The sequence below is a fragment of the Carcharodon carcharias genome, chromosome 6, assembly GCF_017639515.1.
Source record: "Carcharodon carcharias isolate sCarCar2 chromosome 6, sCarCar2.pri, whole genome shotgun sequence".
Classification (NCBI taxonomy): Eukaryota; Metazoa; Chordata; class Chondrichthyes; order Lamniformes; family Lamnidae; genus Carcharodon; species Carcharodon carcharias.
This window is the reverse complement of record NC_054472.1, coordinates 161,253,572-161,397,750: the sequence shown is the minus strand read 5'-3', so window position 1 is coordinate 161,397,750 and position 144,179 is coordinate 161,253,572. Positions and strand designations below refer to the sequence as shown.

Here is a 144,179-nt window from a genome sequence, read left to right as displayed (position 1 = left end):
GCCGTGGGTCCTCTGGAGAGCTGACGCCTTGCTTTGGCCAGCCTCCTGTGGGCCAGCTGCTCCCTCTGCAGTGACAGTGAGGAGGTGAGGTTGAGGTGCCCACAGGCAAAGGGGACTAGAAGGGAGCGTACAGCCTCTGAGACCCCTATGTGGATGACCCAGGTGTGTTCAGCTGCTGCTCCTCTTCCCTTCGGGTTCCCGAGGGCCCGGGTCTAACTTCTCCAGGGGAAGGAGCACCTGGAGGAACGTCAAGGTGACCCATTTCCCTCTCACATTGCCACTGCAGGAAGTCACCCATGGCTACTGCGATGGAGTGCACGTCTGTGCACATCTCCATGATGGCACACTCCTCAATGTGAGTGTGGGGCCTAATGTGGACCATTTCACCCCCTGAGCTGGGACCTCTCCCTGCTGGTAGGAGCAGGCTTCTTCTGCATGGAAACAGATGGAGAGTGTGTGAGCAGGGCACATGACACTGCATTGGAATGTTTGTGTGATGAGCAGAGCCATGGATGGGATGAGCACACGAGCTCTAGAGGGTATGAACCTGATGGAGATGTGAAGGTGTGTGTGAGAGTTAGTGGTGTTGTCCCTTGAGTTGTGAGATCCCTGTGGATGTGTGATGGATTCATGAGTTGAGAGTGATGAGTGGAATGATATCCTGATGGAATGGATGAAACTGTTCTTCCTGTAGTGGCACTGGTAACCGTCCTCTTTTGCAGGGCATTGGTGCTGACCAATGCTGCCACCGCCTCCCATGCTGGATTGGTGATGAAGCTGCCCATCCTGCAGCCAGGCTTGGGGTAGAGGACATCACGGCGGGCCTCCATGGCGTTCAAAAGGTGCTCGAGGGACACGTCACTGAAGCGGGGAGCTGCAGTCTTTTCGCCTTTCGGGGCCATCTTGTCTTCTGCGCAGCAGTCCTGGGCTGGAAGGACTGAGAGGTGTGCGCCCGGCTGCATCTTACACCGGCTGCTACATTTAATGAAGCAGCGGGTTAGTGGCTAAGCAGGTGAATGAGAGCCCACCTGCCATGGAAATAGCATGTTTCCCGGCAATGCATAATTAATGCTGAGGGGTTGGGACAGTATGGTTTGAAAAGCTGCCATTGCGGCTGGCGGGTAAAACGTCGTTGTATCTGCCTCCTACTGCACTTAGTGAAAATCTGGGACAATTCCGCCCTTTGACACACACTTCCAATCTAGCACGGTCATTGCCCTCTAGCAGGAATCTTAAGACTCACAACTTGTTAACTTGGTCCATATCCCTATACGTGCAGGTGGAAAAGTGAGGACCATTATAGGGGTGATGGTTAGATGTGGACATGGACATCACATAACGCTGCAGGCCACCAGGGGTGCTTAAGAGTATTTGTGGATGTGTAATACACACACATGCCTGGCTGTTATTAAATGGAGGCCATTGAAACTCGCACCAACTGAGATTGACTACAATTTGGGTCGTCATTCAATCCTCTAAGGTCCACGTTGAGCACTCTTCGGTGCAGAAGCAACAGCAGACTAAACCAGTCGGTAGCTTCAAAACTCAGAGAAGCCTTGCCCAACCATCATGTTCTTAGATGAAGAGGCTTTGCTCATGACACTGCTGTGCAGAGAACGCTAGGCATTGTAATGAGATGGTGCGAGACACCATAGACCTGAAGCAGATGGCTCATATGTGAGGAGGGGAGATATCTGTTACACTTGTTTGACCTCAGAGCATTGCCTCAGATAGAAGGGACATACGTTAGATGAAAAGTTGCCAGTAACAAGATATATTTACATATGTGCAAAGTATATACAGAGTGTATACACTCATGCTATCTATATGCTCTTAGTATACCTTGATTTTTTCTTACCCTACCATTACGTCTTGTTTCCCAACATCCACAGCAGAGGTGGAGACTCTTGGAGATTACCTTGGAGGGTGCCCTTTGGGGAGCTGAGGCCTGGACGGCCCCGACCTTCTTTGGGTCTCCTGAAGTGGTGCAGGTGCATCCTCCTCAGCCTGAGGAGCTGCGTTGGTGGGATCACAGGCAGAGGGGACCTGGAGCGGCTTGTCATCCCATGGGTGGATTGGCTGGGGTTTCCTTAAATGCACATGGTATTTGGAACAAAATAAATGAATTAACGGCATAAATAGAGGTTAATGGGTATGACCTTATAACAATCACAAAGACATGGTTACAAGGAGATCAAAGCTGGGAACTAAATATTCAGGGGTATCTGACTTTTTGAAAGGACAGGCAGGAAGGAAAGGTTGTTGGGTACCTTTGTTAATACGAGATGGAATAAGTATGATAGCAAGAAACGATCTTGGATCGAAAGATGTGGAATCCATACGGGTAGAGGTAAGAAATAACAAGGGGAAGAAGTCACTGGTGGGAATAATCTATAGGCCCCCTAATAATAGGTATGCTATTGGACAGAGAATACATCAGGAAATAATGAGGGCATGTAAAAAAGGCAGTACATTAATCATGGGTGACTTTAATCTCCATGTAGATTGGGAAAATCAAATTGACAGAGGTAGCCACAAGCAGGATTTCATAGAGCTTATTTGGAACAGTTTCTTAGAACAATATGTTGCGGATCCAACCAGGGATCAGGTTATTTTGGATCTGGTAATGTGTAATGAGGGAGGTTTAATAAATGATCTCAGAGTAAAAGATCCCCTAGGAAACAGTAACCATAACATCGTGGAATTTAGCATTCAGTTTGAGACTGAGAAGCTTAGTTCAGAAACAACTGTGCTAAATTTAAATAAGGGTAATTGAAAAGTAACAAGGGCAATGTTGACTGGAGTGCACTGGGAAAGCAGTTTAGCAGGAAAGTTGGTTGATGAATAATGGCAGACGTTTAAGAAAATAGTTCATGGCCAGGATTTTGCGGTCGGCAAGCGGGGGGGACGGGGGCCGGGGCCCCCTCGCCGATATGTAAAATGATGCGGAATGACATCAGGCGGAACTCCAATTTTCAGGTAGGCTGGGGCTCAGCAGAATCACCTGTGTGCCCGCTGACCGTCAATGGCCAATTGAGGCTATTGAGAGAGTCATTTAAGTAATTAATGAACCTGCCCGTCCAACCTTAAGGTTGTCGGGCAGGCCAGGAGCCCTGGCGGGCATTAGAAAAAGCATCAAACCTCATCCACGGGCAGGATGAGGTTTCAGATAGGTTTTTAAAAATGCAATTAAACTGTATTTAAAAGTGATGGACATGTCCCAACTCATGTGACAGCGTCACATGAGGGGACATGTCAGAGAATTTTCTTTTCTATTTTTCAGATTTTTCACTGTAGACCCGATCTTCCTGTGGCCTCAGGGAGATGAGGGCGCTCTTTCATGCGCATGCGTGAAACAGCACACTCTTGGCTCAGGGAATTCCTCCCACCCCCACCCCCACCCCCACCCCCACCCCCCACCCACCGCCGGTACAGGGAATGCATAACACTTCCATGTGGATGTCACGTTGGGCGGGCCTTAATTAGCCCACCCAAGTAAAATGACAACACGCCGATCGGAGGTGCGCCTCTACATGTCCATTCTTAAACTTCCCACCCCAACGGGGGGGAAAATTCTGCCCCATGACTCACAGCAAAGAAATATTTCAGTGAGGAAGAAGGATTGTAGGAAGGGGGTAAACCAACCATGGTTAACCAAGAAAGCTAAGGATAGTATCAAAGTGAAAGAAAAAACATACAATGTGGTAAAGATTAGAGGTGAGCCAGAGGATTGGGAAAGTTTTAAAAGCCAACAGAAGGTGACCAAAAATAAAAGAGGGAGAAAATAAACTTTGAGGGTAAACTAGCAAGTAATATAAGGTGGCCCTTTCAGCAAATACATGACGTTAACTATGGATGGTCTTTTATTGGTCAAGTGAACATCTTCTATGTAACCATTAATTATACAATCCAAAATTCATTATAAATATTTCAACCCAAACTCAAATTTTTACATTTGTTAGATTCTCGTAGATTGAATTCAGACCTATTCTGGACCTAGCAAATCTGACATACTCAGGGATTTAGGTAATATTTACTTTAATACTTTGTGGATATCCTTGCTTTCTTTTGCAATGCTATAAATGTAATGTGTAAAGTCTAAGCCTAGGATACTCTTATAGAAATGAAAACTAGCTATATTTCTTTTTGGGATTTATTTAGCTTGTGGTTTATACCTTTTATATAACCACCACAATTGCATGCTTTCTTGTTAGAATAAATTTGTGTGTGCTCAAAATTGTAATCATATCATTTAGACCTCTGTATCAAAGACACGCAAACCCCCACTCCAGTTCTCTTGTGGTGAGAGAAGATTGACTGAGGAGTTTCACATGGAGATCCAAGTGTCATGTGAGTGCATTTGATCACACCTTGCATCTCTGGTGAACCCGAGATCTGGGCAAATCCAATCACTCTTGCATCCTGGCTCTCCTGATCCCGGGCAAAATGCACAAAGTTGTGTGCCCTCGTGAAGATGACATCCGTGACCTCATGGGTGTATTTGTGAGTGGAAGGTGTGATATCCCACACAGGTCCCTAATTTTTTTTTTATTCGTTCGTGAAATGTAGGCATTGCTGGGAAAATGTGAAACTGTCCATTTTGGCAGAAAGAATAAAAGAGACGCATATTATCTAGATGGTGAGAGCTTGTAGAGCTCTAAGATGCAGAGGGATCTGGATGTCTTATTGCATGAATCGCAAAAGGGTAGTATGCAGTTAGAGCAAGTAATCAGGAAAGCTAATAGAATGTTCTCATTTATTGTGAGGGGAATTGAATACAAAAGTAGGAAGGTTATGCTTCAGTTACACAGTGCACTAGTGAGACCACATCTGTGCCAGTTTTTTACGTTCAGAGCGCGGTCATGCGCCCAACAAGCCCGAGCGTAATATGACACGCGATGACATCAGGCATGCGTCCCAACGTCATCGTGCACTCGCGCGGTATTTTGTTCTGCTGGCATGTGCTGGCTGCACTTCTGCTGATAATTGAAAGTCCTAATAAGGCCATTAACAAGGTAATTAACTTGAAATTTATGCTAATTGTTAATGGGCAGCCAAAAAGGCCAAGCGGTCTTTATAATCTTTAGGAAACCACATCCACGAGTGGGATGAGGTTTCCTAAAGCTAATACACATTAAATAAAAACTTTACATTGAAATTAAAAACTTGTCCCATCTAATGTGACACAGTCACATGAGGGCACATGTTTTATTAAATTTTTATTGTCTTTATTAATTTTTAAAGAAAAAGCTTCAATCTTCCTGAGGCAGCTCTGTGCCTCAGGGAGATTGAAGAGCTCTTTCACACGCATATGTGAACTGCGCGCCAGATCCGCTCTCCCTTCTCCCCCCCGCCCGCATAAGTAATGCTGAGCGCTGCTGCCTTAATTGGCCCGCCCGCGCGAAATTGTGGAGTAGAGCCGTTCGCGGGCAGCGGTCAGCTTCCCGATCGCTCCCGCCGAGCCTGCCCAACGAGGGAAAAATGGGGTACTGTGTACAGTACTGGTCGCCTCATTCAAGGAGGGGTGTTAATGCATTGAAAACAGTTCAGAGAAGGTTTACCAGACTAATACCTGGAATGGGCAGGCTGTCTTATGAGGAAAGGTTGGACAGGCTAGGCTAGTATTCGCTGGAGGTTAGAATGACTTGATTGAAACATATAAGATCCTGAGGGGACTTGACAGGGTAAATGTGGAGAGGATATTTCCTCTTGTGGTAGAATCTAGAACTAGGGGTCATTGTTTGGTGAAATTTTTTCTCTCAGAGGGTTGTGAGTCTTTGGAACTCTCTTCCTGAAAAGGCGGTGGAAGCAGAGTCTTTCAATATTTTTAAGGCAGATGTGGATAGATCCTTGGTAGCAAGGGGGTGACAGGTTATCAGGGATAGGTGGGATGCAGATTTGAGGTTATTATCAGATCAACCTTGATTTTATTAAATGCCAGAGCAGGCTTGAGGGGACAAATGGCCTACTCCTGCTCCTTGTTCATATATTCATAAGTATTTTTTGCCCATCCCTAATTACCCTTGAGAAAGTGATAGTTTGCTGCCTTCTTGAACCGCTGCAATCCATGTGGCGTTGTTACACCCACAGTGCTGTTAGAAAGGGAGTTCTATGATTATGAACCAGCAATGGTGAAGGAACAATGATATATTTCAAATCAGGATTGTGAGCGGCTTAGAGGGGAATTTGTAGGTTGTGGAGTTCCCATGTACCTGCTCCTTTGCTCTTCTATGTGTTAGGGATCGCAGGTTTGGAAAGGGTTGTCGAAGAGGTTTTGGTGAGTTGCTGAAGTGCATCTTGTAGATGGTACACACTGCTGCCACTGTATGCTGATGGTGGATGGAGTGAATATTTAAGGTAGTGGAAGGGGTGCCAATCAAGCAGGCTGCTTTGTTCTGGATGGTATCAAGCTTCTTGAGTGTTGGAGCTGCACTCATCCAGGCAAGGGGAGATTCATCACACTCCTGACTCATGCCTTGTGGATGGTGAAGAGGCTTTGGGGAGTCAGGGCATGAGTTACTCTCCACAGAATTCCCAGCCTCTGATCTGCTCTTGTAGCTGCTATATTTATATGGCTGGTCCAGTTCAGTTTCTGGTCAATGGTAACCCCATGGTGTTTAAAGTGGGGGATTCAGCAATGATAATGCCACTTAATGTCTAGGGGAGATGGTTAGATTGTCTCTTGTTGGATATGACCATTGCCTGGCACTTTTGTAGCACGAATGTTACTTGCCACTTATCAGCTCAAGGCTGAATATTTTCTACATCTTGCTGCATATGTTCACGCAGTGCTTCAATATCTGAGGAGTCACAAATTGTGCTGAACGTTGTGCAATCATTCATGAACATCCACACTTCTGACTTTATGATGGAAGGAAGGTCATTGGTGAAACAGCTGAAGATGGTTGGGCCTAAAATACTACCCTGAGAACTCCTGCAACAATGTCCTGGGACTGAGATGGTTGACCTCCAAAAACCACAGCTATTTTCTTTTGTGTTAGGTATAACTTCAACGAGTGGCAGCTGTGCCCGGATTCCCATTGACTCCAGTTTTGCTCGGGATCCTTGATGCCACACTTGGTCAAATGCTGCCTTGATTGTAAGGGCAGTTGCTCTCACTTCATCTCTTGAGTTCAACTCTTTTGTCCAGGATTGGACAAAGGCTGTAATGAGGTCAGGATCCGAGTGGTCCTGGAGGAACCCAAACTAAGCATCAGCGAACAGTTTTTGCTGAGTAAGTGTCGCTTGATAGCACCGTCGATGACACAATCTATCACTTTGCTGATGATCGAGAGTAGATTGATGGGGCAGTCATTGGTCGGTTTGGATTTGTCTTGCTTTTTGTGGACAGGACACATCTGGGAAATTTTCCACACAGCCAGGTAGATGCCAGTGTTGTACCTGTACTGGAACAGCTTGGCTAGGTGTGCAGCTAGTTCTGGACCATAAGTCTCCAGAGCTCTGGAATGTTGTCAGGGCAGGTAGCCTTTGCAGTATCCGGTGCCTTCAGCCATTTATTGTTATTGCGAGAAGTGAATTGAATTGACCAAGGATTGGCTACACTAATTGTGATATTGGGGACCTCAGGGGAGGCTGAGTTGGGCTATCCACTCAGCACTTCTGGCTGAAGATGTCTGTAAATGCTTCAGCCTTGTTTCTTGCACTGATGCGCTGGGCTCCCCCATCACTGAGGATGGGAATATTTATGGAGCCTCCTTCTCCAGTTAGTTGTTTAATTGTCCACCACCATTCATGGCTTGGTGTGGCAGTATTGCAGAGCTTAGCTCTGATCCTTTGGTTGTAGAATTACTTAGCTCTGTCTATCACTTGCTGCCTCTGCTGTTTGGCACACATTATCTTGAAAATTACAAATCTACCTAAGAATTAGTTGTGAAAAGTCTTTCAAGGAGAAAGTAATGATTCTGGTTGGCTTCAATCCTTCATTTGAAGATCAAACAGGGCTCCTAACCCAGATACGTACCTTTGGGTCTAGCTCCCTCTTGCTGAAGTTGAGGGGTATTAAACAGAATCTACATCGGACCTTGAATAAACTTCAAAAATTAATAAACATTGTAGTAAACCAGATTCTCACAAATGCAGGGAGAGAAAAATACATTTAAAATCAGGGTTATTAGGAGAGATATCTCAGAATCTGACATGAACTCCACACCCCCTTGAACTCAAGAACGTGTGAATCCTCCAGTAGATTTGCAATGCTTCACCAGAAATGTGCTGCTAAGTGTATGTATAATTATTGGAAATATAGTTATCATTCTTTGCTTCACACTTGGTGTATATCACCAAAAAATGCTTTTAAACTCTATTATTTTGAGGAGTATCTTATAAGTCCATGAGCAAGAACAGCCATCCTCTAACATAAGGAAGAACAGATGAATTGAAGGGTTCTCAAAATTCCCACATTTTTCATATAATCAACAAGGATATGACTTTTGGACTTTTATGGCAGAGGACCCAACTGCTGAGTTAAGTGTAGAACCCTGCAGCCCATGAAGGCCTGGGACTGGACATGCCCGGGCTTGTTGAGTACAGTGTGGATTGTTGCCTGTAACCAGACAACAGGAGGAGACAGAATACGCATTCTTCCCTTTAAAACAATCAACCCCGAGAAAGACTTTATCTTACATGAAACTAAAGCCCATCAAAATCTTGCTTAAATAATCGCTACTAACTACTAAGGCAGGAAGGTAGTAATCAATGCGATTATGCGAACCTATCAATACTCTACATGTACAATGGCTTGCAGTTCAAGATTAGTTACGGGGACAGGAAGAGAATGATAAACATTATGTGAGCCCATTAAAAGCAACGAGACAACAATCACCTGAAGAAGCCCACCAAAAATCAGACAAAGAACGAACCTTGATTTGGATTGAGGTAAGAAATTCGAAAAACAGTATAACTGGGCCACCAGTTATGAAGGGGAGGAACAATGATCATGAAGGTTGTGCTCCCATGATGAAAGCTATCACATTATACTCTGGGTGTGCTGATGCCTGGGATGTCCCTTAATGTGGGATACTTGACTGCAAAATTTGTTTTTGGAGGGTGAGCAGTTTTCGAGTGGTTGAAGCAGAGTTTAAGCAGGGGGTAGTGGAGCCAAGCAGAGTGAGGACATCTGGAGGTTTGCAGGCCCACAGGCAACATCACGGCGAGGGGCACGGGGTGGCAGGCTCAACCAAAGACAACAAGGCCTCAACCACAGCCCTCCACAAAGTTCGACCACCCACAACCATGCCCTCCACCCAACTGAAGAACCTTCCAGGGCCTCTTCCTATGCTTTGTGCAGCCTTCAGACCAAAGTGATGGTCCTGTCTTACACTCCCTGGACAGATTACAGATATCCGCACCTCGACGGCGCTGGTCATTGCTGTTAGGATGTCGTGGGCAGGCGGCACAGATTTCCATCATTCTCTCTGTGTGCTCTCAGCACCTTTGAAGTGCGGCTGGCCCTAATCTCTTTAGCATCTGTGACCAGTGATGCTGTGCTCCTGAAAGGGTCAGCAGCTGAAGGCAGAAAAAGGATCAGGTGCATTTAAAGTTTCACGGCTGCATCTCCATGATATGACCTTGATCCCAGAATGTCGGCCAGACAGGAGTCAAACATCCTCAGAGATCTATGGAGTGTCCTCAATGCATGTCTTTATTATCCTCCGGGAATTGATCGTCTGTTAGGGCCTCCACTGCATCTCCATGACAGGAGCATTATCACAGAGGGCATGTGCGCTTCCATAAGCCAGACTGGAGTCAAACGTTCACAGATATAATGTGAGGATCTATAGTTTCTCCTCACTGCATGATGTCATCATGCTCCACAAATCTAGCAACTATGAGAGCTTCCCAAGTGTACCTGCTTCGTCTGGCCAGTGCAACACGCTGTCATTGTCACTTTCAAGGACATCCTCACCCTCATACCCATCAATGTCCTCCTCATCCAAGGAGACTACCAGCTCCTCCTCAGCCAGGTCCTCTCCCTGTTACAGCGCCTGATTGTAAAGGGCACAGTAGGCGACAACAATGCTTGACACCCTCTGTGGCCAATATTTCAGGGCTCCACCAGACTGGTCCAAGCACCAGAACCTCATTTCTAGCATCTTAATGGTTTGCTCCACCAAGTTGTAAGTTGCAGCATAAACCTCATTATATCATTGCTCTGCTGCAGTCTGAGGCCACCGCACGGGTGTCATCAGCCCTTGTACACGAGGAGCCATCCCTGGAGCCTTTGTGGACCCAGGAATATGTCAGGATCTGTGACTGACTGAGAGTGTAGGAGTCGCAGACATTCCCTGGAAACCATGCGCAGGCCTGCAGGATGCAGTTGTGGTGATTGCACACCAGCTGCACATTCAGCGAATGGAAGCCCTTGCAGTTGACATAGTTGACCGCGTATTGCAACGGAGATCTGATGCTAGGTGAGTGCAATCGATGGTACCCTGCACCTGTGGGAAACGCAAGATCTGGACTAATTCAATCGTTCTTGCACCCTGACTTTCCTGGTCGAGGGCGAAATGCACAAACTTGTGTGCCCTTGCGAAGATGGCATCTGTGACTGATACATTTGTGGGTGGAGGCTGTAATAACCCACAGGGGTCACCCTGTGGAGCCCTGAAAGGAGCCACTGCCATAAACAGTGAGTGCCGTGGTCACATTCACAGCCACTGGCAGTGGATGCCCTCCATATTCCCATGGTGCCAAATCCTACAGTAGCTGGCAAAGGTGACCGACAAGTTTCCTAGACATGAGCAGTCTTCAGCGACACTGGTTCTTGGTCATCTACAGGAAAGAAAGGCAGTGTCTATAGACCTTCGGTCTAGTTAGGTGCCAACAAGCAATGACTCACTGTATCTCTTCGGTGGTGTGTGTGGGAGCCCTAGCCTCCCCCTCTTCCTGAAGGTGCTGCTCCTCCCTCTGCCCAGCCAGGAGCCTTAGTTGCTCTCTTCCCCTTTGTCTCCACTCTCTGTACATCATGAGGCATATAACTAGGTCAACAAGCTCCATGCTCCTGAAGTAGTCCTCCTACAGGATGAAAGAGAGAAATTTGGGTGTTAGCTTAAGTGTTCTAAGAACCTGTCCTGGTTAAGTCTGAAGGCCCCTTAAAGCAGTCTGGAGAGTGCTGGTCAATGCTTGGATGGCCAGAGTTTAGTACACTGCATGGATGCTGGAAACCCCACCTTCCTTCACCCTACTCTACCTGACCAATTGGCAGCAGCTTTGCTCACTGGACTGCATGCTGCACTCTCAGCTCAGGCGCAGGCATTCTCCTAACCCACACTGCAAGGCTGCACTGTTAGCTTGAGCCATGGGGGAGACTGGTCCAAACCGGAATGATGACATTGCTGGTGGCTGTGAGCACCTCCAGCAGTGACTACTCCATGGCCAGCTTTAACAAGGAGATTTTACAATGTGTGCAGTCGTCCATCTGTTCTGCCGTCCACTAAAATGCACATTAGTATGCACTCTGTGCCCAAGGGGTGAAAAGTTCTGGAGTGCCTGGTGGCAACTTGATGCCTCTGCATTGTTTGAGTGGGCAGATAAGCTAGAAACCTGACTCCAAGCATGTCAATGTGGCTGCATCTAAACTGTCTCAGCTGCAGAGGATTATAGAAGGTTTCCCTCATGAGTGGCCACTTCACTACCCCCAACCCCACACTTGCTTGTGCACCACCATCAACCACAGTGTAGCACTTGACTCCCTCCCATACAACTCCCCTCTATCACAGTGCAGCCCTTTCCCCACCCCACCCCACCCCAAACACCCACACACACACACATAAATCCGCCTGACATCAGCGGGCATGGAAAATTCCACCCAATATATTTTAACGGCCAAATGATGTTTCTCCTGGGTTGTTCACGACAGTGTCCTGGAGACTAATCTTTGATTCCTGCAGACTCCAGGCCAATTGTGGGGGGTTGGTGGAGGTTCTGAAGAGGCCCATCCTCTATACATCATGAACAAGACCATTGTTTTATGGAGGCTGAATAAATCAGGTTCCATTGTTACTGCATGGCATTCCTGGAATTTTATCTACACTGTAACATTATCTTTCAATACCTTCTCTTTATAAACTTTCATGTTGGCTGAATTATTTTTTAACTTAAGGAATTACCAGGTTTTCTGGTGTGATGGGGTTCGGGGGATATTGGATTTCAATCTGTTTTTGTCTGATAACCGTAGCCTTTTTCATGAAACAATAGCTTCAGAAAAGGGAGGGAGGAAGGGAAGCAAATTAGAAAAAATTTGGTTGGCAATTTTAAATTTCTATGTGACTGTACATAGGTGACTAATGTCCACTTGCTGTTGCCAAGAATGTAGAAATCATAAGCAGATTATGAAATAAAAGTTATTATATATTTATGAACCTTTGCAAGCAGTACAATCTTTTTAAATGGATTTTAATGGAAGTCAAGGAAGAACAAGTCAGTTGAATGAAAATTGCCGTTTTCACTGACCTGTCAGGAAGAGGTGTGGAGGGAAGGGGGGGTACTGCAGGTGTGATGAACCATGTTGAGCTTATTTAGTTCTGTACCAGTGGGCCAAAGCAAAAGAAGATGAATAGACAGTGTAATTTGATGGGATGCCACTGAAACCATTTGTCAGTTGCCCTGGCAGACCAAGTGCATTTTAATGAGTTTTCAATTCATCGCTAATTCCATTTCATTCTGCAGACTTGCCACAGTTCTGTTGAGATTGGAGGTGAATTATTGGCAAAATTCAGGCTAACTGAAGGGATGCAACAAGCAATGGAAAGCTCAGAGAACACATTGTGCAAAATCTCAAACCAGACATGAAGGAGGCACTCAGTTCTGTTTCGACACTCCCCCCACTCCCAGCTCCTGACCCGCATAAACACATGTGTATTGATGCATGCCAATGTCATATGCATAGCCTCCAAAGGGTTAAAAATTGGAATGCTGTCATTTAATTTATTTTCCATTAATGCCCCATAATAATGCCAAAGAAATAAATGGCTGGCTTTGGAAAAGTAACTGAAATGAATGACCTATGCATTAAGCTTTCTAAAGGTATGATTTGTTTCTGATATGCTTGGGCATTTATGCAAAGATTAAAAGCATTGTTAGACTGCTTGAGCCACCAAGTGTATGTGAAGCAACTAGAAATGAAGGAACTTTATGAAGCTGCAGTGCTATGGGTTCTATTACATCATTGTTTTTGTTCTTGTAACTTGTGACAATTGTAGAGTCCCAAGCACAGATCAGAGACTAGACTCAACTGTTTGGGTAAAAACAAAAAACTGCGAATGCTGGAAATCCAAAACAAAAACAGCATTACCTGGAAAAACTCAGCAGGTCTGGCAGCATTGGCGGAGAAGAAAAGAGTTGACGTTTTGAGTCCTCATGACCCTTCAACCAGTTCTGTTGAAGGGTCATGAGAACTCGAAACGTCAACTCTTTTCTTCTCCGCCGATGCTGCCAGACCTGCTGAGTTTTTCCAGGTAATTTCGACTATTTGGGTATTATTTCTAAGAAGGATTTGGTTTTCTCTTTGTTTCAAGAGACAAATCTGGGAAATTCTGCCTGGATATTAGTCAGTGTGGAAGATTCATACATCAGGGAGCAGACAACAATTAGATGTTGGTTCTCACAATTCACTGTAGCATTCATAATATAAATTAATTTTCATTGTAAAAAATACTCCAGTAACCAATGAAACCTTCAAGACAACAGGTAAAAATCAATAATGTAGTGGAGTGACTAGTATAGGAGGATTTTGGATGCATAGAATGCTGTATCAAGTGTCAAAATATTTTACAGGAAATATTTTTTTTAAATGGGGTAAAAGTTGTTATGTATATAGATACTCTAGTCGTAAAAGCCTAGCAATGTCTGACAAACAACGAGTTAATAATCAGTAAGTCTGTCTTGAACAATGTTCAATGATGAATAAATATTGGCCAATAACTAAACAACCAACTGCTCTTATCAGAACAGACCTTTGGCATTCATCGAGGGCTGATTCCTGGGAATCCTCAGATCTCTTGTTTCAAGTATGTCTTGAGTCTTGGTTCAAAATCTATTCCTACAAATCTATTCTTACAAAATCTAAAGGCACTTGGGGGTTGAGTGAATTAAGGGGAGCCAGCATGGAATTGTAAAATGCAGATCATGTTTGACTAATGTAATTGTTTCTTTTTTGATAAAGCAACAGAGGAGGTTGATGAGGGAATGCAATTGATGTTGATATAGATTTTAAGCAACCATTGGACAAAGTATAACATAAAAAGCAACTTAACAAATTTGAGGCTTATGTAATTGAAGGGTTAGTGTGAACTTTGATAAAATATTAGCTTAAGTATAGACTTGGAGGTGTGGTAAAGAAGGAGGCATAGATGGGCTAGCAGTCAAATTGAAGATGAAAATTAATAAATGGAAGGATGAGGGGATGTATCCTGGCGGTATGGTTAGAAAGTGGCAATATAGCCACAGCCATTTCTAAAGAGTGTACAGGGACAGAGAGACTTGGGGGTTCATGGATCTTTGAAGGGGGAACATGCCAAGAGAGTAATTAACAAAGTATATTGTAAAGAACATATCTTTATATTACTGTTGGGCTGTGGATTAAAATTACAATGGCCGCAGTTTGAAGGACATGGCTACTTGAACAGTGTGAGGGATATATACAATGTTGCTGTCCTGGAACAGAGTGTGCCAAGAAAGGCAGGATGATGTCAAGGAGGAGTCTGGTCTAATGGGGAACTGCCTGGCAACAATGTTTTAACACCAGCTGCCTAGGCCAGCATTTATTGCCTACCCTTTAGAGTTAAGAATCACGCACATTGCTGTGGGTCTGGAGTCACATGTAGGCCAGACCAGTTCAGGGTGTCAGATTTCCCTGAAGGAAAGCAATGAACCAGATGGGTTTTTACGACAATCAGAAAATGGTTTCATGGTCATCATTGGACATTTAATTCCAGATTTTTACTGAATTCAAATTTTACCCATCTTTTGTGGTGGAATTCAAACCTGGGTCTCCAGAACAGTACCCTTACAATACTATTCCAGTGACAATACCACAATGCTACTGCCTCCCATGTGTGAGAGCAGTGCAGCAGAATAGCTCCTAGCCTGAAAGGAAAATTACATAAAACCGCTCTCTCCTGTGTGTAAGATTCCAGTAATTGTACAATAATAGTTAGCTGGCTTTTTCTCCTCGTATCTCTATAACCTGTTTTCTCTCTGAAAACCCCTGTCAAGAGGAAAAGGGGAAAATCACCGTTAGAGACATTGAAAGACAAGTATTAAACTAGTGAACTAAAGAATGAAAGTGCTAGAAGACCACCTTGTGTCATCAACAAAGAACTGAAAGGAATTTGGAAGACATTGATCAAAATCAATCCATTGAATCCTGTATTTGGGAATTAGTGCTATTGAACTGTTATATCCCACCCTTAAAATCCATGTTTCTGTGTGTCATATGTGTCTTGTATGTATGTGTGTGTATAGGGATTTAAGAAGGTGTAGAATTTAGCTTATAGATTTAGAAATTAGCAGTTCATATTTTTTTTCTTTTGCCACTGGTTAAAGACAATTTGTTCAACAAACAGTTATTTACTTATTGAGTTTACAAACCTGGTGCTCGTATTCTGTTAACCTAAATTAAACAATTAGGTGGGTTGATCAAACTTTTTCACATTTGTCAGGACTCAGGGAACAGTGGGGCTTGATATTGCAGCGCAGTATCCCCAGTGAGTCATGACAATATAGAATTGTGAGCTTCAGAAATAGAGGTATTGGATACAAAAACAAGAAAGCTTAGGCACAATCAGCAGATTTTTTTCCTTAGCACAGTGATTCCTAAACTGTGGGTCACAGCCACAATCAAGGTTGCAAAATCAGCAAATGAGGTCACAAATTCCCCCGACTCCAAAATTGCACCCTACACTGGCACCAAAACACAGACAGTGCCCAGTTCTGTTCTTGCCCGGCTCATCTTTCAGTCTTTCTAAGCAGGACATGGGCTTCTGTCCTTGGCCTCGTTACTGAATCTTAAAGCCTGACCCTAACCAGGAACTAGTAGCAATACCTCCACTGCTGAGCTGCAGCTTGTCAGAGCCCAGTCTCCTTATCCTGGCTTTTCCTGGCCAAGGTCCATGAGCTTGAGCAGCTCAAATGAATGTTTGCTATTAACCAAATTTGAAAGGACAGTTAGTAAAATGTATGTGCAATTTGAATTTTAGCAGTTCTTCTTTAACTCAGGTACAAGTGTTTTGAAATGCTCAACTTGAATTTCTGCCAAACTTTTTCAAGACTTCAAGCTTATCTTTATATTTTGGGAAACAAACTGCAAAGCCTCTTCACAACTGTACATTTTAATTCATAAATACTTAAATGCATACTTTCAGCCAGTTACTTTATGTTTATGAGGAATACCCTGCTTTAACAATGACTTGATGGTGTTTGGAATGTATGGTATACTCTGAGCTGGGTAAGTGTACAGCTTCTTGGCGTTCGGGTAAGGATCGTGGCTGGTGGTGGTGGTGAAGTCAGAATCAATGCACATTAATTGCCGACGGCCTCAACTATCAACAGTGCAGTCTACTGGTCTCCTACATGCATTGTATTCAAATGGCCTTTATTGCTGTCTCCAATCTCTCTAACTGCTGCTTGATGGAGTCAGGATTTATTTATACAAGAGAGGGGGGAAAGTAGGGCTCAGTGTTACTCATAGGGCAGAATTTTCTGCCTGTTGGTCTGGTGACATAGGAGCAGGCGCAGGCGGGCACAGACCCGATCACTGCCCGTGATCAGGTCTGCGCTGCCATTTGGCGCAGGCGGGCCAATTAAGACCCACCCAGCATGAATCGCGGCTCCTGAGGACAGTGGGAGTGGGTGGGCGATGGTGGGACTGCAATGGCTGCCGGGTCCAATGGCGACCCTGCGGCCTGTTTAAAAAAATCTGCTGCAGCCTTTCAAAGGCTGCGAATCATGGCCAGTGGAAGGGCTCCTCAGAGCGTTGCTGTTGAGCAGGCCAGGCAGGAGGGTATGGCAGGGGGGGGCACTGTGCCTTTCATTTTTCTGAGGATTGACATGCTGCCCTCCTTCATACCCCAGGACAGGAGGAGGAGGCCCCCCGACATGACCAAACATGCCTGGGAGGAGGTGGTGGAGATCATGAGTTCCCACGATGTGTTGCGACGCACCTGGATCCAGTGTCACAAGCGCTTCAGTCACCTGTTGCGCTCAGGAAGGGTGAGTATCACGTTTACCAGCACCCTCCCATGCCCGTGCCCCAAGTCTGAGTGTAGTGACTGCATTGAATCATGGATTGCATGTGTCCTTCACTAGGTGGTGGTGGGGTGGTTGTGGGGAACAAACCTGGCATCTTTGTGTGAGTGTTCGGCAGCAGTGGGGTGAGAAGACACTGGAGACCTGCAATGTCCCACTCTGGTTGGGTTGGGCCGTCCGCGAAGAGAGTCCAGGTACAAGTAGCACTAATCAATGCTCTTCTCTCCTTTTCAGGAGAAGAATGCACATAATGCTGCCGAGCGGGTGAGGACTAGCGGAGGGCTGGCCCAGTTGGCGATTCTCAGTTGCTTCCAGCAGGAGGCCTTAGATTTGGAGAGGCGCCATTCGCCCAGGTTCCCCAGTGTCGGTGAGGCTGCAGTGCCATGGGCAGGTATGTTTGCCCAGCAGTGAGCTCACCATTGTTCTCCCAACAGCCATGGCAGTGCTGAATGTTCAGTGATTGAAGTTTGCAACATGGCTTGACCATTGCTTATGGTACGATGAGTGCATAATAATCCGGGGGACAGGGATGCACATTGACATTGTCTCCACATTAACTCCAATGTCCTTGTTCTTCCTTTCAGCATCAGTGGAGCAGGGCTGGGAGGAGGAGCAGCAGAGACCCCCTCCCACACTTGAGCATCACAACATCTCTGCCAGGCATGCACCAGCACAGATGTTAGCACCTTGGTGGGAATAAGAACATCAGCTACCGGGGCACAGCGGTGAGAGCACTTCACAGTTGCTGGAGGAGCTGGCAGAGACAGAGTGCCCAAAGCACCAGTAGTCGGAGGACTGCAGTGGACCTGTCACATGCTCATTGGTGCCTGATGATGCGCCTCTGGAGTCGTCTGTGACGCAGCAAATACAGGAAATGCAGCAGGGTGTGCGGGAGAATCTGGGGGAGATACATGAGGCTATGCTTGGCTTGGTGTCCATGTTGGAGGAGTCTATGCGGACGATTGACGAAGCAATGAGCCTAATGGCCGAGCGCTATGCGTCCTCCATGGAGATAGTGGCAACTCTCATGGAGAGGGTCCTCCTGGAGACCCATCAGGGATTCTTAGGGATGTGCTCGGACCAGCGAACCCTCACATCAGCATTGACCTCAGCTTGTCACTGCCAATGTGGGAGAAGGTCTGGGGACCAAGTTTCCCAGCTCGGTGCCCGTCCATCCACGGTAATCAGGGAAGTCCGAAGCGACCTCATGTCGGTGCAGCAGCTGCCTGTAGTTTCTGTGGGATCCTCTCATGGCACTGCAGTTGAGGGTGGCAGCTCCTCCACCCCTCTGCCAGTGACCGTCGCAGATGGGGAGATGCCAGCTGTGGAACTGGCAACTCCATCCCAGGTGGGGCCAGCACCAGAAGACAATGGCCAAGGTCATCAAGGCCAACAGGACAGCAGAGCTAGCAGCCTGTCTCAGATGCCACTCCCAGCAAGAACACAGCGCCAAGTGCAGCACCTGAAAACTGGTGCTTTTGTGTTAGCCTGCAATTAGGTCTTTATATGATTTTTAACACCTTTGTCATTTTGTTTTCTTAAGTTTCTTTGGTTGTAACATTAATTTCAGACATGTCATCATGGCTGAGGTTGCCTCTTTTCTTCTGCAGGTGGATGGTTTCCAAAAATATTATGAATGATTTGTAGGACATTCAACTTTATTAACAAGGCCCTTAGTTAATGTTCCTAACCAGGCAGATTTTGCACTTAGGTATCAAGTATGGAGCCTACAGCCCAGGTTTGTCCTGGAGGTGCATATGTGATGTGCTAGCTGAAGGCTCATTGGATTAAAGCCTCCCGGGTGTCCCTGCCTCCATGGAGTATGCCCGGGTCAGCGTCTACCCCCTCAGCATTTCCCTGTGCATGCTTATCCTCGGACTGACCGCTGGACTCATCGAGCAGAATTTTACGGCAGCGAGATTTTACTTTCCCGCTGAAGTCAATGGAGTTTAATAACGGCCCACCACATTTACCGGCCCTGTTCCCACCAAAACAGTGCCGTAAAATTCTGCCCATCGTGTGCAGCTGCAGCCACTGCGTCTACATCTTTGTCGTCCACTGCGTCCCCCCTTTCCAGTGCAAGATTGTGGAGAGTGCAACATGCAACCACTATCAGCGACACACGATCTTGGGGGTACTGGAGTGGGCCCCCGAGCGGTCCAGGCATCAGAAGCGCACCTTGAGAAGACCAATGGCTCTTCCATTCTTGGATGGCAGAGAGGCGTCATGAGCCACCTTCTGAGGGGATAGCCCTTGTCACCCAGCAGCCACCCATCCAGCTGGGCTGGAGCACGGAAGAGCCCCGGCCTCTGGGAGTGTCTAAGGATGTAGACATCATGGGAGCTGCCTGGGTTCTTTGCATAGACTTGTAGAATCAGCATCCTGTGATCACACACTATCTGCACATTCATGGAGTGGAAGCCCTTCCTGTTGACAAAGACAATGGGCTCACCTGCTGGTGCCTTGATGTGCATGTGTACAGTCTATTGCATCCTGGATGCTGGAGAAGCCAGCAATCATTGCAAAGCCTCTGGCTTGCTGTAACTGGCTTAGCTGGTCCCAACGGTAGTGGATGAAGGTCAATGCACACCTGAACAGAGCGTCTGTAACCTGCTTGACACAAGTGTGGACAGCTGATTGGGAGACACCGCAAAGATCACCCACCGAGACCTGGAAGGAGCCAGAGGCATAGAAGTTGAGGGCAGCTGTGACCTTTAGAGCCACTGGCATGGGGTGTCCACCCACACAGTTAGCGAAGATCTCAGGCCCAATAATCTGACAGATATAATTAACTTTCTCCCTTGAGAGAAGGAGCCTCCTTCGGCACTGCACCTCAGACATATTGAGGTAGCTGCTTCACTGCCTGTATACGCTGGCAGCAGGATAGTGGCGTCTTCTGCGGCCCCTTCCGCCTTGGACTACCTCTTGTCCCTGCACCCCGTGTGCACGTGCCTGTCTTCCCAGAGGTAGCTCCCCTGGGAGCTGAATGTGCTCTCCTGGCCTCCTCCCCTTTGCAGCCCTCCCTTCCTCCTCAGAGGAGGTGCTTCCAGTGGAGAGTTCAGCTTCCATTCCCAGGCTAAAGAAAGGCTTCCTGAAACCTGCAGGCCCAAGAAAGACTCCTCACTGCAGAGTGCTGATCTGAAGGTAGTGAGTCCAGACCAAGCAGCTTGTATGCATTTTGAAGTATTACAGATCACACAGGCAAGTATCAGTAACTTAGAAAAAACCATATTTGACAGAGTGTCCTTGTGACCCCACTGAGCCCTCTTATCCCACCCGTGGATGAGGTTTATACAAATGTGTCCTACCCGCCTGCCCGTTGCACCTGTGCGCTGACCCGAAGATCGCACGGGCACCCAAAAAATTGCTGTCGATTGGCGCCTCAACTCCTTAAATGGCCCTTTATTTAATGGCGGGCATGCATCGGATATCATCAGGTACCCGCCCAACGAAATATCGCAATGGCGCGCGGTGACATCGGGATGCTCGCCCAATGTCACCGCGCATCATTTTACGCGTGGGCATATGGGGCCTGCCCCTGCAGGCCAAAGGGAAAATTCTGGCCTCAGTCTCCACAATTCACCTATTGGGCAATCATGAGCATAGAGGCCCAGGTAGTTACAATTGAAACAATGCACTAGGTTATGCTCCTTCCTGGCACCAAGTTCCCGAATACTTTCTGGCTAGACAATGGGCCTTAGTTTTCACATGCGTTCACAAGAGGTTACCATGGACTTGGTCCCTGACAGAATTGCTATGATGGATCAACTTTTCCCAGCCCACTGCCTTACTGTTATGAATGCCCAACCCATTCCAAACTGATATGGCTGGAGTCCCTTCAGGAAAAGGCTCTTAAAATTCAGGGTGGCAAAGTATGTATCATTACCATCCATATCCTCCTCTTACATCTTCTCTTGGGTCTTATGGTAGCAATCATGCAGTCTGTCTGTGGATAGACTCCAACTTTTGTGGGGGGTGGGGGGGCTGTTTGATGCTAACTATCACCTTGTGAAAATCAAGGTTTTCTTCCCCCAGGGCCCTCCGTAGGGTCAGCTTCTTCCTCCTTGAGTGAGCCTTTGGTCATAGTGTCCTGGTCCATTTATCGTTTTAACCCTATGGAGCATGCCGCTAGGAGTATCTGCTTAAAATCACCATTCTCTAACCCTGGGTGTGAGATCTTAAAAATTTCCCATGCTGGCATAAGGAGGAGGGAATTGGTGTTCATATCCACTGTCACCACCAACTCTTCTTTCAGAGCCTTAACCTCAATGGGAGGAAGAAGCCTGTGTAAGGTTGTGATTGTGATCTCTTCCCTGACCCTAGGGGGTGTAGGTGGTTCCTCATGGGCAGGGTTTTCCCTTTGTCGGGTGGGTCCGGGAGCGGCCGCAAAATGGATTGCCACCCGTGATCGGGCCCTGACTGCAAATTCACGCTGGCTGGCCAATTAAGCCAACATGAAAGGTGCGCTGAAACGCCCAGTGCTGCTGGGGTGGGGGTGGGAGGAGGGCGAGTGTGGAAGTCTGCACAAGCGCAGGGCAGCGCGTGCTGAAAGCTCCATGAGGGCATAGAGCTGCCTCAGAAAGCTGTAGAATTGTAGACTGACCAACAAAGATTTTACAATGATTTAAACATGTCCCCACATGTGACTTGGTCACATGAAGAGGGACATGTTAAAAATGATGTTGAAAATTTTAAATATTTCTTTAAATTACTGCTGGAAACCTCATCCCACCAATGGAGGAGCTTTCATAAAAAATCTAAAAGCTGCCTGACTGATTCACCTGCCCGCCAACCGGAAGGTTGGACGGGCAGTTAAAATTGGTGTTCAATTATTTGACTGAGGGCCTTATTAGTCCTGCGCTGCCAATTCTCGTGCGCGGCCACCATACGAAATATCAAGCGATTGCGCAATGACGTCGGGTCGCTCACCCAATGTCATCGCGCATGATTTTATGCCTGATGGGGTTGGGCCCATGCCCGCTGGGCGTAAAATCCTGTCCCATCATTTCTTGCACCCCCTTCTGTCTTGGTCTTAGTCTGTCCTGTGTCTCTAGCTTGTATGACCACACACAATGGCATTCCCTTATCTTATCAGAAAGGCAGAGCAGAGGGAGAAATGCTTTCAGCCACATTATTCCAGCAAAGGTCAAGGTCACCTGCTCTGGTTTTGGAGACAGCAGCCATGAGTGGCCCCTGTTGACTGTTTTGTTCCTGAAAATGTCTGATTTTAGCTAAACACGGGGAGTGGTCTGCTTCAGGAGAGCAGACACTTTGTTGCTCAATTAACTCCCTCAAAGTCCCTCTTGCATCTTCTGGTTCCTCATTTAGTCTGATATTTTCTGTCTGTTAATCAATATTTTGTTTCAGTGTTTGGTCTAGTTTTTTTCCTTGTATAATGTGCTGTGCCATGTGCCTCCTGTTCCCAGTGTAACTGATTGTGTAGGAAAGCAATGCTATCCTGCCAGTCATCACTCTCATTTTGCAACTTATTGATCTGTTCCCTTAACTCCTTATACTCTTTATTCAGCCGTCGGGCAAATACATGTGTAATGTAGGCCAACTTATCACGGGCATTTTTCAACATAATCTTTCCTTTCTGAACCTCTTTAGAAAGTCTGACAAAGATACATAATCTCCATTACACTCTTCTGTAGCTCCCACAGGGATATCTCTCACTCCAGAAGTGCCTGTTTTCTCGGTCAGTCGTTCCCTAGCATATGCTAATGCCATTGTGACTCCTGGCTTCACTTGATGACTCCTCCACACATGTTTAACTACAGCTGACGACTGTTGCTTCTCAAATTTCAAGCCATTGATACCTTGGCTGCATTGGATTCCATTTTTGACACCAATCTATGTAAGACTTTGGGTTCAGGAGCCACATATACCTGAGATAGGCAGTCGAATATTTGCAAATAATTTTAATGTAGTGCATTAAGTTTATTAGGAAGCAACAGTTTAGATATAATGCAATAGCTAAATAGACAAGAAAAGTATACAACCCATGATAGTTGAGAGCGTTCACTGAACCCAGGGAACGAACAGACAGTTGGCATGGTGTGTGTTGATCTCAGTAGCTTATGATGGCAACATTCTGCTCTCCAGCTGTAGTATTAGGGAACTTTTCCCCGGTCTTCCTCGCTCTTTCCTGATGAGGACTGGTACCTAATTCTGAGCACTCACTAATATACAATGGCTGTAACTTCCGAGCTCGCCAGTGTTGTAGTGTAAGGATGGGGGAAGGACTGGGGAAATAAATCCCCTTAGGGAGTTCCCAGTTAAGGGTTTGCACGTCAATTGCCCAGAAGTGCAAACTTCCCCTAGGGAATTGTCCTACCCTGGGAACCATCCAAAAATGCAATTTAAATCATATGGTTCTGATTGGGTTACAACAATAATTACCCAGAAAATGTTTGAACAATGAAACCGCTTCTAACTCCTGGGTAATTATTGTTCAGATCCAGACTGACCCCCCACAGGACTCCCCCAATCCCTGACCCGCCAGGGTCTCCCCTGACCCTCCGACTACCCCTCCCACAAGATTCCACCCAGTCAATCGCGATACCCATTCTACAGGGATACCGCCACTAACCCCTGTCAGCCAGGCCTCACTCTCACTCTCACCTCCACAAGCCCCAGGTCTGACGTGATCTGAGGCCTGACCACACCCCCCCCACCCCCTCACTGCCAAGGCCCGACATCCTCCCCCACCCCAGGCCCAACATGACCCAAGGCCCAACACTTCACCCATGCCCCCTACTCCCCAACACCCACCCCCACCCCAGGCCTGACCCAACCTAACCCAAGGCCCTCCCCACCCACCCCTGACCCGACACCCTCCTAACCTAACATCCCCACCCCCCATCCCAGGCCCGTTTGGATGCCTGACTCCCCCGCTCCGGCCTCCAAACTCCAGACCTTCAAAATCCCCCGGTGACCTCCAGCCCCCCCTGACATCTGACCACCCCCTCCAGCCTCTGACCCCCGTAACCTCTGATCCCCCCACCCCCCAAATCCTACCCACTTACCTTAGACACTTGTCTTTTCCCTGGCCTGTCAAAGACCTTTAAACTTCAATGAACCTTTAAACTTACCTGGTGCCATAAAAAGGCGGGCATGGCCTCCTTCCCTTCAACTCAGTTGTACTTTGATGCCACCCACCGAGGGTGTGCTGCACTGCCTGGATCTTGCCCGGCCTGAGCTGGAAGGTTGGGTGAGACAGGCTGGGAAAAAAATTCATCTAAGTAATGAGGCACGGAGTGGCAATCCAATGCTGATTGCCACTCCAAGGAAGTTCAGCTTAGAGGCTGCTAATTTACCCAATGTCCATCACTTGGCTGAACCTCTCTAACCAATGAATACAGAACAGGCAATAAGGTGTCAGGATGAACATCTCCACACTGTCCATTACTTAGATAGGTCACAGTTTGTTTACCTTACCCTGAGGATCATTTATTACCAGACACTCATATAGATAAAAGAGTGCACAAGCACAGTCCTATTTATTAGGAATGTCAACATGGAAGCCAGGAGACCTCGACATTTCTAGGGACTGTTCATGTGTTCTTTGAGAGAGAAAGAAAATAGTTTTTCTGCCAAGGTGACCTTTTGCTGTGCCTACCAATTCCATAAGAATTTTATACTTATTCTGAAAAAGGATCTTTTATTAAATATCCCATTTCTTACAAGTAGTTTAAAGCCATTCAAACTAACAACAAAAACCTAGTTCCCAAGAAATATCTCTATCTCTCATCTCCCTTGAAATGTTCTTTATAACCTAGCCTTTGACTAAGATTTTTGCCACCTCTCTTAATATTTCCTTATGTGGCTTGGTGCCAAAATCTGTTTGGTAACACTGCTGTTAGAGGCCTGATTTGTGAATATGTTAAAGGCATTATATAAATGCAAGTTATTGTTGTTGCTAGACACCAAAGAATGATCAAATTTTTAAAGATCTTTTGCTCAACCTGTCTCAGTTTGAAATTGCTGTACATTGGTTAAAAGATAACGTGCACCCGGTAATCCCCTTAATCCCTTGCCCATCCAAAGAATGTCTGCTTTTTTGCTTTATGCAATTAGAAATGTGGCTGTGAGCTGGTTTCATTCAAACCTGCTATTTTAACTTAGTTTGCAGCCAATGATTGAATGTGTTGTGGGACAGCAATGACTGATTGCTGTGTTGAGCAGAATGCTTCCTGAGCTCTTGGGGTGTTAGAAGTGTCATGTCAAGAAAGCCAATTGGTCAAGCATGAATAATAAGTGCATAAACTTGGATAGGTTTAGATTTTGTTAGAAACAGAAATGATGGAAAAACTCAGCAGGCCTGACAGCATCTGTGGAGAGAGAAATAGAGTCCTTATGACTCTTCTTCAGAGCTAAAGTAACACTTTAACTTCTGGAACAAAAACAGAAACAGAAATACCTGGAAAAACTCAGCAGGTCTGGCAGCATCAGTGGAGAAGAGTACAGTTGACGTTTCAAATCCTCATGACCCTTCAACAGATCTGTTCAGTTCTGTTGAAGGGTCATGAGGACTCGAAACATCAACTGTACTCTTCTCCGCCATTGCTGCCAGACCTGCTGAGTTTTTCCAGGTATTTCTGTTTCTGTTTTTGTTTTGGATTTCCAGCAGTTTTTTGTTTTCAACTTTAACTTCTGGGTTACTGGTGAGCTGCTTCCAGCATTTCTTTTTGTTGTGCTACCGGTAGGGACCATATCTCGCTTCACTGTAGTCTCCCTGAACTTCACACCACGCCCAGCAGCAGGTCCCTGCCCTAGCTGCAAAACGGCGCCTTGTTGCACGCTCTGCAGAGCCTGTGAGTTACCTTTCAGCACCCTCCATTGCTCATGTTAGCTCCATGGTGTGTTTCAGGCCTACCACAAATACTGCAAGCTGAAGGGCATTGTCGTTTATGCTGCAAACTCAACAGCCTCGCAACTCATTGTTTAAAGTACCGCCAAAGTCAGAGTGCTCCATTCACTATTTTAACTTAACAATGTACTTAGCGATTGACTCACCGGGGGCCCTTACCCGAGAATTAAACTTGGATCTTTGCATGATCACTGAGGGTTTAGACTGAAAATGTCATTTCACGAGGTCGACTAGCCCGGTGAAAATCTGGAATTTGGTGGGCTTGGAGCCGTCAGGCTACGGATTAGGTTATAGGTTCTGCTCCTACAGACACTTAAGATAATTGCCTTCTATTTCTCCTCCGCCGTTATTTCATTAGCTAAAAGTAGAAACATAATCGCTCAATGGATTGACTCCAGTCCTCGACGGATGAGTGGTATGGGTCAATTTGCCAAAGACAGGCATTGCTGATGAGTATGTTTCTATTCTTTCCTTAAAAAAATCAAAATACTCACAGTCGAAAGGCGAGGTGCTGCGTCGGCGCTATTTATCCCCGTCGGCAGTTGTAATAAACTTGCAGAGTGCAGTACGGGTAAGACAGTGAACTTTATTAATGGACTTCAGATGAGGCTGCCTGCTTGTTCCCAGACCAAGGCTAAAAAGCCCCACCCTTAAGATTCACCTTGCTTAGAGTTGATTGATTTATACAGTCACATGTTCCCCATAACAGTAAGAAATATTTTAACCTACAATCATTACATCAAAGTTCTGAGGAATGCAGCCAAGTGGATAGAATGTTGCATCTTATGAGTTTGTTCCTTGTGACAAGCTCGGCACATCTTTCATTTTCATGAAATTACTCCTGGCTTTGGCATTGCATCTACCATTTTCTGTTATCGTTTGTCCTAAATAGACAAACTTGTCTATTGTGGAACCATCCACTTCAATTTTCAATCTAGTTTCTTCTAATGTATTCCTTCTATCATCGTTTTTGAATTGTTGGTGTTTATGCTCAATCCACATTCCATACTTTTAGATCTTACTTAATCTACAATGTTTTGATTGTTTTATAAGCACTGTAGCAGCAGCATACTGTAATTTTGTTATGCTCTTGCCTCCAATTATACTAATTATTTTAAACATATATACAAATTATGTTAATCATTTTAGAACTATAAATAAGCCTAATGAGTCACCTCATTAAAGTGATCTTGAAAATCATAATAGAAAGAAATAAGAATACATTTGAAGCAGAAATAAGTGAAACACAGTCTGGATTTAGATCCGGGGCTGAATTTTACCCTTGGTGCGGGTGCACGCCTGACATGCCCGTGTGTAAAATACAGCACGTTGACATCGACCAAGGGTCCCGACGTCAACGCGCACTCTCACAATATTTCGCTAGGCGCGCGCACAATGAAAATGGAGGTGCGCCCGCCATTAATTAAGTGGCCACTTAAGGCCCTTGAGAGACAAATTGACTCTGAATTTACGTAACCTGTGAAAATTTCAAGCCGTTGTGCTGGCCAAACGGGCAGCCGGGCAGGCCACAATTTGCAAAACCTCATCCACAGGTGGGATAAGAGAGGTCAGTGGGCTTCACAATGCGATTAGTGAAGAGTTTTGGATATCACTTGCTGCTGCTTGCTTCTGTGAACAGAACAGTTTCATTTAGCTTCAGAGCTGCATTCAGGGCATTTAGAGGCTTCAGTTCAGGACTCACTTGCAGGCCCCAGGAGGATTCACACCACGTGGGACCTTCCAGATATCAGACAGCTTTCCCTTACCCTGGTAATGAGGATTGTGGTCTCCACTGGAGGCACCTCCTCGGAGGAGGAAGAGAGGGCCAGAAGGGGGAGGAGGCCAGGTGTCCCTATTCAGCTACCAGGGGAGTGACCTGTGGGAGGAGAGGCGCAGGCACAAGGGACACAGGGCCAACAGGAAGGCCAAGGCAGAAAGGGCTGCAGAAGATGCCACTATCTGCTGCCAGGGTTCACAGGTGGCAAAGCAGCTACCTCAACATGTCTGAGATGCAATTCCGAAGAAGGGTCCATCTCTCAAGGGAGACAGTGACCTCTGTCTGCCAGAGGATCAGCCCTGAGATCAGCTCTGATTGTGTGGGGGACACCCCGTGCCAGTGGCTCTGAAGGTCACGGCAGCCCTCAACTTCTTTGCCTCCAGCTCCTTCAAGGACTATTGGGTGATTGTTGTGGAGTCTCCCAATCAGCTGTCCATAGTCCATCAAGCTCAAGACAGAAGCTCTGTCCAGGTGTGCATTGACTTTCATTCACTACCGCACAGACAAGGCCAGCTAGGCAGAGCGAGCCAGAGGCTTTGCAGCAATTGCTGGGTTCCCCCATATCGAGGATGCAATCGATTGCACATGTGGCCATTAAGGCACCAGCGGGTGAGCCGGGTGCCTTTGTCAACAGGAAGGGATTCCACTCCATCAACGTGCACATAGTGTGTGACCATAGGATGCAGATTCTGCATGTCTATGCAAGGTTCCCTGGCAGCTCCCCTGAAGCTTACATCCAAGACATCCCCAGGTGCCAGGGCTCTTCAGTGCTCCAGCCCGGCTGAATGGATGGCTGCTGGGTGACAAGGGCTAACCGCTCAAAAGGTGGCTCATATGCCTCCCTGCCATCCAAGAACAGAAGTTGAGCAGTGGTATAACATGGGCCATGCCTGCACATGGGCGGTGGTAGAGAGAACTATCGGTCTTCTCAAGATCCGCTTCCAATGCCTGGACTGTTCAGGAGTGCACTGCAATAGCCCCCAGATCGTGTGTCACTGATAGTTGTTGCATGCTGCGCTCTCCAAAATCTGGCACTGGAAAGGGGGGATGCAGTGGAGGAAGAGGATCTTGGTGCAGGTGCACAGGCGACAGAAGAGTGCAGTAGTGAGTCCGAGGGTAAGCACACTCAGGATAACACTGAGAGCATGGACACAGACCTGGGTAACCTACAGGGAGGCAGGAACACCTGAGAAGCTTTGATCAGCTAGCCTACCAAATAAGAACCACCATCACATGCCAGGGTGCAGGCTCCTTATTCAATCCCTGACAGGACCAGCTCCTTGGTCAATAACATAAACTTTATTGCAGTGGCAAATAATGTAAGGAGTCAAATGTCCATCATAATATCATGGCATACCCCACGCCTACAGAGCAAATGAAGCATCCAGAGGCCAGTTGCAAAAAAAAAATCTCATTTATTTCTGAGTGCTAAACATAGCAGAAATTAAAATTGACCAGTGTTTTACATCACACCATTAAAAAAAGCAGAAAAATGGGGGAAAACAATTTTCACCCATGATCATGCCATGTTGTGTTTAAAGTGCTTTAAGTTTTCACTTGTGGGTGCTATATCTAGATGCTTCCCCCTCTCACTGGCAACGGCATTGGAGACAGCCTGCTGACTCTGCTGTCCTGTTGGCCTTGATGACCTTGGTAGGCATCCTCTGGCCCGTGGAGCCTGTGCTGGCCCCGCCTGGGAGAGGGTGGCCAGTGTCATGGCTGGCATCTCCCAAGTCGCCGCAGCCTCATAGATGCCACGGTCACTGGCAGTGAGGCGGAAAAGCTGCTGCCATCATCCAGACCACCCTGAGAGGAGCCTGCAGAGACGATAGGCAGCTCGTGCCCCAATGTGAGGTTGCTCTGGACCTCCCTGCTTACCATTGATGGATGGGCACCTAGCTGGGATACTGGGTGCCCAATCCATCTCCCACACTGAGTCTGACCACCAGAGGTCATTGCCGGTGTGAGGCCTTGCAGGTTCGAGCACATCCCCAGGAACTTGATTGAGTCCCTGGAGGAGACTGTCTCTCCATGGAGGAGGCATTACACTCAGTATTGAGGATCAACACAGTGCTTATGCTCCACATGGACTCCTTTACAATGGACACCATAGCACACATTCTCTCATGTATCTCTGCCAGACCCTCCCGCACACCCTGCTGGACATCCAGCAGCTGTTTCCTAAGGGACAACTCCAGAGGCCCATAATCAGCCATCGACTGAGCTTTGTCCTGGTTCCCAGCCATCCTTAGACTGCCAGTGCCCTGGGCAATCTCTGCCTCTGCCTGCACCTCAAATGAGTGTGAAGTGCCCTCACCTTTGTGCACCAAGATACTAGACACCAATCTTATGCCCACTGAGGTGCTGGTGGGAGCTTCACAGAGAGGGTGTGATGCTGGTGCGTGCTTAGCATGTTGGTCCTCAGGGGTAGGAGTGGGCCTTCAGGCTCCTCACAATAAGGGGTTGTTGGTGAGCCTAATAGGGAGAAGAAGGACATGTCAATAGTTTAATTCATTAGACTGTCAATATGCATGCTTGGCACCCTAATGAAACAGGGATCTGCATAATGGTGCCCTCATTTTTCCATTATCAATGGGCATTCTAGGTTTGGGGCTCAAATCAAAATGCAGCTTACACCACAATGATTGCAAAAAGCCACGTTCTTACCTCAGTGCATTGTACTCTTACCTCTCTCAACCTCACCTCTACCCAATCTCACTGCAGCTGCTTGACCGAGGTGCATGGCACCGTTCCAGCTCCAGGGCCTCCTGCTCGTATCCACTGAGGATGCGGAGATGTGGGGGTCCTCCACCAGTCCGTGACCTCTTTGCATTGTTATGGGATGTTTTCTCCTGGAAGGATAGAGGAGCATTGATTAATGGGCCCTCTACCCTGAGTGCCATTGCAGGCTGGCCAATCCCACCTGAGGATTACCTCACAGGGCTCAGCACATTTGTGACCCTTGAGCTGCAATGCACTCAGTCCAAGCAGCCATGGATCACCCCCTTGGCCAAATGTTGCCTCAAATTGACACTTGCCACTCATGCTGTAACACCTCTGAGTCCATGGAGGAAGGCAGCTCTTACATGTTCTGCAAAGTGACCCATGCCAACACTCACTCTTCCTGATTGCAGGGGATTGTTAAAGCACTTTCGGCACTGGACCCATGTGCACCTCACCACATCATGGCTGCTGACCCTGGATGCCACCTCCTCCCAGGCCTTTTTGGTGAGGTTGGGGGTGGGGGGGCGGGGGGGGAGACCTCCTCCCCTGGTCCTTGGAGACAAATGTTTCTCTCCTAGCTGCCACCTCCACCAGGAGGGCACTGAGGCATTCATCTGAAAAATGCAGTGTTGACCTCCCAGCCGACCTGCCCTCCTGCCTGCCATGTCCACCTGCTGCGGCATCTGTGCACACGACTTCTGTGTCCTCCGGTGGCAGCCTTCGAGGGGTTGTTGAGGATGCATTTGACTCAGCCGCCGGGTCACCATTGAACTCAGAGGACATTAAGCCCTTGCCCCTGCCCGCTCCTTCATGCTCATTCAAAGGCCACATCTCATGCTGGGTTCGCCTTAACTGGCCCGCTAGCATAAGATCGCGGTGTGCTGCCGATCGTGGGCAGCGGTCGGCTTCCCAGCCACCCCTGCTCACTCCCCCCGAACCCGCATGCCATGGGTAAAATTCTGCCCCTGGAGTAGGAAAAAGTGAGAGAAAGTTAGGCCAAAGAACAATCTTTGATAAATTTCTAGGAATAAACAAGAACATTTACTTATGCTTAATACACTAAGAAGAAGCATTCAATTGCGTTTATCACCAAAAATTAGAAGATGTGTTGAAATGTGACATTGACAGTAAAGATATGAGATTTATGCAAAGCCTATATTGGCTCCAAGTGGGGAGCATCAGGCTAGAAGATGGATAATCAGATCTGTTTCAAGTAAAGAGAGGAGTATGACAAGGCTGTGTAATATCACTAAAATTATTCAATCTGTACACAGAACAAATATTCAGAGAATATATATCACCCAACCAAGAAGGTAATTTGGGATTCTGCCCATAGGCCAATTGATAAGGGCAGTACCCTCCAGCATCTGGAGTGAATTCTTTGCATGAACCGCCCATGTCAGTGCAGTTGTCAACTATGGTTTGGCTAAGATTTTATGCAACATTTCAATCTATCACCACGTGATTCCTTTCACAGTGTCCATAGCTGAAAGAACACAATTAATTGGTGTCTCAAACACAGGATCATTATCACAGAATTGTTATGACGCAGAAGGGGGCCATTTGGCCAATTGTGTCTGCACCGCTTCTCCGACTGAGCATAATGACTAGGCCATCCTCCTGTCTTTTCCCCATAACCCTGCACATTTTTTATATTTAAATAATCATCTCATGCCCTCTTGAATGCCTCTATTGAACCTGCTTCCAGGCAGTGCATTCCAGACCCGAACCGCTAGCTGTGTGAAGAAATTTTTTCTCACATCGCATTTGCTTCTTTTGCAAATCAATTCAAATCTGTGCCCTCTTATTCTCAATCCTTTTGTGAACAGGAACAGTTTCTCCCTATTTACTCTGGCCAGCCCCTAATGATTTTGCGCAACTCTACCAAATCAGAAGTCCCAGCTTCTCCAATCTACCTTCATAACTGGAGTTTCTCACCCCGGAATCATTTTTGTAAACCTCTAGTCTGGTTCCTATCCATTTCTGCATGACTTTATCTACAATCACCTTTTTGTCCTTGCTATATATCACTGTAGAAAGACTACATCTAGTTGCCATGTCTATAAGGTGTAAAATTAAGATATTTCTCCCTTTGTCCCATGCCTTCCGATCCATGACAATTATCCCATTAAAGTTGCATGTTAACAGAATGCTTACAATAGTGCATGTGATTCTCTCTAATACCTTTTACATATTCCACAATTTGATGAGCCTTGTATACTCCTCATCAACTCCATCCACATCTTTTAGAAGAAATTTTAACCTTTGACAAGAAGAGTGAACAAATTGTGCAGCTTTAAGAAAATTTGCTTTTTTGCTCCCTGATTCTTATCACCTGATGCCATTAATACTTATCTAACAATCTGATTAGGAACATCAGGTTTTGTTAACTGGGTACAATAATGCCCTGAATGGGTAAACTGGAGTTACACTGACTTTTCAGGCTTGGCCTAAATAGCCAAGTGGTTATGGTACTGGGTTTGTAATCCTAAGATCAAGAGTTCAAATCTCACACTGGCAAACTATGAAACAATGTAATTTCATCTGAAAAACAGATAGAAATGTGTTTGTACTCAAAAGAGTTACACAACATCTGTTACATCATCAAAATATCAATCAAGAGTTCCAATCTCACAATGGCAAACAATGTAACTTCATCTGAAACAGATGGAAACGGGTTTGTACTCGAAAGAGTTACAAAAGAAAGAGATGCTAAGCCACGAAAATCAGGAGTTCCAATCTCACAATGGCAAACTATGAAACACTGTAACTTCATCTAAAACAGATGGAAATGGGTTTGTACTCAAAAAAAAAAGTTACTTAAGCATTTAGGGCTGGGGCTTGGCCTAAATAGCCAAGTGGTTATGGTACTGGGCTTATAACCCCAAGATCAAGAGTTCAAATCTCACAATGGCAAACTGTGAAACATGTAACTTCATCTGAAACAGATGGAAACAGGTTTGTACTCGAAAGAGTATCAAGAGTTCAAATCACATAATGGCAAACTATGAAACAATGTAACTTCATCTGAATAGGAACAGATGGAAACATGGTTGTACTCAAAAGAGTTACTTGTCTGGGCTGCCCATCCAACCTTAAGGTTAGCAGGCAGGCAAAAAGCCCAGGCAGCCTTCACATTTTGCTTGGCCTAAATAGCCAAGTGGTTATGGTACTGGGTTTGTAACCCCATGATCAAGAGTTCAAATCTCACAATGGCAAACTATGAAACAATGTAACTTCATCTGAAACAGATGGAAACAGGTTTACTCAAAAGAGTATCAAGAGTTCAAATCTCACAATGGCAAACTATGAAACAATGTAACTTCATCTGAAAAACAGATGGAAACGTGTTTGTACTCGAAAGAGTTACATCATTGGCCAGGATTTCCTCAGCCCTGTGCAGATGGCTTTGGTGGTGGTTGGCTAGGCACAATTGGAAAGAGACGTGTAGGGCCAGCGCTTTGTTGGCCTAAATAGCCAAGTGGTTATGATACTGGGTTTGTAACCCTAAAATCAAGAGTTCAAATCTCACAATGGTAAACTATGAATCAAGAGTTCAAATCTCACAATGGCAAACTATGAAACAACATAACTTCATCTGAAACAGATGGAAACGGGTTTGTACTCGAAAGAGTTACATGGATTTTTAAAGATCATCAAGAGTTCAAATCTCACAATGGTAAACTATGAAACAATGCAACTTCATCTGAAACAGATGGAAGTGGGTTTGTACTCGAAAGAGTTACATGTCCTTAAAACTTCTTACCGGGGTCGAGTTCTGGTCATAAACCAGCTGATCACCGCCATGTTGTGGTATCAACTGGTCACTTTGACCCCTCCCCTGGACTTTGTCACAAGAATCCAGAAATTGTTAGTCGACTTCTTCTGGGACAAAAGATTGCACTGGGTCACTGCTGAAGTTCTGAGTCTCCCGCTTAGGGAGGGTGGTCAGGCGCTAGTGTGCCTACGCACACAGGTGGCGACTTTCCGCCTTCAGACCCTGCAGCGATACCTCTTCGTCGAGCCTCCTCCTAGATGGTGTTCCCTGATGACGTATTTCTTCCGTCAGGTGCACGGCCTGAATTATGACGTGCAGCTCCTGTTTATAGAACAGCTGGGCCTCGGTGGCTCCTTGCAGGCGTTGCCCGTCTTTTACCAGGACCTGATCAAAGTCTGGAAAGTGGTAGCCTCGCGATGCAGCTCTCCCCTGTCAGGAGTAGCGGCTATCGTCAGAGAGCCGCTGCTCAGGAATCCGCCCCTCCGTCCTTTTCAGTGGTTGGCGGAGAGGAGGGCTGTGGCCGCAGGGGTGACCAGGATCGGGGACGTGCTGGGTGGCAGAGGACTGGGCTGGATGCTCCCGCAGGAGTTGGCACGACGCGCGTCTTTGAGTGTCCAGGTCGCAGCCAATGCCATCCAAGACCTGAGAACGGTCGTGCTCGGACCCGACGTTATTTTGGGTCTTGAGGTGGCCCAGGTGCGCGGTGGTCTTCCGTCTGAACATTCCCCTGTTCGGACAGAATTCCACATTGGCCCCAAGCCCCGAACCCTCCCTCGGGTGCTGGTGCCCCGCAATATGAGCTGCCTCGGGGACATGCCCTCCATGCCTTTTGGCACGGCAAAGAGGGGCTTTTTGTATGGACTGCTGCTGCACACCTTCCATTTTCTCGCCCTTGTCCGTCGACCGGACACGCCCTGGTGTGCCTTGTTGCCGTCCGGCGGCGGAGGCCCCCGATGGGAGGCCCTCTACAGAGGTGTCCTCCCCCTTTCTATCGGGGACCTGGGTTGGAGGGTGTTGCATGCAGCAGTCCCTTCTAATAAGAGGATGCATAGGTTCACGGACTCTCAGGCCACGTGCCCTTTTTGCGGTCTTGTGGAGTCCGTGGACCATGTATACATAGGGTGTTGTAGGCTGCACTCCCATTTTAGTTACTTGAAAAACCTTTTATTGATGTTTTGTTTGCATTTCAGCCCCACGCTCCTGATCTATGGGCACCCGGTGCGGAAAGGGGTCGGGAAGGAGGAGGACCTCCTTGTGAACCTGCTCCTGGGCCTGGCCAAGTTGGCCATTAACAGGTCCAGGCAGCGGGTGATCGACGGGGGAGTCCTGCCTGATTGTTTGTCCCTATTCCGCGGCTACGTTCGCTGCCGGATATCCCTGGAGAGGGAGAACGCGGTGTCTGCTGACACTCTCGAGGCCTTCCGTGCTCGGTGGGCACCGCGGGGACTGGGGTGTTTTGTTGACCCCTTTAATCACATTTTGATTTAAAGTTTGTAAGGTTCCTTTAAACTTTTGTCCTTGGTTTTACAGCTGACCTGAATTAGGGGCTGTGCCTGATTTATCCCAATTTTGTTGATTTGGTTTTCATTTAAAAGATTATCAAGAGTTCAAATCTCACAATGGCAAACTATGAAACAATGTAACTTCATCTGAAACAGATGGAAACGTGTTTGCACTCGAAAGAGTTACCTTCCACTGTCATCATTGGGTGCTGGTGCCCCGCAATATGAGCTGCCTCGGGGACATGCCCTCCGTGCCTTTTGGCACGGCAAAGAGGGGCTTTTCGTATGTTCTGCTGCTGCACACCTTCCATTTTCTCGCCCTTGTCCGTCGACCGGACACGCCCTGGTGTGCCTTGTTGCCGTCCGGCGGCCGAGGCCCCCGATGGGAGGCCCTCTACGGAAGTGTCCTCCCCCTTTCTATCGGGGACCTGGGTTGGAGGGTGTTGCATGCAGCAGTCCCCTATAATAAGAGGATGCATAGGTTCACGGACTCTCAGGACACGTGCCCTTTTTGCGGTCTTGTGGAGTCCGTGGACCATGCATATATAGGGTGTGGTAGGCTGCACTCCCTTTTTAGTTATTTGAAAAACCTTTTATTGATGTTTTGTTTGCACTTCAGCCCCACGCTCCTGATCTATGGGCACCCGGTGCGGAAGGGGGTCGGGAAGGAGGAGGACCTCCTCATGAACCTGCTCCTGGGCCTGGCCAAGTTGGCCATTAATAGTCCAGGCAGCGGGCAATCGACGGGGGAGTCCCGCCCGATTGTTTGTCCCACTTCCGCGGCTACGTTTGCTGCCGGATGTCCCTGGAGAGGGAACACGCAGTGTCTGCTGGCACTCTCGAGGCCTTCCGTGCTCGGTGGGCACCGCGGGGACTGGGGTGTTTTGTTGACCCCTTTAATCACATTTTGATTTAAAGTTTGTAAGGTTCCTTTAAACTTTTGTCCTTGGTTTTACAGCTGACCTGAATTAGGGGCTGTGCCTGATTTATCCCAATTTTGTTGATTTGATTTTCATTTAAAAGATTATCAAGAGTTCAAATCTCACAATGGCAAACTATGAAACAATGTAACTTCATCTGAAACAGATGGAAACGGGTTTGTACTCGAAAGAGTTACACTGACTTTCCAAAACAATGGCTTTATCATGCTTCATGTCTGGCTTTGTTTAATTGCAGGAGCTGTACTTGGAGCTGGCGTATTTGGTGATTGCCTTGGTGCCCTCGGAGACGGCGTGTTTGGCCAGTACCTCTGGCAGCAGGAGGCTGACGGTGCTCTGGATTTGTGTCTTTCTCATGGAAGGCTTTCTTAACAGCAATGGTACCTCACTACAGACCACATTTAGTACTAATAAAGTGGCTTACTTCAATATTTTGCATGGGATCACCACTTTTTTTAAGTGACTTCAATGTGTTGTCATCTCTGAACCAAAAACAAGTAGAATATTCATACTCCCTGACCTTACATCGATCCTCACTACTGAGTGAATCCAGGTAACGTTTTAGCTAATCTGTTCCACATCCAGTTGATATGCAATCACTATCTAACATGACACAGTTAAATGAATCCACACCAATATATTCATCAACAGGCTAAAGCTTCTAGTGACAAGTACAATTCTTTTAGACTGATCATTATCATCATCAGCCTCTGAATTCTCATGCATCACTTCAAGAACCATTCTTACCCTCTGTGGGCAGTTCATGGCATAATTATATTTTGCATCACAGCTGAGGTTCCTGTTAACTTGGTCATTCCTGGAGTTCATCCGCTTACTTTTGCTATTCTAATCTTGTCATGTGCTGTGGTGTCCAGATCTGTTAAAAGTGTTTTTATCCTCATTCCTTCTGCCCGCAACTCTTTATCTGTACTGGCCTTACGTCCAGTATCTAGACGATCTCGAAAAGCCACAATCATTGAGTCCCCCATTTTTTGCGTCACTGTGGAATATCCCATTTATGCCATCAAGGCTGCTGGAAATTAATTTTTCCCCAGGATATTTTTCAAGGCAGCAGACATCTGTTCCAAAAGGGAGTCTCTGATCAGATAAGGTGTCTATCCATATGTGATATCTTAGCATAATCCAGTAATTTGAATGCAAGCACTAAACAAGGGATCTCCAAATTGAATTTCTGTAATCTTTTATACAGCCTCTTAAAGTCCACAGTATGACTGTCTGTCTTCCGATATCTACTGTAGCCTGACCATGCCTTGCAGGCATCCAATAGATCATTGTTCTGATAATTTCATCTATGAAACCTACTAGAAAAGCCAAACCTTCCTCAGTATCCAACTAATGGACATCCAGTCAACAAAACACTTTGCTTCTGATTTTACCTTTGTTAAAAAGTGACAATGCCAAGGCCATACCTTGTTTTCTCTTCAGTAGAGCCATAACCTTTGTTCCATGTCTACAAACCCACTTCATTCTTTCACTGGTCATAAGATTCTGAGAACATCAGTGGGTAATCAGACCTTGACAATTTAGACTTGCCTTCAGTGACTCTTCACAATAGTTTCCAACCTGCACGTTTTAGGCAATCATCCTCCACTACTTGTTAAAATTTTCAGCCAGTTGGTGAAAGAGGAGACCTGAAGTAAATCTTGTCTCAGTTTTAAATGTTTTCACAAAGTAAAACATTACAAGAGTATAGCTTATAACCCTACTCACCACCCCAGGGTCAATAAGTATATTGTGCTCAAATAATGAATGTCCCCCACCTGTTTATCCTTACAATTAATTTGTACAAGTAACACTTAGGAGGTCTATAATATTTTAACTTTAGCAGACCTGTATCCTGGGCATAATTTTTTTTCCTTTTATAATGATCCTGGACCAGAACCCCCAAGTTTTTAGTGCGATCTGGTTAGGGACCAGTAACTTTTTGTTTAAAGTGAACAAAGTTTGAGATCCAAGGCACTTGCTAAGAGAATAGAGCCACAAGATTCTGCGGTTTTTGAACAAACAAAATAAACTTTATTATGCAATTTAACATTACCATATTATACTCTAACATTCAGGGTAAATATGGGGCAAATTTGAATGCACCAATTCATATGCACAGCTTCAGTTCTTTGGCTGTCCTGAGCAGAACACTACTGCTCCAAAGGATTAACTTTGCCCCAATGGCCTGAAGCACGGAATCACCAACCCTCTGCTGCCTTCTTTGATCTCCAGGGCTTCTCCTGAGGGCTCACTACTTAAGGTCTGCCAGGCCCAGCCCATATTCTGGTTGGACCCTCTTTCTCTGATCCTCTCTCTTTTTAACTGGGACCTCTCCCTGTCCCCTGTCTGAGACTCCCCTGAGGAGCTCTCCCTGTCCCCTCTCCCTATCCCCCATCTGCAACTCTTCTCCTGCTTCTTGGTCACATGATCAGGGTATTCGTGCTGTTTTCTTTTAAATCAGGAGCATTGCGCCCATCCTCATCCTGAAGAACTGCAAAACGCCGGAATGTGCGCACGCCACCCGCTACTAATCCGTGCAAGCGTGGAAACTCCCAAGACTTGGAGCTCCCAGCCCCCGTTTACCAATAAAGTAAGTTTGGATCTCGAAACACCTTTGCATTTTTGAATGAAGATTTCAGACTGAAAATGCCTAATTTTTCTGGCACGTTTAAGTCTCTTATCACACTCTTGCAAAAATAATTAGAGAAACTTTGTTTATGAACAACCTCTGATAATGAACAATAATACTAGATAATAATCTGATAATAAACCTTTTAACAAGAATAAGACTGGAAATATCACCAGGTACTAGACACAACAAAAGAAAAACAGTGTTAAATGGACTGGCCTTACTAACTTCAGGAAACTTGCACCAGATTTGGCTGGGGTGTCCACAGACTAGTCGGGTAACAGCCTAACATAATCTCACTCACAGAATCATTCCCAACAACTAACATCCTAGACTCCAGTAACACCACCCCTGGGTATGTCCTGCTACACTGTCAGGACAGACCAACCAGAGATGGTGGCATATTGGTGTAGAGATAGGAAAGAGTGGCCCTTGGAGCCCTCAACATTGACTTTGATTCCAATAAGTCTCATGACATTAGGACAAACATGGGCAATGAAGCCACTTGCCAATTACCACCTAAGCCTCCCTTGGCTTATGAATCAGTACTTCTCCATATTGAACATCATGTTGCAGAAGCAATGAGGATAACAAGGGCACAGGATGTAGTCTCATTGGAGGACTTCAATGTCAATCATCAAGTATGGCTCGGTATCACCACTGTTGACTGAGCTGGCCAAGAGCTGAAGGACGTTACTTTTTTATTTGTTCATGAGTTGCGGACATTGCTGGCTATGCCAGCATTTATTGCGCATCCCTAATTGCCCTTGATAATGTGGGGGTGAGCCACCTTCTTGAATAGACGCAGTACATGTGGTGTAAGTGCACCCACAATGCTGTTATGAAGCGTATACCAGTATTTTGACCCAAAAACAGTGAAGGAACAGCAAGATAATTTCAAGTCAGCATGGTGTGTGGCTTGGAGGAGAACTTGCAGTTGGTGGTGTTCTCATGCATCTGCAGCCCTTGACCTTCCAGACGGTAGAGGGCGTGGATTTGGAAGATGCTGCCAAAGGACCTTTGATGAGTTGCCACAGTGCATCTTGTAGATGGTACATACTGCTGCCACTGTGTCGGTGGTGGAGGGACTGAATATTTAAGATGGTGGATGGGGTGCCAATCAAGCGGGCTACTTTGTTTTGGATGGTGTCGAATTTCTTAACTTTTGTTAGAGCTGTACTTATCCAGGCAAGTGAAGAGTACTGCATCACACTCCTGACTTGTGCCCTGTAGATGGCGGACAGGTTTGGGGAGTCAGGAGGTGAGTTACTTGTCACAGAGTTTTCAGCCTCTGACCTGTTTTTTAGCCACAGGCTGGAATTTTTCAGTGCTCCCCCCACCCCTGCCACACTTCTGCCCCGCGCAGCTGCAGGTTTCCCCACGGCAGGGCCATCGAGTCATTGAAATTTCCATTCACATCGGAGAGACCAGGAGATCCCGCCAACGTGAGGAACTAGAAAATTCTGGCCGCTTATATGACTGGTCTAGTTCAGTTTCTGCTCAATGATAGCCCTAGAATGCTGATAGTGGGCTTTCAGTGACAGTAATGTCATTGAATGTCAGGGGGCGATGGTTAGATTCTCTCTTGGTGCAGATGGTCTTGGCCTGGCTCTTGTGTGGCATGAATGTTGCTTGTCAATTATTAGTTTGAGCCTGGATATTGTCCATGTCTTGCTGCATTTAGACATGGACTATATTTGTACTTGAGGAGTCGCAAATGGTGCTGAACATTGTGAGCTCATCTGCGATCATCAGCGAACATCCCCACTTCTGCCAAAATTTAATCCTGAACCAACTAGAACAGATTATTTGGTCACCTTCACATTGCTCCAAGTGGGACCTTGCTATGCACAAATTGGTTGCTGCGATTCCTACATTACAAAAGTCACTGAAATTTGAAAACAACTTATTGGAACCTTGAGCATACAAAAGACATTACAAAATGTAAGTCCTTCCCTCTTGTTTTAAAATACTTTGAATATAAAGATTGGTTGATTTGTCTACAAATCTAACCTATATTTAAATTTAAGCTACTTTGTCATATTTGCAGTGGAAAGTTCTGAGGGAAAGTGATTATGGTGAAAACTTACCTCTCCCAATCCCTTTGGATACTTCAACCTTTCTCTTCAATACCGCATATAAATTATAAAAATGTCATTAATCAGTCCAAACAGAAAATAATTATGCTCCTTGGTTTCCTTAATACTAGATAAGCATTTCAATGCTGTTCAAAATGTCAGTTTGATATTGTTAAGGTAACTAGAGGAACGGGAGATTGCCTTGCTTAAAAGAGTTATTTTTATGTTAGAGAATCATCAGATTTGTCTTGAAACCCTATCCACCCCTAAGCAACATTTCTGTCTTGGTGCTGGAACCTTCCTTTGGCTGAATGGGTTTCTCTCACTGCAGATAGACTTGCAGGATCAATCATTTCAGTTTTCTACCAGATTTTCTTTCCAATTAAGGAGTTTCAAAGACAGTTAATCTTGCTATTTTTTTTTTGTCCCCGAGTGTCCTCTCAGGATTTTACCACAGCATGTTGATGGGTTTGGGATTTTTTTTTAATATACATTCTTTCATGGGATGTGAGTGAAGCTGGCAAAGCCAGCCTTTGTTTCCCACTTCTAATTACCCTTGAGGAGGTGGTGATGAGCTGTCTTCTTAAGTTGCTGCAGTTCATGTGGTGTGGGTACACACAACAGTGCTGTTAAGGAGGGATATCCTGGATTTTGACCCACTGACAGTGCAGGATTGGCAATGTATTTCCAAGCCAGGATGATGCGTGGTTTGCAGGCAAGCTTGTAGAATGCAGTGCCCCCATGTGTCTCCTGCCCTTTTCCTCTAGAGGTCGTGGATTTGGAAGGTGCTGCCGAAGGAGACTTGGTGAGTTGCTATACTGCATGTTGTAGACTGTGCATGCTGCTGGAGGAAGTGAGTGCTTAAGATAGTGGATGTTGTGCTTATCAAAGGCAGCTTTGTCCTGGATGGTGTCAAGCTTCTAGCACCTAGAGTACTTTGTACAGTTGTGGCCCCCTTAGTTAAGGAGGGATATATTTGCATTAAAGACAGTTCAGAGAAGGTTCACTGGGCTGTTTCCTGGGATGAAGGGGTTGTCTTGTGAGGAAATGTTGAGCAGGTGGACTTATACCCATTGGACTTTAGAGAAATGGGAACTGATTTTATTGAAACACATAAGATTCTGAGGGGGCTTGTCAGGGTGGATGCTGAGACGATGTTTCCCCTTGTGGAGGAATCTAGAACTAGAAGGCACAAAATAAGGGGTCTCCAAGATTAATTGAGGAGGAATTTCTTCTCTCAGGGGGTCATTAATCTGTGGAATTATCTTCCCCAGAGAGCAGTGAAAGTTGGGTTATTGAATATATCCAAGGTTGAGTTGGACAGGTTTTTGATTGACAAGGGAGTCAGGGTTATGGGGTGGGGGGATGGGTGTGTGGGCAGCAATAAAGTGAAGTTAAGGTCACAATCAGATCAGCCATTATCTCAATGAATAGCGGAGAAGGTTTAAGGGGCCGAATGGCCTACTCTTGCTCCTATTTATTTTGTGTTGTTGGGTCTGCACTCATCCAGGCAATGTGGAGATTATTCCATCACACTCTTGATTTGTGCCTTGTAGATTGGAGTCAGGAAGTAAGTTACTTGTTTCAGAATTCCCAGCCTTTAACCAGCTCTTGTAGCCACAATATTTACATGGATGGCAATATGATCCCATGCAAAGACTGATAACTTTTATCAAGAGATTTGAATTCCCTGTGACCAACTGAAAGGAATTCCACAACAAGATTTCAAGTTTTAAGATTTCTACCGTAACAAACAAACTGAAAGCAAATGAGTAAACAGTACCTAGTATGCAATTCATACACTAAACTACAGACAAGATAATCCCCCTTTTAACACAACTGAAAACCCCACTCCACAATAATACTGTACGTCCTTGTTCTTTGCAGAATGACAGTTTTCAAAAGTATCAGTCCCACATCACTCACAGCTCCCAATGGGTTTGCTTCTCCCCAATTCACCAAGTAATAAAGTCGAGGGACAGCCAAAAGGAGCGTCTCTCAGTTTTTGAATAAATTCCAAACCAAATACTAGCACTAAGGCCCACTCCATCAATTCTGCCCCATCTCTCAGGCTGCACCTGACCAACTGACCCAGGCTTGCTATTAGGCAGAGTTCAAAGCAGATGATGACCCTCTACATTCCTCCATTTTACCTGAAGTTAAAGAGACAGTTTCAGCATAACAATCTTATAAACCTCACATTCATTACACTGGTCCAGTTAAGTTTCTGGTGAGTGGTAACCCCAGGATGTTGATGGTGGGGGATTCAACAATGGTAATGCCATCAAGGGGAGATGGATAGATTCTCTCTCAGTGGAAAAGGTCATTGCCTGGCACTTGTGCGATAATTTTACTTACCACTTATTAACCCAAGCCTGAATGTTGCCCAGGTCTTGCTGCATACGGGCATGGACTACTTCAGTATCTGAGGAGTTGCACATCATTTCCTGTGACCATCAACCATCACCATCCTATTGCTAGAACAGTATTCTGTGGGATATGCTGGAATGTGTCTGAGTATGAATATCAGCTGAACTTGACGACAATACCCGCTCCATGATCTGATAGCCTATTAGTGCCCTCCATTTAGGCATCCTTTATGCTTGGAAGGTGATCCTGTGAGCCAGTATTCCAGGTGGGTGGGGCACTTCTAGGAAATTTTAGGAAATGGTAGGCATCTAGGCCAGGACTTTTCATCCATTTTTAATGAATTGTTGGAAAACCATGGTCGGCCTGCCCATGATTTCTGAGATAGCATGGTGCTGTGCTCCCTTAGAGTTCTAAGAGCAGAGATTTTGCAATCACCTAGAATCATAGAATCATATATCACAGAAGGAGGTAATTTATACTATGATGCCTGTGCCAGCTCTTTGAAAAAGTCATGAAATTAATTTGACTCCTTTGTTTTATCTCCAAAGCCCTGTATTTCTCCCCTATGAAGCATGTATTCAATTCTTTTTTTTTCAAGGTACATTTTTAATCTGCTTCCAACATCCTTTCAGTCAGTACATTCCAGATTGTAACAATTCATTGCATAAAAAGATAATCTCATCTGCCCACTGGTTCTTTTGCCTGTTTGAAGAATGTCCTCTCTTGTGATACCAGGGGATACTATTACATGTGGCATAGCGTCACAACATGATTCAGCATGGGAGAAGATTTCCCATGTGTAAAATATGTACTGAAAGTGCAAGCTCCTTCTTTATCTACACATTTTAATGATAAAGCTACGTTGAGTGCACAGAGGAAATCATCCCCAATCAGCTCAGAAGCGAAGAAAAATGTCAAGAGGGAGTAATAAAAATCTGAACCCAGGTTTTCTTCTATTATTTGAAATCATTTGTATTTGAAACTACCACAGAGTGGTCTACAGAAATGTGGCAGCTTGACCGTGGGCCACTTTGGGGCTCATAAAAACAAAATAACAGCTAGAATTTGCTGCAACAGGGCACCTCACGCAAGCCAGGTTAGGTTAAATAATTCCTGCACTCTGTAAACTGCTGATAGTGTGCATTGATAATGGTGTTGCAAGGGCAAAGGAACAGCTGAGATTGTGATGAATGACAGAATAAAAGATCTATCTGAGATCTATCTCCAAAAGCAATGAGATTTAAGGATTAAGGCAAAAAACAGAAGGATTATGAAGGAGGGTGAATTACAATGGGTGAATACAAATGTCAAACCCTATACAGAAATAGAAATAAAAAGGAAGAAAGAAGACTAGATTAAGAGAGCGAGATAAAAGTAAGCTAGAAATTACATACGAGATCTTTTAAAAAAAATTATATATATTTTTTTAAATCTCTAGAAGCAACTCATTACAAGAAGGAATGAGACTTCACACCTCCATGCCTTTAATCGTTTGCTTTTTGGACCAGAGCAGTTAATTGGCAGAAGGTAACAATGGCAATGTCATAATTGTGGGAGAGTTTAATCTTCACACACACTGGACAAATCAAATTGGCAAGGGCAGTCTGGAAAGTGAACTTGTAAAATTTTTTTGCAACTGTTTCCTGAAATAACACATCGTGGAAGCAACTAGGCATAAATCCTCGAACTAATATTGAGCAATGCCTCGGGTTTTAATTGGTAATCTCATAGTGAAAAAATGATAACGGTACACATGCGGCATAGATTTTACCTCGTCGGGTGGGCACAGTGGGTGGGCCTGCAAGCGGCCGTGAAGCCAGTTAATAGTCAGCAGTGAGCTGAGCGCTGCCGAGGTCAGGGCGGGAGAAGGGTGAGCTGAAAGTTTTTAAAATTAAAAATAACATGCCGTCTCATGTGACTGTCACATGAGCAGGGACATGTTACAAATAACATTTCAACATTATTATATATTTTTAATTCCTGTTAGAAACCTCATTCCGCCCGTGGATGAGGTTTCATAAAAGAAACAAAAGGCCGCCTGTCTGATTTGCCTGCCCGGCAATTGTAAGGTTGGATGGGCAGCGAAAAACTGGGTTCAGTTAATATTTTAATAGCCTTTACAAGCCGTTAATTGTTGGCGGGTGCATTGCCTCCCATGCGCGCCTGCTGACCGAAATATTGCGCCAATGCGCGATGGCGTCGGAACGCTAGCCCAACGTCATTACACGTCATTTTACGGTTGAGCAGGCCATGCTCAGCGAAAAATTCAGCCCATGAATTCCATTTTCAGTTTGAAAGCAACATACTCCTGTCCCAAGCAAGAATTTTGAGCTTAAACAAAGTCAGTTTATTTTGTGTGGGGAAAGCTGGCTAAGGTTGATTGGGTAACTAGGCTAAGAGATATGGAAAATAAACAAGCTATCGACAACATTTAAAGAGACAATTCAAAGTGTTCAACAAATGTACATTCTGTTTAAATAAGAAGCAAGAAAGATCCACCTGTGGCTTGCTAGGGTAAGTTAAGGACAGTATCATATTGAAAGAAGAGGATTATAATGCAAGATGTAGGAGTCATGAGAGCTCCCCGGAAAAGGAGCACACCCCGACCTGCATGATACGTTTTCTGTGGTCACAGACTAGTTGAACATTAAGGGACTGAAACCCCTTACGATTCACAAAAGCAGCTGGCCGTTCCCAGGGAGGTCTAATGGCCATATGAGTGCAGTCGATGGCCCCTTGCATTTTTGGGAACTGAGCAAAGGCCCCGAAGCTCACTGCTCTTGCAGCCTGGCTATCAGCTTTCGTGGCATTGGTCACCTCCTTGATGTACCTGTGTATTGCAGCCTGAAATATTCCCCCCCTATCTCTCATGGACCCCTGAAATGAGCCAGTTGCATAGAAATTCAGTGCCAGAGTTACCTTGAGGGCAAACTGGCATTGGATCCTCTCCCATTCCACCAGCCTGCAGGTCTTTTCGAAGGAGCTCACAGTTCAGTTACTCCATCCCAGGATAGCCTAAGCTATCTCTGGCATTGTCTCTCAGACATTTGGTGTGCATTCTGAACACACACTGATACTCCAATCCCCATAGATAATGATGATAGCCTGGTTGCCTTCCTCCTAAACAGCCTTCCCCTCTGTTGCTACCTGCTGATGGCCTTGTGACCTCTGTTGTTGTTCAGCCATGGCCTCCACTGATGAATCCTATCTTCCACCATCTGAGGTTGCTAAAAGATTAGATGTATGAGATCCACAGCAAATTCACAAAGCGAACTGTGTGAACAAGGCAGGCAAAGGTATGAGCCCATATGTTGTTATGGCCTCATTCCTAGAGCAGCTACGGTTGATCTATGGAAATAACTGAGCCTCCCATGGACTACACCCAGGACTTCTCCCATCTGGCAGGAGCCTTATCTCATTTCAACCTTGTCTCTTGTGATGTCAATCAACATCCCCAATTTGACCTGGAGCTGCCAGCCATCCATCTGTGCCCTCCCTCTCTCAACCTCAAGCTTCTGCCATTGCCCTTGACCCTCCAAGCATCACCCTTCAATTTCCTTCAATCACCTTCAAGCCTCCCACCATCACCCTTGACCCAGACTCAGTGGCCATTGGCCTTCCATCTCTCACTCTCAACCCACTCCCCTCACCTACAACCTGCATGCTATGATCCTGCAGCCTCCCTCCATCAACCTTTAGTCCCGCCTTGGTGGCCCTTGACTCACCCTCAGTCACGGTTACCCTGCACTCCATCCAGCTGGATCAGCCCTCCATCAAGTTTGATCTTCTATCTGTGAGCACGATCCTTCCCTGTGTGGTACAGGTGGAGTAGATGCATCTAGTACATAAAGGGTTAATGTGGGACTGAGTGCAGTACTGTCCACACAGTGATGTAAGCAGACACCTGACCCAGAGCCAGGATCAGTTTGGAGATGGGCACAGTTGGGCTAAGGCCTAGAATGTGGTCAATACCATATCTCCACCTTCTACTGTAAATAAGTGCATAGCTCTGAGTTGTTAATACAGACTTGCTGTTAACATACTCCCTACTGGAAGTCTACTTCATGGTGTCTGAAGCAGGATTCTTCACAGTTGCCCTGCTTAGACACACAGGAGCTCACCTCGGAGAGGAGGACTGACTCCTCCCTGTAGGCCAGAGCCTCGCTCTGGTGTACCAGATGCCCAATAGTTGTGTAATTGTGGCCCCAACACACCTTGCCCTCATTACATGCCTGATAGCTGTGCTGTCATAGACCCAACCCCTTCCCCACCCACCCCCCAACCCCCACACACATCACATGCCCTTGCATGCCCAATAATTGGTCTGGTGGTAGAATGAGGGATATGCTAGTCCACAAGATTGTGGTTGAATACATTTTTGCTGCTGAATAAACTCTGTTAAAATAGTGGAGAGTGGAAATTGATGCACTTACGTTAAGTGTTTGTGCAATCATGTCACCATCTGTCCTTTCCGCCCTGAGAAAATTAATGTGAAAGAGGGGAAATGCTATTTCATTATCATTTGGTTCTTTCCTCAGAAAGTATGGCGTTGTGCTGTAATTGGCTGCCTCATACTTTCCTTCAAGTGGCAGATGTATTTATCTTTTAAACGTTAATAAAAGTAGAAGAATTAATCCAACATCCTTTCAACTATTAACCACTGTGGATAGCAATTGAAATAATTTAATTTATGTACATTTCCCAACAATTGCATAATCTCCTCAGGCAATAGACAAAGGGAAGTGACTGAAACAAATTTAATTGTTTATCACGGTTATTGTATTTTACTCGTTTACAGCTATCTTTGAGAGCGTGGAGATGAATATGTAAGAAACATAAACCTCTCTCTCAAGCAGCTGTTAAAGAGATCAGCTCGTGACCTGAATTTGAGGCAGGCCCAGCCCTTTTCCCAGTGGTTTCAAACCCACGTTACGAACCTGACGAGATTGGAGCTCTAATTAGCAATAGTTGGGCAGACTCACTTGAGCGGTTTTACAAATGAAATATGTGGAAAATGTAAACATCATTCTGGCACAGTATTAGATGCTCTTTTTCCCTTTATACAAAGGCATTTTTCCATTACTACTGAGAATCCAGGTGATAAAGCAAGGATAACAGCGCAAGAGCTACCATGAAAAGTGAAAAGATAAGATAAATGATTTGAAGATGCTGCACATTGCTGAACTAAGGGAAGACTGAAGCAAATAAAGGAATTGAGATATTGGGAAAGACTGAGCGAATGTGGAAAGGTGTGGTAACTCTTAATTGCATCATAATAAGGAAACAAAGAACAGGGAATAGACATTAAAACATTTTCAGCATTGCTAAAGCTCATAGCCATGCTGGTTCTGCTGGAGCAATTCACATCTGATGTTGTTGTCCAGCTCTCCACATATTCCTGCACCTACCACTGTTTCTACTGTTAATCCTTCTTCCCTTAAAAGATGCAATCATCTCCGCCTTACCTGCTCTAGGTGGTAAGATGTTCTATACTCTAACAGGCTATGCAGAATCATTTAATCTTAGAGTGGTTATGGCACAGAAGTAGGGCATTCAGCCCGTTTTGAACATGCTGGCTCTCTGTAAGAGCAGCTCAGTTAGTCCCACGTACCCCTGTATTTTCCCCTAAGCCCAAATTCTCTTTTGAAAGCCACAATAGAATCTGCCTCACCCCACTCTCAGGCAGTGCATCCCAGATCTTAATCACTAGCTGCATGAAAAAGTTTTTCCTCATGTTGCCTTTGGTTCTTTTGCCATTTACCTTAAGACAGTGTCCTCTGGTTAATTAACGCTCCCGCCAAAGGGGACAGTTTTTCCCGACTTACTCTGTTCTCACCCCTCACAATTTTGAAAATGAAAATGAATTGCATGAAAATGAATTTCTCCTACCTCACCCCTCACTTTAAGGCCAGGGTTTTCCGTGTTGGCCAGTGTTGGGTGTGTTCGGTGGCACGAGCGGACAATATGGCATGATCGCTTTCACAGCAGTGTGAAACCAGTTTGCGATCACCTGCTCAGCCCCCCCGATGGCGGGCTGTGTTCTCCACCATCGGATGTCGGGACCCTCGTTGTAATACATCAGCACCAGCCCCCCACGCCCACCCCTCCCCCCCGAGCTGCATTGTCTGCCCACGTCAGGAAAACAAACCGACGTGTTTCACAACAGCACATAAGCGTCATACAGCTGCCCATCCTGCAGCCAGAGCGGGGGTAGAGGACATCATGCAGGCTTCCACGGTGTCCAAAAGGTGTTCCAGAGGTGTGTCACTAAACCTGGGGGCTGCAGTCTTTTTTGCCTTTCGTGGACATCTTCCCTGCAGTAGTCATGGACTGGAAGAACTGAGAGGTGTGCGCGCCGCTGGACTTTAAATATAGCACCCGGCTTGATGAAGCAGCGAGGTGATGGCATGGTTGGTGAACAAGAGTCCACCCGCCATGGAGACAGCAAGTTTCCCAGAAAGCATAAGTAATGTGGCGGGCTTGGGACAATACGGCATGAAAAGCCACCATTGCGGCCATCGGATAAAATGTCATTTTACCCACCCATTACTGCGCTTAGTGCAAATCTGGAATGATTCCATCCTAAGGGTTCAATTTCTGCTTATATCACGTGGGGCCTTAATGAGCAGTAACAAACTCAAAATGAGATTAGTAGCCATACCGCTCCAACAAAGGAGCTGGCAATATTTGGGAGAAGTCCTACCCCTGGGTGCCTGAAGTGCTTGTTTTTCTCACAGTAGGCCTCTGCTAATATTCAGGATCCTGATTGCTATTTTAGCTTGGAACTGGTTTGACAGCATAAAGGTGAACACTGTGATCAGTTCCATGGGAGATGGTGCTGAAGATGTCCATTCAAAGTAAGTTTGGAATTATTTTTCTATGGCCTGGAGGAACAGGGGTAACCATTCAGTGATAGCTTTACCTACTGAAGTCAATGGAAGAGAAAATTGAGGTTGGTGGAAATCTGGCTTTTGATTTGCTCTCACCCTTTGTGTGCTACTGCCCAAAATCAATTTTACCCTCACATTCTGAAATTTACATCAAACTCTTCTTAAGTTCCTGTTCATATGAAATAGGAATGCATAAAGAGTCACATAATTTCGCACCAAAGGAAGGTTGCTGGAAGCAAAGAGCATATTTAAATATGGTACCCTTCAAGTGCTAATGCAGACAGTAAGGCATTGGAGGATTGCTCTAGTTGGGATTCAAGAGCATTCTCCCAGGGATTTGTTTGAAATGTATGGCAAGAAATAGCAGAGTGATTATTCTCTGCAACGCCCAGAGTTCATAGAAGCAAATTTGGAAATGTGCTAATATAATAGTACTCAACATATTTCTATCCTTTAGACCACCTACTCAATGTCCTTGACAGCTAAATTTTGCTTTCCATTCTGACTGAAAACTCTACCTTTGTATTGCTTAAAATCTGTCTCTGCTTGACTAACAAAATAAACATCAAGCATTCATGAGCTATGATCCCAGAATTTCAGGCGGGATAGTGTCTCTTGGTGCTCTCCAGCACTAATGTGGTTGGGGTTTGCAGAATGAGTGCAAGGACATTTAGGTTGCATGGGACTGGCAGGTACTTGTGCCACTATCTCCAGCACCACCTGTACATACAGCCAGGAAGATCTAGCGCCCGCTCACCATTGGAGGAATTTCTCGAATTTTCCCTCATCAAAACATGATGTGACCTCCCTCATCCATCTACCACCAACCCCCCATCCCCTCACCCCCCACTCCTTCCACCCTCCACTCCTCCAACCCTACTAGCCCCCCACCATCCCGGGATCTATTTAAAACAGCTACTATTCCTTCAATGGTCTAGGTTGCTTCTCTGGTCAGGACCTTCCCTCACTGCCCAAAGGGGCTGAATTATCTGAAAGATGGCATGCCTCATGCATGTTGCTTGCAAAAAGATGTTTCAAAGCAATTTAAAATTAGGAGGCAATAGGAGTGTGTTGGAAAGGAATGGGAGGTTGGACATAAGTCAACGGTTGTGGCGATGTTAATGGTAGGTTTCTCAAATGATAATGGCTTGGAGTTTTAATGCAGATTCAAACAAACCCTGTGAAATTGCTTGCTGTTGTCACCAAGCATGTGGACAAGGAATTGAAATTAGCGGTCACGAGTTAAGATGGAAGAATATCATTAGATCAATATAGATTAAGGGGCGATAGACTTGTTTAATGAAAGGATGGGACAGAATAAATATAAGCAGACTCTTTCCAGCAGTTAAGGGGTCAAGACCGAGAGGCCATGGATAGAAGATTAAAAGTCAGAGATTAAGAATAGAGGTTCAGAGGCACACAGTGTTACGAAGTTGTGAAATTCATTTCCAGAGTTAATATTTGAGACAGAAACTAATTAGATTAGATTGATGGATGAAAACAAAAGATACGGCAACAAGGTGGTTAAATAGAATTGAAGCTAGTTTCTTGCATGGAGGGTTAAAAAAAACAAGATTGATTGACTCGGCTAAATGGCTTGTTTCCATGCTGTAACTCTGACAGACTTTAAGATGTATGATGAGGGCTGAAGGTGGGTAGAGAAATGGTCCTGGGTGAGAATAGTGAGAATTAATGTCTGATGTTCCATCCAGCATGGAATTGTTCCTGTAGGTTATGAGCCAAAACCTTGGGTGCAAATTTTCAAAGTCCTGATCTAGATTCATGAGTACTATTAACCGAGCCAAACAGACATACTAATCTTCAGGCACATGGGTAGGAACACCAAGCAGAAAGTTAAATCATAGAGCAACAAGTGAATTTTCACATCAAAAATGTTTGAATGCTTTTTTTTCTAGATTTTATCTGCTCTAGAATCCCACTTATGTGCTCACTCCCTTTAATCTTCCTTTTTAATCAAGCATTATTTTAACTCCCTTTTAAAAGAATTTCCGGTCTGCTTTGATCTCATTGTGTTGCCAACCAGTGAAAACAATCTAATGCTACTTACTACTTACTATCACTACTTACTATCACTACTTACCCTATCAGAATCCTTCCCAATAGTCACCCCTTAACCTTCTCAGCTGTAATGAGAAAGCTCTCACTTCTCAAGTCTCTCTTTATAACTGTAATTCCTTGTCTACAGTAACATTATTAAAAATCTACTCTGCATTTTTTCTATTGCTGTGGAATATGTTATTGTTACTTCAGGGTGCAGGAAAGAGTGACAGGAGCTAATAAACCACGTTAGTTGATTTGGCTGGAATCCCTTGGTTCCAAGTAGTGTGAAAAATATGCATCCAATCTCCTCTCCTATTTAAGGTCTGTTTCTTTTAAATAACATTTGTGTTCCTTGCACTTCTCATCATTTTAAACTCTCAGATTCTGCCCTTCAATCTTTCTTCACAGGATGAAAACAAACTGAGTCCTATGAGTCTGTTTTCAGAGTCCCATTATTGTGACTGATGGCATCTTATTTAGTGCAATGCATATTCCATGAGGAAATCAGACTATTAATTGTAGCTGCTGTTTTATAATAATTAGAGAAAATGCTCCAAACTAGAGGAGAAGCAGATAGTAAATTAGTGTAATTTTGACCATAAATTTTCCTCTTGAAGTTTCCACCCTTTATTAAAGGCTATGATACTGCTGCACAAACATTCATCACTTATGCAATAGATATTTCAGTTTAATAGACAACTAAGTCCAACCCTGATCTTGTTAGAAAGTGTATTATTATGGTGTTACAAAGGTTGCAGTGTGCCCGTATGTGAAGAATGGATTTGCATGCAGTCAAACACTTTGAGGTTTATTGAAGGATAAATTGACCGGGGTATATTCACAGTCAACACCCATAGAAACATAGGAGTTAGGAGCAGGAGTAGACCATTCAGGCCTTCGAGCCTGCTCCACCATGAGATTGGTTGTGGTCAAAGTCATAGAGGTCTACAACACAGAAAAAGGCTCTTCAGCCCATCGAGTCTGCACCAGTCAAACAAGTACCTAACTATTCTAATCCCATTTTCCAGCACTAGGCCTATGGCTCTGTATGTCATGGCATCGTAAGTGCACATCAAAATACTTCTTAAATGTTATGAGGGTTTCTGCCTCTATCACCCTTTCAGGAAGTGAGTTCCAGATTCCCACCACCCTCTGGGTGAAAAAAATTCTTCCTCACATCCCCTCTAAACCTTCTGCTCCTTACCTTAAATCTATGCCCTCTGGTTATTGATCCCTACACCAAGGGGAAAATTTCCTTCCTGTCTACCCTGTCTATGCCCCTCATAATTTCATATGCCTCAATCATGTCCCCCCTCAATCTCCTCTGCTCCAGGGAAAATAAACCCAGTCTATCCAATCTTTCCTCATAACTAAAATTCTCCAGCCCAGGCAACATCCTGGTAAATCTCCTCTGCACTCTCTTTAGTGCAACACGTCCTTCCTATAATGCAGATTCCAGAACTCTAGCTGTGGCCTAACCAGTATTTTATACAGTTCCAGCTTAACCTCCCTGCTCTTATATTCTATGCCTCGGCTAATAAAGGCAAGTATCCCATATGCCTTCTTAACCACCTTACCTACCTGTTCCACTACCTTAAGGGACCGGTGGACATGCAAACCAAGGTCCCTCTGATCCTCGGTACTTCCCAGGGTCCTACCAATCATAGTGTATTCCCGTGCCTTGTTTGTCCTGCCCAAATGCATCATCTCACGCTTATCCGGATTAAATTCCATTTGTCACTGATCAGTCCACCTGACCAGTCTGTCTATATCCTCCTGTAATCTAAGGCTATCCTCCTCACTATTTACCACCGCACCAATTTTCGTGTCATCTGCGAACTTACTGATCAACCCTCCTACATTCAAGTCTACATTGTTTATATATACATCACAGACAGCAAGGGACCCAACACCGATCCCTGTGGAACCCACTGGACACAGGCAGCAAGTCACAAAAACACCCCTCGACCATCACCCCCTGCTTCTTGCCACTCAGCCAATTCTGGATCCAACTTGCCAAATTGCCTTGGATCCCATGGGCACTTACCTTTGTTATTTCTCTCATGTGGGACCTTATCAAAAGCCTTGCTGAAGTCCAAGTAAACTATGTCAAATACATTGCCCTCGTCTACACACCTGGTCACCTCTTCAAAAAATTTAATCAAATTGGTCAGACATGACCTCCCCTTAACAAAACCATGCTGACTGTCCTTGATTAATCTCTGCCTCTCCAGGTGTAGATTAATTCTGTCCCTCAGAATTGCTTCCAATAGTTTCCCCACCACTGAGATTAGACTGACTGCCCTGTAGTTTCTGGTTTATCCCTTCCTCCCTTCTTGAATAACGGTACCACATTGGCTGTCCTCCAGTCCTCTGGCATCTCTCCAATGGCCAGAGAGGTTTTGAAAATTATTGCCAATGCCCCTGCTATCTCCTCCCTTGCCTCACTCAACAGCATGGGATACATTTCATCCAGACCTGGAGGTTTATCTACTTCTAAGCCTGCAAGACCACTTAGAACCTCTCTTTCTATGCTAATTTCTTTAATTATATCACAGTCCTTCTGCCTGATTTACATACCCAGATCATCCCTCTCACTTGAGAACACCGACACAAAGTATTCATTTAGAACACTGCCTACATCTTCTGGCTCCACACACAAATTACCATTATGGTCCTTAATGGGCCCTACTCTTCCCCTAGTTACCCTCTTATTTTTAATGTACTTGTAAAATAACTTTGGATTTTCCTTTATTTTACCTGCCAACTCCACTTTCCTGTCTGCCCCCCAATCACACTTGACTGGCTTTTCTATAATAAATCTATTTAACTCATCCTTGAATAAATTTAATGATTCAGCCTCCATGGATTCTGGGAAAGAGACTTCCACATACAGACCAAATCAATCATGGTTGATCATAAGTCAGATCTCCAGATGCCTTCCTTCTTTGTCTCCAAACACCTGATACTATGGATTTGCTTTTAAGCCTGACTAAAACACCTTTACATCACTTCCTCCAAAGCCCTTCTCACAGATTTAATATCTATTCTGAAGTCTTATGGTCTCAAGTTATGCCAAAAAGTATTGGTGTTTGAAGGGCAGTGTGGTTCCAAATGAACAATGCTACAAGGACAATGTTTTTCTTTATTTGTTTATGGAATATGAGCATCAATGACAAGGCCAACATTTGATGCTTACGCATAACTGCCTTCAAGGTGGTGGTGAGCTGCCATCTTGAACCATTGTGTTCATGTGGTGTTGGTACACCCACAGTGCTGTTAGGGAGTGAGTTCCAGGATTTTGACACAGCAACAGTGAAGGAACAACGATATATTTCCAAGTCACGATGGTGAGTGACTTGAAGGGGAACTTCCAGGTAGTGGTGTTCCCATCTATCTGCTGCCCTTGTCCTGTTAGGTGGTAGTTGTTGTGGGTTTGGAAGGTGCTGTCTAAGAAGCCTTGGTGAATTCCTGCAGTTCATCTTGTAGGTAGTACATAGTGCTGCTACTGTACTTCAGTTGTGGAGGGAGTGACGTTTGTGGATGTGATGCACATCAAACGACTGCTTTGTCCTGGATAATGTCAAGCATCTGGAGTGTTGTGGGACCTGCACTCATCCAGGCAAGTGGAGAGTATTCCATCACACTCCTGACTTATGCCTTGTAGATGGTGCACAGAATTTGGGGAGTCAGGAGGTGAGTTGTTTGTCACAGGATTCCTAGTTTCGGACCTAGTTTTGTAGTCACAGTATTATTATGGCTAGTCCAGTTCAGTTTCTGGTCAATGGTAACCCCCAGGATGTTGATAGTTGTGGATTCAGTGAAGGTAATGCCACTGAACATCAAGGGGTGATGGTTGGATTCTCGCTTGTTGGAGATGGTCATTGCCTGACACTTATGTGGCATGAATGTTACTTGCCACTTTTCAGCCCAAGCCTGGATATTATCCAGGTATTGCTACATTTGGACATGGACTGTTTCAGTATCTGAGGAGTCAAGAATGTGCAATCGTCAGCAAACATCCCCATTTCTGACCTCGTGTTGGAAGAAAGGTTATTGATGAAGCAGCTGAAGATGGTTGGGCCAAGGATACTACCCTGAGGAACTCCTGCAGTAATGTCCTGGAACTGAGATGACTGACTTCCAACAACCACAACCATATTCCTTTGTCTAGGTATGATTCCAACTAGCAGACAGTTTTCCCCAATTCCCATTGACTTCAGTTTTGCTAGGGCTCCTTGATGCCACACTCGGTCAAATGCTGTCTTGATGTCAAGGGTAGTCACTCTCACCTCACCTTGGGAGTTCAGCTCTTTTGTCCATGTTTGAACCAAGGCTGTGATGAGGTCAGGAGCTGAGTGGCCCAGGTGGTACCCAAACTGGGCATCAGTGAGCAGGTTATTGCTAAACAAGTGGTGGTTGATAGTACTCTTGACGACCCCTTCCATTACTTTAATGATGATCAAGAGTAGACTGAGGGGGCAGTAATTAGCCAGGTTGGATTTGTCCTGCTTTTTGTGTGCAGGACATACCAGGGCAATATTTCACATAGCTAGGTAGGTGCCAGTGTTGTAGCTGTACTGGAACACCTTGGCTAGGGGCGCGGCCAGTTCTGGAGCACAAGTACTTTTGTCAGAATATTGTCAGAGCCCATAGCCTTTGTGGTATCCAGTGCCTTTGGCCGTTTATTGATATCACGTGGAGTGAACTGAACCCTTATCCTGAGATTGTGTTTCTGACCTCTAGATTCCCCAGGCAGGGCAACCAATCTCTAACAATCTGCCCTATCAAATCACTTCAGAATCTTATATGTTTCAATCAAATCATCTCTCGTTCTTCCAAACTCCAGAGAATATAGGCTGAATTTACTCAGCCTCTCATCATAGGACAATCCTCTCATCCCAGCGACCAAACTAATGAACCTTCGCTGAACTGCCCCCATTGCAAGTAATTCCTTAAACTTGGAGACCAAAACTGCACACAGACTCCAGGTATGGTCTCAACAAAACCCTGTACAATTGTAGCAAGACTACGTTATTCTTGTACTCCAATCCCCTTGCAATAAATGTTATTCACAATAAGAGGCTGTGGTGGAAGAATTAATCCAGGCCTGTCTTTTGGTTCAAGCTGGTTTATTTGCAAGACAATGTCTCAGTGCTACTGACTTCCAGTAGCTTCCACTCAAAGTATTACAGTTGTAACTCTTTCGAGTACAAACCCGTTGTATATTTGTATTCTATTTAGATGGGATAATCAATGCCCATCACCTGTTTAACTATCAATTGTCTTTAACAAGATGATTGACAGATTCCTGTCTTCTCTTTTTAAATTAAAACTTCAAATAACATTTTTTAGACCAACAGGAGGAAATAATGTCACAAATGTATATGTAAACAATAATGAAACAAAAACTTTTCTTTTTCCATTGCATCATTATAAGACACCGCTATTCCAATACATTTAATAATTTCTTAGGGCATGCACTTCTTTTTGCAAAAGAGTCTGATAGTTGATGACTTATGTCAATCCATTGTATCCTAGAGATCTCTCTTCTCTTTAACATTTCTTTTAAGCTGGCTATGTCTATTCTTAACCTTTTCTCAGTGAAACTTTTCGTGGAATGAACGTTGTCCCAAAGGGACCAGTTAACAACATAACATTCTGTGGGCAAACTTTTCTTGCATGGCCCCTTGTATAATATTTCTGTCAGTATATTGGATAAGTAAACCCCCTTATCTGATGCTTTGACCAAGGCCAGCGTTTCAGCAGCTAAGGTGCTTTTCACTACCCTTTTTTTATTTTCTTGGCTTCCCAAGCCAGCAGGCAACATTTATCATTTTTTCCCACCAAGAATATGATAAACCCTGCTGTGCTGAAGTACCCAGCTGGAAGATTGACCAACCTCATATCTTCTGGATCACCCAAGGCTGGAAACTTGAGCACACATTTCTCAGAGAATTCAATTTAAGTGTTTTATTTGCTCTCAGAACTTGCTCAGCTGCAGCATGTTTTATCATGGTACTCAACTCAACACATCATAACTAGCGTCAGGTCTAATCTGAGTGCACAACCAGTTCAACTGCCCAATCAAATTTCTCAACTGTTCTATTTCTTCCTTGGTAGCAGGATCCTCTTTGTGAGGATCTAACCCTAGTTATTGGGATATGATTAACATTTTCCAGTTAAGGTTGTTGATTCAATGTCACACCTAACATGCTCTGCTTAATGTCTAAATCTATGTATTTAAAGGCCCCTGAAGCCCGACTTCTGACCTGGAACTCCTTTATTTTCTTTATAACCCATTGTTCAAATTCTACAGAGTCTACCCACAGGAAATCATCAACATGCATGATAAAGGTTCCAGCTAGTTTCTCCTTATGGTACCAGTAGAGCATCGCGAGGTTTGCCTTTAACTGAATGCAACCTGTTTTCAACAGGACAGACCTCACAGAAAAATACCACACTCTTGATGCAGCATTCAATACATAAACACACTTGTTCAATTTCGATAGCTTTCCTTCTACATCCCCAGCTTCTTTGGGTAGTTTCAAAAAAACTTCCCTTTGAAACTTCGACCCCTGTAAAAATGCAGCCTTTATATCAATCAATTTGCACTCCCACAAATAGGATGCCAAAATAGCTATAAATATCTTCAAACTCACTTTCCCCGCAGTAGGCAAGTCCACTCTGACATCCTGATTACCTTTTCTCTCCAAAGCCTCAGGCTCACTTTGGCCTTTTATGTGCCATCTGGGAGAACCTTTTCTGTACAGATCCATCTGTGAAATAAAGCTAGCTGTCATACCTCATATTCTTTCTAACTTTCTAACTCTTTCTGATTGGCTTCTTTTATCAGCTTATTTTCCAATTTATTAGCAGCTACTAGGATTTCTTGGTCATAAAGACTTCTACTTCTATTGAGATTGCTAGCTTGCTCTCTAATCCTCCTTATTAAGCTACAGCCTCTATTCATATTCCTCTCCCTTTCTGGACAGCCATCATATGATCGTTCTCCATTGCAAACTGAGACCCGTTCGCAAGTCCATGATTTTTTTCTAGGGTCACGACCACTTTCTGGTCCACTGTCAGAACTCATACTGCTCTTTCTGGGTTTCCACATCTTTACCTTGGTTTGCCAATCCATAGGTCTTGTCTCCTGTCCTTCATTCTGCACATTTAGCCAATGTTTGTATTTACCAGTAGCCTTCCCTGTTCTCCCTGTGATAGTGGCATCCCTTCACGCACACCAGTCCCTTCTGACATGTATGTTACCTTTGTTCCTACTTTGGGTAGCTACCCTTTTGGATGAATAGCATTGTCCTGTACCTCAGTGTTACTTTGTTCATAGTCAGTCAACCCTGCATCTGCCGTCATCTGCTCCTCATAACAACCCAGTGTGCGTATGTGAAGTGCATGGTGCCTCCTCGCGTTCTATGTCCTGTTCAAAACCTGTAAAGATATAGTCAGTACCAATTAACAGTAACTGTACCCTAACAGTTTGATTACTGTGTTGCACAATTACTACTTTTCCATCAGTCCCTACTACCTTGCCAGGTCCTTTCCACTCTTTCTGGCCTTCCCTTTTATAATATACCATGTCTCCTGGTCTAAATTATATTCCAAATGGTCTTATGCAATGCCAAATTTTCTACAAAACCTCAGCTTTGATGAAAGCTTTTCTGCTCGGATGCAAAGCGTTGAGATGAGCAGAAAAGGTGGAGCTAATGCTAATCCCTTCTAGAGCAGGGGGAACATCCAGTAACACTGACAGCAACTTTGGATTTCTTCTGTGCACCAGCTGGTATGGACTGTACCCCCCAACCATTTGTAGAGAGTTCTTTGCAAGCACCGTCCATGCTAGTGCCATTTGCAATTTACAATCTGGTTGACCAGCCAATATTTATGTAACATGTCATATATTACTGCATGGTTTCTTTCACAAAGACCATTACTAAATGGGCTCTCAGCTGCAGTGTGCTTAACTATGATGTTTAAATTTTCGCACATATCTCAAAATTCAGCATTGGCGAATTCCCCACCATTATCTGTGAGGAACTTCATTGATGTTCCTAATCCTGTTCCTACCCATTTCTCCATGACCTTATCGACAATGGTCCTTTTTTCTTTAGTATGTATCACAGTGGATAGACTAAATCTAGTAGCCATATCTATGAAGTGCAGTAAAAAAAAAAAACCCTTATCCTTATCCCAAACTTTCAAGTCCATTGCCACTGCATTGTTAAACTCCATGGCTGGTGACAGCTCACAGCAGGACATGGTGGTGTCTTTCGATATTTGAGGCAAATTTCACTCTAAGCAGTGATTTGTTCAATAACAGGTCATCATATCCTTTAATTGGCCATTCCCGCATCTTGAAGTCAAGTCTTCAATTTCTGTGGCGCCGGATGTGCAAACTGCCTATGTAATTTACAATTGATCTTCTTTTTGCCCATCAAATTCTCATTCTCAGCAGTTAACAAAACTTCATGAGCTTTTTGATGAGAAATATCTGGCTTCCTTAGTGGCAAGCAGTAATGGCCTGACCGAGTAAAATGTAGATCCACATTTTTTCCCAACACGGCTGCTCTATCATTCTTCATATCTAGCATCATCTGAGCCTGCTTCATCGCAGATTGACTCAACAATAGTGGTGTCTCGCTAGAAACCACAACAGTGCTGATAAACAGATTGATCCATTTTATTTTACATGGGATGACCACCCATATGCAGAATGTTAATGTATTGTCATTACCAAACGTGAAGCAGGTAGAGCTTTCATATGCCTTGATCTTCCGCCGGTCTGCCTCATCGAGAGACCAGATAGCAGTTAAGCCAGTCCATGCCACACACCGTAGAAGTGCAATCACTGTCCAGAACTGCACAGTTGAAGGAATTTACCGTCAAGATACTCATCACCGGGTTCAAACTCTCAGTGATCAATACAATTCCATCATGGCAGTCACCATCATCATTTTCAGTTTCAGATGAATCCATCTCGTGGATTCAACAACACGATTCCTTCGCTGTGGGCCGTTCATCACGTAACGATACTGGGAATCACACAGAAAACAACGATTAACCTTTCCCAGTGCATTTTTTAGGTTTAAACGCCTGCGATCACCGTCTCAGACATGCTTTTTGTCCCGACTCTCAAATTGGCTAGGGTTACAACAATTTTCAGACCTCTTGTCATTAACCCCATCTTTGTATTGGAATCTTGGTCTAATATTTGGTCAACCTCAAAATTCAGCCACCATTGAATCCTCTGTCCTTTATTTCACAGCCTAGTTGTTCACATTTGCTAAGAAATCAGCAGTGAACAACTGTTTCCCCGGAAATTTTTTCAGGGCAGCAGCCATTCGCTCTAGGAGAGGTTCTTTCCCCCAGAACTGAACCCCTGTAAGTGTTAAAAGACTATCAACATGGGAAATGCGAGCACAGTTCAGTAATTTAAATGCCAATACCGAAACTAGAATTTCAAGTTCAAATCTCTGTGGTCGCCTGTACCATTTATCAAAAATCTATGATATATTATTCCATGGACTAATCATCGGATTTCCTAAACCTGTCAAAGATCACCCAAGATTCATATACTTCTAATAACTCATCCTTTTTGTAAAACTTATCCAAAACTGTAACAGAAAGTTCAATCCCTCTTCGTGCACTTTTCACTCTGAAAATACCTCACCCCTTACCTTACTTTTGGCTGGTAATGATTATGCCAAAGCCATATCTTGCTTCTTCTTGGTTTAGAAGTAACCCAGGTCCACATTTTAACTTCAGCCATCCATTGCTGATAAGGTTCAGAGTCAGAAAAAACTGGTGGATAGTCAAAGCTTGTGATTTTGCACCATCCTTCCACCACTCAGTAACTTAAATTGTCATCAACAGTACACTTCTTTTCCCTCAAAGGAATGAGACAGAAAGCTTCAGATGCAGCAATCAATCACAAAAGCTTAAAGTTCATCCTCTGCTACCATGTTATTCACAATAAGAGGTTGTAGTGGAAGAATTAATCCAGGCTGGTCTTTTGGTTCAAGCTGGTTTATTTTTCAAAACAACCCCTCAGTGCTACTGGCAAAGTGTTCCAGCTGTATTTTTTCATTCTATTTAGATGGGATAATCAATGCCCATCACCTGTTTAACTAGCACTTGTCTTTAACAAGGCAATTACTACAATGACAATAAAGACCAACATATCATTTGGTTTCCTAACTGTACCTTATAATGCCAGCTTTCTGATTTCCTTATATGAGCACACCCAAGTCTCTCTGAACATTAACATAAACAAGTTTCAAGCCTTTCAAAAAATATTCTTATTTTCTATTATTACACCCAAAGTGACTAATCTTACATTTGCCCATGTTATACTCCACCTGCCATTTTGCTACCCACTCACTTAACGTGTCTATGGGCGGAAATTTTTGTGTCCGTTGGCAGCGGGTATGTTTTGGTGACATGAGCAGGCAATATGGCGAGAAGGCCAAAAATCAGTTTCACAATGCCATGAAACTAGTTTGCCTTCCTTCTGGCTGTCAATGTTGAACTGCCACCATTGAACGTCGGTAACTTCATTGTAATACATTCACATACCATTGTCCAGCACACCAAGCCCAGCTTGGCAGAATCATCCCCCAACACTGGATTATCCGAGCATGTCGGCGTGACACAACTGAACATAAGTGACGTGCACCTGGTGACCTGCACTTCACTAGGGGCTTTGAGGTCTGTTTGCCCACCTTGCTTCACAGTCATCAGTGCTAGGCTTGGCAGAAAGCACCACACCACCTTTACAGGGGCTCACGGCAGGTCTCTATCTACAAGACCAGCCAGAAGGTGGGGGTAGCTTTTCAATGGCAGCAGGGCTAGTACTGTACTGGGGGAGGGGGCTAACCCAGGGTGTGTGTGGGGCCACATGTTGATCTGGGCAAGTGGCCTTAAGATGGTGAGGGCTGAGGAGGCAACCTCCAGAGGAGATGGGGCGAGATGGAGATGTGAGGGAAAGCGTGAGAGAGTGAGTGGGGATGTCCCTTGAGTTGGCCCTTGACATCAAGGCTGCATTTGACCAAGTGTGGCATCAAGGGACCCTCGCAAAACTGGATGGGAATCAGGGGGGAAACTCTCCGCTGGTTGAAGTCATACCTAGCACAAAGGAAGATGGTTTTGGTTGTTGAAGGTCAGTCATCACAGCTCCAGAACATCACTGCATGAGTTCCTCAGGGTAGTGTCCTAGGTCCAATCATTTTCAGCTGCTTCATCAATGACCTTCCTTCCATCGTAAGGTCAGAAATGGGGATGTTCGCGGATGATTCCACAATGTTCAGTGCCATTCACGACTCCTCAGATACTGAAGCAGTCCATGTTCAAATGCAGCAAAACCTGGACAATATCCACGCTTGGGCTGACAAGTGGCAAGTAACATTCGCACCACACAAGTTTCAGGTAATGACCATCTCCAACAAGAGAGAATCCAATCATCGCCCCTTGATGTTCAATGGCATTACCCTCACTCAACCCCCCACTATCAACAACCTGGGGGTTACCATTGATCAGAAACTGAACTGGACTAGCCATATAAATACTGTAGCTACAAGAGCAGGTCAGAGGCTAGGAATGGTGCGACGATTAACACACTTCCTGACGCCCAAAGCCTGGCCACCATCAACAAGGCACAAGTCAGGATTGTGATAGAATATTCCCCACCCGCCTGGATCAATGCAGCTCCCACGACACTCAAGAAACTCGACACCATCCAGGACACAGCAGCCCACTTGATTGGCACCAGATCCACAAACATTCACACCCTCCACCACCGACGCACAGTAGCAGCAGTGTGTACCATCTGCAAGAGGCGTTGCAGGAATTCACCAAGGCTCCTCCAACAGCACCTTCCAAACCCATGACCACTGTCATCTATAAGGACAAGGGCAACATATACATGGGAACACCAAGACCTGGAAGTTCCCCTTCAAATCACTCACCATCCTGACTTGGAAATATATTGCCATTCCATCACTGTCGCTAGGTCAAAATCCTGGAACTCCCTTCCTAACAGCACTGTGGGTGTACCTACACCACATGGACTGCAGCAGTTCAAGAAGGAAGCTCACCACCACCTTCTGAACGACAATTAGGGATGGGCAACAAATGCTGGCCCAGCCAGCAAAGCCCACATCCCGTGAATGAATTTTTAAAAAAAAATTAAATATGACGCCTGGTGAGGAAGAGGCGTCATGGCGGACAAATGAGAGCCCGCCTGCCATCAAAATGGCCTGTTTCCCAGGAATGAGGTGGGATTGGGATGATATGGCATGGAAAACCGCCATTGCGGATGACAGGTAAAACGTTCTTTTTCCCGCCCGCTACTGCACTTGGTGTTAATCTGGTATGATTCTGTCCTATGGGCAGAATTTTCAGAGCCTGCTGGTGGCGGGTGTAATAGGTGGCATTCGTGGAAAATATGGCAAGGCCTTCTTCACAACGGCATGCAGGCAGGTCATGATTGTCCGTTCCCACCCTCGGTCAGTGGGGAGCTAATTGCAATACATCGACATATAATTAAAAGGACATCCCACCAGGCTCTTGGAACCCAGTCGTATCATCTGTCCATGTCGGCGGGAAAGCAGGCCGATGTGTTTCACAACAGCACACAGGCGATGTGCTCTTGGCGGCCTTCAGTTTGGGGGAACTGAGGTGAGTAAAGAGCAGCGTTCTCCATAGCTCACCTGTTGTTTGCAGGCCCTGGGGGCGTCGGGGGACGGGGGCAATGATGCCTGACCCCGGAGGCAACTGCAGGGGAGCGGATGAGGAGGGGGTGGGGGGTTGTCCGGATGCAAGTTCTGGCCAGCCTTGGAGAAAACCATTCTCAGCATGGGGGCGGTTGAAATGCTGCATGGGCACCCATTGCCAATGGCTGTGAAAGAGACTGCTGCATTCCTTTCAGGGCTCCATAGGTGACCTCTGTGAGATTTCACAATCTACGGCCCACAAATGCATCCATGAGGTCACGGATGCCATCTTTTCCATAGCACACACGACTTTGTGCATTTCACCCGGGACCAGGACAGCCATGGTACAAGGGCCATTGGATTCTTCCTGATCTCGGGACTCCCACAGGTTCAGGGTGCGATTGACTGCACTCATGTGGCGCTCAGGTCTCCATCGCTACACTCAGTGGACTTCATCAACCGCAAGGGCTTCCACTCACTGAACGTGCAGCTGGTGTGTGACCTCCAGAAACGCATCCTGCAGGTATGCGCATGGTTTCCAGGAAGTGTGCACAATGCCAACATCCTGAGTATCTCGCAGATCCCTGGAGTCTTCCACGGTCCACAGAAGCTGCATGGTTGGCTCCTCAGGGACAAGGGCTGCCCATGAAGGCCATGGCTAATGACACCAGTGCAGCGACCTCAGGCTGCAGCAGACTGACGCCATAATGAGGCTCATGCAGCAGCTCGCAACTGGTAGAGCAAACCATCGGGTTGCTGTAGATGTGGTCCCGGTGCCTAGACAGGTCTGGTGGAGCCCTGCAATACAGTCCACAGAGGGTGTCACACATTGTCGTCATCTACTGCAACCTTTACTACCTGGCACTGCAAAGTGAAGAGGAGCTGGCTGAGGAGGAGATGGAGGAGCTGCACGTCTCCTTCAATGAGGAGGACGCTGACAGGGATGAGGGTGAGGAGGTTCTTGGTGGTGATGTTGATGGAGATGAGGCTCTCGCACTGGCCGGACAAGGCAGACACACTCAGGAAGCCCTCATAGCTGCGAGATTTGAGAAGGATGACGACATGCAGTGAGGACACTCCATAGATCTTCACGTAGCCTCTGAAAATGTCTGATTCCTGTCTGGCCGAGGGCTGCTCACTTGCACTCCATGATCAGGGCCATCTCAGAGACGCAGCCATGAAACTTTAGATGCACCTGAAGATGTGCCCCCCTTCAGCACCTCAGCCCTTCAGGAGCTGGTGCACAGCATCACTGGTTGCAGATGCTGTTGTGATGGGGGCCAGCCCCACCTTAAAGGTGCTGAGAGCACACAGAGAGAATGAAAGAACTCTGTCATGCCTGCCCACAACATTCTGGTAACAATGACCAGCACTGCCAAGGTGCAGACATCAGCAATGTTTCCAGGGAGTGTGAGGCTGGACCATCGCTGTGGTCTGAAATATGCACAGAGCACAGGGAAGAGGCCCTAGACTGAGGCACCTACTGTTTATCTTGTGCAGAAGGGTTTCACACCTGAGTGACAAGAACACTGCTCATCAGAACAAGGAGCCATAGGCAGGGTGGCATTCTTAGAAGTTTATTGACAATAGTGAACAGTATGTACAAGTGATCAACACCCGTGGCCAAGCTGTGCAACTATTTTTACCTAACTTTCCTAATCCTGCCGCTATGTCTTGGTGCTCCTCCGACAACCACAGTGGAGGTGGAGGCTGCCTGCTGACTGTAAGACCCTGTCTGTGCTGACTTTGGAGAGTGTCCTTTGGAGGGCCAAGACTTGGTGGGCCCCGGTCTGCTTTCAGCGTCCTGCTTTGTGGCAGTGGCACCCGCCTCAGCCGTGAAGCCAGAGCTGCAGAAGTCATAGGAAAAGGGAATTCAGATGGATCGGTGACTCCCAGAATCACCTGGGTGGATGGCCCTAGAGTATGCACCTGCTGATCCTCCTCCCTGGGTGCCTGAGGGCCCCTGGCTGATTTCGCGAGCAGAAGCACTAGCTGGAGTGAGATTGAGCTGCCCTGCACTCCTCTCGTGTACACACTGTTGGAGGCCAACTATGGCATCAGCGATGGAATTAAGCCTGTGCAGCAGTGCAGGAGTGACGTCCTGGTCCAAAGTCTCCATGGAAACCACCATCCTACCAGCATTGACTTCAGTGCATTGCAATGCTGGCGCTATCACCTGAGCCTGAAGACGGATGGACTCCTCCATTGTGACTTGCAATCTGGGGAGTGCAGCGAACATTCCTTCCTGATGTTCCCTAGCTTGCCTTTGCAGCTCCAGCAACTGTGACATGTCCAAGTCCAGAGGCTCATCATCTGACTTAGACTCAGCAATATTCTGGCCTCCAGCAGTGCTCCGAATGCCGGAGACCCGGGAAGACCCTGCCTCCATATGCTGTGGATCAGAAGGTGCGATGTGCTCATCAGATTGTGACCCCGGGGCTACTCTAAAACTATGTCCCACCAAGATGTCAGTCTCTGCGCTGGTGGAGGGTGTGGGTGAGCGCTTTGATGGAACTTCAGGGACGGTGCCTTCAGATTCCTCTTCAGAGGTTTCTTTGGGGTTTGATTGAAAGCCCTGGGTCATGGACTCCCTCCGCTGTTTGGCAGATGTGCCTGCGAAAGCAAGCGGAGATAATTAGTGTAAGGCAGTGGCCTGTGAAAGAAGACACATCACTTACGGCATGGATGTCTAATGGATGTTGTGCTGCTGGATTCTCACTTGGTAGAGCAGCGCCGACCTCACCGTTTGCACAGGACCGGTCCAGATCATCACCGGCCAGCTGAATGGCTGTTTTCAAACTCTGTCAGAATTTTGATCTCCGGCTTCCCTCCACCTGTCTGCAAAATTTTCCCTCCTGTCGTGTGCCAGTTTGTCTTGCATGGATAGAAATGGGGGGAGTGTATCAGGATGCCTGATGGGCCAGATGATAATTATGCCAGGCCTGTGTGCGTGGTGATTGGTCCCATGGATGGGATGAGGACAAAGATGGTGTGTGTGAAAGAGTGAATAGTAATGCCTCTTGAACTGGCAGTGAGTGAGGGCCCTGGGGATGTGTAATGGGTTTGTGAGTGTATGAGTTGGGAGTGATGAAAGAGTGAATTACCCTGGTGGAAGTGAGGAGATCACTCATCCTTTTGCAGCACTGGGTGGCTGTCCTCCTCTGCAAGGTGTTTGTGCTCACCACTGCTGCAAAGCTGGACAGGTACTTTGTTGCTCATCCTGCAGCCAGAGCGGCGGGCATAGAGCACATCCCGTCGAGCCTCCACGGCATCCAGCAGTTGATTGAGGGACCCATTGTTGAAGCGGAGGGGCCTGCAGTCCTTTCTTCTTTGGTGGCCATGTCCCCTGGGCAGTGGTGGTGAGTTGGTGGCAATGAGCGCTTTGCTGGCAGATGCCTTTTAAAGATGGCAGCCGATGTGATGCAACAGCGGGATGATGGCAAGCGGGTGAATGAGAGCCTGCCCACCATGGAAACTGCGTGTTCCCCGGGAATGAATAAATACTGTGGTGGGCTCAGGAATGTACTGCGTGAAAACCCGCCATTTTCATCGATGGGTAGGACTCCATTTTACCCTCCTGCTACTGCACTTAGTGCAATTCTGGGAAAATTCTGCCCTATATCTCTATGTCCTCTCTGCATACTCCTCACAACTTACTTTGAATCTAGCTTTATATCATCGGCAAATTTATATACATTATTGTCTGTCTCTTTGTCAATATAGATTGTAAATAGCTATAGTCCCAGGACTGATCCTTACAGAACTCCACTAGCCACAGCCTGCCAACTAGAGAATGCACCATTTATGCCTACTCTTTGCTTCCTATCCATTAACCAATTCTTTATCAATGCTAATGTATAACCAATTGCTCCATGAGTCCTAATCTTGCCTATTAAAACATTTTGTGTGACATCTCATCCATTGCCTTTTGGAAATCCAAGTGTACTACATCTACTGGGCTCCCCTTTATCTACCCTAATATTTACATCCTGAAAAATACTCTAATGAATTAATCAAACACTAAACCCCTTTTGTAAAACCATGTTGACTTTGTCGGATCATACAATGATTTTCCAAGTGCATTGTTAAAGACTTCCTCAATAATACATTCTAGCATTTTTCTGACAATTGATAACAGGCTAATTGATCTGTAGTTCCCTGTTTTCTCTCCCCCTCCTTTCTTGAATAGCAGTGTTACATTTGCTAACTCCCAATCTGCTGGGGCTATTCCAAAATCTAGGGAATATTCGAAAATCATAGACAGAGCATCCAATATCTCTGCAGCTATTTATTTTACAACCTTAGGGTGTAAACCATCAGATCCTGGGGATTTATCAGATTTTAGGCCCTTGAGTTTCTCCAGCACTTTTTTGCTGCTGATATTAATTTCCTTAAATTCCTTGCTCTTTTTAGCACTTAGGTTACCCTCTATTTCTGGTATGTAACTTATGACTTCCACTGTGAAGACAGACACAAATATTTATTCAATTTTTCTGCCATTACCTCATTCCCCATGATTATTTCTCCTGCCTCTGCTTCTAATGGACCAACATTTACTTCTGGCACCCTCTTCATTTTTATTCATTTCATTTGTAAAAGCTCTTACAACTTGTTTTTACATTCCTGGTGAGCTTGCCCTCATATTCTGGGCAGAATCATCCCAGATTTGCACTAAGTGCAGTAGCGGGCAGGTAAAATTATATTTTATCCTTCAGCCATGATGGCAGATTTTCACACTGTATCATCCCAAACCCATCGCATTACTTGTGCATTCCCGGGAAACACACCGCTTCCAAGGCGGGCGGGCTCTCATTTGCCCGCCACCCCATCAGCTCACCACTTCATCAGGCCATGCACCACATTTAAAGTACAGCCGTGCTCAGTGCTTCCAGCCAGGTCTGCAGCAAAGAAGACATGGCCTCTAAAATCAAGAAGATTGCAACACCTAGCACCTTTTGGATGCCTTGAAGGCCCACTGTAATATTTTCTGCTCCCGCTCTGGCTGCAGGAAAGGCAGCAACATTACCACTATGGCTTGGTAGATGATGGCAGCACTGGTCAGTGCCAATGCTGCGCAGAAGAGGTTGGCCATCCAATGCATATAGAGAATGAGTGATCTAATCCATGCAGCCAGGGCATGGTAACCATCTCATCACTCTAAACTCACATACTCAAGCCTATCGCACATTCATCGGCATCTCACTCACTGCCAGCTCAAGGGACATCACCACCCATTCTCACACACATACCCTCACATGTCCATCTGGCCTCACCTCTCTGGAGACTGCTTCCTTCCCTAGTCCTTTGCAACATTCTCACTCATTTATGCATCTTATTCCTCTCTTCTGCTTCTGCATGCTAGTGCCCATCCCCCTGCCAATTTAGTTTTAACCCTCCCAACCATTTACTGAATCCCCTCACCCCCTCCTCTCCCCACCCAGAGGACATTGGTCCTAGTCCTGTTGAGGTCAACCTGTCCCATTTGAATATGTGCCTTCTGCCCCAAAACTAGTTCCAATGTTCCAAAAATCTGAAGTTATTTTTCCTGCACCATGCCTCAAGCCACACATTGGTCTTCCCCATCTTCCTTTTTCTAATCTTGCTAAATGCGGGGTAACCCAGGAATTATTACCTTCAAGGTCCTACTTTTTAACTTCTTCCCTAGCTCTTGAATACCTGACCATCGAACCTCAACACCTGTTCTCTGTATGTAATTGGTACCAATGTGTAGATCAACTTCTGACTCACTCCTTTCCCTCTGCAATCCTTCAACGCCTTGTCACCCCCAGTGGTCTCCAATGCTAAGGACCTGTTTGAGAGAGGCATGCATCCTTAAGATTCCTGCTCTTCCTGCCTGTTCCTATTCTTCCAGATGGCCACCCACCTATTATCCTGAACTTTCACTGCCTGTGGTGTGGCCATCTCATTCTTCCTGATCTTCTGCACTGACTTCAGCTGCCTCTCAAACTCAGAGATCTTGTGCTGGTGACACTTTGTACACATGTAGCCTCCCGAGGCACATGAAGTGTCCTGAAGTTTCCACATGGGGTAGGATTTGAAAGCATCAGGTCTCAGCTGTCCATTCATGATCTAAGAATAAATCTCTACTTCCTCTTTCAGAATCTAGTTAGAAGCTTGTGTAAACTATGAATTTTATGTAATGCCTCTAGCTCTGCTCTTATTCCATTTCGGTTAGTTACCTCAATGAAACTATTATTAATTAAGCTAAAAGTTGTATATTTAATACAGGTGTTTATCGTTTTCTGGTGCTGGTTTAAACCACTGCCCTAGTTTTGAGGGAAAAATAAAACCTTAAAATTCACCAACAAATCACTGACCTTTTTTTGATTTTTTTTGTGGCATTATGTGGGTGTTGCTGGTGAGGTCTGCATTTTTTGCCCATCCCTAATTGCCCTTGAGCTAAATGGCTTGCTAGGGCTTTTCAAAGGGTTGTTAAGAGTCAAGCACATTACCGTGGGTCGGAAGTCACATGTAGGCCAGACTGGGTAAGGGCAGCAGATTTCCTTCCCTAAAGGACTTGAGGTGAACCAAGTAGGTTTTTATGACAATGAATAATACTTGGCATCATTACTGACACATATGTTCAATTCCAGATTTTTTTTGTATTAATAATTGAATTTGCTAATTAATTCAATTCAAATTCCATTGACTGTTGTGATAGGATTCAAACCTGTGTCCTCAGGTATGTTATTCCTTTCTTTTCGCTTGGAATACACAATGGGGGGTCTGTGCTCTTTCCCTCCCTTTGATTTATTGGCCTCTGTTCAGGTCCATTCTTCCCCTGCTTTGATTTATCAGCCTCTGATCAGAGCAGCTGCAACTCCTGCTATCTCCAATCTGCACCCTTCCCTGTGCCAATTTATCACTGAACCTCAGGAAACATATATTGACTTTATATATTGGCACCAATGGGCAAGGGAATGCACAGGAGGGAAGAGCACATAATCAGCAAGATGAGACGGATGCTGAAACTGTTAAATTATGAGAACAGGCTGAATAAATTTGGCTTGTATTTTCTTGAATTTAAAAGGTGAAGGATGATCTAATTGAGGTATAAATTGAAGTGTTTTGATAAGGTAACTACAGAGAAAATCCAGAACAAAGGACCATAATCTTAAAATTAGAGCTGAGGCATTTAGAGCTAAAAGCAGTAAGCACTTGTTCATGCAAGACAGCTTGAGGACGACTTGCTACATTCCATCATAAGGTCATAAGTGGGGATGGTCACTGATGATTACACAATATTCAGCACCATTCGCAACTCCTCAGACACTGAAGCAGTTCATGTCCAAATGCAGCAAGACCTGGACAATATCCAGGCTTGGGCTGATAAATGGCAAGTAACATTTGCACCTCACAAGTGCCAGGCAATGACCATTGACAACCAAAGAGAATTTAACCATCACCCCTTGATGTTCAATGTCATTACCATCACTGAATCCCCCAGTATCAACATCCTAGAAGTTACCATAGACCAGAAACTGAGCTGGACTAGCTTTATAAATACTGTGGCCATGAGAGGAGGTCAGAGGCTAGGAATCCTGTGGTGAGTAACTCACCTCCTGACTCCCCAAAGTCTGGCCACCATCCACAAGGCACAATGTGATGGAATATTCCCCACTTGCCTGGATGATTGAGCTCCAACAACACTGAAGAAGCTTGACACTGACTAGGACAAAGCAGTCCACTTGATTGGCAAACCATCCACAAACATTCACTTCCTCCACCATCAATGCACAGGAGCAGCAGTGTGCACCATCTGCAAGATGTACTGCAGGAATTCACCAAGGCTCCTTAGACAGCACCTTCCAAACCCACAATCTCTACCATCTAGAAGGACAAGGGTAGCAGATGGAGGGGAACACACCACCTGGAAGTTCCCCTCCAAGTCAACCACCATCCTGACTTGGAAATATACCACCATTCCTTCACTGTCACTGGGTCAAAATCCTGGAACTCCCTTCCTAACAGCACTGTGGGTGTACCTACACCATATGGATTGCAGCAGTTCAAGAAGGCAGCTCACCACCACTTTCTCAAGTGCAACTAGAGATAGGCACTGAAATGCTGGCCCAGCCAGCGAAGCCCACATCACGTGAGTGAATAAAAAACAAACACTGTCATGATCCCAGTAGATAACTTTAAACAAGAGATTTGAATTCAAGGGAACAACTTAAAGGATTTTTTCTTCCTTCATTCTTTCAGGGGATGTGGGCATCACTGGCCAGCCTTTGTTGCCCATCCTTGATTGCCCTTGAGCTGAATGGCTTGCTACGCCATTTCAGAGGGCAGTTAAGAGTCAGCCATGTTACTGTGGGTCTGCAATCACATGTAGGCCAGGTCAGATAAGAATGGCAGATTTCCTTCTCTAAAGGGCATTAGTTTTTACGACAATCAATGATAGTTTTGTCAACACCATTACTGAGGCTAGCTTTATATTCCAGATTTATTAATTAAATTTAATTCCACCAACTGCCAGGGTGAGATTCAAATCTGTGTCCCCAAAGCATTGCCTGGGCCTTTGGATCATTAGCACAGTAACATTATCATCATACCATCTCCCCCCACTGCATGATAAGATTTCAAGTTTTAAGACTTTTACAGTAACAAACCAACTAAAAGCAAGATCGATTAAACATTGCCTAATAAGCAACTAAATTACCTCATAAGCAACCAATACACTAAGCGACAATAAAAGTTAATTCTTAACAGAATTGATAGCTCCACATCACACATATATACATTTCAATACTCTCACCACAGGATTTCAGTCTTTATAGGAAACAGTTACAGACAGTCCCAACTTCCAATATGTTCATGTCCCCCTCTTTCGCTAAGTTGGTAATGCCAACTGGCCATCCAAAGATGCTTCCCATAGTTTTCAGAGAATTTCCAAACCGACTTATAGCGGTAATATTCATGCCAGAGACTTCCCCTCCCGGCCTTGCCAGGGAAAATCTTTCAGAGTTTTTAAACTGCCATGGGATGAGTCAGTTCAACCAGAGATTGTCCTTCCTCCCACATTCAGCCCCAGTAGTTCTCAGAGAACTCATAGCTTTCATCTCTCTGCTGACCACACCAGCTGTAGCTTTTGTCTCTCTGTAAGACCTCTCTCTATCTATACCCTTTTCTACCCAAAAACCTGGAGACCTAAAGTCTGTCCAGAGTTAGAGCAACTGCTCTTTCTTTTGTTTGCAGGTGTGAAATACGGTACACATATTCCAATAAACTCCAACCTGCGCCTCTCTGTCCCCATGAGAACCAACTCAGCCAGGCTTGTTGTTAGGCAGAGTTCAAAGCATATCACATGGCTCTCTTCATTCCTCCATTTTACCATAAGTAAAAGAGACAGTTTAAAACATAACAATATTATAAAACCTCATATTCACAACAGCACCAACACCTATGGACAAGACAGCCATTGATATCATAGGAAGGTACAGAGCAGCCAGCGACATCAATGGCTAAGCGGGGTCCCTAGCACAGCAAAATGTGATGGCATTTTCCTTTCCTCTTTTTGCTTAATATGTTAGTCACAAATGTACACAGTCACACAAATGAGCAATGATAATCTGATGGCGCATGGCCCATCTACTCATCTGTTACCACTTCCATGCTAGCAATTCCCCTTTTCCCCTACTCCTCTTTTTCAAAATCAGTCAGCCAACTCTGTCATTGTATCAGGCAGGCTCTTGAGGAAAACCTTAATGAAATATATCATCACTCTATCTTACCCTGCCGAGCAGCATAGACATTTGTGTCCTATTTGACTCAGTTGTTTTGAGGGGGCTTGCACTCAAGGACCTATCGAGCGTGAGGGAGCAGCAGCCAATTGCGAGGTCAAGGACAGCCAAGATAAGATCTAACTGGAGGGCCAGCTCACCTTCTACTTCTGCCAAAGAGAACAGAGATGCAGGCTGCAGGGGAGTGCCTGCCAGGGAATTTCTAAATCCTGTCTGATTGTATGTTGGGGTTGACAACCAAATGGAGTGGGGTTTGCACACATGACATTGACACTCTATCGTCAACCATGGAGTATATGGTCACCTCAATGGCAATTGCACCTGATTTCCCTCCCCTGACCCTCAACCACTTGCAGGATTTGTAACGCCAGTAATAGCACCTCTCAGGAATGGGCATCCTATCTTCTGCAGTCCGTGTGTTCAGCCAACTTCTCTGCCTCAAACATGATGAGAGAACTTATGTGGTGGTGTTTCACTAGAATCACAGATCCCCTAAAGCCTGCTGGCTTACAGGTCAAGAAGACTGTTGAGCTGCATCCTGATAGTAAGGCCAGTTGTGCAATGGAAATGGAATATGATCTTGTCTATCATGATGACAATGCTTCTGTAACATCATTTTCACTGTGCAGCAGACAGCCAACTGGGCCAAATCATCCTATGGGCTCCAAGCTGTTACAAACAGCAGCTGGGCCTTCTCAGGCCTCAGTCCTGATGGCCGCTAATCGTGGGTGCCTCATGACCTTTTGAAAAAGCCATATCTGCCTCCCTCCTCTCAAATCGCTTGAAGAAATGCAGGAGTAGATAAAAGTGCATTTCAGACAGGCAGTAGGAGCTCATGCTGAGGTGAGAAATATTTTGTCGTCCTTTCTGTATACCATTAAAACCATAATACTGCATGCTACTGTAGCATCTGGTATCTTGCAATGTAGTTGGCATGAATTTCACTTTTGGTATTTTGGCAGAAGCTGTTTCTTGAAGTGTTGAAGGTCTGTGGCATATGGCTAATATGCCGGGGAACAGTTCAAATAAAGCCTTTTCAATTAACTGTTGCTAAAGAGCTCTGGCTGAATGAAACTATTGGACCCCAGTCTGCTTCTTCACCATTCTGTATGTCATCAGCGTTCTCTCCCTTACCGTGCTGAGGATTCTGCTCCATGCCTGGTTCCATGTGTTTTCACTGGTACAAAGCAACAATTATACATCAGAGCAAAAAAAAAACCTGCATGCAGGACACTCTTTCTGGCCTGTGGTGTAGGAAGCTACCTGGCCTAGTCAAACATTTGAATCATTGGCTCTGATATCTACAGGGAGGTGGAAAGGGAGCAGGAACACTGATTTGTAGCTTGGCAGAAACATGCAGATCCTGCTGACCTTAACGGCAGGGCTTCATTATCATTTTTTACTCTGTTTCAGACCAGGCAGCTGGCCAGATTGAGAGCCTAGCCAGCTGTTGGGCAGGAAAGTCAATGGTAGAAGGCAGGAGGCAGGCACCATTGGGGATATTCCCCAGCAACTGGCAAAGTGGAAGGCATGGTCGGGGTGTTCAGAGTATGTCAATGAAGGGAGAAGGAGTGAGGGGAGAGATAACAGAAAGGGGGAGGAGAGATTGTGACAGAAGATTTGTTTGAGGGGCCATAGGGAAATATTCCTGCTCCTCCTGGCCCACAAGCAGTACAGGAAAAGCATTTACTTGCTGGATCTGGTAGCTTCCATGTCCTTTTATCTGCCAAGTTTCCCGAGCCCTGGGAAACCCAACCAGCAGCAATTAAATTCAAATAGCACTCAAAATCTGAATGAGGAGCATCATTGTGAAACTATAATGGCGGATCAACCTCTCCAGAAGAGGGCACTCAGATGCATACAAACCCACCATGGTTAGCCCAGAAGTAGACATGTCCATGCTGGTTTGCAGTCGGGTTTTACATTTTTACCAGTTCAACTCCCCTAGTAATCTTTTCCTGTCCATCACGAGGTGGGGTGTTAAAATTCTCCACAGTATTTCAGGATGCCAATGGTCTTTGTAGTGAGAACTGTAGTGGAGCTGTGGATAGATTGTAGCAGAGCTCTGCAGCCAAATGTGGATTGCTAAGAGGAGTCATGAGTCAAAAATGCAGAGATAGCTCTTGCCTCTAACAGGCAGCATTTGACTTGTTTTTTCAGGGGAAAATAGTGGGGTGGGGGTTGGGAGGAATGGGAAATTCATGCAACAAAGAAACAATATGGCAGCTACCAGAAAAGTGGGCACAGAACTGTGTGATGTGCTGCTGATCGTCACAAACCATTGCTCCTTGTGATCCAAGAAAGTAATCGTATCGTGTGAGGGGAACCACAGAGTGATATGCAGTCAATAGCACCATGAACTTAGGGGAATCCTGCAGTTAAATGCAGACCACAGAGCCCTCTCTTGCTGCTTCTGGATGTTTGTGGAGAAAGTGATAAATGTATTTACTCTAATATACAAGGCATCAGTCACTTTTTAAATATAAGCACAGACTTCAGATTTGTTGACGTTGCTAATACATCCTCCAGCAGTTCAGAAGGAGTCAAATATCAATAAATCTTGGGCTAATAGTCATTCGGTGGTATAGAACTTGAGTATTGTTGAAGAAAAGAGCCATTTTGTTGAAGCTTTCCATCTTGCACTCATCAGGACAATTCGCAAGAATGCCGATGTAAGGAAAAACAACAAATTTACACTGTATGAGAAGACAATGCACATTCTATTCTTGCCAATTATCCTGATGAGTGCAAAATGAAAAGCTTTGACAAAATGTCTCTTTTGTCAGCAATACTAAATCTAGGGCTTCTATAACCTTAATAACGATGACAGGAATAACTTGCATTTATATCATACTTTTATTGCAGCAATATAATGTCCAAATGTAGTACAAAGGAGAGCTATCAAACTGACACCAAGTTATGTAAAGTAGATGTGATCAAATGCTTGGTCAAAAAGCTTGGTTTTCAGGAGTGATATAGAGGAGATAAAGATTGAGAGGTGAAGCTGTGCTAGTTATTGTAATTGCAAATCTTCTTGTGTGATGTGACACAATTCTGTCACTGCCTTCCTAGAAAATTGAAGTCTTGTGATGTACAGAGAACAACAGGTATATTCTTCCGAGCCTACAATCTCTGTTGGGAGCATGAAGATTCTTCTGAGCATGCCTCCTTTTAATTGGTTTCCCTGCAGCTCTTTCCTCCTGCTGCTTCTCTTCCTGTAAGGATCCTCATCAAGAAAAGCCAGCAATGCCAGAAGCTTCGTAACAGGCCAGGACCAAAAATAACTGCAATACTTTCAAATCATTAAAAAAAAACTTGCATTTATGTAATGCTTTTCACTGTCACTGCTGCAAAGCTCAAAGCATTTGACAGCCAATGAAGTACTTTTGAAGTGTAGTCACTGCTGTAGTTATAAGGTCAAAGACCCACAAACTACAGAGGAAAAATTTCTTTATAGGTTCGACCATTACCATAAGTTCTATTTTACTGGAGACCCCCTTCAGTAACAATTGAATGATTGTCTCAGGATTTGTACTACCCGTGGTTGGGAACAGGAAGTTGCATCGGGTGTAAGGTCCGAAAATGGCATTGATATCAAGTTCACAATGGTGTTATTTGACTTGTTCATGAGGCTTCCACCTCTTTCAGATAGTTAGTCTATTGGCAAGGAGTAATGTCCCCTGAAAAAAACAGACTACTTGTAAAGGCAGTGAGCAATAGCTGGGAGAAATGGCAATTTATTTTCTGCCTGCTGCCCCCTAAATATTAAGTGCAAATGGGGTGGTAAGGAAACAATGATCACCTTTTTTTGTGCTGAGGTAGACGTAAAGGATCCCATGGCACTATTTGAAGGAAAGCAGGGAGTTTTCCTTCTGCCCTGGCCAACATGTATCTGTCAACCAACATTACTAAAACAAGTTATTTGGTCATCATCTCCTTGCTGTTTGTGGAATCTTGCTGTGCTCAAACTAGCTGCTGAATTTCCTCCATTAGAACAGTAACAACCCTTTGAAAGTACTTTGTTGGCTGCAATGTTTTGTGGTGTCCTGATATTATAAAAAGGTACTACATAAATGCACATATCTTTCTTTCTTGTTATCCCGTTAACATTTAGGTATTATCACAGAGTCACAGATGGCTACAGCACAGAAGAAGGCCATTTGGCCCATCGTGTCTGCGCTGGCTTTCCAAAGGAGCAATTTATCTCATGCCACATCACTCCCAACATCGCTTCCCAGATCACCCCAGCCTAATAATCCAATTTCCTCTTAAATACCTCAATGAACCTGCCTCCACCTTACTCTCAGGTAGTGCATTCCAGATCATAACCACCTACTGCATGAAATCGTTTTTCCTCATGTCCCTATTGCTACTTTTGCTGGTTACCTTAAATCTCTGCTGTCTTATACTTGATCATTCCACTAATGGGAACAGTTTCTCCCTGTCCAGGCCCCTTGGATTTTGAATACCTCTATTAAAGCTCCTCTTAATCTTCTCTCCAAGGAGAACAGTCTTAACCTCTCCAATCTATCTTCATAACTGAAGTATTACGGATTAGATATTTTACGATGGACAAGAACAATGGGAACTCATGAGCAAGGGTTAGTTCCCTCGCTTAACTCTCTGTCTATATGTTTAATAATTGAGTGGAAAATGATTTGGGGTTTGCTGACCTCTACTCTGAACTCTGAACTCCCTTCCCACAGACCTTTGCATTGGGGCAGCTAATTGGTATAATCTTCTTCAGGAAGTGATAGAAAACTGAGCTTCCAAACAACATGTCTTACGCATCTGATCCAAGTAGACAATGATCAAACTCTCCTGATTATTAATGGTAAACATTAAGGAAGATTTCCACCCATCGACAGTTCACAGCAGACAGCATGAAATTGATTGTGGCATCTTATTACACAACAGTTTGAAGAAGTTCAGACTTAGGCTTGCATCATGACAGCATCTGCTTTAGCAACAGAAATTGATGTGAACTGATGTCAGGATCATCTGGTTTAGCAGTGAGACCGTGACAGTTACATCAAGTACATGCAGGGAATTCAGTGCAATGGTTTTAATCATAAGTTGAAAGCAGTGAGACTGGCTAATGGGCTTTTTTTGAGTCCAGAAATACTTCATAATCTGAGAATTGATGTTATTGATAGCAGCCACGCCCTTCTATTTTTTATTATTGAGGAAAGCTGATGTACAAAGTGCAGAGCCCCACTAAGGCTGGAAAAAGTAAGGGATAAATAAATCTGATTAGATAATGCAGAAGCTAGCAACAAGAGGAAGTCAAGGCTATATGGTACTGTGACACATGAAAACAAATCCCAAAGGAATTCCTGGAGGAGTAAGGATAAAATAGACGTCATATGAAAGAAGGGCATTTTAGGGAGAGTGACCAAAACCTTCATCAAAGAAGTAGGTTTCCTGGCTTCCTTGTGTCACACGACAAGTCCAGTAATCCACGACTTTGTTCATACCCTCCCTGCATGGCTGCCCAAGTGCAAGGAGCAGCTGAATAATGGGCTGGTGTAGTAGACTCCAGTGTTGTTAAATATAGAGGATTTTGAAAGGTCTTGCTGTTCAGCAATGTTCTCTGCTGTCTGCTGATTACAGTTTGTGGAGAGATAAAACACTAGGGGGAAAAATTCTCTAAAGCCTGTTTTCAGGCATGGGGTAAAAATTTGCAATCTTTTTGCACCTTTTCCCATTGAGGGAGGCAGTACGCAAACTTCATCCTACTTCCCCACCTCCATGATTTCAATGTGCCACCCAGTGTAACCCACACTGCTGACTGGCTACAAATGCAACAGGGAGCCTCATCGTGTGAGAGGATAGCACGTGCTGCAGCTGGCTCCCAGCTCTTAAGGACAGTTTATACCTTTTAAAGGGAAACTGCACTGAATCAAAGGTGACTGCTGGTGACAGTCAGTGCTACAAATTCTTTCTCTGGGTTCTAGAAGACCCTCAAGGACCAGTCTCCAAAGGTAATGGGAACAGGAGGCCAAGGCAATCAACTCTCAGAGTCTCCCAGAAGGCCTGGCAGCAGCACCACAAGAGGTCTAATGACCTCACATGGGTAATTAAGTCAGTGCATGGATCTTCGCTACCCACAGCCTCTCGTGCTGCTCAGTGTACCACACACACCCATCACTCACTCGTTAACAGCCCCTAGCACTCAGGGCTCATGCCTAACAGCACTCTCATTCATATCTCTCTCACACATCTTCTAATGATGCCAGCCTTACATCCACCTCTTACTACATCTACATAGCCTCCTCCCAGCTATTCAGCTGTGGAAGGCAGATCACCTAAACACAGTACAATACAATCAAAGTGGCATGAAATATTAGAGAGCAGCAGAGAATCAGTGGGGACCAGATACACTTTTGTCCCCTGGGCCTGACAGAGGAAACAGCGCTCCACATCATGTGGCTGGCTGCAACAGAACCCGTACCATCCAATGCTGTAGAGAGCATTCAGGATGTCTACATCCCTTCTCAATTTCCACCTCACTTTCCTTCTGCTATATGGCAAGCTGCAAATGGCATCAGCATGGACTACTTGCTTTCTAACCCAACGCTTTCCCTCACTTCAAGCACCTCTCTTTCCCTTCTGATTTTGTGCTTTCAGATAGCCTCAAGGTCCAGAGCTTCTCAAGGTTGACCTGCTATCTCCGCCAGTGATAGTCAGTGACCTTCCACTGGCCATGCTGAATCTACTGGGATAGCACTCTATGGGAACACTAGGCCAGGTATAGACACCCTCGACAGCCGCTAAGAGAAAGTACAACGTTGAATTTACAAGGTACAAGTCAGGAATGTGATGGAATACTCTCCACTCGCCTGGATGAGTGCACCTCCAACAGCAATCAAGAAGATTGACACCATCCAGGACAAAGCAACCTGCTTGATTGGCACCCCATTCACAAACATTCACCCCCTCCACCACTGATGCACAGTGGCAGCAGTGTGTGCCATCTACAAGATGCACTGCAGGATCACATGAATGTTCCTTAGACAGCACCTTCCAAACCTACAACGATGACCGTCTAGAAGGACAAGGGCTGCAGATCCATGGGAACACCGCTGCCTGGAAGTTCCCTTCCAAGCCAATTGGAAATATATTGCCGTTTCTTCACTGTCGCTGGGTCGAAATCCTGGAACTCCTTCCCTAACAGCACTGTGGGTTTACCTACATCACATGGACTGCAATGGTTCAAGGAGACAGCTCACCACCACCTTTTCAAGGGCACCTAGTGTTGGACATCAAATGCTGGCTTAGCCACTGATGCCCACATCCCATTAATGAATTTTTAAAAAATCACCGCAGCCGCTCTTGTTCCTGTGCAGGGGTCACAATCTTTGTATCATGTATATCCTGGAGCACTGCACCCTTCCTCCAGCAGAGACAGAGAGGTTCATGTGGATGCTGAAGGAGTGCCAGTTTCCCATGCTTGATGAATTCAAGCAGTAAAGCATCAGCACCTGGAGATTCGCACATGGCATGTATGTCAGGAACTTTGCTCAGCTCTTCAACTGCGTTTTTGATGTCTAGCACTGCCATGTCAGGCAGGCTTTCTGTGGTGTCTAAAGCTTCATCGATGAAGTGTTCTTCCTAGAATTGTTTTTATTAATTTACAAGACATGAGTGTCGCTGCCTGGGCCAGCATTTATTGCCCATCCCTAATTGCCCTTGAGAAGATGATGGTGAGCTGCCTTCTTGAACCGCTGCCATCCATGTGATATTGGTACGCCCACCGTGCTGTTAGGGAGGGAGTTCCAAGATTTTGCCCCAATGTAATATTTCACCCATCTCTTCAATGGTTTTTTGTAGTCAGTGATGACCTCCTTGCATTTATTTTCTGTGGAGCCATTTTCTTTGCTGATGGGCCTGTTATCCTTGGTCAGTTGGAAGCAGCAGAAATGTTCTCAATGGGCTTCTGTGAAGAATCCTTCTGCACCAACTTTGCAGAGTTTCCCCTCTGTAGACTACTCTCTATTTGTTGGTCATTTTGCAGAGGCACTGCAACCACAGCTCCTATACATTGGGTCAATAAATCCTGTTGCCTCCCTAAATGCTCTCCAGAATACCTCCAAATACAATCCATAGTACTTCCACTAAGTCTAGTAACATCTGTGGAGCAAGAAATAGAGTTAACATTTCAAGTAAATGATTATTGAAAGATTATCGACCTGAAATGTTAATTCTCATTTTTTCTCTCCACAGATGATGTCTGTCTTAAGAACATACAAATTAGGAGCAGAAGTAGGCCACTCAGCCCCTTGACCCTGCTCCGCCATTTAATAAGATCATGGCTGATCTGATTGTAATCTCAACTTCACATGCCCACCTACCCCAATAACCTTTCACCCCCTTGCTTATCAAGAATCTACCTATCTCTGCCTTAAAAATATTCAAAGACACTGCTTCCACCACCTTTTGAGGAAACAAATTTCAAAGACTTACAACACCTTGAGAAAAAAAATTCTCCTCATTTCTGTCTTAAATGAACAACCCCTTATTTTTAAACAGTGACCTTTGTTCTAGATTCTCCAACAAGAGGAAACACCCTTTCCACGCCCATCCTGTCAAGACCCCCTCAGGACCTTATGTGATTCCCTCTATTCACAGCGCATGTTACTTCTTCAAAGAATTCCAATAAATTTGTTAAACATGATTTCCCTCTCACAAAACTATGTTGACTCTGCCTGATTACCTTGAATTTAGCTAAGTTATAACATCTTTAATAATAGCTGCAAACATTTTCCCTATGACAGATGCTAAGCTAACTGGCCTGTCGCTTCCTGCTTTCTGTCTCCCTCCCTTTTTGAATAAAGGAGTTACATTTGCAATCAGATGGAACCCTCCCTGAATCTACTGAATTTTGGAGAATTAAAACCAACACATTAGCCATCTCACTCATCACTTCTTTTAAGACCTGAGGATGTAGTCCATCTGGACTTGGGGACTTGTGAGCCCGCAGCTCCAACCATTTGCTCAGTATCACTTCCCTGGTGATTGTAATTTTCTTGAGTTCCTCGAGGGTCCCTCCCTTCCATTCCTGATTTACAGCTATTTTGGGATTTTACTTGTATGCTTTATAGAGAAGACTGATGCAAAATACTTGTTTAATTCATATGCCATCTCCTTATTTTCCATTATTAATTCCTTAGTTTCACTTTCTATAGGACCAAAGCTCACTTTTCAGTTTTAACTCTTTTCATTTTTAAATATCTATAGATAGTCTTACTTCCAGCATTTTCTATTTTGGTGTCAGATTTCCAGCATTCACAGCATTTTGCTGTTGTACTTCCACAAACTTTGCCTAAGCCAAAGCAAGTCAAAAGCAGCTCATCTACAATTTATTGGCTGGTCCTTTAAGTAGGTAGAGTGGGGGAGGGAGTAAGGAGACCATCAGCAGCTGAATACATGTTCACTTGTGAATGATTAGCATAATGACGTGCACGTGGCAACTTGCACTTTGCTCAGGACTTCGAGGTGTGTTTGTCTACCTTGCTTCGGGTAGCACTCATGGTCATCAACGCCAGGCTTCACAGGCAGCACCATGTTATTTTTAAGAGGGCTCACCGGCAGGACTCTACCAGATCAGCCATAAAGCAGGATGGCTTTTCAATGGCTGAAGGGCTAGGGCTTGCTTGGGGAAGGAGGAGAAGTGGCTTCTGGCAAGGCTGCAGGGCGAGGGTGTACTGGGGAAGGAGGGTATCCCAGGGTGTGTGTGGGGCCACATGTTGATCTGTGCAAGTGGCCTCAAGATGGCGAGGGTTGAGAAGGCAGTCTCCAGGAGATGAGACCAGATGGAAATGTGAAGGTGTGGGTGTGAGAGAGTGAGTGGTGATATCCCCTAAGCTTGCAGTGAGTGAGAAGCCAGCGAATGAGTGATGGGCTTGTGAGTGGGTGAGTTTAGAGAGATAAGGCGGTACGGATGAGATCATTCACCCATTTTATGCACTGGATGGCAGGCCTCTTTTGTGGAGCATTGGCACTGACCATAACTGCCACTGCCTTCCAAGCCTGAGTGGTGAGATTGCTGGACCTCCTGCGGCCAGGGTGGAGGTAGAGGACATTGCGACAGGCCTCCATGACATCCAGAAGGCATCCCAGGGATGCATCACTGAATTGGGGCATCACACTCTTCTTGGCTTTTGAGGCCATACCCTCACGAGAGCAGTCCTGGGCTGCAAACATTGAGAAGTGTGCGCGCGGCTGCAGTTTAAATATGGTGCCAGAAGTGAGGAAGTGGCTAGTTAACGGCATGATGGGCAAATCGGATGTTGCCCAGATGGCATGTTTCGTGTGGCTGCATATTTAATGAGGCAAGAAGGGGAAGATACGGCTCAAAAACCTGCCAATTGTGACCAGCAGGTAAAATTTAATTTTTCACACCCGCTACCGCATTTAACAATGCTCCCCATTACTTATGCATTCTCAGGGGAAACACACCGTTTCCATGGTGGGTGGACTCTCATTTGCCCACCACACCATCGTCTGACCACATCATCACTCTGGGCACTATATTTAAAGTTCAGCCACATACACACATCTCAATGCTTCCAGCCCAAGACTGATGCAGGGAAGATGTCCACGAAAGGCAAAAAGACTGCAACCCCCAGGTTTAGTGATGCATCACTAGAATGCCTTTTGGATGCTGCAAAGGCCCACCACGATGTCTTCTACCCCAGCTCTGGCCGCAGGATGGAGAGCGGCATTACCAACCAGGCTTGGGAGGCGTTGCAGCTGTGGACAGCGTCAATGCCCTTCAAAAGAGGACAGCCACCCAGTGCCACAAGAGGATGAATGATCTTGTCCATTCTGCCAGAGTAAATCACTCTTCTCACACTTTCAACTCACACACTCACAAACGCATCACACATCCACAGGGGTCTCGCTCACCGTCAGTTCAAGGGACATCACCAATCTGGACCGGTTCTGTACTGAATGTGAGGTCGGCAGTGCTCCATGAAGTGAGGGTCCTGCAGTGCAACTTCCATCAGACTACATAAAAACTTAAGAAATAGGAACAGGAGTAGACCATTCAGCCCCTCAAGCCTGCTCCACCATTCATTAAGATCATGGCTGATCCTCTTGTGTTTGAATTTCCACCAGCCCATCTAACCCCGATAACCTTTTATTCCCTTGCCTAACAAGAATCTATCTACCTTTGCCTTAAAATATCCAATGACCCCGCCTCCACCGCCTTCTGAGGCAGAGAATTCCAAAGTCACACAGCCATCTGACAGAAAAAAATTCTCCTCATCTCTGTCCTAGAGGGGCATCCCCTAATTTTAGAACAGTGCCCCCTAGTTCTGGACTCACCCACAAGAGGAAACATCTTTTTGATGTCCACCTTTTCAAGGCCGTTCAGGATCTTGTACACTTCAATCAAATCACCCCTCACTCTTCTAAGCTCCAGTGGAGACAAGCCCGGTTTGTCTGACCTTTCCTCATAAGGCTACCCACTCATTCCAGGTATCAATCTAGTAAACCTCCTTTGAACCGTCTCCAATGCATTTACATCCTTCCTTAAATAAGGAGACCAAAACTGCACACAGTGTTCAAGGTGTTGTCTCACCAATGCCCTTTATAACTGAAGCATAACATCCTTTAATTTTATGGTCTATTCCTCTCAGAATAAAGGATAGCATTCCATTAGTCTTCTTAATTGCTTGCTGTCCTTGCATACTAACTTTTTGTGAATCATGTACTAGAACACCTAGATCCCTCTGCACCTCAGAATTATACAGCCATTCTCCATTTAAGTAATACTCTGCTTTTTCATTGTTCGTGCCAAAATGAACAACTTCACATTTTCCCACATTAAACTGCATTTGCCAGAACTTTGCCCACTAACTCAACCTATTGATATCCAGCTGCAATCTCCTCATGTCTTCTTCACAACATGCTTTCCTACCTATCCTTGTGTCATCTGAAAATTTAGCTACCATGCCTTCACTCCCCTCATCTAAGTCAGTAAATCGTAAAAAGTTGAGGCCCCAGTACAGGCCCCTGTGGACTCCACTTGTCACATCCTGTCAATCAGAAAAAGACCCATTTATGCATACCCTCTGCTTTCTGCCAGCCAGCTAATCTTCTATCCATGCTAATATGTTATCCCCTACACGATGCGCATTTATTTTCCGTAATAATCTTTGATGTAGCACCTTATCAAATGCCTTCTGGAAATCCATGTACAGTACATCTACAGGCTCCCCTGAGAAAAGTGTCCTCTGCAGTCACCATTGCAGTGGAGCAGTCACCATCACTGTGAAGCAGTCTGGGAAGAGTGCCCTCTGTAGTCACTGTCGCTGAGTGAAAAAAAAACAAAGGGTGGCATAACAGGAAAGCCATAAGTTCATTGGTTGGTAAGTAACTGCTAGTTTGAACTACCTATTCTAAGTTGATTTCAGATTAAAGGTGACTACTGGGGCCCAGGATCGGCTTCAGCTTCAACTCAGCAGAGACAGCGAGCTCCAGTTGATTTTAAAAAGTGTATTTTGAATCTCTATTCTAACTTGCTTTCAGATTAAAGGTAAATAGGATAAATATTTTACAGATTGATAAATAAAGACCAGTAAGAAATATAAAAACAAATTGAAAAACAAATTAAATAAAATAGGGATGCAGGGCCAGGCGATGTGTTGTAGCTGCATGATGTGGGAGCTGGTGGACCCCATTGTGATATTGTACATTGTAGCAAATGTTGGTTGCTTGAGGAACTCCTGCTCAGAGTTGATGAGCTGGAGTTTGAGGTTCGGATACTGTGACACATCAGGGAGGGGGAGAGTTACCTGGATGTCGTGTTTCAGGAGACAGTCACACCCCTTAGATTAATTGCCTTAAATTTGGCCAGTGGTCAGAGACAGGAGGGTGTGACTATGAGTGAGGCAGGTAGAGGGATCCAGGAAGTAGCACTGCAGCAGCCTCAGTCCTTGCCCTTATCCAAGGTTTGAGATTCTCGCTCCCTGTGTGGATGAGCAAATTGACCATAGCACCGTGGTACAGGGAGCCATTCAAGTCGGGGGAGAAAAGAGGAATGTAATTGTAATCGGGGATAGTATAGTTAGAGGAATAGATACTGTTCTCTGTAGCCAGGATCGAGAGCCTTGAAGGCTGTGTTGCCTACTTGGTACCAGGATTAAAGTTATCTCATCTGGGCTGCAGAGGAACTTGGAGTGGGAGGGGAAAGATCCAGTTGTCGTGGTCCACGTAGGTACCAAAAATATAAGTAGAATGAGGAAAGAGGTTCTGCTGAGGGAATACAAGCAGCTAGGGGCTAAATTAAAAAGCAGAACCAAAAAAGGTAACAATCCCTGGATTACTACCTGAGCCACGAGCTAATTAGCACAGGGTCAATATAATTAAAGAGGTAAATGTGTGGCTCAAAGATAGGTGTGGGAGAAATGGGTTCAAATAATTGGGACATTGGCACCAGTACTAGGGAAAGAGGGAGCTATTCCATTTGGATGGGGTCCACTTGAAACATGCTGGGACCAGTATCCTGGCGGATCGCATAACTGGGGTAGTAGATAAGGCTTTAAACAAACTAGTGGGGGTGGGGGGGAGGTTTCAGTTGTATGGAAATATTAAGAAAATCAAAGTTTAAGGAGAGGGTAAGAGTGCAGGTTAGTGACAAGGCTGATTGTTACCAAAAAGTGAAAGAGAGGGACAGAGTGTGTGAATGCCATATTGCACCAAAGAATCATATAAGAGTATAAGAGTAGAGAAAATTGACAATAGGGCAAACTTAAAGGCTTTGTATCTGAATGCGTGTAGCATTCGGAATAAAACTAATGAGTTAACAGCGCAAATAGAGATAAATAGGTATGATTTGGTGGCGATTACTAAGATGTGATTACAGGGAGAGCAGGATTGGGAGTTGAATATCCAAGGGTACTCAGTGTTTCAGAAGGATAGGCAGGAATGTAAAGGAGGTGGTGTAGCTTTGTTAGTAAAGGAAGAGATCAGTGCTATTGTGAGGAATGATATAGGCACCGGAGACCAAGACGTAGAGACAGTCTGGGTAGAAATAAGAACTAGCAAGTGAAAGAAACCCCTGGTGGGAGTAATCTACAGGTCCCCAAACAATAGTTCAGCAGTTGGACACACTATAAACCAGGAAATACTGGGAGCATGTAAGAAAGGCACGACAATAATCATGGGTGATTTTAATATGCATATAGACTGGACTAATCAAATTGGCAAGGGTAGCCTTGAGGGAGAGTTCATAGAGTGTATGAGAGATTGTTTCTTGGAGCAATATGTTGTGAAACCAACCAGGGAGCTGGCTGTTCTGGATTGGGTTTTGTGTAATGAGATGGGATTAATTCATGGTCTCATAGTAAAGGATCTTCTAGGGAAGAATGATTATAGCATGCTAGAATTTCAAGTTCAGTTTGAGAGCGAATAACTTGTGTCCCACACTGGTGTTCTGGAGTTAAACAAAAGTAACTACATAGGCATGAGGGCAGATTTGGCCCTAGTGGCCTGGACAGGAAGACTACAAGATAGGACAGTTGATGAACAGTGGCAGATATTTAAGGAGAGTTTCAATTTCTCCCAAGTAAAATATATTCCAAAGAGAAAGAAAGATGATAAGAGGGTGGGAAAAGCATCCATGGCTAAGCAAGGAAGTTAAAGATAACATAAAGGCAAAAACTAAGGCAGAACAAATTGCAAAGGTCAGTGGCAGGCTGGAAGATTGGGAAACTTTTAAAGATCAACAAAGAGTTTCTAAAAAATAATAAAAAGAGCAAAGGTAAATTATGAAAGAAAACTAGTGTAAAATGTAAAAACTGATAGCAAAAGCTTCTACAAGTATATAAAAGGAAGGAGAGTAGCTAAAGTGAACGTTCCTCCCTTAGAGAATGAGACTGGGAAGTTAATGGTGAGAAATGCAGAAATAGCAGACGCTTAATCAATATTTTGCCTCAGTTTTCACAGTGGAGGACTAGTACCACCCCAATAGTAACAGTTAGTTTAGAGGGTATAGAGAAGGAGGAACTTAGAACAATCACCATCACTGGAGAAAAAGTACTAAGCAAACTATTGGGATTAAAGGGTGACAAGTCCCCAGGACCTGATGGCCCACATCCCAGGATCTTAAAGGAAGTGGCAGCGGAGATAGTGGATGCATTGGCCATAATATTCCAAAATTCCCTGGATTCTGGAAAGGTTCCAGTGGTTTGGTAAAATGCTAATATAACACCCTTATTCAAAAAGTGTGTGTGTGTTGGGCTGGGGGGGGGGGGGGGGGGGGGGGGGGGGGGCGGTGTGGGGGGAGGTGGGCAGAAAGTAGGAAACCATAGACAAGTTAGTTTAACGTCTGTCATTGGGAAATTGTTGGAACCCATTATTATGGACGTAGTAATGGGGCATTTGGAAAGTAAAAATGCAATCCATCAGAGTCAGCATGGTTTTATGAAGAATATATCATGTTTGACTAATTTGCCAGAGTTCTTTGAAGATGTGACAAGCAAAGTGAATAATGGGGATCCTGTAGATGTAGTATATCTGGACTTCCAGAAGGCCTTTGATAAGGCGCCGCAGAAAAGATTAATACACAAGATAAGATCACACGTAGTTAGGGGTAATATATTAGCTTGGATAGAGGATTGGCTAACCAACAGAAAGCAGAGTTAGGATAAATGGGTCTTTTTCTGGATGGCAAGCTGTAACTAGTGGGGTGCCACAGGGTTCAGTCCTTGGGCCCCAACTATTTACAATCCATATTAATGACTTGGATTCAGAGAAGGTACTATAGCTAAATTTGCAGATGACACCAAAATAGGTGGGAAAGTAAGTTGCAATGAAGAAATAAGAAATTTACAAATGGATGTGGACAGGTTAGGTGAATGGGCCAAAATTTGTCAGATTGACTTTAATGTGGATAAGTGTGAGGTTATCCATTTTGGTTGGAAGAATAAAAAGGTGATTTGTTCTTTAAATGAAGAGAAACTTCAGAATGCTTCAGTGCAGAGGGATCTGGGTGTCCTTGTGCATGAATTGCTGAAAGCTAGTATGCAGGTACAGCAGGTAATAAGGAAGGCAAATGGAATTTTGGTATTTATTGCTAAAGGAATAGAGTATAAAAATAGGGAAATGTTGCTGCAACTGTACAAGGCATTGGTGAGACCGCACCTCGAGTACTGTGCACAGTTTTGGTCCCCTTACTTGAGGAAGGATGTAGTTGCACTGGACGTGATTCAGAGGAGGTTCACTAGATTGATTCCAGAGATGTGGGGCTTGTCTTCTGAGGAGAAATTGTGCAGTTTAGGCCTATACTTGCTGGAGTTTAGAAGGATGAGAGGAGATCTAATTGAGGTATATGAGATGCTAAAGGGGATAGACAAAGTAGACATGGAATAGATGTTTTCCCTTGTGGGGCATTCTAGAACGAGAGGCCATAGCTTCAGGCTAAAGGGTGGTAGATTTAAATCAGAGATGAGGAGGAATTACTTTTCTCAAAGGGTCGTGAATCTGTGGAATTCACTACCTCAGAGTGCAGTGGATGCTGGGATGCTGAATAAATTTAAGGAGGAGATAGACAGATTTTTAATTAGTAAAGGGTTGAAAGGTTATGTGGAGATGGCAGGAAATTGGAGTTGAGGCCAAAATAAGATCAGCCATGATTGTATTGAATGGTGGGGCAGGCTCGAGGGGCTGAATTGCCTACTCCTGCTCCTAGTTCTTATGTTCTTATGTTTATTCACTGCACGTATTACTCCTTCAAAAAACTCCAATAAGTTGCTTAAACCTGATTTTCCTTTCACAAAACCATGCTGACTCTTCCCTATTGCCTTGCGCTCTTCTAACTGCCCAGCTATAACCTCCTTAATGATCGATTCTAATAACTTCCCATGACAGACATCAAGCTAACTGGCCTGTAGTTTCCTGTTTTCTGCCTCCCTCCTTTCTTGAATAGGGGTTATTTTTTTACTTTCCAATCTGATGGATCCTTTGCAGAATCTAGAGAATTTTGGAAAATTAACACCAGCGCATCGGCTACCTCATTAGCCACCTCTTTTAAGACCCTAGGATGTAGTCCATCAGGACCCGGAGACCTGCCAGCCTCCAGCTCCATCAATTTGCTCAGTACCATTCTCTAGTGATCTCAATTTCACCAAGTTCCTCTCTCCTGTTCACCTCCTGATTTGCAGCTATTACTGGAATTTTTTTTGTAATTTCTATAGTGAACACAGAAGCCAATATTTGTTCATTTTTTTCTGCCATTTCCTTATTATCTACTATTAATCCCCACTGTCACTCTCTAGAGAACCAACACTCACTTGACTTATTCTTTTCCTTTATGCTATCCATTTTATATTTTTAGCTAGCTTCCTCTCATACTCTAATTTCTTGATCCTGATTAATCTTTTTGTCACTCTGCCGTTCTCTATATTCTGTCCAATCATTTGTCCTGCCACTCGTCTAGGCAGAGTTGCATGCTTTTTCATTAATTTTGATGCTTTCCTTAACATCTTTAGTTAACCATGGATGATGGGCTCTCCCCTTGGAATTTTTCTTTATAGTAGGAATGTTTTTATTCAGAATATTCTGAAATATCCCCTTAAATGCCTGCCACTACTTCTCTATTGATCTATCCTCTAGCCTAGTTTCCCAGTTCTGAGTGATCTGTGCTGTTTCACAGGCCACTGCCATACACTAATTATCTCTCCTTCCTTTCACAGGCACATCTGGGAAACAGCCGACAGAGTTTGCAACCCAGGGCCTCCAATCAAGCCCTGAAGAAACCTCTGCAGAGGCATCTGGAGGCACCCTCTGTGAAGTCCAGACACAGCGCTCACCCACACCCTCCACCAGCATAGAGATACACACCTAGGTGGGACCTAGCTTTAGAATAGCCTCAGGATAACAGTCTGGTGAGCACATCGCACTGACCCACAGCAGGCAGCAGCAGGGACTTCCCAGGTTTCCAGCACTCAGAGGACTGCTGGAGACCAGTCTGAGTCAGATGATGAGCTTCTGGACTCAGTCATGTCACAGTTCTGGAGCTGCAAAGGCAAGCTCAGGAATATCAGAAAGGGATGTACACTGCACTCCTCAGGTTGCAAGGCACGATGGAGGAGTCTGCCAACCTTCAGGCTGAGGTGATAGTGCTGGCATGCCAATGCACCGAGATCAACACTGGTAGGATGGCAGCTGCCATGGAGACCTTGCTCCAGGACATTGCTCCTATACAAGGGGTCAATTCCATTGCTGATGCCATAATTGGCCTCCAACAGTTTTTATCCAAGGGGTTGCAGGGCAGCTTGATCTCACTCCAGTTACCCCTTCGCCTCAAGGAGTCAGCTTGGGGTGGTTTGGCACTCATAAGGAGGAGGATCAGCAGGTGCACACTCCAGGGCAATCCAATCAGGTGACTCTGATAGTATCCGGCCCATCCGAAACCCCTCTCCTTGTGACCTCAGCAGCCCCAGCTCCAGAGGCTGGGGAAGATGCCACGGACACACAGCAGGACACCAAAAGCAGGCTGGGGCCCTCCAGGGGGCACCTGTCAAGTACATCAAAGACAGGGCATAGCAGTTAGCAGGCTACCTCCACCTCTGATGTAGTTGCCCAGGGAGCACCAAGAGGGCTGGGAATGTGAAGAGGTTGTAACTCTTGAGTTAAAACAATTAAACCAAATTAACAAAATTGGGATAAATCAGGCACAGCCCCTAATTCAGGTCAGCTGTGAAACCAAGAACAAAGTTTGAAGGAAACTTACAAACTTTAAACCAAAATGTGATTAAAGGGGTCGATAAAACACCACAGTCCCTGCGGTGCCCACCAGGCACGGAAGGCCTCGAGAGTGCCAGCAGACACCGCGTGCTCCCTCTCCAAACACACCTGGCCACGAACGTAGCCGCGGAAGGTGAAGAGGTTGTAACTCTTATAGAGTCAAAACAATTAAACTAAATTAACAAAATTGGGATAAATCAGGCACAGCCCCTAATTCAGGTCAGCTGTAAAACCAAGAACAAAGTTTAAAGGAAACTTACAAACTTTAAATCAAAATGTGATTAAAGGGGTCAACAAAACACCCCAGTCCCCGCTGTGCCCACCGGGCATGGAAGGCCTCGAGAGTGACAGCAGACACCATGTGCTCCCTCTCCAGGGACATCCGGCCGCGAACGGAGCCGCAGAAGAGGGATAAACAATCGGGCGGGACTCCCCCGTCGATCGCCCGCTGCCTGGACCTGTTAATGGCCAACTTGGCCAGGCCCAGGAGCAGGTTCACAAGGAGGTCCTCCTCCTTCCCGACCCCCTTCCGCACCGGGTGCCCATAGATCAGGAGCGTGGGGCTGAAGTGCAAACAAAACATCAATAAAAGGTTTTTCAAGTAACTAAAAAGGGAGTGCAGCCTATAACACCCTATATATGCATGGTCCATGGACTCCACAAGACCGCAAAAAGGGCATGTGTCCTGGGAGCCCGTGAACCTATGCATTCTCCCATTATAGAGAACTGCTGCATGCAACACCCTCCAACCCAGGTCTCCGATAGAAAGGGGGAGAACACCTCCGTAGAGGGCCTCCCATCGGGGGCCTCCGCCGCCGGACGGCAACAAGGCACGCCAGGGTGTGTCCGGGCGGCGGACAAGGGCGAGAAAATGGAAGGTGTGCAGCAGCAGTCCGTACAAAAAGCTCCTCTTTGCCGTGCCAAAAGGCACAGAGGGCATGTCCCCGAAGCGGCTCATATTGCGGGGCACCAGCACCCGACGGAGGGTTCGGGGCTTGGGGCCAATGTGGAATTCTGTCCGAACGGGGGAACGTTCAGACGGAAGACCACCGCGCACCTGGGCCACCTCAAGACCCAAAATAACGTCGGGTCCGAGCACGACCGTACTCAGGTCTTGGATGGCATCGGCTGCGACCTGGACACTCACAGACGCGGGAAGCGCCAACTCCGGCAGGAGCATCCAGCCCAGTCCTCCGCCACCCAGCACGTCCCCGATCCTGGTCACCCCTGCGGCCACAGCCCTCCTCTCCGCCAACCACGAAAAGGACGGAGGGGCGGATTCCTGAGCAGCGGCTCTCTGACGATAGCCGCTACTCCTGACGGGGGAGAGCTGCGTTGCGAGGCGACCACTTTCCAGACTTTGATCAGGTCCTGGTAAAAGACAGGCAATGCCTGCAAGGAGCCACCGAGGCCCAGCTGTTCTATAAACAGGAGCTGCACATCATAATTCAGGCCGTGCACCTGACGGAAGAAATACGTCGTCAGGGCACACCATCTAGGAGGAGGCTCGACGTAGAGGTATCGCTGCAGGGTCTGAAGGCGGAAAGTCGCCAGCTGTAGAGGGCCTCCCATCGGGGGCCTCCGCCGCCGGACGGCAACAAGGCACGCCAGGGCGTGTCCGGGCGGCGGACAAGGGCGAGAAAATGGAAGGTGTGCAGCAGCAGTCCGTACAAAAAGCTCCTCTTTGCCATGCCAAAAGGCACAGAGGGCATGTCCCTGAGGCAGCTCATATTGCGGGGCACCAGCACCCGAGGGAGGGTTCGGGGCTTGGGGCCAATGTGGAATTCTGTCCGAACGGGGGAACGTTCAGACGGAAGACCACCGCGCACCTGGGCCACCTCAAGACCCAAAATAACGTCGGGTCCGAGCACGACCGTTCTCAGGTCTTGGATGGCATCGGCTGCGACCTGGACACTCACAGACGCGGGAAGCGCCAACTCCTGCAGGAGTATCCAGCCCAGTCCTCCGCCACCCAGCACGTCCCCGTGCACACTAGCACCTGACCACCCTCCCTAAGCGGGAGACTCAGAACCTCAGCAGCGACCCAGTGCAAACTTTTGTCCCAGAAGAAGTTGACTAACAATTTCTGGATTCTTGTGACAAAGTCCGGGGGTGGCGTCAAAGTGACCAGTCGATACCACAACATGGCGGCGATCAGCTGGTTTATGACCAGAACTCGACCTCAGTAAGATAGCACTCAGAGCAGTCCTGTCCAGCGCCGCAGGCGAGCGGTGACTTTCGTTCTCCAGTTCCTGCCAGTTTGCCGGCCAGGATTCCTCAGCGGGGCAGAGATGGACCCCCAGGTAGACGAGGCTGGTCCTGCTCCAGGTGAAAGGCCTGAGCTCCTCGGGTAGGGGATCCATCTGCCACTGACCGACCATGAGTCCAGAACATTTACCCCAGTTGATCCTGGCAGAAGAAGCGGCAGAGTAGACCTCCTGGCACTCGCGCATCCTCCGCAGGTCAGCCGGGTCACTAAACATAAGGAGCACGTCATCGGCGTAAGCCGAAAGGACCACCCTGATGCCCGGCCCGCACAGAATCAATCCTGACAACCTCCTCATCAAGAGGCGCAGGAAAGGCTCCACGCAAATAGAATACAACTGGCCAGACAGGGGGCAGCCCTGACGTACCTCTCTCCCAAAGCAAAGGGGCGCCGTCAGGGACCCGTTATCTTTCACTAGACACTCCGGGGCAGTGTACAGAAGTCAGATCCGGGCGACAAAATGCGTCCCAAACCCGAACGCTCGCAGAGTTCCGAGTAAGTATCCGTGATCCACCCTGTCGAACGCCTTCTCCTGATCGAGAGACAGGAAGGCATTCGACAGACCAGCCCTCTGGGAATGGTGGATGATGTCCCGGACCAGATGGATGTTATCATAAAAAGTTCGGTCCGGGACGGTGTAGGACTGGTCAGGGTGGATCATGTGGTCCAGCACGGTGCCGAGCCGAGAAGACACGGCTCAGGCGAAGATTTTGTAGTCCGTGCTGAGGAGGGAGACCGGGCGGCAGTTTTTCAGAAGGCGGAGATCCCCCTTCTACGGCAGCAGGGCAATCACGGCCCTGCGCCACGAAATGGGCATCTCCCCGGTAGCAATACTCTCCCCCAGGACCCCCGCGAAGTCGCTCCCCAAGACGTCCCAGAACGCCCTGAAGAACTCCACGGAAAGCCCGTCTAGTCCTGGGGATTTGCCCCTAGAAAGACCGTCGAGTGCGCCGGTCAGCTCCCCCAGACTTATAGGGGAGTCGAGCTTTCTGGCGCACTCCTGGCCGACCTGCGGCAGGTCCTCCCACAAAACTCTGCAAGCGTCCTCGCTGGACGGATCCGGAGAGAACAGGGCAGTGTAGTAATCTCGGGCGATGGCCCTGATGCCCTCCGGGTCCGAGACAAGGGATGCGTGGTCGGCCAGCAGCATAAGGAGCTGCTTATGGACCCGGTGCCTTTTTTCCAAGCGAGTAGAAGAAGGGGGAGCCGCGGACCATCTCATTAAGGAAACAGATCTGCGACCTCACAAACGCGCCCCGAGACCCGACCAGTTGCAGGTCCCGCAGCGCGCCCTTCTTCTCATCGTACACCGACCGCAGGGCCGGGTCCACGTCAGGCTGATGGACATGTGCCTCCAGGTCGAGCACCTCCTTCTCCAACTCCTCGACCCTGGATTTGCGTCCCTTTGTCGACCCCTTTGCGTACTCTTGACAGAAAACTCAGACGTGAGTCTTGCCCACGTCCCACCATAGCCTCAAGGAGGGGAAGCCTCCCCGCTTCCTTCTCCAGCCGGCCCAGAAACGACGGAACGAGTCCAGGAACCGCTCGTCCTCAAACAACAGGTTATTAAAATGCCAGTACGTGGAGCCCGTCCGAGCGCAGAACGAAGTGAGCTCCGCCCACACCAGATGGTGGTCCGTGCTCGGAATCCGTTGTATAGAAGCCGCCGGAATGCAGGACACATACGCCTTCGAAACGTAAAGACGGTCGATTCTGGACGGTCCGACTCCAGGTGACACGAAGGTGAACACACTGGAGTCAGGATGGAGATTTCGCCTGACGTCCACCAAGTCGAAGGACCTGACCAGGTCCCGGAACCTTCTCACACCTAGCGTGCGTTGCTGGGTACTGTGACGGTCCCGGTCCTCGAGGGTGCAGTTAAAATCCCCCCCGAGGACGATGCACTCGCCAGCGTCGATGGAGCCGAGATGAGTGGACACTTCTTCAAAGAAGCTCGCTTGCTGCTGCGTGCCCAGGGGAGCGTACACATTCACAAAGTGAAGCAGCGCCCCCCCCCAGACGCACAGTCAGGTGCAGCAACCGGCCTGGCACCGGCTCCTTGATGCCCAAGATCTCTGGCTGAAATTGCGGGGCCAACAAGATAGCCACCCCACCCGAATTGTAGACCCCCCCTCGCCACTCCAGGTGCCACGTGGCTTCGTCTCCCGGAACGGTATGGGTTTCTTGCAGCAAGCACAACGCATACTTCCCGTCCCTGAGGACCGAGAAGTTCTGGAACCTGCGCTGTGCGCCCCTGCTGCCGCAGATGTTGAGGCTGGCTATAGTCGTCTTCATTGTCAAAGGTACATCAAACCTTCACCTTAAGTAATTAAAAAAATGAAGAGGACTTTTTAGTCCTTCCTCTCCTTCAGGAGCCCAGCGAGAAATGTTTGGACCCTCTGCCGCGCGTTCCTAACCAACTCAGGAGACTTGAGAGCCCCGCGAGTGGACCAGAACACCAGCGGAAACGAATGCCACCGGTCCAAGGCCTACTGAACCCTGTCTCGGCGACCGCGGTGCCCCGACAAAAAGTCTCGGAGTTCCCTTGGGTTGATGAGGGGGGAGTCAGTGGAGGGCACCAGGGGATCCACCGCCTCGCTTGAGAGCGACTCTGCGTAATCCCCAACTCTCACCACCGACACCCCGTCCTCCTCCGGGTCGTCGCCTCCAGCTTCCGACCCCTCCTCCGCATTGAGTACGGGGGCTGATTCAGAGCTGCCAGCTGGCTCCACCTGTACCTCGATCCCACCCCCAGGATCAAGGCCAGAGGAGTCCTCTCTGGTCTCCTCTAAACTTTTTGGGCCAGAGGGCAGCGGCAGTTCTGATGCCCGCTCTCCTCCCGGCACCGGGTCATCCGGGGAGCTCAGGACAAGCTCCTGCTGTAAACATACGACACCCGGTGTCAAGGTTTGGGAGGGAGCGGGAAGGCCCTCTTTTTCGCCGCCACCCAATGACCCATTAACATTTTTTAAAATTTCAAAGCTGCAGTCCCCTGATGAGCCAGAAGGTACCTCGGGGGTATTGAGTGTGTCGGAGACGGACACCACCTTAAGGGAGGTTCCCTCAGTGACCCCCAAGGGGCCCTGTTCAGGGCACTGCAGCAGGTTGATGGGGGGAACAGTGTTTGATGTGGGGGTAGGGGTTTTGGGTTCCCCGAGAGGGCAGGGCGAGGTTTTACTGGGTGGAGACGCCACCACCTCTTCATCAGGGGAAGGGACACACCCAACTTCTTCAGTTTGGGCATCGCCCACTTCCTCCTCCGAAGGATGACGTCTCTTCCGGGTCAGGCTGGGGGCTAGGGAGACCTCCATTTCCGAGGCCCCCTCCTCCTTGTCCAGCCCTCCCGGACACTCCACCCTCTGGGGTTTCGATTTTTGTTTTTCCGGCTCGGGGTCCCACATCTTTTCCCCGCCGGCCCCGGGAGCACGCGCAGGGATGACGCCGGGCCCAGCACTTGGCGCCTTAGCACCCACGGACCCGGGAGCACACGCGGACACGACGCCGGGGCCGGATTATGTTTTTACCCCCGAGCCTGTTTTTCCAGGTGTTTGGGGGTTTGGGGCATTTCAGGGGCCGCCTCCAGGTTGCGGGTCTTCCTCCGCACCTTCTTACAGCGCGGGGGCTCTCCCCCCGCCTCACCGGCAGCCGAGATGGCAGTGGCTGCCGGCGTCGCTTCCCCCTGCGGGGAGGGAGATGGAGTGGTGGCAGGGGGAGGAGGGGCGGTGCCAGCCGCGGCCGCTTGGGTGAGGCTCGTGGCCTTGGAGGCGGGGCAGTTCTTCCTCACGTGCCCCGCCTCCTTACAAGCATGGCACCGGACGCCCTCCGCGGTCCAGAAGACCCGATAGGTGGTCCCCTCAAAGTTGATTGCAAAGGCCCCCTCCAGGCACTCCTCCCGGGCCAGGCGGATGAAAACTTGGCGCCGGAAGGAGTAAACATGGCGGAGGGCCGAGTCTTTGAGGCCGAGTGGGACTGGCGCAACCCCTGACCTGACCTCCCCCAGTTTATTAAGGTGGGGGAGGAGGAGCTCACATGGTATAAAGGGCGGGACATTTGAAATAACAATCCTCTGGGCGGTGGCCTCCAGGGGATCCACCGCCAGAAAAGTCCCACCAACAGTGAGCCCCTTCTGTAGGGCAAGTTGCACCGCCCGCTCGGACCTCAAGAGAAAGATGGCCTTCCCATACATCTTTGAGGCCGCGACAATGGCTGAGGGGCCGACAACCCCAGCCATAGCCTTAACGCAGGCCTCAATAGTCATCTCAGGGTGAGCGTAGCATTTTACCCCGAGGGCCCTGGTGAGGAGACGGAATGGCGACAGGGCAGCGGGAGCAGCAGGAGCTGCAGAAGCAGCCAACCCCGCATAGGTCTTTTTTGTAGACCCTGACACCGGTGACAAAGCCGCCTCCACATTAGCCCTCGAGGGCCCGGCCACAGGAGATGTTGAACTGGCCTTAGGGCCAGAGCCACGCCCACCCTGGGAAGGATTGGCCATTTTTTTTTTAATTATATATATTTTTTAACATATATTTCCTTTTTTTTTAAATATATAATGTTCCTCCCTAGGGAAGAGGAAGGTGGGGGGAGAGAGGTAGTAATAACCTCCCCCTTTTGTACAGGAGAGGAGAGGAGGGAGAGGAGTGAAGGACAGGGAGGCACAGGAGGGAAAAGGGAAAAGTCCAGGTGGGTGTCTCCAGTGAAAGGTGGACGTTGGGTGGGGGCCTGATGATCTTCTTGCAGGGGGAGGCGATGTCTTCACCAGCCACCGCTGGCCTTACTGGGAAAGGGCTGGGTGGGGCGGGGGGAGTAGCAGAAAGGTGGTTTTCACCACACACCCCCCTCTCTTCCTTCCCCAAACCTTCCTGCAGTCTTCTTTCCTCCCCCTACAAAACACAGTCCTTTATTGCCCCCATCTTACACAAACAATAATGTTGGACACCCACCTAGGATGTTGTTTCTAGACACAGTCCTGGCCTCCTGGACTTCCTGTCCTGCAGCAGCAACAGAAGCTGTTCTTCTTCTCTCCCTCTCTCTTCTTTTGCTCCACAGGGGCAGGGGCAGCAGCAGCACACAGCAGAAGCAACCCCAAAAGCAGCAGCAGAAACAGTTGAAATACTGAGGAGCAGCAACACCAACAGCCCACTCCTTCTCTCCTCAGTATAAGGGTATCTTTTGGGTGAACCCAATTAAACAAAATCAACAAAATGAGGACAAATCAAGCACAGACCCTAATTCAGGTCAGCTGTAAAACTAAAGACAAAATTTAAAGGAAACTTACAACTCCAAACCAAAATGTGATTAAAAGGGGTCAATAAAACACCCCAGTCCCTGCGGTGCCCACCGAGCATGGAAGGCCTTGAGAGTGACAGCAGACACCGCGTGCTCCCTCTCCAGGGATATCCGGCCGCGAACGTAGCCGCGGAAGAGGGACAAACAATCGAGCGGGGCTTCCCCGTCGATCGCCCACTGCCTGGACCTGTTAATGGCCAACTTGGCCAGGCCCAGGAGCAGGTTCACGAGGAGGTCCTCCTCCTTCCCGACCCCCTTCCGCACCGGGTGCCCATAGATCAGGAGCGTGGGGCTGAAGTGCAAAGAAAACATTAATAAGAGGTTTTTCAAATAACTAAAAAGGGAGTGCAGCCTACAACACCCTATGTATACATGGTCCACAGACTCCACAAGACCCCAAAAAGGACACGTGTCCTGGGAATCCGTGAACCTATGCATTCTGTGATTATAAGGGACTGCTGCATGCAACACCCTCCAACCCAGGTCCCCGACAGAAAGGGGGAGGACACCTCCGTAGAGGGCCTCCCATTGGGGGCCTCCGCTGCCAGACGGCAATAAGGCTCGCCAGGGTGTGTCCGGGTGGCGGACAAGGGCGAGAAAATGGAAGGTGTGCAGCAGCAGTCCGTACAAAAAGCTCCTCTTTGCCGTGCCAAAAGGCACAGAGGGCATGTCCCCGAGGCAGCTCATATTGCGGGGCACCAGCACCCGAGGGAGGGTTCGGGGCTTGGGGCCAATGTGGAATTCTGTCCGAACAGGGGAACGTTCAGACGGAAGACCACCGCGCACCTGGGCCACCTCAAGACCCAAAATAACGTCGGGACCGAGCACGACCATTCTCAGGTCTTGGATGGCATTGGCTGCGACCTGGACACTCACAGACACGCCAACTCCTGTGGGAGCATCCAGCCCAGTCCTCCGCCTCCCAGCACATCCCCGATCCTGGTCACCCCTGCGGCCACAGCCCACCTCTCCGCCAACCACTGAAAAGGATGGAGGGGCGGATTCCTGAGCAGCGGCTCTCTGACGATAGCCGCTACTCCTGACGGGGGAGAGCTGCGTCGCGAGGCGACCACATTCCAGACTTTGATCAGGTCCTGGTAAAAGACGGGCAACGCCTGCAAGGAGCCACCGAGGCCCAGCTATTCTATAAACAGGAGCTGCACGTCATAATTCAGGCTGTGCACCTGACGGAAGAAATACGTCGTCAGGGCACACCATCTAGGAGGAGGCTCGACGTAAAGGTATCGCTGCAGGGTCAGAAGGCGGAAGGTCGCCACCTGTGTGCGTAGGCACACTAGCGCCTGACCACCCTCCCTAAGCGGGAGACTCAGAACCAGTGCAATCTTTTGTCCCAGAATAAGTCGACTAAAAATTTCTGGATATTTGTGACAAAGTCCGGGGGAGGGGTCAAAGTGACCAGCCGATACCACAACATGGCGGCGATCAGCTGGTTTATGACCAGAACTCGACCTCAGTAAGATAGCACTCGGAGCAGTCCTGTCCAGCGCCGCAGGCGAGCGGTGACTTTCGTCTCCAGTTCCTGCCAGTTTGCCGGCCAGGATTCCTCAGCGGGGCAGAGATGGACCCCCAGGTAGAGGAGGCTGGTCCTGCTCCAGGTGAAAGGCCTGAGCTCCTCGGGTAGGGGATCCATCTGCCACTGACCGACCAGGAGTCCAGAACATTTATCCCAGTTGATCCTGGCAGAAGAAGCGGCACAGTAGACCTCCTGGCACTCGCGCATCCTCCGCAGGTTAGCCGGGTCACTAAACATTAGGAGCACGTCATCGGCGTAAGCCGAAAGGACCACCCCAATGCCCGGCCCGCGCAGAACCAAACCCGACAACCTCCTCCGCAAGAGGCGCAGGAAAGGCTCCACGCAAATAGAATACAACTGGCCAGACAGGGGACAGGCCTGACGTACCCCTCTCCCAAAGCGAAGGGGCACCGTCAGGGACCCGTTAACCTTCACTAGACACTCCGGGGCAGTGTACAGAAGTCGGATCCGGGCGACAAAATGCGTCCCGAACCCGAAAGCTCGCAGAGTTCCGAGTAAGTATTCGGGGTCCACCCTGTCGAATGCCTTCTCCTGACCAAGAGACAGGAAGGCGCTCGACATACCCTCTAGGAATGGTGGATGATGTCCTGGACCAGATGGATGTTGTCTTAAATTGGACGGTCCGGGACGGTGTAGGACTGGTCAGGGTGGATCATGTGGTCCAGCACGGTACCGAGCCGAGAAGACATGGCTCGGGCAAAGATTTTGTAGTCCGTGCTGAGGAGGGAGACCGGGCACCAGTTTCTAAGAAGGCGGAGATCCCCCTTCTTTGGCAGCAGAGCAATCACTGCTCTGCGCCACAAAAGGGGCATCTCCCCAGTAGCAATACTCTGCCCCAGGACCCCCGCAAAGTCGCTCCCCAAGATGTCCCAGAACGCCCTGAAGAACTCCACGGTCTGCCCGCCTAGTCCCGGGGATTTGCCCCTGGAGAGACCGTTGAGTGCGCCGGTCAGCTCCCCCAGACTTATAGGGGAGTCAAGCTTTGCGGCGCACTCCGGGCCGACCTGCGGCAGGTCCTCCCACAAACCTCTGCAAGCGTCCTCGCTGGACGGATCCGGAGAGAACAGGGCAGTGTAGTAATCTCAGGCGATGGCCCTGATGCCCTCCGGGTCCGAGACAAGGGATCCGTCGTCGGCCAGCAGCGTAAAGAGCTGCTTACGGACCCCGTGCCTTTTTTCCAGCCAGTAGAAGATGGGGGAGCCGCGGACGATCTCCTTGAGGAACCGGATCCGCGACCTCACGAATGCGCCCCGAGACCCGACCAGTTGCAGGTCCCGCAGCGCGCCCTTCTTCTCATCGTACACCGACCGCAGGGCCGGGTCCGCGTCGGGCTGACGCAGACGTGCCTCCAGGTCGAGCACCTCCTTCTCCAACTCCTCGAACCTGGATTTGCGTCTCTTTGTCGACCCCTTTGCGTACTCTTGACAGAAAACTCGGACGTGAGTCTTGCCCACGTCCCACCATAGCCTCAAGGAGGGGAAGCCTCCCCGCTTCCTTCTCCAGCCGGCCCAGAAGCGACGGAACGAATCCAGGAACCACTGGTCTTCCAACAACAGGTTATTAAAATGCCAGTACGCGGAGCCCGTCCGAGTGCAGAACGAAGTGAGCTCCGCCCACACCAGACGGTGGTCCGTGCACGGAACCTGCTGTATAGAAGCAGCCAGAACGCAGGACACGTACGCCTTTGAAACTTAAAGGCGGTCGAGTCTGGACGCTCCGACTCCAGGTGACACAAAGGTGAACACGCTGGAGTCAGGATGGAGATTTCGCCAGACGTCCACTAAGTCGAAGGACCTGACCAGGTCCCGCAACTTACTCACACCTCGCGTGCAGTGCGGGGTACCGTGACAGTCCCGGAACCCGAGGGTGCAATTGAAATCTCCCCCGAGAACGATGCACTCCCCAACGTCGATGGAGCCGAGATGAGTGGACACTTCTTCAAAGAAGCTCGCTTGCTGCTGCGTGCCCAGGGGAGCGTACACATTCACAAAGTGAAGCACCGTCCCCCCCAGACGCACAGTCAGGTGCAGCAACCGGCCTGGCACCGGCTCCTTGACTCCCAAGATCTCCGGCTGAAAATGCGGGGCCAACAAGATAGCCACCCCGCCAGAACTGGAGGCTAGGTGACTCATGTAGACCCCCCCTCGCCACTCCAGGAGCCACGTGGCTTCGTCTCCCGGAATGGTATGGGTTTCTTGCAGCAAGCACAACGCATACTTCCCGTCCCTGAGGACTGAGAAGTTCTGGAACCTGCGCTGTGCGCCCCTGCTGCCGCGGATGTTGAGGCTGGCTATAGTCGTCTTCATTGTCAAAGGTACATCAAACCTTCACCTTAAGTCATTAAAAAGAAGAAGAGGACTTTTTAGTCCTTCCTCTCCTTCAGGAGCCCAGCGAGAAACGCTTGGACCCTCCGCCGCGCGTTCCTAACCAACTCGGGAGATTTGAGAGCCTCGCGAGTGGACCAGAACACCAGCGGAAACGAATGCCACCGGTCCAAGGCCAACTGAACCCTGTCTCGGCGACCGCGGTGCCCCGACAAAAAGTCCCCGAGTTCCCTTGGGGGGATGAGGGGGGAGTCAGTGGAGGGCACCAGGGGATCCACTGCCTCGCTTGAGAGCGACTCCGCGTGATCCCCAACGCTCACCACTGACACCCCGTCCTCCTCCGGGTCGTCGCCTCCAGCTTCCGACCCCTCCCCCGCATTGAGTACGGGGGCTGATTCGGAGCTGCCAGCTGGCTCTATCTGTGCCTCGATCCCACCCCCAGGATCAAGGCCAGAGGAGTCCTCTCTGGTCTCCTCTAAACTTTTTGGGTCAGAGGGCAGCGGCAGTTCTGATGCCCGCTCTCCTCCCGGCACCGGGTCGTCCGGGGAGCTCAGGACAAGCTCCTGACCTAAACATAGGATGCCCGGTGTCAAGGTTTGGGAGGGAGCGTGAAGGCCCTCCTTTTCGCCGCCACCCAATGACCCATTAACATCTTTAAAAATTTCCAAGCTGCAGTCCCCCAACGAGCCAGAAGGTACCTCGGGGGTATTAAGTGCCCTGGAGTCGGACACCACCTCAAGGGAGGTGCCCTCAGTGACCCCCGAGGGGCCCTGTTCAGGAGTCTGCAGCAGACTGGTAGGGGGAACAGTGGTAGGGGTAGGGGTTTCGGGTTCCCCCAGAGGGCAGGGCGAGGTTTTACTGGGTGGAGACGCCACCACCTCTTCATCAGGGGAAGGGACACGCCCAACTTCTTCAGTTTGGGCGTCGCCCACTTCCTCCTCCGAAGCGTGACGTCTCTTCCGGGTCAGGCTGGGGGCTAGGGAGACCTCCATTTCCAAGGCCCCCTCCTCCTTGTCCAGCCCTCCCGGACACTCCACCCTCTGGGTTTTCGATGTTTGTTTCCCCGGCTTGGGGTCCCGCGTCTTTTCCCCGCCGGCCCCGGGAGCACGCGCAGGGACGACGCCGGGCCCAGCCTTAGCGCCCACAGACCCGGGAGCACACGCGGACATGACGTCGGGGCCGGTTTTTCCAGGTGTTTGGGGGGTTTGGGGCGTTTCACGGGCCGCCTCCAAATTTCGGGTCTTCCTCCGCGCCTTCTTACGGCGCAGGGGCTCTCCCCCCCGCCTCACCGGCAACCGAGATGGCAGCTGCTGGTGTCGCTTCCCCTTGCGGGGAGGGAGATGGAGTGGTGGCGGCGGGAGGAGGGGCGGTGCCAGCCGCGGCCGCTTGGGTGGGGCTCGTGGCCTTGGAGGCAGGGCAGTTCTTTCTTACGTGCCCCATCTCCTTACAGGCATGGCACCGCACGCCCTCCGCAGTCCAGAAGACCCAATAGGTGGTCCCCTCAAAATTTACAGAGAAGGCCCCGTCCAGGCACTCCTCCCGGGCCAAGCGGACGAAAACTTGGCGCCGGACGGAGTACACGTGGCGGAGGGCTGAGTCTTTGAGGCCGAGCGGGACTGGCGCAACCCCTGACCTGACCTCCCCCAGCCTATTAAGGTGGGGGAGGAGGAGCTCACATGGTATAAAGGGCGGGACATTTGAAATAACAATCTTCTGGGCGGTGGCCTCAAGGGGATCCACCGCCAGAAAAGTCCCACCCACAGTGAGCCCCTTCTGTAGGGCAAGTTGCACCGCCCGCTCGGACCTCAAGAAAAAGATGGCCTTCCCATACATCTTTGAGGCCGCGACAATGGCTGAGGGGCCGACAACCCCAGCCATAGCCTTAACGCAGGCCTCAATAGTCATCTCAGGGTGAGCGTAGCATTTTACCCCGAGGGCCCTGGTGAGGAGACGGAATGGCGACAGGGCAACGGGAACAGCAGGAGCTGCAGAAGCAACCACCCCCGCATAGGTCTTTTTTGTAGGCCCTGCCACCGGTGACAAAGCCGCCTCCACATTAGCCCTCGAGGGCCCAGCCACAGGAGATGTTGAACTGGCCTTACGGCCAGAGCCACGCCCACCCTGGGAAGGATTGGCCATTTTTTTTTTTAAATTATATATATTTTTTTAAATATACAATGTTCCTCCCTAGGGAGAGAGGTAGTAATAACCTCTCCCTTTTGTACAGGAGAGGAGAGGAGGGAGAGGAGTGAAGGACAGGGAGGCACAGGAGGGAAAAGGGAAGAGTCCAGGTGGGTGTCTCCAGTGAAAGGTGGACGTTGGGTGGGGGCCTGATGATCTTCTTGCAGGGGGAGGCGATGTCTTCACCAGCCACCGCTGGCCTTACTGGGAAAGGGCTGGGTGGGGTGGGGGGGTGGGGTAGCAGAAAGGTGGTTTTAACCACACACCCCCCTCTCTTCCTTCCCCAAACCTTCCTGCAGTCTTCTTTCCTCCCCCTACAAAGCACAGTCCTTTATTGCCCCCATCTTACACAAACAATAACGTTGGACACCCACCTAGGATGTTGTTTTTAGACACAGTCCTGGCCTCCTGGCCTTCCTGTCCTCCAGCAGCAACAGAAGCTGTTCTTCTTCTCTCCATCTCTCTCCTTTTGCTCCACAGGGGCAGGTCCAGCAGCAGCAGCAGCAAACACCCTCGAGTCCAGGAGCAGCAGCAGCAAACACCCTCGAGTGCAGGTCCAGCAGCTGCAGCGAACACCCTCGAGTGCAGGTCCAGCAGCAGCAAACACCCTCGAGTGCAGGTCCAGCAGCAGCAAACACCCTCGAGTGCAGGTCCAGCAGCAGCAAACACCCTCGAGTGCAGGTCCAGCAGCAGCAAACACCCTCGAGTGCAGGTCCAGCAGCAGCAAACACCCTCGAGTGCAGGTCCAGCAGCAGCAAACACCCTCGAGTGCAGGTCCAGCAGCAGCAAACACCCTCGAGTGCAGGTCCAGCAGCAGCAAACACCCTCGAGTGCAGGTCCAGCAGCAGCAAACACCCTCGAGTGCAGGTCCAGCAGCAGCAAACACCCTCGAGTGCAGGTCCAGCAGCAGCAAACACCCTCGAGTGCAGGTCCAGCAGCAGCAAACACCCTCGAGTGCAGGTCCAGCAGCAGCAAACACCCTCGAGTGCAGGTCCAGCAGCAGCAAACACCCTCGAGTGCAGGTCCAGCAGCAGCAAACACCCTCGAGTGCAGGTCCAGCAGCAGTAAACACCCTCGAGTGCAGGTCCAGCAGCAGTAAACACCCTCGAGTGCAGGTCCAGCAGCAGCAGCAAACACCCTCGAGTGCAGGAGCAGCAGCAGCAGCAAACACCCTCGAGTGCAGGAGCAGCAGCAGCAGCAAACACCCTCGAGTGCAGGAGCAGCAGCAGCAGCAAACACCCTCGAGTGCAGGAGCAGCAGCAGCAGCAAACACCCTCGAGTGCAGGAGCAGCAGCAGCAGCAAACACCCTTGAGTGCAGGAGCAGCAGCAGCAGCAAACACCCTCGAGTGCAAGTCCAGCAGCAGCAGCAAACACCCTCGAGTGCAGGAGCAGCAGCAGCAGCAAACACCCTTGAGTGCAGGGGCAGCAGCAGCACACAGCAGAAGCAACAACCCCAAAGGCAGCAGCAGAAACAGTTGAAACACTGAGGAGCAGCAACACCCACACCATACACCTTCTCTCCTCAGTATCAGGGAACCAACTGAATCCACAATTGCCTCCACGAGATCGTTAAGAAGATGAACTCTTGATCTTAGGGTTACAAGCCCAGTACCGTAACCACTTGGCTATTTAGGCCAACTGTGAAGAGGTTGTAACTCTTTTGAGTTAAAACCAATAAAACCAAATTAACAAAACTGGGATAAATCAGGCACAGCCCCTAATTCAGGTCAGCTGTAAAACCAAGAACAAAGTTTAAAGGAAACTTACAAACTTTAAATCAAAATGTGCTTAAAGGGGTCAACAAAACACCCCAGTCCCCGCGGTGCCCACTGGGCACAGAAAGCCTTGAGAGTGTCAGCAGACACCACGTGCTCCCTCTCCAGGGACATCCGGCCACGGGCGTAGCCACAGAAACACGTTTCGATCTGTTTCAGATGAAGTTACATATTTGCCATTGTGAGATTTGAACTCTTGATCTCAGGGTTACAAACCCAGTACCATAACCACTTGGCTATTTAGGCCAAACGCCTTTTTAATCAGTATTGTAGCTGTCTCATGCTCTTGTAAGTCTTTTGAGTACAAACACGTTTCCATCTGTTCCTATTCAGATGAAGTTACATTGTTTCATAGTTTTGCCATTGTGAGATTTGAACTCTTGATAATCTTTTAAATGAAAACCAAATCAACAAAATTGGGATAAATCAGGCACAGCCCCTAATTCAGGTCAGCTGTAAAACCAAGAACAAAGTTTAAAGGAAACTTACAAACTTTAAATCAAAATGTGATTAAAGGGGTCAACAAAACACCCCAGTTCCCGCGGTGCCCACCGAGCACGGAAGGCCTCGAGAGTGCCAGCAGACACCGCGTGCTCCTTCTCCAGGGACATCCGGCAGCGAACGTAGCCGCGGAAGAGGGACAAACAATCGGGCGGGACTCCCCCGTCGATCGCCCGCTGCCTGGACCTGTTAATGGCCAACTTGGCCAGGCCCAGGAGCAGGTTCACGAGGAGGTCCTCCTCCTTCCCGACCCCCTTCCGCACCGGGTGCCCATAGATCAGGAGCGTGGGGCTGAAGTGCAAACAAAACATCAATAAAAGGTTTTTCAAATAACTAAAAAGGGAGTGCAGCCTACAACACCCTATGTATACATGGTCCACGGACTCCACAAGACCGCAAAAAGGGCATGTGTCCTGAGAGTCCGTGAACCTATGCATCCTCTTATTATAAGGGACTGCCGCATGCAACACCCTCCAACCCAGGTCCCCGATAGAAAGGGGGAGGACACCTCCGTAGAGGGCCTCCCATCGAGGGCCTCCGCCGCCGGACGGCAACAAGGCACGCCAGGGCGTGTCCGGTCGACGGACAAGGGCGAGAAAATGGAAGGTGTGCAGCAGCAGTCCATACAAAAAGCCCCTCTTTGCCGTGCCAAAAGGCACAGAGGGCATGTCCCCGAGGCGGCTCATATTGCGGGGCACCAGCACCCGAGGGAGGGTTCGGGGCTTGGGGCCAATGTGGAATTCCGTCCGAACAGGGGAACGCTCAGACGGAAGACCACCGCGCACCTGGGCCACCTCAAGACCCAAAATAACGTCGGGTCCGAGCACGACCGTTCTCAGGTCTTGGATGGCATCGGCTGCGACCTGGACACTCACAGACGCGCGTCGCGCCAACTCCTGCGGGAGCATCCAGCCCAGTCCTCCGCCACCCAGCACGTCCCCGATCCTGGTCACCCCTGCGGCCACAGCCCTCCTCTCCGCCAACCACTGAAAAGGACGGAGGGGCGGATTCCTGAGCAGCGGCTCTCTGACGATAGCCGCTACTCCTGACGGGGGAGAGCTGCGTCGCGAGGCGACCACTTTCCAGACTTTGATCAGGTCCTGGTAAAAGACGGGCAACGCCTGCAAGGAGCCACCGAGGCCCAGCTGTTCTATAAACAGGAGCTGCACGTCATAATTCAGGCCGTGCACCTGACGGAAGAAATACGTCATCAGGGCACACCATCTAGGAGGAGGCTCAACGTAGAGGTATCGCTGCAGGGTCTGAAGGCGGAAAGTCGCCAAATGTGTGCGTAGGCACACTAGCGCCTGACCACCCTCCCTAAGCGGGAGACTCAGAACCTCGGCAGCGACCCAGTGCAATCTTTTGTCCCAGAAGAAGTCGACTAACAATCTCTGGATTCTTGTGACAAAGTCCGGGGGAGGGGTCAAAGTGACCAGCCGATACCACAACATGGCGGCGATCAGCTGGTTTATGACCAGAACTCGACCCCGGTAAGATAGCACTCGGAGCAGTCCTGTCCAGCGCCGCAGGCGAGCGGTGACTTTCGTCTCCAGTTCCTGCCAGTTTGCCGGCCAGGATTCCTCAGCGGGGCAGAGATGGACCCCCAGGTAGAGGAGGCTGGTCCTGCTCCAGGTGAAAGGCCTGAGCTCCTCGGGTAGGGGATCCATCTGCCACTGACCGACCAGGAGTCCAGAACACTTACCCCAGTTGATCCTGGCAGAAGAAGCGGCAGAGTAGACCTCCTGGCACTCGCGCATCCTCCGCAGGTCAGCCGGGTCACTAAACATAAGGAGCACGTCATCGGCGTAAGCCGAAAGGACCACCCCGATGCCCGGCCCGCGCAGAACCAATCCCGACAACCTCCTCCGCAAGAGGCGCAGGAAAGGCTCCACGCAAATAGAATACAACTGGCCAGACAGGGGGCAGCCCTGACGTACCCCTCTCCCAAAGCGAAGGGGCGCCGTCAGGGACCCGTTAACCTTCACTAGACACTCCGCGGCAGTGTACAGAAGTCGGATCCGGGCGACAAAATGCGTCCCGAACCCGAAAGCTCGCAGAGTTCCGAGTAAGTATTCGTGATCCACCCTGTCGAACGCCTTCTCCTGATCGAGAGACAGGAAGGCGCTCGACACACCAGCCCTCTGGGAATGGTGGATGATGTCCCGGACCAGATGGATGTTATCATAAATGGTTCGGTCCGGGACGGTGTAGGACTGGTCAGGGTGGATCATGTGGTCCAGCACAGTGCCGAGCCGAGAAGACATGGCTCGGGCGAAGATTTTGTAGTCCGTGCTGAGGAGGGAGACCGGGCGCCAGTTTTGAAGAAGGCGGAGATCCCCCTTCTTCGGTAGTGAGATTTGAACTCTTGATACTCTTTTGAGTAAACCTGTTTCCATCTGTTTCAGATGAAGTTACATTGTTTCATAGTTTGCCATTGTGAGATTTGAACTCTTGATCTGGGGGTTACAAACCCAGTACCATAACCACTTGGCTATTTAGGCCAAGCGTGAAGAGGTTGTAACTCTTTCGAGTACAAACCCGTTTCCATCTGTTTCAGATGAAGTTACATTGTTTCATAGTTTGCCATTGTGAGATTTGAACTCTTGATAATCTTTTAAATGAAAACCAAATCAACAAAATTGGGATAAATCAGGCACAGCCCCTAATTCAGGTCAGCTGTAAAACCAAGAACAAAGTTTAAAGGAAACTTACAAACTTTAAATCAAAATGTGATTAAAGGGGTCAACAAAACACCCCAGTCCCCGCGGTGCCCACCGAGCACGGAAGGCCTCGAGAGTGCCAACAGACACCGCGTGCTCCTTCTCCAGGGACATCCGGCAGCGAACGTAGCCGCGGAAGAGGGACAAACAATCGGGCGGGACTCCCCCGTCGATCGCCCGCTGCCTGGACCTGTTAATGGCCAACTTGGCCAGGCCCAGGAGCAGGTTCACGAGGAGGTCCTCCTCCTTCCCGACCCCCTTCCGCACCGGGTGCCCATAGATCAGGAGCGTGGGGCTGAAGTGCAAACAAAACATCAATAAAAGGTTTTTCAAATAACTAAAAAGGGAGTGCAGCCTACAACACCCTAAGTATACATGGTCCACGGACTCCACAAGACCGCAAAAAGGGCATGTGTCCTGAGAGTCCGTGAACCTATGCATCCTCTTATTATAAGGGACTGCCGCATGCAACACCCTCCAACCCAGGTCCCCGATAGAAAGGGGGAGGACACCTCCGTAGAGGGCCTCCCATCGAGGGCCTCCGCCGCCGGACGGCAACAAGGCACGCCAGGGCGTGTCCGGTCGACGGACAAGGGCGAGAAAATGGAAGGTGTGCAGCAGCAGTCCATACAAAAAGCCCCTCTTTGCCGTGCCAAAAGGCACAGAGGGCATGTCCCCGAGGCGGCTCATATTGCGGGGCACCAGCACCCGAGGGAGGGTTCGGGGCTTGGGGCCAATGTGGAATTCCGTCCGAACAGGGGAACGCTCAGACGGAAGACCACCGCGCACCTGGGCCACCTCAAGACCCAAAATAACGTCGGGTCCGAGCACGACCGTTCTCAGGTCTTGGATGGCATCGGCTGCGACCTGGACACTCACAGTCGCGCGTCGCGCCAACTCCTGCGGGAGCATCCAGCCCAGTCCTCCGCCACCCAGCACGTCCCCGATCCTGGTCACCCCTGCGGCCACAGCGCTCCTCTCCGCCAACCACTGAAAAGGACGGAGGGGCGGATTCCTGAGCAGCGGCTCTCTGACGATAGCCGCTACTCCTGACGGGGGAGAGCTGCGTCGCGAGGCGACCACTTTCCAGACTTTGATCAGGTCCTGGTAAAAGACGGGCAACGCCTGCAAGGAGCCACCGAGGCCCAGCTGTTCTATAAACAGGAGCTGCACGTCATAATTCAGGCCGTGCACCTGACGGAAGAAATACGTCATCAGGGCACACCATCTAGGAGGAGGCTCAACGTAGAGGTATCGCTGCAGGGTCTGAAGGCGGAAAGTCGCCACCTGTGTGCGTAGGCACACTAGCGCCTGACCACCCTCCCTAAGCGGGAGACTCAGAACCTCGGCAGCGACCCAGTGCAATCTTTTGTCCCAGAAGAAGTCGACTAACAATCTCTGGATTCTTGTGACAAAGTCCGGGGGAGGGGTCAAAGTGACCAGCCGATCCCACAACATGGCGGCGATCAGCTGGTTTATGACCAGAACTCGACCCCGGTAAGATAGCACTCGGAGCAGTCCTGTCCAGCGCCGCAGGCGAGCGGTGACTTTCGTCTCCAGTTCCTGCCAGTTTGCCGGCCAGGATTCCTCAGCGGGGCAGAGATGGACCCCCAGGTAGAGGAGGCTGGTCCTGCTCCAGGTGAAAGGCCTGAGCTCCTCGGGTAGGGGATCCATCTGCCACTGACCGACCAGGAGTCCAGAACACTTACCCCAGTTGATCCTGGCAGAAGAAGCGGCAGAGTAGACCTCCTGGCACTCGCGCATCCTCCGCAGGTCAGCCGGGTCACTAAACATAAGGAGCACGTCATCGGCGTAAGCCGAAAGGACCACCCCGATGCCCGGCCCGCGCAGAACCAATCCCGACAACCTCCTCCGCAAGAGGCGCAGGAAAGGCTCCACGCAAATAGAATACAACTGGCCAGCCAGGGGGCAGCCCTGACGTACCCCTCTCCCAAAGCGAAGGGGCGCCGTCAGGGACCCGTTAACCTTCACTAGACACTCCGCGGCAGTGTACAGAAGTCGGATCCGGGCGACAAAATGCGTCCCGAACCCGAAAGCTCGCAGAGTTCCGAGTAAGTATTCGTGATCCACCCTGTCGAACGCCTTCTCCTGATCGAGAGACAGGAAGGCGCTCGACACACCAGCCCTCTGGGAATGGTGGATGATGTCCCGGACCAGATGGATGTTATCATAAATGGTTCGGTCCGGGACGGTGTAGGACTGGTCAGGGTGGATCATGTGGTCCAGCACAGTGCCGAGCCGAGAAGACATGGCTCGGGCGAAGATTTTGTAGTCCGTGCTGAGGAGGGAGACCGGGCGCCAGTTTTGAAGAAGGCGGAGATCCCCCTTCTTCGGTAGTGAGATTTGAACTCTTGATACTCTTTTGAGTAAACCTGTTTCCATCTGTTTCAGATGAAGTTACATTGTTTCATAGTTTGCCATTGTGAGATTTGAACTCTTGATAATCTTTTAAATGAAAACCAAATCAACAAAATTGGGATAAATCAGGCACAGCCCCTAATTCAGGTCAGCTGTAAAACCAAGAACAAAGTTTAAAGGAAACTTACAAACTTTAAATCAAAATGTGATTAAAGGGGTCAACAAAACACCCCAGTCCCCGCGGTGCCCACCGAGCACGGAAGGCCTCGAGAGTGCCAGCAGACACCGCGTGCTCCTTCTCCAGGGACATCCGGCAGCGAACGTAGCCGCGGAAGAGGGACAAACAATCGGGCGGGACTCCCCCGTCGATCGCCCGCTGCCTGGACCTGTTAATGGCCAACTTGGCCAGGCCCAGGAGCAGGTTCACGAGGAGGTCCTCCTCCTTCCCGACCCCCTTCCGCACCGGGTGCCCATAGATCAGGAGCGTGGGGCTGAAGTGCAAACAAAACATCAATAAAAGGTTTTTCAAATAACTAAAAAGGGAGTGCAGCCTACAACACCCTATGTATACATGGTCCACGGCTCCACAAGACCGCAAAAAGGGCACGTGTCCTGAGAGTCCGTGAACCTATGCATCCTCTTATTATAAGGGACTGCCGCATGCAACACCCTCCAACCCAGGTCCCCGATAGAAAGGGGGAGGACACCTCCGTAGAGGGCCTCCCATCGGGGGCCTCCGCCGCCGGACGGCAACAAGGCACTCCAAGGCGTGTCCGGGCGACGGACAAGGGCGAGAAAATGGAAGGTGTGCAGCAGCAGTCCGTACAAAAAGCCCCTCTTTGCCGTGCCAAAAGGCACAGAGGGCATGTCCCCGAGGCGGCTCATATTGCGGGGCACCAGCACCCGAGGGAGGGTTCGGGGCTTGGGGCCAATGTGGAATTCCGTCCGAACAGGGGAACGCTCAGACGGAAGACCACCGCGCACCTGGGCCACCTCAAGACCCAAAATAACGTCGGGTCCGAGCACGACCGTTCTCAGGTCTTGGATGGCATCGGCTGCGACCTGGACACTCACAGACGCGCGTCGCGCCAACTCCTGCGGGAGCATCCAGCCCAGTCCTCCGCCACCCAGCACGTCCCCGATCCTGGTCACCCCTGCAGCCACAGCCCTCCTCTCCGCCAACCACTGAAAAGGACGGAGGGGCGGATTCCTGAGCAGCGGCTCTCTGACGATAGCCGCTACTCCTGACGGGGGAGAGCTGCGTCGTGAGGCGACCACTTTCCAGACTTTGATCAGGTCCTGGTAAAAGACGGGCAACGCCTGCAAGGAGCCACCGAGGCCCAGCTGTTCTATAAACAGGAGCTGCACGTCATAATTCAGGCCGTGCACCTGACGGAAGAAATACGTCATCAGGGCACACCATCTAGGAGGAGGCTCGACGTAGAGGTATCGCTGCAGGGTCTGAAGGCGGAAAGTCGCCACCTGTGTGCGTAGGCACACTAGCGCCTGACCACCCTCCCTAAGCGGGAGACTCAGAACCTCGGCAGCGACCCAGTGCAATCTTTTGTCCCAGAAGAAGTCGACTAACAATCTCTGGATTCTTGTGACAAAGTCCGGGGGAGGGGTCAAAGTGACCAGCCGATACCACAACATGGCGGCGATCAGCTGGTTTATGACCAGAACTCGACCTCGGTAAGATAGCACTCGGAGCAGTCCTGTCCAGCGCCGCAGGCGAGCGGTGACTTTCGTCTCCAGTTCCTGCCAGTTTGCCGGCCAGGATTCCTCAGCGGGGCAGAGATGGACCCCCAGGTAGAGGAGGCTGGTCCTGCTCCAGGTGAAAGGCCTGAGCTCCTCGGGTAGGGGATCCATCTGCCACTGACCGACCAGGAGTCCAGAACATTTACCCCAGTTGATCCTGGCAGAAGAAGCGGCAGAGTAGACCTCCTGGCACTCGCGCATCCTCCGCAGGTCAGCCGGGTCACTAAACATAAGGAGCACGTCATCGGCGTAAGCCGAAAGGACCACCCCGATGCCCGGCCCGCGCAGAACCAATCCCGACAACCTCCTCCGCAAGAGGCGCAGGAAAGGCTCCACGCAAATAGAATACAACTGGCCAGACAGGGGGCAGCCCTGACGTACCCCTCTCCCAAAGCGAAGGGGCGCCGTCAGGGACCCGTTAACCTTCACTAGACACTCCGCGGCAGTGTACAGAAGTCGGATCCGGGCGACAAAATGCGTCCCGAACCCGAAAGCTCGCAGAGTTCCGAGTAAGTATTCGTGATCCACCCTGTCGAACGCCTTCTCCTGATCGAGAGACAGGAAGGCGCTCGACACACCAGCCCTCTGGGAATGGTGGATGATGTCCCGGACCAGATGGATGTTATCATAAATGGTTCGGTCCGGGACGGTGTAGGACTGGTCAGGGTGGATCATGTGGTCCAGCACAGTGCCGAGCCGAGAAGACATGGCTCGGGCGAAGATTTTGTAGTCCGTGCTGAGGAGGGAGACCGGGCGCCAGTTTTTAAGAAGGCGGAGATCCCCCTTCTTCGGCAGCAGGGCAATCACGGCCCTGCGCCACGAAAGGGGCATCTCCCTGGTAGCAATGCTCTCCCCCAGGACCCCCGCGAAGTCGCTCCCCAAGACGTCCCAGAACGCCCTGAAGAACTCCACGGTCAGCCCGTCTAGTCCCGGGGTTTTGCCCCTAGAAAGACCGTCGAGTGCGCCGGTCAGCTCCCCCAGACTTATAGGGGAGTCGAGCTTTCCGGCGCACTCCGGGCCGACCTGCGGCAGGTCCTCCCACAAAACTCTGCAAGCTTCCTCACTGGACGGATCCGGAGAGAACAGGGCAGTGTAGTAATCTCGGGCAATGGCCCTGATGCCCTCCGGATCCGAGACAAGGGATCCGTCGTCGGCCAGCAGCGTAAAGAGCTGCTTACGGACCCCGTGCCTTTTTTCCAGTGAGTAGAAGAAGGGAGAGCCACGGTCCATGTCCTTAAGGAAACAGATCCGCGACCTCACGAACGCGCCCCGAGACCCGACCAGTTGCAGGTCCCGCAGCGCGCCCTTCTTCTCATCGTACACCGACCGCAGGGCCGGGTCTGCGTCGGGCTGACGGAGACGTGCCTCCAGGTCGAGCACCTCCTTCTCCAACTCCTCGACCCTGGATTTGCGTCTCTTTGTCGACCCCTTCGCGTACTCTTGACAGAAAACTCGGACGTGAGTCTTGCCCACGTCCCACCATAGCCTCAAGGAGGGGAAGCCTCCCCGCTTCCTTCTCCAGCCGGCCCAGAAGCGACGCAACGAGTCCAGGAACCGCTGGTCTTCCAACAACAGGTTATTAAAATGCCAGTACGCGGACCCCGTCCGAGCGCAGAACGAAGTGAGCTCCGCCCACACCAGACGGTGGTCCGTGCACAGAACCTGCTGTATAGAAGCAGCCGGAACGCAGGACACGTACGCCTTCGAAACGTAAAGGCGGTCGAGTCTGGACGCTCCGACTCCAGGTGACACAAAGGTGAACACGCTGGAGTCAGGATGGAGATTTCGCCAGACGTCCACTAAGTCGAAGGACCTGACCAGGTCCCGCAACTTACTCACACCTCGCGTGCAGTGCGGGGTACCGTGACGGTCCCGGACCCCGAGGGTGCAATTGAAATCCCCCCCGAGGACGATGCACTCGCCAGCGTCGATGGAGCCGAGATGAGTGGACACTTCTTCAAAGAAGCTCGCTTGCTGCTGCGTGCCCAGGGGAGCGTACACATTCACAAAGTGAAGCACCGCCCCCCCCAGACGCACAGTCAGGTGCAGCAACAGGCCTGGCACCGGCTCCTTGACCCCCAAGATCTCCGGCTGAAAATGCGGGGCCAACAAGATAGCCACCCCGCCAGAATTGGAGGCTAGGTGACTCATGTAGACCCCCCCTCGCCACTCCAGGAGCCACGTGGCTTCGTCTCCCGGAACGGTATGGGTTTCTTGCAGGAAGCACAACGCATACTTCCCGTCCCTGAGGACCGAGAAGTTCTGGAACCTGCGCTGTGTGGCCCTGCTGCCGCGGATGTTGAGGCTGGCTATAGTCGTCTTCATTGTCAAAGATACATCAAACCTTCACCTTAAGTCATTAAAAAGAAGAAGAGGACTTTTTAGTCCTTCCTCTCCTTCAGGAGCCCAGCGAGAAACGTTTGGACCCTCCGCCGCGCGTTCCTATCCAACTCAGGAGACTTGAGAGCCTCGCGAGTGGACCAGAACATCAGCGGAAAAGAATGCCACCGGTCCAAGGCCAACTGAACCCTGTCTCGGCGACCGCGATGACTCGCCAAAAAGTCCCGGAGTTCCCTTGGGGGGATGAGGGGGGAGTCAGTGGAGGGCACCAGGGGATCCACCGCCTCGCTTGAGAGCGACTCAGCGTAATCTCCAGCGCTCACCACGGACACCCCGTCCTCCTCCAGGTCGTCACCTCCAGCTTCCGACCCCTCCCCCGCATTGAGTACGGGGGCTGATTCGGAGCTGCCAGCTGGCCCCACCTGTACCTCGATCCCACCCCCAGGATCAAGGCCAGAGGGGTCCTCGCTGGTCTCCTCTAAACTTTTTGGGTCAGAGGGCAGCGGCAGTTCTGATGCCCGCTCTCCTCCCAGCACCGGGTCGTCCGGGGAGCTCAGGACAAGCTCCTGACCCAAAACTAGGACGCCCGGTGCTAAGGTTTGGGAGGGAGCGGGAAAGCCTTCCTTTTTGCCGCCACCCAATGACCCGTTGACATTTTTTTAATTTTGCAAGTTACAGTCCCCCGATGAGCCAGAAGGTACCTCGGGGGTATCGAGGGTCTCTGAGTCGGGCACCACCTCAAGGGAGGTGCCTTCAGTGACCCCCGAGGGGCCCTGTTCAGGGGACTGCAGCAGGTTGACAGGGGTAACAGTGCTGGGAGTCGTTGCAGGTGTTTTGAGTTCCCCCAGAGGACAGGGTGAGATTTTACTTGGCGGAGACGCCACCACCTCTTCATCGGGGGAAGGGACACACCCAACTTCTTCAGTTTGGGCATCACCCACCTCCTCCTCCGAAGCTTGACGTCTCTTCCGGGTCAGGCTGGGGGCTAGGGAGACCTCCATTTCCGAGGCCCCCTCCTCCTTGTCCAGCCCTCCCGGACACTCCACCCTCTGGGTTTTGGGTGTCAGATACCCCGGCTCGGGGTCCCGCGTCTTTTCCCCGCTGGCCCCGGGAGCACGCACAGAAACGACGCCGGGCCCAGCACTCGGCGCCTTAGCACCCACGGGCCCGGGAGCACACGCGGACACGACGCCGGGGCCGGATGATGTCTTTTCCCCCGAGCCGGTGCTTGCAGCTGTTTGGGGGTTTTGGGGCGTTTCAGGGGCCGCCTCCAGGTTGCGGGTCTTCCTCCACGCCTTCTTACGGCGCGGGGGTTCTCCCCCCGCCTCACCGGCAGCCGAGATGGCAGTGGCCGCTGGCGTCGCTTCCCCTTGCGGGGCGGGAGATGGAGTGGTGGCGGGGGGAGGAGGGGCGGTGCCAGCCGTGGCCGCTTGGGTGGGGCTCGTAGCCTTGGAGGCGGGGCAGTTCTTCCTCACGTGCCCCGCCTCCTTACAAGCATGGCACCGCACGCCCTCCACGGTCCAGAAGACCCGATAGGCGGTCCCCTCAAAATTGATAACGAATGCCCCCTCCAGGCACTCCTCCTGGGCCAAGCGGACAAATACCTGGTGCCGGAAGGAGTACACATGGCGGAGGGCCGAGTCTTTGAGGCCGAGCGGGATTGGTGCAACCCCCGACCTGACCTCCCCCAATTTATTAAGGTGGGGGAGGAGGAGCTCACTGGATAGAAAAGGCGGGATGTTCGAAATAATAATTCTCTGGGCGGTGGCCTCAAGGGGGTCCACCGCCAGAAAAGTCCCGCCCACAGTGAGTCCTTTTTGCAGGGCGAGGTGCACCGCCCGCTCGGACCTCAAGAAGAATATGGCCTTCCCATACATTTTAGAGGCCGCGACAATGGCTGAGGGGCCGACGACCCCAGCCATAGCCTTTACGCAGGCCTCTATTGTCATTTCAGGGTGAGCATAGCTCTTTACCCCAAGGGCCCTGGTCAGGAGGCGGAAAGGTGACAGGGCAGCGGGAGCAGCTGGAGCCGCAGAAGCAACCACCCCCGCATAAGTTTTCTTTTTTTGAGGCCCTGCCACCAGTGACAAAACCGCCTCCACATTAGCCCTCGAGGGCCCGGCCACAGGCGATGGTGAATTGGCCTTAGGGCCAGAGCCACGCCCGCCCCGGGAAGGCTTGGCCATTTTGTTTTTTTTCTTTTTTTTTTATATATATATAGGGAGGAAAGGGGGTGGGGGAGAGAGGTAGAAACAACCTCCCCTCTTTTAGGCAGGAGAGGAGAGGAGGGAGAGGAGTAAAAGACAGGGAGGCACAGGAGGGAAAGAGGTAAATGTCCAGGTGGGTGTCCTCGATGGTGGATGGACGGTGGGTGGGGGCCTGATGTTCTTCAGGCAGGGGGAGGCGATGTCTTCACCAGCTATTGCTGGCCTTACCGGGAAAAGGGCTGGGTTGGGGGGGAGGGGTGGCAGAAAGATGGTTTCAGCACACACACACACCCTCCCGCTCTTCCTTCCCCAACTCTTCTGGCAGTCTTCTTGCCTCCCCCTACAAAACACAGTCCTTAATTGCCCCCACCTTAAACAAAAATACACAGTTCAGACACCCACCTAGGATGTTGTTTTCCAACTCAGTCCTGGCCTCCTGGCCTTCCTGTCCTGTAGCAACAGTAGCAACTGTTCTCTTCTCTCCCTCTCTCTCCTTTAGCAGCACAGGGGCAAGGCAGCAGCAGCAGCACTGGAGGAGCAGCAACAGAAGCAGCAGCAGCACACAGCAGAAGCAACAACCCCAAAGGCAGCAGCAGAAACAGTTGAAACACTGAGGAGCAGCAACACCAACACCACACACCTTCTCTCCTCAGTACCAGGAAACCAACTGAATCCACAGTTACCTCCACGAGATCGTTAGGAAAATGAACTCTTGATAATCTTTTAAATGAAAACCAAATCAACAAAATTGGGATAAATCAGGCACAGCCCCTAATTCAGGTCAGCTGTAAAACCAAGAACAAAGTTTATGAACTCTTGATCTTGGGGTTACAAGCCCACTACCATAATCACTTAGCTATTTAGGCCAAGCGTGAAGAGGTTGTAGTTGCACAGCCTGGGCATGGGTGTTAATTACTTCCACGTATTATTGTCAATAAATTCCTCATTCTGATGAGCAGTGTCACTTAGACGTGAAACCCTTCTGTACAAGGTAAAAGGCAGGCGTTTCAGTCCAGGGCCTCTTCCATGTGCTTTGTGCAACCTTCAGACCAAACTGATGGTCCGGCCTCACACTCCCTGGAGACATTAGTGATGCCTGCACCTTGATGGTGCTCGTTATTGCTCTCAGAATGTATTGGGCAGGCGTCACAGAGTCCGTCATTATCTCTGCGTGCTCTCAGCACCTTAAAGATCACCCCCATCTCATCAGCATCTGTGATCAGTGACACTGTGCTCCTGAAGGGCTCAGGTGCTGAACGCGGACAAAGGATCAGGAGCTTCTAAAGGTTCATGGCTGTGTCTCTATGATATGAACCTGATCATGGAGCACAAGCAAGCTCTCCTCAGCCAGACAGGAGTTAGACATTCTCAGAGTCTGTGATGATCTATGGAGTGTCCTTACTGCATGTTGTCATCATCCTCCTGCAATAGAGCGATTATTAGGACCTCCACTGTGTGTCCATAACAGGAGCATTATCAGAGCGTATTGGTGTTGCGATAAGCCAGACTGGAGTCAAACGTTCACAAATGTATTGTGAGGATCTATGGGGTTTCCTCACTGTGTGTCGTCATCATCCTGCTAAAAACTAGCAGCAATGTGGGCCTCCTGACCGCGCCTGCTCATCTAGCCAGTGCGAGGGCATCATCCCTGTCATCGTTGCCTTTGAGGATCCCCTCAGCCTCATCCCATTTGGTGTCCTCCTCATCGGAGGAGACCTCCAGCTCATTCATCTCCTCCTCATCAAGCTCCTCTCTCCATTGTAGCTCCAGGTTGTAAACGGCGCAGCAGGCGACAATGATGCATGACACCCTCTGTGGACAACACTGCAAGGTACCACCAGACCAGTCCAGGAACCGCAACCTTATTTTCAGCTCATGGTCTGCTCCACCAGGTTGCGAACTGCAGCATGAGCCTCATTATACCATTGTACTGCTGCAGTCTGAGGCCGCTGCACAGGTGCCATCAGCCACGGCTTCTGAGGGTAGCCCTCCTCCCTGAGGAGCATCCCTGCAGCCTTTGTGGGCCCTGGAAGGCTTCAGGGATCTGGGACTGAGAATGTAGGAGACATGGAAACTTGCTGGAAACCATACATACACCTGCAGGGTGTGTTTGTGGTGGACGCACACCAGATGCACATTCAGCGAATGGAATCCCTTGCGATTGATATAGTTGAGTGCATGTTGTGAGGGGCACCTGAGTGCCACATGAGTGCAGTCAATGGCGCCCTGCACCTGTGGGAAACCTGAGATCTGAACAAATCCAATCGCCCTTGCATCCTGGCTGTCCTGGTCCTGTGTGAAATACACAACATTGTGTGCCCTCGCAAAGATGGCATCCATGACCTCATGGATGCATTTGTAGGCGGAGGCTTGTGATATCCCATAGAGGTCACCTGTGGAGCCCCGAAAGTAGCCACTGGCATAGAAATTGAGCGCTGCTGTCACTTTCATGGATACTGGCAGTGGATGCCCTCCATGTCCCCATGGTGCCACATTCTGCAGAAACTGGCAGGTGTGACCAACCAGTTCACTAGAAATACGCAGTCTTTGGCAACACTGGTCCTCATTCATCTGCAGGAATGAAAGCCGGCATCCGGTGGTGGCTCTTCAGCCGTGTGTGCGGGAACCCCAGCTGCCCTTTCTCCCTGAGGGTGCTGCTCTACCTTTTGCACAGTCCAGGCACCTCAGTCGCGCTCTCCTCCATTGTCTTCACTCCCTCCACTCCAGGAGGTGTATAGCTAGCTCACCAGGCTCCGTGATCCTGATGTACTCCTCCTGCAGCATGAAAGAGAGAGGCACATGGTTAGCATTGGCGTACTAAGAACCTGTCCTGGTTAAGTCTGAAGAGAGACATCATGGAGAGTGCTGGCCACCACTTGGATGGCCAGTGATGAGTGCGCTGCATGGCTGCCCAAAACTCCACCCACCTCCACCCCACTCCACCCAACTGATTGGCGGCAGTTTCACCCATTGGGCTACATGCTGTACCCTCAGCTCAGGCATTCTCCTAACCCGCGCTGCAAGGCTGCCCTGTTAGCTTGAACCATGGGGAGGCTGGTCCAAACTGGAATGATGACATTGCAAGGGGCTGTGAGCACCTCCGCCAGTGACTGCTCCAAGTCAGCTTTAGCAAAGAGATTGTACAACGTGCCCAGTCATCCAACTGTTGTGCAATCCACTAAAACACTCACTATTTTGCAGTCTGTGCCCAAGGGGTGAAAAGCTTTGGGGCACTTGGTGGCACTTTGATGCCTCTGCATTGCTTGAGTGGGCAGATAGTTTAGGAGCCTCACTGTAATCATATCAATGGCTGAGCCTGAACTGTCTCAGTTGCAGAGCAATGGTCACTTTATATAAGGTGCCAGGCCACTTCCCTCACCCACCCTATCCCCACCCCAAATGCTTGTGTGCTACATTCAACCGCACGGCAGCCCTTGCACCCCACCCCCAGGTTACCTCAACCACAGGGCTGCCCTTGCCCCCCACTCCAATGCACCTCAAGCTTGAAGTCCAACAGACGACCCTAGTGAGAGCTGTGCAAAGTTACTGTGTGCTCACCTCCAAGTTCCCCTCAAAGTGCAGCCCACCAAGTGAACGCCTTTTGTATGCTATTGTGAAACACGTCAGCATGCTTTCCTGCCGACGTGGGCAGACAATCCTGCAGAGTTGGGGGGGCGCTTCCGGTGGGCAGGCCTAATAATGATATGTAGATATATTATAATGGGGTTCTTGACGTCCAATAGCGGTAAACCTGGCCCGCAGTCGGCAGGCTGTGAGGATGATCGTAGACTGGTTTTATGCCATCGTGAAATTGATCGGGCCATATTGTCCGCTCACGCTACTGAACACACCCGACGCTGGCAGCACCAGAAAATCCCAAATATAGTTTCTCCTGTACCCACTAAAAACACAAGACTTCAGCAATCTCAACTGCCACACCAGTGTGGAAGCTGATAATGACAAATTCTTTTATGATAATTTTCCAATTAAGCTGACTGTGTCATCAACATGTTAACAAGTGCATTATCTTTAAAGAGACACAACCAATAAACTGTAAATGATAAAATAAAATATCTAATTAAAGTAATGTTTATGGTAATGTTGCACTCCAGTCCCTCCAGTGTCCACTGACCATACAATCCATCAGCGTACCAGCGAACAATAAATGATCCCTATTTAGGAACACAGGAGTGCAATCATAGCCCCAGGACAGAGGCAGACAAACGTGTCAAACAATCCGCTTGCCTGTGCACTGCTTCCAATTATGGTTATTGCTTTTATTATCCTACCCAGAAGACCAAAAGGTGCCAGAAAAGCCTCCACGTATATACGAGAAAAGAAAAAAATGCATTTATATAGCCCTTTTTTGTGACATTAGAGGCAACGAAATACTTTCAAAGCGTAGTTACTGTTGTATTGTAAGAAGTATGGCAACCAGTGTGCACACTGCAAACTCCCTCAAACAGCATTGTCCTGTAACACTGCATCGGAGTGTCCACTGTGCCTGGATTAGGACCTGAACCACTATCTTCTGATGTTGAGGTTGAAGTGCTATAGTGAGTCACAGCAAACAATGTTACCAATAATCAAGTCATAAACACTGTTATTGACTATGCTGTACCATATGTTAAGGAATGGAAACTTATTTTATACATCTACCTGTAATGATTCAAGATTTATATGATATATATACGGACATAAGAACAATGAGCAGGAGTCGGCCATTTGGCCCCTCGAGCCTGCTCCACCATTTAATAAGATCATGGCTGATCTGATCATAACCTCAAATCTGTAACCACCTACCCCCAGCTAACCTATTACCCCCTTGCTTACCAAGAATCTATCCACCTCTGCCTTAAAAATATTCAAAGACTCTGCTTCCACCGCCTTTTTAGGAAGAGGGTTCCAAAGACTCACACCCCTCTGAGAGAAAGAAAATTCACCTCATCTCCATTTTAAATGGGCAACCCCCTATTTTTAAACAGTTACCCCATGTTCTAGATTCTCACAGAAGAGGAAACATCCTTTCCATATCCTGTCAAGACCCTCCAGGGTCTCAAATCACCTCTTACTCTTTTAAACCCTATCGGATCCAAGTCTAGTCTGTCCAACCTTTCCTCATTAGACAATAAACTCATTAGTCTGATAAAACTTCACTGAACTGCTTCCAATAAATTTACATCCTTCCTTAAATAAGGTGATCAATACTGTACATAGTACTCTAGATGTGATCTCACTAGTTCTCTGTATAACTGAAGCATAACCTTCTTACTTCTGTATTCAATTCGCCTTGAAATGATAATATTCTATTGGCTTTCCTAATTACTTGCTATACCTGCAAATTAGCCTTTTGTGATTCATGCACGAAAGCACCCAGATCCCTCTGCACCTCACAGCTCTGCAATCTCTCACCATTGAGATAATATGCTTCTCTTTTATTCTTCTTGCCAAAATGGACAATTTCACATTTTCTCATATTATACTTCATTTGCCAGATCCTTGCCCACTCACTGAACCTATTTATATTATTTTTTTAGCCTCCCTATGTCCTCTTCATAACTTAATTTCCTATCTATCTTTGTGTCATCAGCAAATTTGGCAAACATCCCATCCATCCCTTCATCCAAGTCATTTAAATAAATAGTAAACAACTGAGGTCCAAGCACTGATCCCTGTGGCACACCACTCATTACATCTTTCCAACTTGAAAAAGAGCCATTTAAGCCTCGTCTCTGCTTCTTGTTGGCCAGCCAATCTTCTATCCATGTCAATATGTTACCCCCTATACCATGAGCTTTTATTTGCTGCAATTACCTTTGATGTGGCACTTTATCAAATATCTTCCGGACATCTAAGTACAGTATATCCACTAGTTACCCTTTATCCACAGCACATGTAACTTCCTCAAATAAGTTGGCTAAATGTAATTTTCCTTTCACAAAACCATGTTGACTCTGCCTGATTACCTTGAACTTATCCAAGTGCCCTGCTATAGCTTCTAACATTTTCCCTATGATAGATATTAAGTTAACTGGCCTCTAATTTCCACTTTCTGTCTCCTTCCTTTTTTAAATAATGGAGTTACATTTGCTATCTTCCAATCTAAAGGGGCCTTCCCTGAATTTTGGGAGTGTTGGAAAATTAAAACTAATGCATCAACTGTCTCAATACCACTTCGTTTAAGACCCTAGGATGTAGTCTATCAGGACCTGGGCACTTGTCAGCCTGCAACTCCAACAATTTACTCAGTACCACTTCCCTGGTGACTGTAATTTTCCTGAGTTCTTCCCTACTTTCCATTTTATGATTTCTAGCTGCCTCTGTACCCTCTATACAAAATACCTGTTCAATTCATCTGCCGTTTCCTTGTTTTCCATTATCAATTCTCCAGACTCACTTTCTGCAGGACCAACGCTCACTTTGTTAACTTGATTCTTTTTAAAATATTTATAGAAACTCTTACTATCTGTTTTTTTTATTTCTGGCTAGCTTTCTCTCGTACTCTAGTTTTTCCATCCTTATTAATATTTTAGTCATCCTTTGCTGTTACTTATATTCTATGCAATCTTCTGGCCTTCCACCTATCTTTGCACAATTGTATACTTTAGCTTTAAGTCTGATCTTATCTTTAACCTTTCTAGTTAAGCACGGATGGTGAATCTTACTCGTTGAAATGTGTCTATTCTGTGTATTCTGAAATATCCCCTTAAATATTTGCCACTGCATCTCTATTGACCTACCCCTTAACCTAATCTTCAAACTGAATGTAAAATTCAATCATATTATGATTGCTGCTACCTAGAGGCACCTCCACCATGAGGTCATCAATTAATCCCGTCTCATTGCACAATACCAGGTCTAGTATAGCCTGCTCTCTGGTTGGATCCAGAACATGCTGTTCTAAGAAGCTATCCTGGAAGCATTCTATGAACTCATCATCTAGGTTAATTTTGTCCATCTGACTTTTCCCATGACTGTTGCCGTGCCTTTCTAACAAGCCCCCATTATTTCCCTCTTTATGCTCCATCCTACTACCTGGCTACTATTAGGGAGCATGTACATGACTCCCACAAATGACTTCTTGCCTCTCATCTCCACCCAAACCATTTCCACATCTTGGTTTCCTGAACATATGTTATCCCTCTCTATTGTGTCAATACCATCATTAACTAAAATAGCCATCCTTCCATCTTTTCCTCACTTCCTGCCCTTCCTAAATGTCCTATACCCTTTAATATTCAGGTCCCAATCCATGTCCTCCTGCAGCTATGTGTCTGTAAAAGCTATCAAATTGTACTTATTTATTTCTACGTGCACTCTCTGTTCATCTGTTTTGTTTCGAATGCTTCATGCATTCAGATACAAAGCCTTTAGCTTGATACATTCATTCTTTTTATAACCTTTAGCCATTCTTCAATTTACTGTTAGATTTGTACTCTCTATCCCTTCCTGTCATGGCCTGCTTTTCATTTCCTGTAATAATGGTATTCATAGCAAAGGTCCAATTAATACACTTACTTTCAACTAACTGTCTCAAACACCTTAATGCTTGACAGACTTAAAGTGGCCCCACGGTTCATTCTGATTTATAAAGTGCCATGTCATCCCTTTCCCAGTACCTCTGGCTCCTTTTAACTTCTAAGTAGACAGTTACTTCCCAACTACTTTAAACAAAAGAACATAAATTTTATATTTACTTTGTTCGGTATATTGTACTGATGCTCAATTTAACATGTAATTTTGCCAGCAGAAGGAACATACCATGACAGGACTTAAGATATGCTTTGCTGTTTCTGTCAATGGTTTCTTTTACGAGAGAGAGAGAGAAATTGACTGTGTAATTGGTGAGATACAGGCTGTCCAAATATTTATCTTCACATTTTTGAAGGGAGATCTTATATTCCCATAGGGAATGAGGGTGACCAGGACAACAATTATGTTCTTGAACTAAAACTGTAAGACACAAGCACAAAAACGTGCATTCATTTGAAGCTCCTCAGTTATTGGCTGAAAAATAGGGTGGATACAAAATTGGATGAAAAATACGAGGCAGAGAGTAATGGTCAATGGATGTTGTTTGGGTTGGAGGAAGGTTTGCAGTGGAGTTCTCCAGGGTCGGTATTGGGGCTCTTTCTTTTCCTGATACATATTTATGATCTAGATCTTGGTGTGCAGGGGACAATTTCAAAGTTTGCAGATGATACGAAGCTTGGGAGCTTGTAAACTGTGAGGAGGACGGTGTGGAACTTCAAGAGGACATAAACAAGTTGATGGAGTGGGCGGATAGGTGGCAGATGAAGTTCAGTGTGGACAAGCATGAGATGAGGCACTTTGGTAGAAAGAACATGGACAGTCAATATAAAATAAGGGGTCGAATTTTGAAGGGGGTGCAGGAGCAGAAAGACTATATGCGCATAGATCATTGAAGCTGGCAGGACAGGTAGACAGAGTAGTTAATAAAGCATATGGTATCCTGAGCTTTATTAATAGGGGCATCGAGTACAAGACCAGGGAAGTTATGCTGAATTTATATAAGACTCTTTTTAGACCTCAGCTGGAATATTGTGTACAGTTCTGGGTGTCACATTATAGGAAGAATGTGAACACATTGGAGAGAGTGCAGAAGAGGTTTACAAGAATGGTCCCAGGGATGAGAAACTTCAGCTATGAGGATAGACTGGAGAAGTTGGCACTGTTTTCCTTGGAGAGGAGAAGGCTGAATGGAGACTTGATAGAAGTTTTCAAAATATGAAGGGCTGGACAGAGTAGACAGGGAAAAGCTATTCCCACTCATTAAAGGATCAATGACAAGAGGGCACAGATTTAAAGTGATTTTCAAAAGAAGCAAATGTGATGTGAGGAAAAAACTTTTTTCCACAACGAGTGATTCGGGTCTGGAATGCACTTCCTGGAAGTGTGGTGGAGGCAGGTTCAATCAAGGCATTCAAGAGGGCATTAGATGACTATTTGAATAGAAACAAGCTGCAGGGGTACGGGGAAAAGGCAAGGGCAATGGCACTAGGTCATGATGCTCATTGGAGAGCTGCTGCAGAGTCAACGGGCTGAATGGCTTCCTTCTGTGCCATTAAGATTCTGAGATTCTTTGATTCTGTGAATTCATTGGAAGTATTAACCCATTTAAATTAAATGGCTTAATGCCACCATCAAAAAATTGAGAGAGGGATTTCAATCAAACATGTTAACTAGTCATGCACATAATATCCACAGGACAATTTCAAAACCAATGTTTCTCATTAGTAACAGAGGGAGGCAACTTTGAGAAATTAGAATAAATAATACTGCAGGATTACCATAGGGTGCACTGAAAAATTGGCAATTGCTCTTGTAGTAGTTAAATATCTCATTTGCAAATTTCTCCTTATTTGCAAGCAGATTGTCGATTAATGAATGTTGTATGAAAGATTAAGGAAGAACAATTTCTACATCTTAGACCTCATCAATCATTCATTCTTTTACCAAAACCATTCATTTTCATGGGGATAATTGATGAGCAGGAAGACACTTGGTGAACAGACTGATAATGAGAAGCTGTTTAACTGGATAGATCCTTTTTAACCTAGTTCAAAGCAGTTAGCTATCTCTGCATCTAATTCAAGGTCAAGTATCCCAGTTTATGTCTTGACCAGTATTAGAAAATAATCTATATATTACTTCTCTTCTTAATCCCATAAGGCCACAAGCCAAAGCACTGCTTGCTGTATTGATCAAACTCAGTAATTTCAGTTTCTGTAATTGTTAATTTTCACATTTTACACAAAAAAAACAATTTGCAAAAAACAAATTATATTGAAACCTGTTCCTAGTACACTGCCCCTGCCTTTAGCTCACAGGGAATTCAGTAAGGTTTTTGATCATCAACACAGCCTTTACCTTATATCACAATTATCAAGATGACTGCATGGCTCTCCTTTGCTGTAGTATTGGACAGGAACAGCACAGCTGACGTGTGCTGCATCTTATGTAATCCTTGACATTCTGGTAGATCTGTCCCAGGCCATCTCGGGAACCTTTGCCTCCAGGTTTCCACCCATTCATTTTGATCAAAGCTTTCTTAGTGAATTCTGTGTTGATCATGATTAGGTCAACTGAACGTTTTGCGGTAATGTTTCAGTTCTGTGACCTTTCATCAGAACAATCTGAATTTCATCTGGTGAAAGGTCACAGACCTGAAACATTGGTCTGGATTTTCAATGTGGGTCATGAACTTGACAGGTAGAAAGAATTTCAGGTCCTGACCCCACACCCAAGTTCTGTCGCTCTCATGATGCGATTTTAAATTGTACATGTCCTCTTGGCCAGGAAACAAGCTCAGTACCTAATTAGAGCCACTGAACACTTCCAGGAGATGGGAGTTGACTGCCTGGCACCAGCAGCAAAGGCAGGCAGCAGCCATGTTGGGGCATGCTGCTGCGTTGCTCCTGGGAAGAACATGGAAGTGGAAGAAGATGGACTGCAACCTTGCACAACCAGGTAAGGGCCAATGCTCAAGCCAGTGATAGTTTGCCTCACAGATTTGATTCCAAGACAACTGCAGAGAAATACAATTGGGCTCTATGACTGATGTGCACAAGAGTGTTCTGGATCGCTGAAAAATAAATTGAAAATGGCAATTGAGAACAGACAGGCTGCCTCACAAGATCCTTAAGGAGCTTAAGGGGCCATTAATTGGCAGCGAATAGTTTCCTGCTCCCTCCCTCTTTCAGAATTCAAAATTGTCCCGGAGGCTACGGAATCCGGAGACAATCTCCCAGGTCACAGCATTCAAAGTCCGCCCAAACTGTGTGCTCACCATTTGAAAATCCTGGTTATTAATTCTGTTTCTCTCTCCACAGATGCTGCCAGACCTGCTGAGCATTTTGCAACACTCTCTGTTTTTATTTGAAATGACCAGCATCCACAGTACTTTGCTTCTGATCATTTTAGGAACCTAATGTCACTACCATAAACTCCTCTCAAACTAGGTATAGTATATCAATGAGCAGATTGAAACTTCAGGTCATGTTGGGGTAGAAAATCCTAAAGATGCACAACATTCTGAGTGAAAAAATATCTCCTTACCTCAATTCTAAATGGACAACCTCTTCTCCTGAGACTAAGGCCCCTACTTCTGGACCCTACAGCCAGGAAAAGCACCTTCTCAGCATCTCCTCAGTCTAGCCTTCTAGATTCTTTTACATTTCAACCAACTATACTGGGCCTATACTCATTGGAGTTTAGAAGAATGAGGTGATCTAATTGAAACATATAAGATTCTGAGGAGGCTTCACAGGGTAGATGCTGAGAAGACTTTTTTTTCCTCATGGGGCAATCTAGAACTAGGGGGGCACAGTTCAAAGTAAGGGGCCTACCATTTAATGTGGAGAGTGGGAGAAATTTATTTTCTTAGAGAGTCACTTTCCTTTGAAATCTCTTCCCCAGAGAACAGCGGAGGTTGGGTCATTGAATATATCCACGGCTGAGATAGACAGATTTTTAATCAACAAGGAAGTCAATGGTTATGGGGACAAGATTTCTGGCAACTTCAAGTATTTGATGAGACATTTATAAGCAATTGAAATTGATGTATTAAATTAAATTCATTTGAGTTGGTATTCCTACCTGAAATTGAAAGAGATTTTAGGAAAACAATAAAAGGCATACACAATCGATCTTGGTGGTTTCCACGGACATAAGATAATAAATAAATTGTGTTTGAAGAGGAATAAATTAGTGTATATCAGACCCCACCATCCCTAGATGGGGTAGAAACCAAGAGAAGGGGACGCCTATCTTATGGATCAAACTCATCCCGAAAGGTCCTGATGATGACCATAGTTGTTAATAAGGGGACCCACAGATTATGTTACAGTTGGCAGCCCCACAATATGTTTTAAAAAAGAACTCAAATATATATTCAGTACTCCCTAGGGCGATCGGACCAGGCACATAAGGAGGGACCAAGAAATGGTTTGGTGTCGATCCCAATGGGGAAGATTTAATATCATAGTGTGTATCATGAGGTGGTACCTGTGATGATGAATTTAATGGGAATGACATTACCATGTTGGTGCAAGGTAAAAACACATACACTGTATAAAAATTTGTCACGCCAAGTCATTGTGTTGGGCTTAAAATTAGACGTCCTTCTCCCTAATGGTAAAACAATGTATTTTCATCAAAGCAAAGATTTTGCAGATGCTGGAGATCTGAAATAAAAGTCAGTCAGAAAATGCTGGAAAAACTCAGTAGGTCTGGCACCACCTGTGAAGAGAGAAACAGAGTTAATGCTTCAAGCCCAATATGACTCTTCTTTGGAACTGAAGAGGGGTGAAAATGTGATGGGTTTTATGCTGTTGACAAAGGAGAGAGGGGGTCAAGTGGAACAAAAGGGAAGATCAGGGATAGATTAGAGGGCGGGGAGATTAAATACCAAAGATGTCATGGAACAAAAAGCAAAAGAAGTGGTAATTGTAGTACTAAGTAAACAAAGCATTGGTCCAAAGTAGGTGTAAATAGCAGAATAAATGTCAGCCCTGAAAGTAAAAACATTAAAACAAGATACAAATGGAACTAGGGGAAAAAATCAAAATGGAGGACAGAGTTCATAGTCTGAAGCTGTTGAACTCAATGAACTCAATGCCCGATAAATAGTGGACTGACTTTGGGGAATCAGGAGATGAGTTACTCGCTGCAGAATTCTCAGCCTCTGGTCCAAGTAAGTTTCTGGTGAAAGGTGATGCCCAAGATTTTGATGGTGAAGGATTAGATGATAGTAATATCATGGAATGCCAAGGGGATATGATTAGACTCTCTTTTGTTAGAAATGGTCATTGCCTGGCACTTGTGTGGCATAAAGTAGGGATATGATGGTGGCATAGTGGTAATGTTGCTACTATGCTCTGGTGACATGGGTTCATGGCAGCTGGTGGAATTTCACTTCAGTTAATAAATCTGGAAGTGAAAGCTGGTCTCAGTAATGATGACAATGAAACTATTATCGATTGTCATAAAAAAAAAACGTCTGGTTCATTAATCTCCTTCAGGGAAGGAAATCTGTCATCTTTACCTGATCTGGCCTACATGTGATGCCAGATTCACAGAAATGTGATTACCTTTTAACTGGCCCCTGGAATGGCCTAGCAAGTGAGTCAGTTCAAGGGCAATTAGGGATGGGCAACAAATGTTGGCCTGGCCAGCGACACTCACATCTCATGAAAGAATAAAGAAAAAAAGTGTTACTTTCCATTTATCAGCCCAACACTGAATGTTGCCTAGGTCTTGTTGCATACAGGAATGAAATGTTTCATTATCTGAATGGTAAATGAACACTGTGCAATCAGTAGCAAACACCCCACTTCTGACTATAAGATGGAGGGAAGATCATTGATGAAGCAGCTGAAGCCGGTTGGGTCTAGGACGCTACCCTGATGAACATCTAAAATGATGTCCGCAGGCTGGGGTGATTAGCTTGCAACAACCACAACCATCTTCCTTTGTGTTACATATAACTTCAGCGGGTGGAGATTCTTCTGCTATTCTCATTGATTTCAATTTTACTCAGGCTCCTTGATGCCACACTCAGTCAAATGTTGCCTTGATGTCAAGGGTAATCACTCTCACCCACTCCTGGAATTTAGCTGTTTTGTCCATGTTTGTACAAGGTTGTAATGAGGTCAGGAGCCCAGTGATCATAGTGGAACCCAAGCTGAGCATTGATGAACAGCTTATTGCTGAATAAGTTGCCACTTGTTTGTACTGTTGATGACCCCTTCCTCTCCTTGTTGATGATTGAGAGTAGGCTAATGGGGAAGTAATTGGTCAGATTGATTTTGCCTTACGTTGTGTGGATAGGATTTACCTGGACAATTTTCCACATTGTTGGGTCGAGGTTCTTGAACAGCTTGGCTGGTTGTGTGGTTAATCATGGAACACAAGTGTTTATCACCACTACCAGGATATTGTCGCAGTCTATCATCTTTGCTTTCCATAGTTGTTTCAAATTGAAAAAAAAAAATTACAAGGAGTCATCTAACAGTGCTGAAGAGCTTTGTGCTGGCTTCAAGGCTTTTGTAAAATCCAGCTGTTCCCAGACTTCGGTGAACTAGTTCACCTTCCCTTGGAATGTAGCATGACTGGAAAATGAACAGAGGCCATGCAAAACAGGACAAACTGCTGGAAGAGGGAGGTGGGGAGAGGGAGTGTGGACATTGTAGAGAGAAGGGCTCTCAGTAGGAGGCCATTTCCATCCAGGGTATTCGGCGAGCAATTCTCCTATCCGAAACTCAGCAAAGAAAAATGTGTGAGTTGTTTGTAACACAATAAGGGTACCCTCACCCAACACTCGCACCACAACTGGAACCTCACAACAAGGCAGGGATTGCATCACCAGTGGCTGTGAAAGCAACCATGGGAATGAACTTTCATGCATCCAACTCCTTCCAGGCTGCAGCTGGGTTTAATCTGTAAAATATTACATTTTTCCCTCCACTTTTGGAGGCCACTGAGACCCTGTATTTAAAGACACATGACTACATTTCAATCTCTCTTGACAGGAATAAGCAGGCAGAACAAACATTAGGGTTGGTTATGATTTCAGGCTCCCCCATAATGCAGGTTGCCATTGACTGCGTGCATCTTGCTTTGAGTAAACCACAGGTCAATTCTGCCGTGCACTGGAACCAGATGGGATTCCATTCCCTCAATGTCCAACTTTTAAGTGACCAATGACAATCCCTGGCATCATTCAGCAGCGGTCCACTGTGCCAGCTGCACTGTGGCATTCTAAAGGCTTGCTCCTTGGTGAAGAGGGCTATCTATTGAGAACATGACTCATGAATCTAGTTCACTGCCAGAAAAAATGTGAGAACAGACCATTGATTTTTTTTCTATTCTTTCATGGGATGTGGGCGTTACTGGTGAGTCCAGCATTTGTTGCCCATCTCTAATTGCCCTTGAGCTGAGTAGCTTACTAGGCCATTTCAGAGGGAAGTTTAATGTCAACTACATAATTGTGGGTCTGGAGTCACATGTAGGCCAGAACAGGTAAGGATGGTGGATTTCCTTCCCTAAAAGGCCTTACTGAATCAGATGGGATTTTACAACAATCAATGATTGTTGTCATGGTCCCCAATACTGAGCTTTTGATTTCCATATTTTTAACGAACTGTATTTAAATTCCATCAGCTGCTATGGTGAGATTGGAACACATGTTGCCAGATCACTAGCCCGAACCTCTTGATTACTAGTCCAGTGACATTATCACTACACCACCATCTCCTCTGATCCCCCTATTGACGTGCTGGAGTAATGATTCTGCTGCCTGGATAGCTCTGGAGGAGCTCCGCAGCACTCATGGAGGGTAAGAGGGCAGTGAACTCAGAGAGGAGAACATGTTGAGTTCAGAAAGGAGGTTGAATTCACCAAGGATAAGAAATCAGCTCATGCTTCTTTCTGTTCTATACCTTGTATAGATGCAGATCAAACCAAAATAGTCTGGAGCAACATTAAAGTGACCGAGTCCTAGCGATCCATATTTCATACCCTTAATTCTTAGATTCTGTGCCAGGACAACTGAAATTTAGAAGGAAGTTCCACATCATCTGTCTGAATATGAAAAGTGATGAGAAAGCCAATGTGCCATCCAAACGCTCAGCTTCGTGAACATTAGGGATGGATTGAAAAATCTAGAAATGACTTTGTTTCAGTATTTTTACAAATGTAGGTAGCAGAAAAAAAAGATGTTCACTTTTCTGCCATATTTATTCTGCTTAATTCAATTTATTGTAAAGTGTTCATATATCAGTTTATTGCTGTCTGCATCAGTTATGCAGCTTGTCCCTGGTGAAGTTCCAGTCAGCAGAGAATCGTTACGTCCACTGATCCAGTCTTAATTTTTTCACAAACTGATGGTGGCAGAGTAATGGTGCATAACATGCTATGTTAATCAGAATTATGTTTAATTAATGCAGACATGGTTGGCAAAAACTCATTATCACTTTACAAGACCATCGGGCATAAGTACACTAAGGGTGAATGACTGTTCCTCATACAAATCAGTGAAATGCAATGCAGGATGGTGTTTAATATATCATTTTAAAGAAACAGTCAATAGCAGAGGTCTGACTACTAAATCTTAATCTCAACATAAACGGAGATCAGGGATCACATGTTAGTACTGATGAGCCATACAGGGAGCATGATGATGAGATAACAGTTCAAGATTGTCACCCCAATTCTCAAGACTGAGTTTTTCACTGAGAACATGGGATTGCAGAATTAGTTCTCATATATGTCAAACATTTAGTAACTCTGCCACTGAATAAGCAGCTCATGTTTTGGTTTGCACGTATTCCCTAAATGTTGTCATGTGCAAGTTACTTTGGTCAGTACATAATAGTCATCCCACAATAAGAGCAAATTTTGAAACAAACAACACAACCAATTCAGCCAAATAATCAATTTCACTATTGTAACTTCTTCAATTAGCATCTATTTGATTGATAATTAGGCTCTTAGAAAGACAGGAAGGTGAGAGAACTTAAACAACAACTTGTATTTAGATAGCATCTTTAACGTAAAAAAATGTTCAAAGGCACTTCACAGGAGCATATAAAGCAAAATTTGACACTGAGTCACAAAAGGCAATATTAGGGTTGATGACCAAACGTGGGAGGCTTTAGAGAGCATTTTAAAGAGGAAAGAAAGATAGAGAAATGAAGATGTCTGGGAGAGAATTCCAGAGCTTAGGGCCTAGGCAACCGAAGGCCACTAATGGTGGAGCAATTTAATCCAGGGATGCTCAAGAGGTCACAATTGGATGAGCTCAGATATCTTGGAGGGCTGTGGGGCTGGAGGAGATGATAAAAATAGGGAGGGGTGAGGCCATGGGGGCATTTGAGAACAAGGATAAGAATTTTGAAATTGAGGCACAGCTTAATTAGAATCAGGTCAGTGAAGATAGGGGCGATCAGTGAATGGGAGCCATTGTGAGCAAGGATATGGGAGCAGAGTGCTGCCATGGAGGGTTGAATATGGGAGGTTGACCAGAAGTGTATTTGAACAGTCAAGTCTAGAGGCAACAAACGCATGGATAAGGGTTTCAGCAGCAGATGGCCTGAGTTGTCATTCTTATTGAGAATTAAACAATAATTTTGGTATTTCTATGAATTTTAATTTGCACTTTGCATCCAGGTTTAACTTGAAGTATAAGTAGTGACCCAACTCCAGAAGGAATTGGCATGAGAGCTGCTAGCAGTTAGTCTTGCACCATTTGACTTTAACACTGCCCAGGGTTCAATTCTCAGTGCAGTGCTAAATGGGGTTTGAAAAGTGCTCAGGGGACTACACTTTCATGACATTTCATTTTTAAATGCTGGAAGAAGAGTTCTGTGTATGTACATGAACAATGGATGCACACTGATCTCTCCTGAGCTACAGAATTGGAGTTTGAGCCAGCTGGTATAAACAGGACTTTATAGTCTGGGCATGCTCCCAGTTCTTTATTTTGAGCTAGCTGTCACTAGAACATGCAACTTCCAGAAGCAAATCTACCTGAACTAGTTTCAAACGACCATTTACCGTACATTCAAAAAGTGGAACACATAGAAGCAGATCCTAATTGATTTTTAACCAACATGAATGAAGTTTATTCTGAATGAATAAAGCCCAACAGACCTTAAATATAGTTAAAATAAAATAAAAATGATTGTAATTCAAACCATCCTACAAACATTCCCTTTTCCCTGTTCCACTTGCAACCACGACCACCCCACCACCACCCCCCCTGCCCCACCCAACACCTCCTGCTGTAGTCAGGAACATTGTATTTGGGGGTGGGGTAATGGGTTGCCTACCTATTTCAAGGCATTACAATGATGACCAGAATGGAGAGCAAGGTGGGAGAGAAATCCTGCCCTTCTCCAAACTGAGGTGAACTGAATTTATTAAGAAACTCATGAAGAGCTCCTGCAAAGGGTAGGTTACAATATGTAAAGAGGTGTACGGGTTTCAGAAGCGGTTTCTGAGCAGCGGTGAGGAAACAGGTACAAAGTAGGCTGCCCTATGGCACCCTCCTGACCTCAATAAGAGGGTCAGTGAGACAAGGGGCACTCAGCACTTGGCAAGAGGTGCCCTTGGTGCAACACAGGTGGCAGGGAGAGTGAGCACTTAGTGCTCGGACAGCAAACAGGATTGTCACCTCCACCAGCATCACGAGGGAAGAAGAGTAGGGGGGAAAGCTGCCAATCACAATAGGGTGATTACCCGTCTAAGGCAAAAGGCTGCAGCTGGCATTGAAGCCAACACTGGCAGATTTTCAGCCTAGCAGCAATAAGGGGAAACACTCTCCGCAGGAAGGGTGGAACCCCAGGCATTGGGGGGTTGGGGGGTGGGGGGGGGGGGGGGGTGCGGCGGTGGGGGACGGGGAGAGAGGGGGAGGAAGGCAATAGAGACCATATGCTCAACACAGGATCAACCACCAGAGGCAGAGCTGCCTGGCGATGATCAAGACTCAGTGCTGCAGGACTGTGACTATGTTCACAGAGGGAAATGTTCACAGAGATCTGTGTCCTCATCGCCAAAGATCTCACACCTTGCAGCACTGGTTGCCAGGCCCTGTAGCCATAAAAGTCATTGTGACCCTGAACTTGAAGGATTGGAGATAGAGGGAGAACAGAAATTGGAGGTAGAGGGAGAACACAGGGATTGGAGATAGAGGGAGAACACAGGGATTGGAGATAGAGGGAGAACACAGGGATTGGAGATAGAGGGAGAACACAGGGATTGGAGATAGAGGGAGAACACAGGGATTGGAGATAGAGGGAAAACACAGGGATTGGAGATAGAGGGAGAACACAAGGATTGGTGATAGAGGGAGAACACAGAGTTTGGTGATAGAGGGAGAAGACAAGGATTGGAGATAGTGGGAGAACACAGGGATTGGAGATAGAGGGAGAACACAGGGATTGGAGATAGTGGGAGAACACAGGGATTGGAGATAGAGGGAGAACACAGGGATTGGAGATAGAGGGAAAACACAGAGATTGGAGATAGAGGGAGAACACAAGGATTGGCGATAGAGGGAGAACACAGAGTTTGGTGATAGAGGGAGAACACAGGGATTGGAGATAGAGGGAGAACACGGGGATTGGAGATAGTGGGAGAAGACAAGGATTGGACAGGAATGCAGAAGACAGAGGTTAGAGATAGAAGCAGAACACAAAGATTGGAGATACAGGGAGAATACAGGGACCAGTGATAGAGGGAGTTCCAGGAGTTTGACTCAGTGACAGTGAAGGAACAGCTATATATTTCCAAGTCAGTATTATGAGTGGCTTGGAGGGGAGCTTCCAGGTGGTGGTGTTCCCATGTGTCTGCTGCCTTTGTTCTTCTAGATGATAGTGGTCATGGGTTTGGAAGGTGCTGCCTATGATGGCTTGGTAAGCTCTTGCAGTGTGTCATTTAGATGATACACACTGCTGCCACTGTTATGAAAGTCAAAATTACCTTAACATTGTTACTGCAAGTCAGGAACTTAAAGTCCCTATGGACCTTTGAGCTTTTGCACATTCGCAGCCTGGGAACAGGAGGCACATGTGCAGTTCTGCAATTTGTAAGTTCTTTGGGACCAGGACAGGCCAAGTAGCCTGTGGATAAAGAGAGAGAAAAGAAAGGCACAGAAATCTGGTCAGGTGACAGGAAGAGGATTGCTATGGAAGACTAATGTCCCAGGCAGGAGACATGGAAAGTATACAGATGGGTGTCCCAAAAGGAGAGAGGACAGAGAGAAGTCTCAAAATAAGAATCCCAGAGAGGCAACAGAAACAAGAAAAGGTCTCAATTCAATTACAAAAGAGAGAGCAAAGAAATAAGCTCCAAACAGGGAAAGGACTGTGGAGAGCAGACTTTAAGTGAAGAAGGCAGCTAAAGTTTGGTGACTCCATGCATTCACAGTTACTTTATATTAGCCCTGAATGTTAGAGTATAAGACAGATATAGTAAATTGTTTTATCCTTCTGACCTTGTATAGTAAAGTTTATTTTTGTTTGTTCAAAATGCGTGGAATTGTGTGGCTTCGTTCACTTGATAATTATCTTGGATGTCGAGCTTTGGGTGGAATTATTCCAGACTTGCACTAAGTGAGGTAACAGGAAAAAGGACCCTTTACTTTGACAGCTTTTCGTACCATATTGTCGGCTTCCTGCCTCATTGATCATGCAGCCACAGGAAACGCACCATCTCACTCACACGGCCTCAGAATTGGCCTCACCGTTTCCTCACTCTGCATGCCATATCTAAACTGCAGCCATCCACACAGTTCTCAATAGTTGCAGCCCAGGACTGCTCCAGTGAAGACATGGCCCTGAAAGCAAAGAAGAGTTCAATGAACCATCACTGGAATATCTTTCAGATGCCTGCTGTGATATTCTGCACCCCGGCTCTGGCCACAGGAGGTCCAGCAATCTCACCACTTCGGCTTGGGAGGTGGTGGCAGTGATAGTCAGTGCCAATGCTGCATAGGAGTGGTTGGCCATCCAGTGCAGAGAGACGATGAATGATCTCATCCGTGCCACCAGGGTAAGGCAACCATCTCATCACTCTAAACTCACACACTTCTAAGGCCATCACACATTCACTGGCATCTCACTCACTGTCAGCGCAAGGGACATCACTATTCACTCTATAAGACAATAAGACATAGGAGCAGAAGTATGTTAATAGGCCCATCGATTCAGCTCTGTCATTCAATGACATCATGGCTGATCAGATAATCCTCAATTCCACTTTCCTGTCTTTTCCCCATAACCTTGAATCTCTTTAAAAATCTGCCAATCTCAGCCTCGAATATACTTAACAAGCCAGCCTCTACAGCCCTCTGTGGTAAAGAATTCCGCAGATTCACTACCCTCTGAGAGAAGAAATTCCTCTTCATCTCTGTCTTAAACGGGTGACCCCTTTGCTCTGAGATTATGCTTTCTGGTCCTTGACTCTCCCACAAGGGGAAACAACATCTCAGCATCTACCCTCTCAAGCCCCCAAAGAATCTTGTATGTTTCAATAAGGTTGCCTCTCATTCTTCTAAACACCAATGAGCACAGGCCTAACCTACTCAACCTCTCCTAGTAAGAAAATCCCTCATACTCGGGATCTGGCATAGGGTAAATAAAGCCAAGGAGTTAAATGTGTGTCTCAAAGATTGGTGCCAACTCTGGCCACATTGCTTTGTAATTAACCTTATTTAAGTTTAACATAGTTGTTTCCAACCCAAGTTTCTCACTCAAACTGAATGCTAAAATTTATGGTCACTGTTTCCTAGGGGATCTTTTACTCTGAGATCAATTATTAAACCTGCCTCATTACACATTACCAGATCCAAAATAGCCTGATCCCTGGTTTGATCCACAACATATTGTCCTAGAAACTGTCCTGAATACATTCTATGAATTCTTGTTCATGGATACCTCTGCCAATTTGATTTTCCCAATCTAGATGAAGATTAAAGTCACCCATGGTTAATGTACTACCTTTTTCAGAAACATTCATTATCTTCTGATTTATTCTCTGTCTTACAGTATAGCTATTGTTAGGAGACCTCTAGACTACTCCCATTAATGTCTTCTTCCCCTCGTTATTTCTTACCTCCACCCATATGGATTCTACATCTTCCGATCCATCTTGCTATCATACTTATTCCATTTCATATTAACATGCAACCTCACATCTCCATCTGGCCTCATTTCCTTTGGAGATTGCTTTCTCAGCTCTCACTATGTTGAGGCCACTTGCACAGATCGACATGTGCCCTCAGACATATCATGGGAAAGCCCCCCCTTCCTTAGTACAACCGTCACCCTGTAGCCTCTTCCCTTTCCTGAGGCCACTTCCCCCCTTTCTCAAGCAAGCCCTGGCCTTGCAGCCATTGAAAAGCCACCCCCACTTTACGGCTGGTCAAGCAGATAATGTGCCAGTGAGCCCCCCTAAAAGTGATGTGGCGATACCTGTGAAGCCTGATGACCGTGATTGTTGCCCAAAGCAAGGTAGGCAAACAAACCTTGAAGTTCAGAGCGAATTGCAGCTCGCCAGGTGCACGTCACTTATGTACAGATGTGGAACATGTCGTCGTGATTGTGCTCAGATGATCCAGTGTGGGGGGATGATTTCAGTGAGCTGAGCTTATAACAATATGCAGGTATATCACAATGAAGTCCCTGACATGTGGTGGTGGGAAAAACAGCCCGCTTTTGATGGGTGGAATGAACAGTTTCAAATTGGTTTCACGATGCCCAACACCAGTGGGCACTGAAAATTCCGCCCTTTGTTTACTTTAAATAAAACATTATTGGTCCCTAACTAACCTTACCAAAAACTTGGGAGGCTGGACCAGGATCATAACAGTCTATTGACTGCTTATGAACAATGACATTGAAGTCGTCATAAGAAGTGTGAAACATGTCAAGAGCATATGAAAAGTCAACACAATTGATTCCACATGAAGTTCCTAACCATCAACAACAAAAACAAAAACAGAATTACCTGGAAAAACTCAGCAGGTCTGGCAGCATCGGCGGAGAAGAAAAGAGTTGACGTTTCGAGTCCTCATGACCCGTCGACAGAACTTGCGTTCGAGTCCAAGAAAGAGTTGAAATATAAGCTGGTTTAAGGTGTGTGTGTGGGGGGCGGAGAGATAGAGAGACAGAGAGGTGGGGGGGGGGGGGTGTGGTTGTAGGGACAAACAAGCAGTGATA

General features: G+C 47.4%; 1 pseudogene; it reads left to right on the top strand.

Moving 5' to 3' along the window:
* Nucleotides 1-8,928: 8,928 nt before the first annotated feature.
* LOC121279485 lies at nt 8,929-9,079 on the top strand (annotated as a pseudogene).
* The last annotated feature ends 135,100 nt before the right edge of the window (nt 9,080-144,179 follow it).